The 119,044-nt window shown below is 33.6% G+C and overlaps 1 protein-coding gene and 1 pseudogene across 1 annotated transcript; both read left to right on the forward strand.

Moving 5' to 3' along the window:
* Positions 1–8,384: 8,384 nt before the first annotated feature.
* On the forward strand, positions 8,385–90,778 carry LOC118195643 (neprilysin-2-like). Its single transcript, XM_085823062.1, has 21 exons — positions 8,385–8,652; positions 12,845–12,952; positions 14,019–14,108; positions 25,481–25,642; positions 28,029–28,112; positions 32,461–32,663; positions 34,047–34,223; positions 40,288–40,362; positions 43,050–43,174; positions 43,312–43,507; positions 54,533–54,631; positions 62,404–62,481; positions 62,584–62,687; positions 70,014–70,063; positions 72,011–72,059; positions 72,211–72,278; positions 76,074–76,222; positions 83,180–83,245; positions 85,639–85,734; positions 89,241–89,317; positions 90,514–90,778. Exons 1-21 carry the CDS (start codon positions 8,607–8,609, stop codon positions 90,611–90,613), a joined length of 2,202 nt encoding a protein of 733 aa, XP_085679188.1. The 5' UTR covers positions 8,385–8,606; the 3' UTR covers positions 90,614–90,778.
* A 26,548-nt stretch (positions 90,779–117,326) lies between these two features.
* LOC146995973 (U2 spliceosomal RNA) lies at positions 117,327–117,470 on the forward strand (annotated as a pseudogene).
* Positions 117,471–119,044: the final 1,574 nt, after the last annotated feature.

The following is a 119,044-nucleotide window of genomic DNA, read 5'->3' on the forward strand; positions in this document are numbered from 1 at the left end:
AAAAAATAATTCTCATGCTAAAAAACGAAAATCCGAAAAGTTTGATCTCGAAATATAAAACTTAATCGAGATGTTTGATTTAAAAGTTTTGGAACTTTTTTACATTTTTCAAGGCGAAAAACAATTTTTATTGTTTTACCCGATGGGGGTATTTGAACAATAAATTAAAATAATACTGAATTTTTCTCTTTTAATATTGTTCAGTGATACTCCTTTGAGATGTACTAGTGTGTAATATTTTTTAAAATATAATTTTGTCACATTAGGGTGTAACGATTATGTTAATTTTATTAACAGTTAAATTTTAAGTTAAAGTTCCTTTCCTGTCAAATTCTTAATTTTAACTTACTACTTCCGACCAGAGCGTAGTTTTGGAATATTTCTGAATACTTAATGAGGAGGAGCGGTATTTAAACCACGAAGTTACTTACTGAGACAGAGAGAGAAACAGAGTTTCTGAACTACGCGCGTCTGCCTTTTTGGCCGCTCTCTCTCTCAAAGCTATTTTTACGCTCGGCCGTACTCAAACCCTTGATAAGCTTCGTAGTCAAATAAAGTTAAGGGGGCAACTCGGTTAGAATCTTGATAGCTTCGGCTATATTTAGTTAATCTTAGTTTTAATTTAATTCTTAGTCTCTTAAGTTCAAGCCCAAGTGTCAGCTTTCATTGTACACTCCAAGACGGAGTTTTGTTACATCTTCTTGAAATAATAAAGGGTTAGTTACCCTTCCATCTTGTTGTTTCTTGTCACATGAACTTAAGCGATTATTCGCTAACTTAAGATTCGTCACTTTCTACAGTAACTGAAAATTACACTAGTGAGAATCTTACAAGGAAACTTAAAAAGAAAACTTTTAATTGTTGATAATTCTATAACTATTGCATGCAGATTAAATAAAGGCATAAAAACGTAAACTAGAACATAAGAAAAACACATAATTCAATCACTTTTAAAGCAAAACATGCACAATTTACCAATATATATGAATAAAAAACTTAGCTCATCGACCCGGATAACAGATTAGTGTATATATATATAAATATATATATATTGTTACGGATTTTGTATTTACTTGGCTATTTTCAGTAGAATTACAATTAAAATCGTTTTATTTTCTCGTGAAAGGCAGCGCGGGGCGAATTTTAAGAGAAAGCAACGCCAGAAAAGCAAAAATACAAGAGCATATGCATTTAGCATTTAAAAAAATCATCTCCGTAACTGGTATTTAATTTGAATAAATGTAATTAACTACAATGTTAACTTCTTTTGTTAACTACGCTTTTTGCTTTCCAGAAATAGCTAGAACTCTCTCGTGCGGCCGATTTAAAAAGCTATATAAAAGCCAGACAGAGAATATCTCAGCTCAGTTGTTGTTTAGATAACTGTTGTTCGTTGATTGTAGCGAATTCGCAGTGAGATTGGATTAGCGTTCCCTGCGCTTTGTAATGCGTTCTGTTTAATGATTTACTAGTTCAAAATATAGCTACTGATTATATTGCGTGAAAATGTGATATTGTACGAATATCCGGGAGGAAAAATTTCAGCATTTTGTTTTATTTCATGTGATAAGAATAAATTTTATTAACTTTTTATCGGACTTGTGCATTCAATCTGTTACGAACCCGTACGCTCGCAACAATATAAACAATATATATATGTGTGTGTGTGTGTGGTAACAGTTAATTCTACACAGCCACCAGAGGGCCTCACCTATGCGCCTGCAGTGATAGTGAGGTGAAAAAGGGTGACAGATAGACAGATAGATGCACGAGAAGGTGGTAAGACGTAGGTCTACACGTGAAGGTGGTAAATATAGAACTGTATGTTTCCACAAGGAGGTGGTAACTTGACTGCATAAGTGGCAGCGAGTGCAAGTAGGCGCCAAGCAGTAATTCAAAATATGTAAAAGAGTGAGGATGCGGAGTTTTGTTTGTATACAACGGCACCGTCATTCGATTCTACATGTAACCTTCTCTGTTATTTTCATTAAACGTCTGTGGTGTGGAAAACGTTGGACTTGTTATTGACGCTAGGATATTCATCTTGAACTCCCCTACCACATATATATAAATTTATGTACGTTTGATGCTTTCGATTACAACCAAAAAGGAAGGTGAACATCTGTATGTTATAGCACTCCCATATACAAAATTTCAACTTTCTGGGGATACTCGTTTTTGAATTATGCGAGATACATACGTACGTACGTACGTACAGACGTCACAAAAAATCTCTTTTGAATCCATTTCACTAACCATTTGGAGAAAAAGAGTTTTTTATTCTGTCCGTACGTACAGACGTAGCGCAAAAACATCGTTCAAATGGAATCGAGAGAGGTCAAAATGGATATTTTCGCTGAAGCACGAAACCCGAAATTTTTCATGATTACAATACTTCCTTTACTTCGTACAAGGAAGTAATAAGTACAAAAAGACATTAAATTTTGAAGCCACTCAGAAAATCTTAATAGTTACGTAAACATCAAATTATGTTGCGACTATATTATTACCTCACTAATAATTAATTATATTACGATTTAAATTATTCAAGTAGTAGAATAGTGTTGCGTATATAGAACAGGTCATTCTGCAGACTGCCTTAGACTAAGAAGATTGGAATTCTGTGGAGTTTCTTGGTCAAATAAAGAATTAGGAAAGGATTACGAATTGAAACCTTGTTGAATGACCAGAGTTATTTTCGGTGCAAAGTCCAATCTTTCCATGTTAGGATCATATCAAATTTAATGACATCTCAATTTTAAAGACTTTAGAAGATTTGTTTCAAGACGTGGAATATGTAAGACACAAATAATGTCCTGACTTTCAAACGAGCTGAGAAATATCTCAAGAAAATATGGCATTCAATTAAAAATCCTTAAGAATTGAAGTACTTTGGCAAGATGAACATAAATTGGAATTTTATAGTCGAACAAGCGGCACGATGGAGAGGCTTCTATGAACGAACCTGTAGATTCACAGAGTCAAGAAACGTTTTTTTCACATATCAGGAATTTGAAACAATGTTAACAAAAGCTGATATCATACTCAATTCAAAACCACTCATTTACATATATAGAGATGTAGAGGATGCAGGCTTTTTGTGTCCAGGATATTTCTTCATCGGACGCAGACCAATCGCCATTCCACCAGACAAAATAAGAAAGCAACCATTTACAAAAGAAGAACTTAATAGCAGATACAGATGGAGTGATTTTGGAGGCTATGGAAACATCAGGATCTAATGGGGCTTAGATCAACACAACAAGCTGTTAAAAATGATGAAAGACCATCTGCCATAGCAAAAGACTCTTTAATGTTGATCAAAGACACAGACATTCTCGAAACGTGTGGAAACTAGGGGTTATTACTGAAGTACTTGCCGGTATACAAAAGAAGGTATGCTCTTTTATCCTGAGAACTCCAAACGGACCAATAGTGGAGAGACTTGTACAACACCAATAACTCTAAACCCGAGTACCGAAAACAACATACTTATCGTGTTGGGGAGTTGGTTGAGACTTCAGAAGAAATCAAAATGAGCACAGAACTTTGAGTGAACCTGGCAACAAAAATAGAGTAAACAGCCAAGAGAAAAGAGATGGCCTGATGGAATTCGAGAAGCGGTGGATATGCTAAGGCGGCGTTCTGAGCATTTAGCTAAACGAAGCTTTAGATGTAAATAGTGAAGTACTTATAAATAATTATGTGAGCACCAGATAATTAATTAAAGTTCTTTTCTTTTCTTCTCAAATAAATAAAGTAGATTTTACAGTACACAGAAGCCAAGATTGATTTCTCGTCCTCGCAACATGGATTTTTAGAGTTTAAGTTGAACAATTTAAGATATTTAGCGGTTATTTTAAGAAGCTGCTACATTGGGGGTCTGAAAGATTACTTTGCCTACTGCCCAGATACTGTTAATTAGGCATTAATCCTATACGGCAGTAGTTCTTAAACTTATGGTAACTCGGAGACGATCTTTTGAGCAATTATTTTTTGAGAACCCATACGGAAATATTTCACCTAAAAATTAAATTGTTTGATACCAGTCACTCAGTCTTTGTGCAATTTAATTACAATGTTGTAGGTGCATATAAAAAGGAAGTATTTAAATAGAACACGAAATATGCCTTGCAAATTATAACATTAGTTAAAGTATCTTGCTGCAGTTAAGCGAAACATATAATTAGGGTGTTAATATTTTATGCTTTCTTATCTTAAGGGTTATTTTATCATAATAAATTCACTCAGAAATTTTTCTTAAACCAAAGAAATGAAAACTTAAATTAATTAACAAATAAAAATGTCTTAAATATCTCTGTTCAAATACATTACTTTCAGTTTTTATTAGGTTTCATAAAATTTTAAATACTACTTTTATTATGTGAAGGGTGATGCTGCTTCCTTAAAACCAGAACTTGAATGTTTGGCTTGATGTTGTAAAGTTTTATTCTGAGGTCTATTTTTACGTTATTTCTCTGCTTCGATTTTACATAAAACTGTACAGAACAGGCAAACCAACTCGGTTTGCCTGTTAGTGCAAACCGAGTTGGGCAGGAATGGTGTTAAATGCTTCAGTGACATATTCAAGAGCGCAGAATTATCAGATCGAAAACTCAACCAAAAATTTGCTCCATGTTGGCGTCTTAAAGGTGTATCATATGATTTACTGAATGAAACTACCTTCTTCGAATGTAGATAAATGTTTAGCATCATTTCTGTGTTGAATGGATCGCTAAACCAGTTGTTGCTAGGATCAGGCTAAGGGAAATAATTTTAAAGCTCATTTTAAACATATTTTAAGTTTATTTAAACGTTTTTAAGTTTTTAAACGCTTAACAGGTATCCTACGTTCTTCATCTGAAAGCTTTTGATTTGATGCTTCTGTAAAGTTGTTAAGTGTTGGAAATTACTCATATACCCAGTTATGAATCCGTTTTGAACACAAATCAGATTTCTTTATAATAGCTTCTATTTTATCCTCAATTTGGACCTATTTTCTGTTGCACCTTATAGGCTCAAATTAAGTTCATTTAAATAGGTAAAAGTATAAGTAAGCTGCTTAAACTGATCATGAAAAATCGCAAAAACGGTGTATCCCTTAAAAATAGTAATATTCGATCGCAAAACTCAAGAAGGCGATTAAGTGCTTTGCCTCGACAACCAATGTAGTATTTCTGCATGAAATAAAAGTTGTGTATGTTGACTTCCCATCTCCTCGCAAAGAAATTTAAAAATCCGGGAATTTATAGGTCGACCCTTAAAACAATTGACAATTTTAACAACTTCATTTAATGCTCTTTTCAAATCTGCTGGCATAATCTTTGATGCTAATGTTTACCTCTGTAGTTTGTATGCAGCAATAGTTACAAGTAATTGCAGGTGCTACAGATTTAATTAAAGCAATTAATTTATTTATGCTTCCTGGCATCGCGCAAGCTTCATCAGCGCTAATTCCAATACACTTTGTTACTGTAATTCACTTTTTGTTATAAAATAGCTCAAACTATTAAATAAGGCATCAGATGTAACACGTGCACGTAGTGAATTGCAAAACAACAAATCATTTTGAATTTTGCTTTCAAACTTGAATCCAATAAATGCTAACAAACTAGTGTTATTAGAGACATGAGTACTCTCATCTAATTGTAGTGAATAATAATATTGGTTGTTTAGCACTCGTGAAATTAGTTGATGTTTTATATCATTTGACATATCTTCAGGCCTGTAATATCATTTGATAACGATATTAAATTAAAATCTTTTTTTTTTTTATTTTATCTCCAAACATAGTTTTTGTTATTACTTTAATAGTGGTTGGTAGTTGGGTAGAATTAGTTGGCACAAATGAAAATGACGTTTTATGGAATACGGCGTTGCTTGAGTTAGTTAGTTAGCGGCCGCAGGCGAGAGGGATCTACTTCATCTTTTCTTCTTTTGTTCCGTCCATATCTTCATAGGTTTCGGACCGTCAGCAATAGTTTCGCGAACCACTACTGCAGGGAAAATGTTCCACGTATAACATATGTGATAAACTAAATTAAAAAATAATGCTCCGCAGCTTTGTATGCAAATTTTGTTGAAATTTTTCAGAATGAATTTATTGAGTTTACATCACTTCTCAGTGACTATCGAAATTAAAAAGTTTTCTACAATATATAGTAAGCAGCTATAAACAAAATAATTCCATTTTAGTGTTAAATGATTCTGTCTTCATTAAATCAAAGTTCCCTAGAAAATCCGCAAATGATTTTTTGGAATATTTATTAAAGATATCTTTTCAAATGTTCTGTTAAATTGGGTAATATTGTGTTCGTAACTTATTAAAGTATCAAGTCGAAGGAAAACATGTCAGTGTGAAATTTTAAATTAGACAAAATCAAAAGTATTTTACTTCTGAAGAAAACTGACCTGTGCCTGATTGCCTTCGAAATCGTAAAGTTTTATTAACGTCTACCTCAAACAAAGCTTCCTTTTTGCCTTCATTATATTAAAGTTAACCAGTAAGATTTTATTTCTACGGAAATTCTATAAAATATTAGATTTTATATTTAGAGGAATCTTACACTCGTATTATGGAAACTTTTTTCAAAGAAGAAAGGATGAAGTAGATCCCTCTCGCCTACGGCCGCTAACTAACTAACTCAAGCAACGCCGTATTCCATAAAACGTCATTTTCATTTGTGCCAACTAATTCTACCCAACATTCTGTATCTTACTTTGACGAAGTTTATAACTGGAACTGGTTGTCTAAGATCATATTTAAGTATACAGAATAAAAGAAGAGAAGACCATACAGATACCTCTTCTTTTTTTTTTTTTTTGGGAGGGGGATTAGTGATACAGATTGCTAGTGCATGTATTCAACAGACTGTCTTACGCACCTATGAATATGGTTCACAATTACTGAAAATTACAAAACTTATGATTTGCGATAACAATTCTTCGAAATTATAAAAAGTAAAATTTAAAAAAGCACTTGGATTTTATAATTTTTTGAACAAAGTTCTTCTTATTGCCACTACGAAATTATAATTTTTACGCTATTTTCTCAAGCAGCACTCCAGAGTTCTCAGAAATATCTTTAATTGCTTTTGTGAAAAATAAAATAAGTATCCACTATGAGAATGGGGTCATATTATAAGGATCTTAAGTTTTACTAACGTTTATTTTATTTTAAATCTTTACTATCACTTTTTATTTTCTACTTCCGGACAGAATTATAAGCGTTAAGGTTTTTATGCAAAGTTTGTCTGGCGAACGCCAAGTATTTAAGTTGTGGCTTTTTGCCAAGAGAGAGAGAGGAAGCAGTGAGTCGAAGCAGGCCGCTTACCTTAGAAGTTACGCAGTTGCTGGTTGCCTTCCAGGCCAGAGGTTTTAATCCTCTTGATAAATTTTTAAACGTATTGTAGTGTTCACAGTTCTCTGTACTACATACCCTTCCTGTTAATATAAGGCCAATCTTCCACGTTTATTATTCTAAAGTTAAATTAGAGTTTAGTTTTATTTTTATACTTTTACGTTTTGACCCCAAGTAGCGGGTCGGTGTATTCCGAAGTACGGAAGTCATTGTAATTAGAGAAAAATAAAGGGTTATGTATACCCTTCTTTGTGTATCCTGTTTACTTCCCACAGTTTTGAACATAGCTTTAGTAAGCTCTCTGTTCCGAGTCAGGTCCTTGCATGTTCCCGAAGAAGGTAAGAAGGAACATCGAACCTGATAATATTGTAAAAACCAGTTCCTGATTCTTTGGAATGATTTATTTCTGCACTTTTAAAAGCAGGCACTTCCCTAACAAATTAATTTTAACAAACAGTTAGCATATTTAAAGGCTATTTAAATATTCAAATATTACATTTATTTGGCTTTTTCAGCGCTTCTCTTTCGCAGACGGATGTTAGATTTAAAGGCTCTATAAAGGCTTAAAATGTTACATTTATTTGGCTTTTTCAGCGTTTGGTATTTTGTTGCACATTAATATTCAATGTAGTAAGTTAACCATTGTTTTATTTCCTACAAATGTATTACGATTAACGAAAAACACCTGGGTGGAGATTGTTCTTTGAAGTCATGAACTGCTCAATATACATATAGAACTTTATTGATTTAATACCACAAAGGTCCAGATGTAATTCGCAATTACATATGTCATTGCACCTCTTTGCTAAAGCGTGGTTGCTTTTTGCTTTGTAATTTAAGCCTTATGTGCTCGTTTCAAGAGCAGGTGGTAAGTCCTATTTGATGACAAGTTTTCATCTAATGTTGACACTTAAATCGAATTTAGGACTATTGTTTAACATTCAAACAATGTTCAACAAGTGTTTTTAACGGTGTACGTGATGTACTACGTGGCTTAAGCGCACAGCACAGTAGTAAGAAAAACACGCATTTATGTAAATGTAGCATAAGTAGCAGTACGATAAATTGAGAAATAATATTCCTGTTATTAGCTGTTTTGTATTGCTTGCTTACTAGAAATACTTTTGCTGTCACACTGCCATATTCCATTTTATTGGATGGCAACATTTCTAGCTTGCAGTAATTGTAGAATGTCTTCTTTTTAAAGTCATAATAAAAACAAGAAGCTATAGATATCAAGTATAAAATGGATTTAATAACGAAAGTTCTTTATCGGCTGTCGCTCTTCACAAGTAAGTGATAACTATTTATTTTATAAATATGGTTACTTGAAAATTCTTAATTCATACATTTTATTAGCAATAGTAGCATGCAGGATATTCAACAATTTAATTCTCAACCTTGTCTAGGGATCTTACGCCAATATATAAAATGCGACACACTTATATTTTAAGCATGCAAACTTAAATTAATCTTTGAAAAGGGTGTGGACATAAATTATGTACAATTGACGCTAAATTGTAACTTATAATCTGCGGGGTTTGGTTTAGTGCTTTTGTCTGAAATTTTTAAAACATATAAAGGACACAGAAGGATTTCGTACTCCCCTGCCAGTTTAAAATTATGAATGTAGGAGGTACTTGATCGAATGATAAACTTTAGAGTAAATTACCTCAATTTAATGTACAGAAGGATGCAAACAAAATATTAAGTAGAATTTTAACAATTTTGATGGAGATTGTCATGGGTCTCTCTTCTTGACGGATTAAAAACTTTATTCCAAAAGATACTATTCTTTTAATATAAAATCAATATCAAAATCAAATGATGCTGAATTTTTCCTAATTTAAAAATGAGAATTGAATGCGAAGTTTTTTAAATATTCCGAATTATTTATTGATTGATTATATTTCTATGTATATAATGCCTTTAATGCGTCTAGTTTTATTACATTATTTCATGTTATTTATATTTTAAGATTTAATTCTTACCATAAGTTCCAATTTAAAGAAAAATTTAATAATTTCGTTTTTAATCAAGGCGGGAAGTATCATTCGCTCAAAGTTTCAATGGTATTTTATTATTATTGATCACCTTTTACTCAAATTATAATTTATTATTTTCTTTTGAACTGAACTGTTATTTTAAAAACTGTCTTCAGTCAAACTTACTAAATGTTATTAATTTCTATCATTCAATTGCAATAAAATTTATTTTTAGTAGTTATAAAATTTATTTTTATAATTACTAAATGTATTACTTTTAAGGTATTATGATCATATTTAAAAGAAAATTTTGTGTCTGAACAAATTTGAGAAATTTATTTATTTTTTCTTCCCTTCGAATAGAAAATAGTGTAATTGATCTGATACGATTTGTATTTTATTTCTTTGAAACATTGCTTTCCGAAAATTATCGACACCACCAAATTTTAAGAAGTTTCTAATCTAGAATATTATTTTACAGCAGCAAATTTTATTATCTTCAATTTAACATATTTTCAGAGATGGTTCTGCCTTCTGACAAGTTATAAAATGTAATGAATGTACGGAAATGCGCAACTATTATTAAATTTATTACCAGTTTAGATAAGAAATGTGTGTCTCTGTTTATATGATTTGGAAGAAGTTTACTTTCATAATGCCGATTCTAGTTGATTTATTTACACATTCTCTGAACATTCACAGATTTTTATGACTTTAGCATTTAGTAAGACCGAGCAATTAAAACAGCATTATAAAAACAGAACTAAGTAAACATAAGATTAAAATTTTCACATTTCTAAAAGTTTAGCAGATTTTTATTTAAATCTTCTTTGAAGTTGAATCTAATGACTGAAACAGAAAACTTCGCATACTTTTTTTTACCTCTTATACAAATACTCACTACGTAAATTCTCTTTAAATTAAAAATCGAATACTTTCGGTTTAATAATCTCTTTTTACAATGTTATATTCTTACTCTGAAGAGGTTCCATTTTTTATGACTGCATGAACCACTAAACTCATGTTCTCCCACGAAGCCAGCAAGGCAGACATGTCAATTTTAATATTACAAACAACTATAGTTTAGAAAAACACTAAAGTGGAGAGCAACAGTTTGCTTGGGTAGCGTATACAAATTACAAAATATCTTGTTAGAGAACGGACTGATAAAACAAAAATTGTTTTAATTTTTTTTTTTAGTTTAAGAAAGTTTTAGAATTATGAAATGTGTCATTATAAGTATATAAAAAGGCTATTCTATTTGCTTCTCTCGACACTCCAACTCCCTGACGACGATGTTGCGAGGGATGTTACTTCTTTATGTACAGGGAGATTCAGAGCTATTGTTAAAAAATCTACATGCAGGTCAGGAACAAGATAGCAAGCAAGAATCTTACAGAAATATATGGTCGCAAACGCAGTCCAGACGCGTTACATGCCCACAAAGACGGAGGCTAAAAGAAGGGAGACAGGTCATAAGTAATGATAATTTATTCGCAGAGATTATGTAATTAAGGTTCACAAAGACGAGTTTTACACAATACTGTTTTTACAAGAAAGTTTTAAATCAGGTGTTCAGTGTTGCAGCTTGTAGTTGTAATACACGCCTCGCAATGACGACGCAGCGATCGACGAACGTTCGCTAGGAATACCTGGTTTGTCGGCAATAACACCACTTGTAGCAACGATTCGTGCTACCAAATGCATTTCCGATTCCGTAGAGGTTTTGTACAGTAGGGCTTTCATGTAACACCCCAAAAAATCAAGAGCTGACAGAACTAGAGAGCTAGGTAGCCACGGGATGGGTCCATTGATGTCATACCATCGTCTCAGAAATCTAGCTTCCAATATTGGCGTGCAATACGCTGAATCTCAGTCATGTTGAAACCCTGTCCGCTGCTGCATATGCACTCAGCAATTCTGGCAGGACTTGCAAGAAAAGTACGAAAGCTCTCCTCATATAGGGTCGAGGGAAGCAAGTAGGGGCCGATCATTCTATCACCAAGCAAACCTGCCCAGACATTGATGCTGAAGAGAACATTGAGCAGCAAGAGGCAGTATGGTTTCTGGATTTTCATGTGCCTGCACATGCACATTGTGCAGAATGCAGATGCCTTCCTGTGTAAGCATTGCTTCGTCAGTAAAGAGGACGTCGACTACAAAGTTGAGGACTGTTGCAGTCTGTTTTACAAACTAATGCTCAAAGTCTATATACTACTGGTAATCACCGAAGGACCCAGCTTTCACATGTTGTGCAAGCTGTACGCTTAATCATGTAAGCTACGCCGAACGCTGGATTGAGAAGCGCGTAAACGTGACGTGCTGCAATACTCAGAGTATTCTTCTCTGCTCGGTTTTGACATTTCACAGTACGGCTTCCTCCAGGCTATGTGTCCACGTTGTTCTGTCAGCACCAGTATCGTTCATTCGTGTTTCGAAATGTTCAGCCTTGCTCAATCGATTATGCAGGCGTCCAAATATGGTATGAGCGTCTGTGGGGAAACTGGAAATGATATAGATCCTTAGCGGATGCAATTAGCTGAGCCGCAAACGAGGCGTATATCCGCTATTTCTCTTTTCGTGCAGCGGTTCATCCTTTTTTATTCTCATACTCCTAAATACGCTTTTCATTGCTTCATCCTGGCTAACTTTCTCCGTGAATTCCAGATAATTCGAGATGGCTAGATAAGCGAAAGCTAGCGTAATTCTTGCGCGTCTGGATTTTGCATGCCACCATATGTTTCTATATGTTTCTTGCTTGCTATCATGTTCCTGAGAAATATGCAGATTTTTGAACAATGGTTCTGAATCGTCCTATATATTATCTGTTCTATGTTTTGTTTTCACCAATTACTGCACTTTTTATTTTTTGCACTTTATTGCACTATTGATCTAATTTCTGAGCTAGTATATATATAACAGGTATTTTCTAGGCTAGTATTAATATTTATTATTTTTATATTGCCATACATCAGTGTGACTATATACATATTGGATTTAACTGTTTCTATATACATATTGGATTTAACTTATATTTTCAATGTATATATGCACTATGTACTTGAATGCCTGTACACTCTATTTTACTCTGTTACATTAGACAACAACTCCTTGAAGAAATATTACAGGATTATATATAGTAGCTTGTTTTATTCTTCTTTAATTATTTTTCATCATTATTTTCTCTTATAATTTATTATATCGAGCTTTCATTGTTTCAGGAAAGATGACAAAAGTTTTTGTTATTATCTATATAACAATAGATAAATTGCAGCTTTTGGACCACTCTTTAGCTCAAAATTTAAAAATACCATAACACGAATATTTGGTTGTTTAAGGGAAGGTTTAAGAGCTCCATTTTTCAAGGGAAGAACATGATTGCGATCAGAAATTGTGAAAATAAAGGCTGCTCAAGTAATTTTATGAACATGCTGAATGCATTATGTTTAGTATATAATATATGTGCTTATTATTGATAAGACATAAATATATTTTCTAGGTCCCCAACTAGATCTATATGTGCCAGCCACCACAGACTGCGTAGTAACTCCCGTCAACTATACGTCCGTCGTCGACATCTGTCCATCACCCGGATACATCGAAGCAGGTCATGATCAGATTTTCATAACTAACATTTTCTTAAAACCTATAATAAGCGTACTTCAGAAATATTTTTTTCTTAAAACTTATTACATTATTTTAATACTGTGCAGCTTGATCTTCTGTTTGTCACTATCTAAATCACACATTTTTATGGAAAGGAATACGGAAAATATTCACAGTATGTCTGCGAAGCAGAGAAACAGCCTTGGCAATAGCAGTGACAAAGTAACAATTGATGCTGACTGAATATGCTTTTGTTATAGTTTCAATGTTGTTGAATAAAGAACAAGATCTCAGGTTTTACTCTTTGCCGTCCTGTTGGCAAGGTATTAGGGAGACCATCTTCCATAGTCTTAGGACCGGTTTCTAATCCTTGAGAAGCGATGGAAATTTGTAAGTATTTTTACTGATTGGTTTATCAAAATGTTGTCAAGCCTGACGTCCTCTCTGGAGTTTTGCGGTATGGAAAGAAATGGGTGAAAACCTTCGATTCATCTCCCAGTGTGTTTTCTAACCCGGCTGGGATGAAGTTTGCCCTTTCTTGCAGATATAATTGGTTTCCCCTTTCTCGCAGATATAATTGGTTTCCCCTTGTAAAACCTTTTTGCTGATAAGACTGCTAAATAACTTACCTATTGGACCGTTTTTGACAAATGTTTAATCAACAAGGACTCCATGCGTTGGGGAAAAGTGCTTTTTCACTTCTAGCAAAGGGATGCACTTGCTTTTTCTTGAAAATAATTGTTTACGCTCATTTTATGAGTATCCATGTGCAGTGATATATTGAATTGTTACAGCTAATGAAGGAAGCTTCTGAGACTTAAACATAACGTAGAAACATCTACGTAAACATAGCGTAGAAACGTACACTCCTTTAACACACATCAGTTGCATTAATAACTTTAGTTTACTTTATCCCATCGGGAAAGAGTCGTATCTTCATAAATATAGCCTCAGAAAGCCTATAATTTTATTATATAACACATATTATGATATAAATAAATTTAAACATATGATAAAATATTATCTATTTTACTGAAAATGAATGAAATGTTTTGTTCCACATATAGGACAAACTGCTGACCTGCCTCCCGACATAGCTCGCCTTGTATCTTTTTTCAATGACTCCGAATGCCTGACACCAGGTTGCATCCAGTCAGGTAACATTCAAATTTTTTTATCGGAACTTTCATTAAAAGATGAAATTAGTATCGTGGTTCTTCTGGTCAGAAATACTTATTTTTATAAACGTGTTGTATATGTGACAAGAATATTAAGCTTAAGTTTCTTTTTATTGACATTTACGAGATTCTGTGATTTTTCTAAAGAGTCCCTGAATGCCGCTGAAAGATTACTTGTATCCATTCTGACAATAATTGCTGGGGCCTTCTTTTACAATTTTTGAATGATTTTTGACTGAAAATTTCCTTTATTATTATTAGAAAATTCTGACAGAAAAATGAAATATAAAGTTAAATCTGACTGATTACTCTGAAAAAGAAAAAAAGACACTTCATTAGAAGAATTCAAACTAAGTTTAAAGAGTCATGTATTCTCTGCCGCACATTTTTTAGTAATAAACTGAAGTATTTCCCTAAAAGTAAGTGTCGCATGAACGATTTTTTGGGAAATTTCGATTTGATGTTCCGTTTACAATGCGTTATTTCATTTATTCTTTTATAATTTCACCCAAAAAATACTTTGAATACTTAAATTAAATGATTTAAAATTAAGAAAAATATTACGCTTTGTTTTTATTTCTGTCCATATTTTTAAATTGCTTCTGGTACTCTTTCTGCCGCTATCAACCTCTATTCGAACACATCTCCATACATTAACTGCTATTGACTAAGTGGTGAAAATGATGTCGCATACGACGTGAGTTATTGGATGAGCCAAAACAATATAAGTTAATCATGCCGAGAGAACTGTGTTAATGAAAGAATAATGAATTGTTTTATTACTAAATGTTTTACATGATGCATAATGCATAATGAATGTTTTTATTACTAAATGTAAGATTTATCTTATCATAAATGAGATTCTTAATCTAATTGCCGAGCAAATTCCTTATCCTCAAAAGTAATAACGTTAACTATAGCAGGAGTAGGAGTACGACTGACAGGAGTAGTGACGTAATGGAGTTTTTGGAGTCAAAAACGGATGAAAGTCAATTGTGTCCTCCTGGGGATTTGAACTACGGATCTTACACTATTACACTATTGCTTAAGCATGAAAGCTGCTTACATCCCAAACGAGAGTGCAATAATTACTTTTCGGACATACGAATAAATCTGGACACATTATCAGGGTCAATGTTCCTTCTTACCTTCTTCGGGAACATACAAGGACCTGACTCGGAACAGAGAACTTACTAAAGCTTTGTTCACTAATTGTGGTAAGTAGACAGGATACACATGCAGGGTATACAAAACCCTTTATTTTTCTCTATATACAATAACTTCCGTACTTCGGAATACGCTGACCCGCTACTCGGGGTCTAACGTAAAAGTATAAAAATAAAACTAAACTCTCATTTAACTTTAAACTAATAAACGTGGAAGATTGGCCTTATATTAACAGGAAGGCGTATGTAGTACAGATAACTGAGAACACTACAATACGTTTAAAAGTTATCAAGAGGATTAAAACCTCTGGCCTGGAAGGCAACAAGCAACTGCGTAACTTCTAAGGTAAGCGGCCTGCTTCGAACTCACTGCTTCCTCTCTCTCGCTTGGCAAAAGGCCACAACTTAAATACTTGGCGTTCGCCAGACAAACTTTGCATAAAAACCTTAACGCTTATAATTCTGGCCGGAAGTAGAAAATAAGAAGTGATAGTAAAGATTTAAAATAAAATAAACGTTAGTAAACTTAAGATCTTTACATACTTTCCGCCAGAGTTAATTAGTTTGAAACTGAGGTCTAAAACGACCTTGTTGAAAACTTTTAGCTCTAGAATCTAACGCGAGGCCAATCTTTTACAAACATACTTCGCTAGAAACTAGAAATTTAAAAGATAGAAATTTGTTTTTTTTTTTTTTTTTTACAATAGCAGCTCCCAGGATATACAACAATTTTTTTTCATCTGTACTGCATCTAAACAGGAGCTTTTATTCAATTCTGGTTCCTTCCAGAGATCTGGAAAGAAAACTAGTTTAATGAAATGTTACACAATGAAATGGCAAGTAATATATACAATTATACTTCTCTTAACATTCTTATTTCATTCATGACTATTTTAGTTATCTCTCGCCGTGCTCTCTGACATGTGTTGTAAAAGAACACCAAACACGAATGTGTTTCTGTCTACGTGTTCCACACTTCCTCCTACAATCAAAACACTAACGTGTTAAAATTCAACATAACAAGACCTCTTAACACACCCTAATTTCAACTCTAAACCCTGAGGTACTATTCTGAAAGTGTCTAACTCTAAAGTGTAGCGTCAGAGAGCCTAACTACATCATTCAACCTTTAACACATATTCGCCATGCTTTAGTCTTTTTACAGTCACACGAATAAAAAAAATTTTAACATTCACTTTTACCATATCACGGTATTTCTTAACATTTAAAATAACAGTTCACATTGTATATAAGAACATATCAACATGCCGTTAATTTTACACATTTGAAAACATACATTAGTAGTACATTGTTAACTTCTATTCTTTTCAAAGCAAGTGCCAATTCTTTCTACATTGAAATACTACATTTCAAAAAGTCTTTGAGACTAAAACTTCTCTCTTGCTAGAATGTTTTAAATAAAATTTATACAATAACTTTTTTCAATATTTAAGTCTTTACACAACGCTATTATACATCAATTTTAGTTTTACGCGCGAGTAATTTAAAAACATAATACGAAAATCGGTAACAACTCATTTCTCGCCCTTTTGGCGATAAAGGTAGACCTCGCATGAGGTAAAACTTCTTGAAATCTGCCATTTGCAGTAAGAATGAAAGATTAACTTAAGTTTGCAAAGTAACATAAAATTTTACTTATCTTTGTGATATTCGGACATCCTTTTCTGGGCCCAGTCTTTAAAGGTATTGCAGATAGTTGTGTGATTTATCCTCCTTCTTGTACGGGCTCGCCCTTCAGTGCTTTCCTCTGGAAGCTTCCTTTTTTCACCAGTTCGGTCACCCTTGAATACCTTCTTTTTCTCCTCTGCTTGTGGTCTTGGCCGTTTGATGGCAGCTAGTCTTGGCGGAACCGGGAAACTTCTGTCGTGTTCCTGCTTGGACCTCGTTGTTGGCCGTTCAAATTTTCCTTGTAACTTTTCCTCCGCCGCTGATGGCCCTTCCGCAGTTCGGCTACATTTACTACGAAGAGTCCTGTCGGATGAGTCGATCTTCCGTTTTAGAGCCGGGTTATAGTTGCCGTCATTTCTCCTGGTTCTCTTCACATACGTCGTCCTTCTCCCTTCTTCATTCTGGGGGTGTTCGTGAACTCTCTTTTCTGGACGGTGGAACGGCTTCTTTTTCTTGCTACCTTCAATTTTTCCGCGGGGCAATTTTCTTTTCACTTGCTCCTGCCTCTTATTGGCTTGCCCTTGTACTTGTCGTTTTTCCACCTCTGGAGCTTGTGCCTGCGGTGTCTGCCGTGCCGGATCCTGCAAAAGATCTGAAAATATTTGCATTTTATTACGATCGAAGTAGGGCTTGATTTGATCAATGTTTGCGGAACAGGTTTCACCATTTCTGGCTTTTAACACTACTACAGTGTGAGTTATTTTTTCTATAACATATGGTCCTTCAAATCGTGGAAAACATTTGGCAGTTTTATCTTCTGGTGCTGAAGAAAGTGAATGCTTAATTTTTAAAACTTCATCCCCTACTTTATAAGTTACTCCCCGTCGTTTCAAATCATAATAGAGCTTCTGTTTTCTTTGTGCTACTTCCGTATTCTTTTTTGCTTCTTTTATTAGTTTTTCTATATCACCCATTTTAAATTCTGGGGCTCTTTGTTGCACATAAAATAATTTATCTAACGGTGTTATAATCTTTCTGCCTAGAAATAACTCAGCAGGAGTTTTGCCCGTTGTATCATGTTTTGCGGTCCTAAGGGCGAAAGCAAATTCATTGACATAGTTATCACAGCTTTTATGAAAATTTTTAACATAACTACAGATACTTTTCACTATATTTCTATTGACCCGTTCCGCTATATTTGATTGCGGCCGATACGGGACCATTTTTAAATGACGTATGCCCAGTTTTTGGCACATGTCTTCAAATATATTACTTACAAATTGAGGACCATTATCCGATATAACTTTTAGGGGCGCCCCGTATTTTAAAATATACTTATTTAAAATAGAATTAGTAACTAATTTCGCGGAGGCTCGTTTTAAGGGAACAATTTCGGTCCATTTACTAAAATGATGAACCATAACAAGGAGATAGCGACTTTTATTTAACTGACTTTTTGGGAAAGGGCCCAATAAATCTATGCCAATTATTTCATTTGGAAAATCGGATTTAATACTATTTAGAAACCCGGCCGGACGGAAATTAATATAATTAACTGCTTGACATGTTGGGCAGGACTGGACATACGCCCTTGTTAACTTTTGCAGTTCAGGAAAGTAGACTGCCTCGCGTACGCGTTGGATAGTTTTTCGAATACCAGCATGAGAAGCTAAAGGGCTGTCATGGAGCTCCTGCAGGATATTTAATCTAAGACTAGCTGGGATAACAGGTCGAAATTCGTTGTTGGAATTCGTAGTTTTTGTATAGAATAATAGACCATCTATTAGTTCGTAATGCGCCGCCCTATTTCTTATCGCCACAATATCTTGGTGGCTAAAATTTTCAGGATCTTTCAAATACTCATAAATGCTTCCAAACTCAGGATCCTTACCCAGTTCGGTTATTACAGTTTCTCGGGAATTTATTGTACATGCTGTAAGCATTGCCACTTTTACGGTATTACCTTGTTCGTCTATTTTAATTCTTGATAGGGCATCTGCTACGATATTTTCCTTTCCGGGGGTATGCTTGATTACCAGATTATATTCTTGCAGCTTGAGTGCCCATCTTATTAACCTTGGGGATAAATTTTTTCCTGAGTACAATCTAGTTACCGCCGCAAGATCAGAGTACACTGTTATCGGCGCCTTTCCAAAATAGACTCGGAACTTTTGCACTGCTAACAGAACTGCAAGTGCCTCTCTCTCGGTCGCGGAATAGTTTCTTTGTGTTTGATTTAAAGTTCGGCTAAAAAATGCCACGGGCTGCTGATTTTGCGAAAGTACCGCTCCTACCGCATAATCCGAAGCATCCGCTGAAATTTCTAAATTCTCATCCTTTTCAGGAAATTTCAACACAGGGGCTTGCGTTAATGCTTGTTTGAATTTTTCGAAAGCACTATTCGCTTCGGCCGTCCACGAGAATCTTGCCTTTTTCCTTTTTAATTTTAACAATGGTTCAGCAATAGCTGCAAAATTTTTTATAAAGGACCTATAATATGAACAAAGTCCTAGAAAAGAAGAGAGCTTCTTTGCCGTGTTTGGAGTCGGATACGTTTGTACAGCGATTATTTTTGATTCATCTGTCTCGATCCCTTTTTGAGATATTTTGTAACCTAAATATTTTAATTCAGGGGCTGCAAATTTGCACTTTTCGACATTAACTTTTAGACCGGCCTCATTTAATAAAGAAAACACCTGTCTTAAGTCCTGTACATGTTGGTCGAGATTATCACTAGTAATAATGATATCGTCTAACTAGATAAATGTGGACTTTCCAAGAACAGGTCTTAACACAATGTCCATGCATCGCTGAAACGTTGCCGGGGCCCCTGAAAGGCCAAACGGGATACGCAAAAATGCATAAGTGCCAGACTTGGTTATAAAAGCAGTCTTAGGCACGTCCTCAGGCCTCACCCCTATTTGAAAATAACCAGTCGTTAAGTCTAAAGTCGTCATAAATTTGGTTGATTTTATGTTCCTTAGAATTTCTTCTATAATCGGTAACGGATATACCGGATATTTAGTTATGGAGTTTAATCAATAGCGAATCTCCATCTTTTTAGATGCGTCAAAGGATAGTCATTATTTTTCTTACATAAAACCACCGGGCTAGCATAACTACTTGAGATGGGCGTTATGATCTTTTTACGTAGCATATCGGTAATATGCCATTCTATAATTTTTTCCTTATTCTTATCATACCGGTATGGTTTTTGACGAACTGGCATTGCATCTCCGGTGTCAATACTATGGTTAGTAACCTGAGTAAATCCTGGAATATCACTAAATAACGAAGCAAATTCACTTACCACTTGTCGGATTCTACCTTGCTCGTCATTAGAGAGGTGGTCAAGTTTTAACATCGGCGGTTCAGCGTTTTCTGTACGAACTGGTTTCATTGTCAGCTTAAGGGACGTTTCATTAAAATCCAGCGTAGCTTGTGCTTCTGAAAGAAAATCTATTCCTAAAATTAAATGTGCTTGCAGATTCTTTACTATAAAAAACATCACCTTTACTTGTTCGTCCTTGATACGGATATACAAAGGTACTTTACCTACGCACTTACATTTTTCTCCTTGCGCCGCTAACACTGTCGTATTATCCGCATTATATATGCGGTATTTGCGAAAATACTTCCTAAAAAACTCTTCTGCCAAACAGGAACACTGCGCGCCGGTATCCAGGAGTGCGGTGGCTGGGATATTATTCACCAAGACTTCAATCTTCGGAAGAGTCAAATTTTTCACCATTACTGTATTTAACTTGTAGGAAGAGGGGTTTTCGTGGCCTTCGGATTTCCGCACCCTCTCGTCAGCAGAAATCCGTTTTAGTTTAAATTATTTTTCCTTTCCGTGCTTTCCTTCTTTTTCCACTGGCCTTGAGACTTTTTTCCTGGGTTGCTATTGAACTGTCGACGTTCGCCGGCTGTTTTTGAATGCTCCGGTTTCCTTGCCCACTGATTCACTTTTTCTCCGTAGCCATGTGCTTGAGTTTGCTGTAGTCTTGGCGTACCAAATTGGTTTCGCTGTTGATAGTGGCGTCTTCTTTCGACGTCCGCCGTTCTTCTACTTTCAAACTGGATTCCTAGCTCAAATAACTTTTCCAGTGTAGTCGGATTTCTTAATTCAATAAAGTCTTGCACTTGGGGTAGTAACCTCGGCAAAATCACTTGAATTATTTCAGGATCCGGACGGTTTGCATACAAGAGCTTGAAAACGTGAATTTTTCTTAAAATAAAGCTCGAGAGGTTTTCGATTCTTTGTTGATATATACTGAAAAGTTCCGTTTCTAATTTCGCACGATCCCTTACAACAGGGAAGGCTTTTAGTAGGGCAGCCTTGAAATTTTCGTAAGTATAGGTGGGACTTCCTGCTTGACCCAAGAGACTTCTGCCTATACATTTGAACCAGTTAAGCGCTTGGCCCCTCAAAGCGCTGGTAGCTAAGGTAACTTTTTGAAACTCGTGCACGGGGTAGAGCATGAAGTGGTCATCCAATTTTTCCAAAAAACTGGTTACCGGTGAGTTTCCATTAAATGTTGCTTCTGGTTTCATCGAAGCGCGCATGGTCTGGACGATGTAACCAAATCCTTCCAGGGCGGCAGCAGGCATTTCTGGATTCTGAGCCGTTTCTGCAGGCAGCACAGGTTCTTCTTGAAACTCGGCCATGGTTATTCTTCTTCGTTGGGCGCCACTATGAGGGTCAATGTTCCTTCTTACCTTCTTCGGGAACATACAAGGACCTGACTCGGAACAGAGAGCTTACTAAAGCTATGTTCACTAGTTGTGGTAAGTAGACAGGATACACATGAAGGGTATACAAAACCCTTTATTTTTCTCTATATACAATAACTTCCGTACTTCGGAATACACTGACCCGCTACTCGGGGTCTAACGTAAAAGTATAAAAATAAAACTAAACTCTCATTTAACTTTAAACTAATAAACGTGGAAGATTGGCCTTATATTAACAGGAAGGCGTATGTAGTACAGATAACTGAGAACACTACAATACGTTTAAAAGTTATCAAGAGGATTAAAACCTCTGGCCTGGAAGGCAACAAGCAACTTCTAAGGTAAGCGGCCTGCTTCGAACTCACTGCTTCCTCTCTCTCGCTTGGCAAAAGGCCACAACTTAAATACTTGGCGTTCGCCAGACAAACTTTGCATAAAAACCTTAACGCTTATAATTCTGGCCGGAAGTAGAAAATAAGAAGTGATAGTAAAGATTTAAAATAAAATAAACGTTAGTAAAACTTAAGATCCTTACAACATAATAGATTGTTTAGCTTTTATGTTTGTTTTACTTACATGTTTATTGGAATGAAATAATAGACATTTTTCTTTATTTTTTATTTTTTTATTTTAAATAAGATTGTGGTAAAAAATTCAATATTTTAAATTTAATAAAACAAAACACAAAACGCAATTTTTTTCTAAACATAATCAATAGAAATTTTTATTTCCCTAAATCACAGATACTTAATGTTTGTCTTCCCCCCTACCCCACTTTATGAGGAAAAAAGATAATTTCAAATGGCCTTGCTCGTCCTGAAGCAAGAAAGCGTTGAGAAGAAAGTGGGCAATAGGAATGAGATTGAGTAATTTGGTTGCCTAAACACTTTTAAGCAAACACGTTTATGTAAATTTTGCAGATATATCTACAAAATGAATTTGCAAACTAAAACCGAATTGCACCAGATTAGAATCAATCGACTATTTATGCCTGTTGATTTAATGCATAGAAACAATATCGCTGTATTTTGCAAAGAATTAAAAACAAATGCAAACAAAAATCTCTCTAAAATTCTTAAAATAAGACCACAAGTCTGTACTTGCAATGACGCCCAAATCTTAAGCCGTTGCTACTGTGATTTCGAATATCATGAAAAGGTTTAAAATACTGTTTTATGCAAATTAAGGGCAATACATAGATACTTAAAATTTTCAGTATATATTTATTCCTTGCTTATAGATTACGTTCAAAATTATATCGTAACATATATCATTTACAAAATTAGACAGCAATAAACAAAATCCAAAAGGGCATTGAATAAAAACTTTCGAAAATAGGTAATGAGCTAAACAAGGACGGAACACTATGATCTAAATGCACATTCTGTTTTTCTAATTGAAACAGAGTACTTAAATTCCTTTCTCTCTATATAAGCCTTGAATTTAAATACATGGTCTTGTTTCAATTTTTAATTTTGAAAGAGGTTTTTGTACGATTATTGTTGGCTGTAAACCACAGACTTGTGCAGCTGCAGTGCTGCTTTGAATCTACATCACATAGATAAACGGCCCGATTATGTCTTTCTCATGGAGGTAAGGATAACTTCCTACCTCTATGGTCTTTCTACACGAGTTCAATTTCCCTCACAATACGAAGATGGTCTTAACTGAGTCTAGCGGCACCGAGGAGGGAAATATTATGCTTCATTACACCACTCGGTCACCTAAAGTTATTGCTTGAGTGGCACTCGAATTTACTGTCTCCTTTCCCTAATAGGCATTATTCAGGTGACTGAATTATTTTAAAGAAGACAAGAGTTAAAAATAATTTTTTTGCTTTTATTAACATATTAAAGTTGAAAACATACTTAAAATAGTAGTAGACATTAAACGAATGTTAGCCTTCTCATGACGCACAAGAAACACTAAGACATATGATAAGCATCTTCATAACACATACAGAAAATCTACCGTTTACATAATGAATTTACAATCCCAATGGCCGCTCCTTTCTCCTTTTCATTGTGACGTGTTGGACAAAATGTGTTCTTTTATTCTACACTTAAGATATTTTTGCCCTAAGGCAAATTCATTTTCTTTGGTATTGAAGAAAAATAAAAAAAAAAAAAAACTAAAGATTTATCATTTTCAAAGAAACTTTTGATACTAATTAAAATATTCAGTTTGCCTACTTGACATGCTTTTCGATGAAATGATTTTGTTCTCTCAAAAAGTTTTAATTTTGTGAAATAAAGCAATTAGAATTTCTTAGATCCCGACATTATCAGTAGTTCCGAGTAATCGAGTACTAGAGTGTCCAGTACGAGTACATGACACTAAAAATTTTAGCGTAAGAAGATATAAGGAAAAGAGACTCGCCCACAGCATACATCGAATTAAATCTTTAAGTAAGCTAATCTGAAGAACAAAATGATTTTTATGTAGTAAAAATAATTTTAAATATATTAAACAAATAATTAAAAATATATCTCACACTATAAAGAGATGCTTTTCTGGTATTATAGTAATATAGCTATTGCAATTGTTCCTCGAGATTCAAAGTTACCTTTCGTATTTTTCTTCAAATTTATTTGCTCTGTGATTGTTTGTTTCATTTAGATATTTTGACTGAAAAACGACATAAAACTGCTTATCACAATCCATAAATATCCGAAAGAATATTGCCTAAGCTTAAATAAAAAGTTTTGAATGATGACGAGATATTTTCATTTTGTTTCATGTTAATATTACTTTGAAGATAAAAGCAAGTGATATTTTTAAGATGGACTCAATTTTTCATGTGTAAAATACTTCAAAATGTTTTTCAACTGCTTTTAGTTTGGATATGTTAATGATTTAAAAGAGATTAAAAGCTTTAAAATAATGAAAAAAAGCTATCTTAAAATTAAATGCTTTTGTTTTAAAAAATGTATACCGAAACAAAGTTTTAATCTATTTTTTTCTTTCTAATAAGAGACGTTGTTTACACTGCACAATCCATTGCGTTTTAGCAAACTTGAAATCTCTGAGCTATTAGATTAGGTTACTTGAATACTATAAAGCAGTGTTTCCCAACCGCCGGCCCGCGGACCGGCACCGGTCCTTCAGAAATACACAAGAACCCAGTGCACGAAATATCCAGCTATCTGTCCAAAATCCAAACTAAGTTGAATGTACATATGTAAATTACAACAAATAAAATGCTTTAAAAATTATTTTTGTCTTCATGATTTAATTATGTGAAAAAATTGTGTCAATGGGTCAATTATTAAACTTACCGGTCTGCGAGAACGTACCGAAATATTTTACCGGTCCTTGGAGTAAACTCCAGTTGAGAAACACTGCTATAAAGTACACTAAGGACAGAGAAATGTTTTTGTAAAGTTCTTCCTAAGGGAAACTGGTTCTTTTTCAAAAAACGTTGCACATTAGAAAATCCAGCTATGCAGCCATCCCGCTTGCCTACGATCGACCCTGAGTACTGAGTGGTCCTTAACCACTCAACCACTAGTGGGGAACCTCTGATCGGAAATTGGGTCTTCATCACAGTCTTATTCCTTAAACGTTTACGCAAACACAGCGGATTATATTTCTTCAGAAACATATGGAATAAATTCCTCATATTTACTATAAACTTTAAACGCCTTGTCTTTAGGAATGTAAGGATCTGATAATGAATTTGAAATCTCCTGTTTTAATATTATGGAATGCTCTCAACGACATCGTTTGTATTTTCTAGCAGTAGTGAAGTCAACAGTTTCAGGACACTTCATAGTAGTTAATACTGAAAAAATAAATTCTCATTTGTCATTAACCTTCTAGCTGCCGATATCTATTCTAATTTGGACGAAACTGCTGACCCTTGCGAAGACTTTTACCAATTCGCTTGTGGCAACTGGATGGATAAACGTTTCATTCCTGACTATAACTCAAAAACTTCTGTATTATATGATACTCAATCGAGCTTTTATACCAAACTTAAAAGTAAGTAAATATGTTTAACTTTTCAAAGAAATTTAATTGTATGCATTATAGACAGTTTTAAATGAAAAAAAAAAGCATTATTATGTGAAACTTGAGATTTTCATTTAAAAGGGAAGATGTTTCTTACTTTTTGTATTACGAAAAATAAGCATAACTTTAATTAAATGCCGGGCAACTGAGAAATAGCTGAACAGGTAATCTAGATAAAGTTTAATAAATAAAAATGAAAAAAAATCATATTTTACTTGTAAATCAGTTATTTCTTGTAATAAAAAGCTTGACAGGGTAAAACTGAAAGTTTGCTACGACTGGTTTTTCATATCTATATAGCATTTAAATAGACACTTATCAAACCGATAATCACTTTCATAGAACACACATTCCAACCGCACAAAATTTACGGTATATTACCGTTATGCACCTGCCACATAGAAGTGTTGTACAACATGGGACTGTTGTAATACTATGTGTGTGTTTAATTACAGTTCACACACATAGAGACGAAATTCTGTTTGGTCACAGATCTCACACGGAAAACAAAGCAACAAACCGCCACAACTTTAGATATTGGAGATCATAATCATAATTTAATAGATTATTTAAGTTATGAAAAGCAGGAAATGGCTAGCTGCCTATAGGGAGGGATGCTACATAGAGAATGATTTGAGAGGAACTGGCTCATATAATGACGTAGCTTCCTATACAACCAAACCGTTCGCAGGTATATGAAACGAATTGAATTACCAGTATTTAGCTGTTTTGACTGCTTGGTCGCCTAATGGGCATATAGGGGAGGCTATTCGAAATGATATTACTTTATTGCATGCGGGAACTGGAACTGTATTGGAAATTACCAACATACAATCATATTGCCCATTTCGAATAATCAGTCAAAAACAGTTCATGTTCAGATAATATAATTAAAAATGCGACAATACGTCTTCTATTTTTTTTAAATTATGTACGGCTAACGTTTTACTTAAAAAATGATAATATCTTAAAATTAAGTGCAAAATTGTTCCTTGTTTATGAATTGGATTATTTGGTTACCGCAAAAGACTTGAGAAGAATTCGCTTTAAGCCATCTTACAATTCCAAAAGTGGGGAGAGGGCTTTTTAATGGTTTGGCTTAGTTTATGGTTTTTAAATATGGTAACGCACACGATTGTCTAGGGAGACGGACGCCTTCCTAGAGAGCTCTCTAAGAGAAACTGGCTTTTATTCACATTACTACAAAACTACGGAAACCTACCATGCAACCCCCTTCCCCGTTCATCTGTGTGTGAGCCCGGAACAAAAATTTAGTATCCAGCGATCTTTAACCACTCGCCCACTGAAGGGGGGGGGTCTATATTTATGAAGTAATCTATATGTATCTGCGTATTGGGTGTGATCTGCCGTTATAAACAATGTTTTTGTATTATTGTACTTTCTAATAAGATCCACTCCTCTATCAAATAATGATGATATATGGATAATTTATAATATTTAAAACAAATAAACAATTAGTATAGTTGTTATAACTTACTTTCATCTTTCGTCTAGTCCTAACGTTTTTCAGATTCACTTAGTCGAGAATATTTAAATAGATGAAGGAATTAATAATGTAGAATTGTAAATTATGCGCTTTACAAAGTCCACAACAAATGCTTCATTTAATCGTTACCAGTAAACTAAAACCATCCGATTGCGACTGCTTTCAGTCTATTTATTTAGGAGTAAATGAAATTATAATTTCTGTTGGTAAAATGTTAGAATAGATTTCGAAGCCTTGGACTTCTTCCCGTTAGAAATGCAAGAAAACGTTGAGTAATATTTTGCATGAGCTTATGCAAACCAGAAAATCACAGCGAACCTTTAAATTATAATAATCTCTTTAATTTGTAATTTATCAGAACATGGATGCGATAAATTAATACAGTTTCACTTTAGGTAGTTTTTTTCCAACAGTATTAAAATTGCAGCACATCGAAAAAATTCTTAGTTTCTAAGTTTGGTTAAATATTGAAATTGCACTCAGATTTTGGATGGAGCTGTACAACGTAGCCAAGATAAGTCTCAAAAATTTAATTTTTTTTAAATAAATCTTGAAAATTTAATTTTTTAAAATAATTCTTAAATCTTGAATCTGTTTAGAAGCCTGAATGTTATTCAGTCATTTCCACATTTAAAAAAATCCTCTATTCTCTCTTATCTTTACTTTTAAAAAAAGTTCTCTATTTCTCTTTTATTTCTACGTATATGGAGTATTTTATATTAGTCATTATTAATTTCATGGTTAGATACGAAGACAAAAACTGATGTCATTCACTCGGAGATCTTTTGCAAGTGTAAAAACAATGTTTAAGCAGCTTTCAGTTACATAACATTATTCCTTTGGTTCTAGATCTCTTACAAGAGGATGTTACAGAAAAGGAACCTTATTTCATTCAATTAGTAAAAACGTTGTATCAAAGCTGCATGGATACCGGTAAGTCCCATTTAAAACTTATTCACTCTGTATTTGATTGCACGTAAAATACGATACAGTGTTGCGGGCTACGGATTCTTGCCTGTATCTGAATAATAACTCCTGATGAGCTGAAAGAAATTGAACAATATTGACGCTCAGCAAAATAAATAGCTGTGCCGCCCAACCAGGATAGCGGTTAGCTACGCTGACTGCTGTATGGAAGGGCCCCGAGAAGACATGGATGTTTGTAAATGTATAATGTCTGTCCGAAATGGGGGGCACTGTAGCTATGCAGCGAGATGAAAGTCCTGTCGATGGTAGAGGAAGAGGGGTGGAAGACCCTTGGACCTGACCCCGTGGTGCTCTGCGTCAAAATTGGGGGCTGAACTGAGCAAAGTCATATTATCACCAATATGGTGCTCGAGGCTCTCTTGCAACGGCAGGCGCAATCTTGACCCTTTGCCACAGCGAATTTCATGGACTTGCTCTAATATCAAAAAGACCTGATCCGATGTTACTGCCAACTGGATGGGATAAGCCACAAACAGCAACATAGCTGTAAACTCAAAGAGATGGAAAGTATTAAGCTATTCCTCTCTCCAAGAAATATCCTAAATTTGAAAATCGCTTTCAAAATATACTCCTACGCAATTCAGCTAACTCTTTATGAACCGTTAACTCTTGCAGCTGATTGATAACTACGAAATAATCCTAGCTCTAGGAGCCATATTTATATAGCAAAGCAAAGAACATGGGTAAATATATCATATGCTTCCGAAAGCTTCGGAAAAATTCTGTAAGGCTTAAAAAATGTGTTTTTCCATATCATCCAGAAAATCGCCAAGTTGCGGAAAACTTATTTAATATCACCATTATCTGGATAAAAGTCTTCGCCAGGAGTATTTGCTTATGTTTAGTATTCTACTTCAGCTAAGTTTACAATGTTGGACAGCATAGGGCTTAAGCTATCTTTACAATTGTTGGACTCAAAACTAAAAGATCTACAATTATAGAGAATATGTGACCGCAAATTCAATTACATGGAAAATAAACCCTAAAATTTTCACCTGAAAGCAACAAATAAAAAACAAATAAAACAATGCATGCTATTACAAAAATACGTAAAAACAATAACGCAATATGTATTTAAATACAGAAATTTACGTCAACGAAAATAATAGAAATGTTTTTATTTCTCATGGTCTCTACAAAGCATTTCAAGTACCTCTAGTAAAATATGTAGTAAACTCATAATTTACATCTTTATTGAGAAATCAAAGAATAACAAAAGGATAAAAAAATGTTTTGAAGCTCCTAAGGGTACATAAACTTTCAAATCCCCAAACTTCTTTTATCTCCATAAGATAGAGCATCAGATACGATCTAATTGTTTACCTCAATTTGTCTACTGTTGACGCTTTCTTTAATCCTTCTTTAAATTATGAAAACCTTAGCCAGAGAAGATTAAGCAACATATTGAGAATAATTCATTAGTGAGAGATATAAATTCAAGAAAAAAAAACATACGGATATAGAATATCTGTAATTGTTGTAAAACAGTTTTTAGTATTATTAAAAAGGTTTCCTGGAATTTGTTAGATTTGAGTATGAAAATTATTAATATTCTTACATGTGCTGTGCTTTGTAATGAGGGATTATATTTTATAATCTGGCAGACAAAAATCTGATAAAATATCTTAATGGGCTGACATTTTGCAACCACGTTGGTCCGTGTAAATATGTTTTCCTTATACTAGGTATTCTTGCTCGCAATGAGCTGTATAAAAAGTGTTTGAGCACACTTAAAGCAGATAGGATCTCAATGGACAAATACATAAGAAAAACAATCTCAAAAGTGGCATAGGATCTAAATTACTATAAAGCCCGTCTGCAGTGCCACTGTGAAATAATGCATGCAGTCGCTACCTTGAACTTCCAAACTTACTCTTTTTGATAACATTAAGAAAGAGCCAATGGACTCGAACGAAATACAAGCACCGATGTCTTTCGCCTGACCATTGTTAAGGTTTCAAACAATAAGCCATGCGCAACATGCTAAGAGGTTGTGGAGACAATAGGAGGTTGTGATGGCAAATAGGAGCTGTGTCGATGAAATTTTATGACATGATTCCATGTTTCTATAATAACTGATTATTTGTAACTAAAATTTAGGCAGCTGAAAATGGATGATTTAAAATCAAAATCATCAAAGAGCTATTTAAGGAAACTTAATGTAATCATTCTTATAGATGTTGCTTCTGTAGTATCACATATGTTGCTCTTTAAATTTCTGCTAATGTCCTAATATAGCTGGTATGTCTGAACCGAAAATTTTGTTTTTAGTTACATATATCCAATAATATAACGATAGATAATATATCTATTCTATAAAATTAATACATCATACCACTTATATTTCATTTTCTTCATCTTAATAAATCCTGTCGCTAATCATATCCTTCAGTACACATTTATACATACAAACAAACAAATACGCAAAAACACATACACACCACACACACGCACAAATGATAGAGCATTAAAAAAGATAAACAATTAAATATCCTCCTAAATTAAGATTTTACCTTATTCTGTACGAAATTTAAGCTTAAGTTTTGAAAATACTATATAATTATTTTCAAAGTAACGTTTGTAAAACCTTGGATTCTGTATGGGGACTAATCCCAGATACTCCTTTTAATAATATACTATTTGACTTCGTTGTAATATTCTTATTTAGTCTTGTTTTGGACACCATTATATTTTCATCTGAGCTAATTAGAACGCTTTTAAAGGTGTTCTAGATTTGAATACTTTCTGGATAATATAATTAATCTGACTGCTATTTTATTTCAATTTCTTAAAGATAGAGAAAGAATATATTAATATTATTTATTTAAAGGCTTAAGAAAGTTTGAAGTAATGTGCGTTAGGAATTGGAGAAGTCTCAGTTTGTTCATCTGATATATGTGTTCAAAGTATGCATAATTAAATGGTTTAAACTGTGTTAAAAAAATAATAAGTTTAAAAGAAAGTAGCGTATAAGAAGCGTCACGTGACAAAATGTTATTATTCAGATACACCAAAGATCATTTCTCTAAACGTAATTTCAGCATTCTGAAATAGTAAGCATATCTATGCCGAAGTAATTAATTTTTCTTTGAGTATCTGCAAATTAGGTAAACTTCAGAGTACAATTGAAACTGTAAAGCTGAATCATAGAAATACACACACTAATAGTTAGCTTAAAAGAGTGAGTATAAAACTTTTCCAGGATTGTTTATTAATTATATTTTAAAGTATCTTTAAATTTACGAATTACGTACAGAGAATAACAGCATATGCCTGTTATCTAAACATTTTACTACATTTTAAAAAATTCAGAAATATAAGGAAATAATCACACTAATTTGCCAAAAAAGCGATCTTACTTTATTGCAACCATTGCTTGTATTAAAAAAATTAGTTAAAGCAAAAAAAAAAAAAAAAAAAAAATTTTAACACTACCCAACATGCATAAAACAAAATGTGTTTACTAAACGTAAATGTGGTATTTAAAACTATATCTCAAATTTAGAGAAACAGAGATTTCTAATCCTTCTAGCGATGTCTGTTCATAAATAAAATGACAAATAGCTGGCTGAAATAAATGTCTCTTCCCTCCCATACAAAATATCTTTTTCGCATTTTAAAAAGGACTCTCTTCTCAAGTCTCAACTTCGTCAAATATTTTATTATTCATTAGAAAAGGAGAGAATCAATCTTAAAAATACTTTATCTCAATTAGTTAACACGCCGCAAATTATCGAATTTACAGCGGTTAATCCCATCTACTGGTTGCAAATTGGAGAAATAGTAAGCTATTCAAATGCTTAGTACAAATTATAATTTTAATTTTCCATGCCATTTTCAAAAACTTTTAACAATTTTTTAAGTAAATCTATTTTAAAAATAAAACATTTTGAATTCTGAAACCAAAAGAAAATTTCCAAGAGATCCTCTGCACCCAAATTTATATTCTTCAGCTAAGATATCGAACATGGTGACCAATTTCGCGTAATTATGCTTGAAGAGAAATCTAACCTTTTCTTCTTTTGTACCTGAGTTAAGAGATTTACAAGGCGATCACCTGCCAGAGCACCGCTTTTATATCTTGTATTGGTAAGATTTTGAGTCGCTTATTTAACTCTTACCTTTATCACATAAAATGAATAAAAATTCAAACACTGTGTGGTATTCAAAAAAAGTAAAAGACAACTAAATTTTCCTAATCATGTGTGTGGCATCCGAAAGACAATTAATTACACGTTAAATACATTATCTTACACGAATCATGATATAATTTTCCCTGCCTGTGTTTTTTAAGGTGCTTTGAATAGTGAACCCCTGAAGAGTGTTTTGAAAAATTTCGGACGCTGGCCGGTGGTTGAAGGCGAGAAATGGAATTCTACCTCCTTCGACTGGCTTGAAACTCTCATTCAGTTACGCGAGTCTGGCTTCAGTCACAATACTCTTATGAGCTTGTCTGTTACGGAAGACCCTCAGGACTCCTTGGTTAATATCATAGAGGTGAGTGTACATGCTTTACGAAAATTATGTTTAATAACTGCAGCCAAACTTAGAAAAAACAAAACTCAATGAATCGCGGAAAAATTCGACGAAGTGTGGAGTGGTGTGTGTAAAGTTAAATGACAGAATTTTGAATATAATACCTCTCTTTGAGGATTTCACAATAGATATAATAAAAACAGAAGGATAATCATAATAATTTCTATTACTTCCAATAAGATTTTTATAAATATTGTGTAGTCTATGTCTTTTTGAGAGCATTCGCAGTATACCCTACGTGAAAGAATGCGTAGAGAATTCTCGCTATGTCTTGAAGAATGGATGCTACAGAAGAAGGATTCAATAACCTTTTTATTTGAACTAACGTAACAAGATGTACGCACTTAGTGCTCATAATTCCCCACTACGTGTGGCTAAAATAAATTGAACAGAACATAAAAATATATAATCGCAATAAATTAGAATGGCTAAAGGACTAGCTCCTTAGTTATCTAAACCACTAAATCGGCTGCACACGGCAAAGCCGAGCCTAAAATATCAATATAAGCTGAAGGGTGTCTAACACCAACTAAGAGTTATTTCAAACGCTGCATGGTTTGATACTGAAGGTTGTCCTTGAGGGTTTGGCTCCCTTTGGTGAATACTGGGAGACGGCTGATGTCAAACAAGTTTTCTTTGACTTTTAGGTGGATGAGTGGCCATCCACCTCTGCAGTTACCCAAACTTTGTAAAGCAAGAATTGTTCGTCTGGGTTGATCAAGGACTTATGCCTACTTGGATCCCCTCTAGGGGTTGAGCTTTGAACTGTGTAAGACAGACATTCGAGCAAGAAAGAACTGTGTGTCTCTTCCTCCTAGTACTCTGTATTATGAATAAACATCTATGCTATCAGCTTATCATTACAATATTACGTCTAAGTCTACAACATATATATAAATATATATATAATTTAACTCTAATTACGATCATGGATACACATTGTGATGTCTGTACGCCCATTTGTGGCAATTACAAGCTATACATACATTTTTGCTATAAAATTGTATTTGGAATTCTTTGGTATAAGGACGTATAAATTACAGGTTATTTAAAACTATTCACGATTTCGCTTCATAATATAAAAGTATTGTAGAATGTACTAAAAGTTTCTTTAATTTAAAATCCACGTATATCAGTGCATGACATTGCTTAAATACATATTTGAAGTCCGGTTTTATGAAAAATATGGTGGTTTGTTTTATGAAAGTAAGCAAAAAATGACCATATGAAATAATTAATTTTTCAAAATATTGATCCTGTATTTTGAATAAAAGTCCATTAACGAAAGAATTTCCATTTTTGTGTACCAACTTGTATAAAATATCATTTGATTTCTTTTACAAGTTGGGCGAGCCATCACTAGGAGTAGATTGTGAATTTTTGAAAATTGGATTAAATGACTCCAACACAGCAAATTACTTCAATAAGATGTTGACAGCTGCTAATTATTTGGGTGTAAATAGAAGTACTTCAGAACATGAACTACGGAAAGCTCTCGAGTTTGAAATCATGCTCGCCAATGTAAGTGCAAGATATTTTTTTTTTTAATTTTTGAGATGTTTATACTGTTCTTTTTTTGAATAAAGATTTGAAAAATGATTGAATTGTAGTTAACATTTTGTTTGCTATCTTTACTTGCTTAGTATATTTCTCATAATTATTTCCTTTTATACATATTATTTTATTTATATTTACAGTTGTTGGCATGTAATTATGAATTTTGAAGCTATCTATCTTTGCATGTGTGAACTGTGTGTATTTTAATAATAGTTCATGTAATGTAAAATGTAATGAAATCTGAAATTTTTCTGTCGCATAGCATGCAGAACAGTTTACAAAAGAAAGCAGAGCGATAACATAATAAGAAGCATTAAAAAAATTTTTAACAGCTATTTAAGGGCGTCTGTTCAAAATCTAGTTTTGTCTTCTGTTGATTTAGATATTAAATAAAAATGTATGTGAATCTCGAAATTTTTGTTCCGTTCATTTATTCAAAAGAAGCAAGAAAAATACTGCTCAATTAACCATTTTGAAATTAAAATTTTGCAGTTGTTTCTGGAAAGGATTCAAAAATCAAGTAAGATCCGGCTGTATGGAAATAAAAATTCTTTCCTTTATATAATGTGGTATAGTATTGTGTTCAGCCTATCCAGTTAGCACTGAATGTTTTGGATTTGATCAACATTCCCTTGAAGATAATGAGATTGATTCTTCACATTTCCTTCATCGAAAATAACTAAACATTCTATACATAATTTGAATGCGATTCTGATTTCCAGTTGTCGTCACTTGTATGATAATATATTAATTCATTCAGCAATTAACAACTAAAAATTGCATAGAAATATTAGGCATCGCTGGGTAACAGGTAGATGAACAGAAGAGTACTCATTCTCAGTGTAAAACAGTGTCCCTAAATTAATATGTGCCCTTAAATTAATTTCATGGATGTATTTCGATAGATCCCTTAGACAGGTTGCGATCTCATAAATATTTGAAATTTAATAGGATAGATAAAAAATAATTTAACGGAATTTAAATTTTCATGAACAATATATATTTATAAAATGTAAATATGCGATGGAAGAAAATGGATGTCCATCCGAAGTAACGATAATGTGGATAAAACTTTCTGAAAGTTAATGATATATATTATTGTCTTTAAAGCATTAATAAAAACTTGTTAAAATATTTGAATTAGAATATACTATTATTTATTTAATATTCGTGATACTAGATGTTTAATATTTTGAACGTATTTGTGATAAATTCATTTATTAAAAAAATGCGAAAGGTTTCAGATTTTACGGTCACCCAAGAGAATTTATTAAGCCTTTTAAGCTCTCGCTGAGCTCGCATTATACCAGTCTGCTGTTACACGCACATCTACTCACCCATTTTTTTTTTTTTTCTTTTTTAGCTTTATTATTAAGCATCATTTTCTTCGCCCTTACGCCATATAATTACGCCAATAGCATAACTACAAACGTTTGAAAAGAAGCATAGCAGCATGTGTTTAGAATTTCCGATGCAGGGTTTAGGTGTTGGCACACATTTTTCCGTTTTTTAAGTCTCTTCGCAGTTCAGTTTTCTTAATAAGATGGTTTTACAAAATCTTTGTCTTTTTGTTCTTACCGTTTTGGGTGTGTTTTCTTCCTTTATTAAATATTACGTTCTTGGCACTTACGTCCCATAAAATTCGATTCAACAGCAAAATCACAAAATATTTAAAAACAGCATAGCTTGAGAATTTCTGATAGACAGTCTCGCAAGGTGGAGATAATTTTTTCCCCGTACAGTGTTGCCACTGCTCGATTTTAAATCATTAAGTTTGCTAATTAAAAAGTAGTTAAAATTTTATAAAATGTGAAATACGTCATAACATAAATTCGAAATTCAAAGTTCGGGCTTACAGGTGCCTATATTCGCCTGGAGCACTACATTGTTCAAATTTTATTGGCTCTAGGTATCGTTGTTTTATCAAAATGCGAGAAACGGACATACATGCATGTAGAATCTTCATTATTTAATTTCTTTAAATATAATATAGGCCGATAATATTTCGTAGCAACAATCTGAAAAGTGCTTAGCCGTTTAACAGTGATTCAACGCAAAATGCCTTTTTGAGATTAATATCCCATTTGGGACCAACGCCCCTTTTAGGCTAATTATAAGTATAAATTTGAAAAAAAAAAAAAAAAAAAAAAAAACCTACAGTAAATTAAAACAAATAAATGAAAACCTTGTTTATTACGAAATTTCTGCATCACATCCTTTCTTTGCGTTGTTTCTTTGTCTTGTGTTTCTTTGTGCTACCTAAAAATATTTTCCAGAAGTAGTTTGTTTTGTTCCAGAATAACTTAATATTAGAAGAATTAACAATAGCCAATAGTGACACCTCCCCCCGAAAAATAAATAGAAACTCTGCCGCCACTTGTATTCCAACTACTGACGTTTCGTCTTTTAAGCTCTTAATATTTCATTATTTTGTTAACGAATACTTACAGGGTCACTTCTTGTTAACTCGCATCCTGAAGCACCCGCAGACCGTCATACGGTGGTTGCTTTGATGTAAATCGATGTCTTAGTGCGTCCGATGTATGTTCACTAGGATTTAAATTCAGTTAATTTCTAGTTTACTTCTTACCGTAGATTCATTTGCTTTCAAGATAGTTTGATACCAATATGACGCGGTTTAATCCAGAATGTTACACATCACAATGAAAGTTTCACCTGTTAGACCTGTAAATTACTTCATACTTGTATATGGATTAAGAATTTTGGCTCTATACTTTTTGGTGTCACAATTCTACCAGAAAAGCTGTGTGGGATTTTCGGGTTACGCAGAATTATGCCCACCCACATCGTTTTCTCAATACCTTCGTATGAATATTATTTGATGTTATTAAGAATATGACAAGTGTTTGCCTTTCCAGGATAAACCATATCTATGGTCACTTTTCGAAGAAAGCCCAGATATGTCATCAGAGAGTAATCGTTTTCTGCTCCAATGACGAAATCTCTTGTGTTATTATTTTAACCGCCTTGTTTCATAACCAGAACCAATAAGACACAAATCATTAGTCTTCTCGCATAGAAATCTGTATAATTAAGTTTATAAGACTTATTAGGCACAATTATATCAAGGTGCTCGAGATCTTGTAACCGTAACAAATTCTCTTGCAAATTGTGAGGCAGCCATTCGCCTGCTGCTATAGTAGACATAGTCGAAAATCCTGAAAAAATCTGTTGTTGGACATTTGCGGCAATGGCCTGAGCATCCATATATATTGCGCTAATTTCTAACTGTATAGACGATACTTGAACATATTTTTACATTTCTTTATGCATTCTTTTATCTGTTTCTTGTCTAACCTATAGCTTCATGACATAAAGCTATTTATCTCTGTTCAATTAAATTTTTTCTTAAACCCAAATTTCTATATCCTACATGATATTTTCATTCTTCACTTGTGTAATCTTTTCCGTCCGAATTTAAGCATCGATTGTTGCATTCCCATCAATATGTCAAAGAGTACGATTGCAGGAATTTTCATATTGTTGTATAACACCATAAAACTCTTTTTCATTATTATATAATGTTAAATGCATTGGCTTCTAAAAGTTAAACATGCGACTGTAAAATCAACAAAAATGGAAGAGCAAAGCTTCGATTAAAAAAGTGCTTATGAAGGAAGCTGATGTGTTTTGTGCATGAAAGAAACCAAGCATTATACACAAAAATCTAAACAATATTTAATATTCGTAAATTATATGACAACGTAATATGTGAGTCATTAACAAACTGACGTTTAAAGTTAAGAAAAAAACAAAACTTATATTAACAAAACATGTCATCACCCTGGATCTTCACACAAAATTTACAGCGACTTCCCATACTTTCAATGAGGTGATCAGACATCACAGATGCTACCAATAACCTTCCTCCGTTAAGAGTTTCCAAATGTATGAGATCGGCAGGAGGAGGTAAAAGTGTAAAGGCAGCACGTTGAAGGAATTTGAAAGATTTTCACTAAGATTGAGAGAAACGACAACCACACCATACAAGAAATACACTGCCCTCCAAATTTAAGGAACAGCAGGTTTTTTTTAAAGCTCACCATTACCAAAATATCAGTAATGTTTAAATTCACTGTTCATACGCATGACAGTAAAGAAGTTTAAGAAAATTACTACAAAAACAGTACTTACCACTTTTATTTTATAGAAATGAATACTTGTATAGGAGTGTGAGAAAAAATGTAAAAATTGTAATTTTTATTCACTAGTGTTGATCTTCAGTTGTTACTACAGTTTCGCGATCGATAACTAGGAGAAGCTATCAATGTCCAAGAGAAGTCGTTTGCCCGATTCGTTGAGGTGGTGGGCGTTCGGATGGATTAAAATGTGGATGTCACAAGATGATGCTGCTGGACCTCTCAATGTCTCTCGTAGTGTGGTACACCTACTATGGAATCGGTTTGAATCCGAGGATTCTGTGTCTAGAATACATGTTCCAGGCAGACCTAGAGTTAAAAAGCCTGCGGGAGACCGTTACTTAACTCTTTCGCCCCGAAGAAGGAGTAACATTACTGTGCCGCAGCTCATGGCAGATCAGTTAGTGGCAATAAGAACAATAATCTATAATCGCAGACATAATCATCAATAAATCAATAATAATCACAGACGCCGGCACAATACAGGTCTGTATGCAAAATGACCAGTTGTTTGTGTCCGCTCGACATGAGGACGAAGAGGTTTCCGTTTATGATGGGCAAGAGAACAAGTCTCCTGAACCAGTCAATAACGGACGTCTGTTCTCTTCACAAACAAGTCCAGGTTCACACAGGAGAGTAATTCAAATCATTAGCTGATCTTGAGCAAACAACTCAACAGATAAAACCAATCCTACATTTTGGAAAGACACAATTACAGTGGTGGTGGAATAATGGTTTGGGCTAGGATCTCTCTGTGTGATCCCACTGACCTGCTTGTGTTTCATGGAGGAACTTTGACCGATGTGAGATATCGAGACGAGATTCTTAATCAATATGTGCGCCCATATTTTGCTGCTATTAGTCCTCTATTTCTTCTGATGGGTGACAATGCGCACCGAGCTCGGGTTGCTGAAGAATATCTTGAGGGCCACGGTATGCAGCGGATGGAACAGCCAGCTCAATACGCAGGCCTGAATCCGATAGAGCATCTTTGGTACTGCCTTGGGAGACAATGCACTGCACTTTAAACTTGCTCCCCTGAACTATATGATTAGGTTGGACACAAAAAACTTAATAATCTGGGGTACAGTTCCTTCATGCGAAGGTTTCGGAGCACAATACTGGCAGATACTCTCTTCGCCAAATGATGCTTGCAGTCATGGATGTAATTGTTGTGGAGGTCATTCTTTGATTTCGCTTGGCTGCTATAGTAAATATACATATCTTCAAAAGTAGTGATCTTTGGTTGATAGAGAACAGATCTCTGAACAACTGCATGACGTATTTAGAATTATTTACACAGTCAAGAAATTCCCGAATAAACAATGTCAAAGAAAAAAATAGATACACGAATTATTCTGCTTCAGTGCGTCCGACAACACACCACTGTTTGCTACTTGGTTTCTATTAGCCACATGAGCACGAATATCTATCAAACGTTATCCTACGTTTGAATTCAGTCTGTCTAACGTCAGTAACATTATAAGCAATGATATGATTTTTTTCTTAATATTTCCAGCTAGTATGACTATAAACGAAATTATATTTATAGAATAAGTTGAGATGAAATAATAAAATGAAAAAATACTCTGAATATGTTATATAAAACAGGCAGAAAATACGTGAAAATAATAAGAACGAAATTTGGAATACTATAGGGATTGGGGATCAATGTTAATAAGAAAAGTCATAATAAGAAGTCTTAATAAGAAAAGTCAGTTCTTAGGGGATGTTCTTAAAAATTGTTTTAAATAAATATTTTAACCATAAATTCCAATCATGATTTCACTGTATAATTTATTCAAATTTCGTAGTTCTGCAAATGAATCATTTTGTATTTTTAAACTGATTAGAATCTCTTTCTGTAGTTCTGTTCACCACATGAACAAAGAGAAAACATGTATTATACAGTTGATGAGCTTATCAATGATATTCAGCCGCAGGTAAGTCATTGTATTTTTAAATTCGTTTATCATTTCATGAATCCATTTAGTAACTGTCTTCCAATTTTTAATCTTTAGTGGGAAAATAGCGACTTAATTTTGCAAAGCATGGATTTAAATGTAGTATTTTAAAATTGTTTTCTATTAAAATTTAAACTAACTGTAACTGTAACTGCATCTAGTATCTATATCTAGTTGTCTTTTGCTTATATAACTGGCTTAATTGTAAAGATAAAAATGGTTTATCAGACTTTTGATGTTTTTCATAATATTTCTTTTCCTGAAAATTATAAAAAATTCAAAAAGACTTAGGATGATGACCGACGATTAGAGTAATTTAATTTCTCCAATATAGGTGGTAATGCAAAGTTTGCGTCATGACAGAATAATACGACAGTTTTGAATTAAACTAGATGATTTCCAAACCGAATGCAATTACAACAATGCCATATTCGTTTCCGTAACCTAATCCTAAAATTCCGTAATTTATATTATCTTGTAAGTTTTCCTAACACGATATTTCGTTATTTATGACACTATTTTTATTAATCAGAAGATATCTAATGCTCAGATATATATTTAATTTATTCCAGTTATTAAATCTTCCTCCTCTTTCCTGTAGGCAGGACGCTTCTTTTAGTCCAAATGAATAAATAAATCATAAATCTTTGAATAATACGTAATAAATAATTAAGTCTTCGCATCAACATTTGAAGTAGTCCCGTATTGCGTAATTAGTATACTGTGTAATTAACAGTCACTCAGCCTGTTTATAAATTTAAATCTAAGTCATTAAACATATGCTTCGGCACTTAGAAATTCATCTAATGTGTTTGATATTATACTTATTGCCATAACATTTTGTGCACCAGGAAATAATTGTGAGATCGTAACGAAAACTTGGCATGAAGGTACGTGTCGGGTTGATATGCAAATGATTAGAAATGGAGCGTGACTGCGCATTGCGTAATGCGACTACAGGGCGTTGAACTTCGTTCTTCTTAGAGTATAAAACAGGTAAGTAGAGCTTGTTTGAGTGTACTCAAATCTTTTGCTAAGGAAACGCTGAGGTAGTCATGCCGTTACACCGCCCTCGAAGCCAATATCAGCAGCTGTCACAGTTCGACAGGGAAAGAATCATCGGGATAATGGAAGCTGGGTAGTCAGCTCCGAGCAGCTCGTCAGGTAGGCCGTTCTGATTTTACTGTGAGGAGGTGTTGGTACCAGTGGACAGAAGAGACGTCATTTACACGGCGACCAGGCTCAGAACGCTCTCGACAGACTAGTCGTAGAGAAAACCGTCACATCATAGACACTCACGCGTACAACCAACTGCCTTATTGCCCGCTATCCAGACACAGGCAGTAGTTTCATTACGGGCCCCTGTGTCATCCCGAACCATCGCAAGGCGCCTCGTTGAAGGATATCTGGTATCGCGGTGCCCATTACGTGTGCTGCCAATGACATCCATCCACCGACGCCTTCGTTTGGAGTGGAGCCGCGCACGACGCGATTGGACTTTAACGGAATGAAACCAGGTCGTCTTCAGCGACGAATCTAAATTCAATTTGACCAGTGATGACAATCGTGTTCGTGTGTGGAGGCCTCGTAGTGAACGCTTCAATCCTGCCTTTGCTTTACAGCGACACACCGTTCCCACAGTTGGTGTGATGGTATGGGGTGCCATTGCTTACGATACATGATCACCCTTAATATTGATCTATGGCACAATGACAGGCCAGCCGTACGTCCATGACATCCTTCAGCCACATGTGTTGCCATTCATTGCAATGCTCCCAGGAGCCTGTTGTCAACAAGACAATGCTCGGCCGCACATAGCACGGATCTCACAAGACAGCCTCCGCCATATTAACACCCATACCTGGCCTGCTCGATCCTCAGATTTGTCACCAATCGATCGTATCTGGAATCATTTGGGACGGCAAGTTGGACAACCTACGAGATTAGCCGAACCAGAGGCGCGTTTACAGCAACTGTGGATCGAGATGTCTGAGGACACCATAAGGAATTTGTGTGCCTCAATGCCCGCTCGTATCGCATCGTGCATTCGCGTTAGAGGTGGTCCAATAGAGTACTAGAACATCCATTTATGTTTTTCTACAATAAATGATTATTTTTTCTTTGATTTTCTAATCACTTACTTATATCAAAGTAGTACTTACATATGTAAAATTTCGTTTCATTCTGATAACTCTTTCTTGGTGCGCAAATTTTTATGAGTGTACAATAAACAAATCTGCAAACATACAATTATGTTGTTTAAAAGCAGATAAACTGGAATGATGTATATCTTCTGTACTTATTCACACATATAATTAAAAACTGTTACTATTTATATTTAATACTCAAGTAAATCTCCGTTTAAAATTCTTTAAAATCTACAGTTGAATTAAGTTTTAATATCGTAGCATGAAACTATCGCGGAACTTAGAATTAACACATTTGTCCAACTCGTTTTCTACTTATTTAAGTAGAAAAGATAGTTAACTTATTTTAAACGATACTAATAATTTCTGCATTCCTTCTAATATGCATTCAAATTTCATTCAGATTTCAGATTTGCAAGAAAATCTAACAATAAGCTTAATTTTGCTTTTTAGGTTTTTTGTTAAAACATTTCCTCTGTATGAATAAAAGAGTGAAAAATATCTCTTACTTTTCAATAGATTGACTGGCTTAAGCTCTTCAATGGACTACTAAATGATCAAATCTTTGAAAATGAAACTGTGATTGTTAAGAATGTTGATTTCGTGAGGAAGTTTGCGGATTTCATCACAAAAGCCGAAAAGAGGTAAGAAAATTCTGTGAGGATTATATTTTGTAAGGATTACTAGTGTCTATTTCAAAATCGATTTATGTTAATGTGTGAAATAGACTGCTAGAAAAGACTAGCTCTAGTTGTATTGAAGTTGTTTTACCTTTCTTCAGAACGGTGGCTAATTACATGATGTGGAGAGTTGTTAAGGAATCTTTGCCGTTATTGTCATCGGCATGGACAAATTTGCAAGACAATCCACAGCGCACTCGTTGGAAATACTGCTTTTCTACCGTTAACAAAAACCTTGGAATCGCTCTCGCCTCTTACTACCTACAAAATTATTTTGATGAGGAAAGCCAGGCCAAAGTAAGTGCTAGACATATTTTTCCATATGTGGGTGAACAAAATATGAGCATTATTACTGTCAGCTTGGACAAGTACGTACTAATTCAGTAATTAGTTCTTATCCCTTACTGATTAATTTATTGCTTGCTGAAATCATAATACAATTCTACTGTCACACTCAAAGTTATGATACACCATCAGAAAACTGCAAACTTGAACTCCAACGTAAAAGACACACCTGAAATAATTACTAAACCAGTCAAGCTGCATTCTAAGTATTACACAATACTACCATGTTTATGTGCACGCAAGTAAAACTTTTTAAGTTGTTACGAATACTAAATTAATTAATATTGTTGCGTGCATACGGGTTTGTAGTAAACTGAATGCACATGTCCGATGAAAAGTGAATAAAATTTATTCTTATCACAACAAATGAAAACAAAATGCTTAAATTTCCTTAGATATATTCGCACAATAACCCGATTTCTCACAGTAGTTATCTTTTAAACTACTAAAACGTTATACAGAATTTAATTCGAAACAGAGAAACGCAGAGAAAGCTAAGCTAATCTCGCCGCGAATTCGCTACAGTAAACAACAACAGTTTTCTAAACAACTGAAATGAGATGTTTTCTCTGGTTTTTATAGTTTTTTAAATCGGCCGCATGAGATTGTTCTAGCAGTTTCTCGAAAGCAAAAAGAGTAGAATTACGGTTACGGCTAGTCAATTAACATTTATTCTAATTAAATATAAATTAAAAGAGATATTTATTTATTAAATATTAAATGCACGTACTCTCATATTTTTAATTTTCTGGCTTAGCTTTCTCTTAATATTCGTCACGCGCTGCACTGCGCAGGGAATAAAAACAGTTCATGATTCTACTAACATTAGTTAATTAAATGCCAAATCCGTAACACTGCCCACTTCCCAAGTACTGTACGTCACGGGCAGGAAGCCAAACTTACAACTAAGGTATCCATGCAATAACAAACATTACATTACAATAACCAATAACATAAACAATAACTGCAATAGTAACTTAAAGCAAATCAAATACTAAATACAAATCAAATACTATCAAATACTAAATACAAAAAAGATCATGGTCTTACTACGTACTATGGCCATAGTGATAAGCTAACCATGTCGTAATGAACGACTTTAGGTTTAGAGTTCGATGATTACGGATCCGAACCACGACGTCGTTCAGCCTGTTTAGGACTGTGTACGGACCATCCCACAGACTGTGTGTACGGACCCCATGTGTACAGACTTTTACGCCACCGTGAGAGTTCGCGACGTAAGATTTTAACCGAATGGGATTGTACTGTAGTTTCGGACAGAATCCTTTCCTTCGAGTCGGATCCCACAACCACACCATGTCTTCTTCCCTGAATCGATGTTCAGTAGCTTCTCGTGTCGTATCGGGTCTTCAGCTTCTCCGTCGCCAAATTGACTCGTTCTCGTGCAAATTTGTGCATCACTCCAAACCGGACCTGGAGATCCTGAATATATTCCTCAGGCGATGAAGGTGCATCTGGAGGGCGACGGAACAAAAGATCACAAGGCAGATGAAGGTCTTGACCGAAGAGCATCTAAGAAGGGGAATAGCCGGTAGTCTCGAGGACAGCACTGCGGAAAGCCAGTAAAAACATTCGCAACTTCTGGTTCTAGTCCTGTTGGTTTCTGGAAATCACTAATGAGAGGTTATTAAGGATGGTTCAATTAAACCTCTCTACCATGCCGTCTGACTGGGGATGTAAAGGCGTCGTTTGGGTTTTGTCAATACCTAGTAGCTTGAAGAGTTCTTTGATTACAGCCGAGATAAAATACCCTCCCTGATCGGAATGTGGAATAGGATACGCTTCAGACCACTTGGTGAAGTAATCAGTGACAACGAGGATGTATTTGTTGCCATCAGCAGTTCGTGGCAGAAGTCCCAAGATGTCAAAGACGATACGTTCAAAAGATGCTCCTACATTGTAACGTTGCAACTTCCCTCGACTTCGTTTCTTCGGTTTCTTTCCGACCTCCACAGGCTTCGCAAGATCGGCACCATTTTTTTTCACGTCTTCATTTGCATTACTCCAGTAGAAGCGTTCGCCAACTTTCTGCAAGGTCTTCATTATTCCGAAGTCACCTCCTGTAGGGCTGTTATGTAGTTCTTTAAGGACATCGAGAATCCGAGATCTTTAAAGTAGCACCTGCCATTGGAATGTCTTTCCATCATCCGATTCAAATTTTCTGTACAAAACGCAGTTTCGAATAAGTAGTGAATCCCAGAGTACCCAATATTGTTTTGTTGTAGGACTAGAGCTCGAAATGTCCTGCGAGGTAGGTTTTCTGTTTGATGACTCCATTAAATCAATTATAGGTTGAATGTCTCGGTCTTGTAGCTGGTCTTTTCTGTCTCTTCTGACTTCAACAGCACTCCACGGGTCTCGATCAGCCAATGTTGATGCAATTTGTCTTGCGACAGGACTCAGCAGCTCGTATTTTGCTTCCACCTTGGAGCAATATCGGCAGCTTTCTGGACAAGGTCTTCTAGACAGGGCGTCGGCGTTTCTGTGGAATGATCCCTTCCAATGACGGATAGTGATGTCATATTCCTGGAGTCTCTCTGTATCCACCTGACTATTTGACCGTCAGGATTCTTGAAATTTGAAAGCCAGGCCAATTATGCATGATCCGTGCGGAGGAGGCATTTTCTGCCGCATAGATAATGATGGAAATATTCTACGGCTTTGACTATGGCGAGCAACTCTTTCCTGGTGACACAGTAGTTTTGTCTCTATTTTAGACAGGCGTTTGTTACAGTAAACCACTACATATTCTCGGCTGTCTATTTCTTGGGACAAAACAGCAACGACACTTTCATTGCTCGCGTCCGAGTCAAGAATAAATAGTCTATCGAGCTGAGGATACGTCAGGATTGGAGCCGATGTTAAAGCTTCCTTGAGGTTCTTAAATGCATCCTCACATATCTTTGTCCACAAGAACTTTTGCTTGCTCTCTGTCAGCTTGTGAAGGGCGTCTTGCGATGGAAAAAAAGTCCTTCAGCAGGTGCAAAGCCCTAGGAAGCTTCTCAGCTGTTGGACATTTATAATGGTCCATTAATATGTCCTATTATGAAAAGTCTATTACTACCGCCTCTCCCTGCAGAAATCTGAAGCGCTTTAAACTGGGGCTTTTCATTATTTGGAAACCTACGCCCCCCAAGATGGCCACTAATTAGTTTCCTTACTGCTTCCTAGGAGTGGTGTTAACACCCGTGCCCTGGGGTGTTCTGTAGTTTCATCGTATGTGTCTTTCAGCTGTACAGTTAAAACATTTTAAAGTTAGTTTCTTGTCATTAATATTCCGTCTCAATGCATTGAGTTGTCGGGTTAAATCATCCAGACGAGCAGCCCTTTGATCTTCTGGCTTTTGGACTAGAGCAGCTCTGAATTGGGTAGCGGTCTCTACGAGTGGCTTGATGGGCTGTCTCAAATTTCATGGCGTACACTAGTGCGCTTTTCACGTCCTTGACATCTGCCTTTCACAGATCTTTCTGTATTTCAGAATCCCTGATGCTGTCGATAAAGCATTGCGGGGAGAGTGTTTCTCTTGTTTCTGTCGGGCACTCCGAAAAGGCGAGATAGGACAGCCTTTCAACATCCGTGGTTAGCTCCTGGAGTATTTCCGTGGGCTTCTGTTGACAGGATTTTAATTGAAGCCTGCTGTAATGTTTTACACATTTCTCACCAAAGCGCAGTTCCAACGCGCCGGATAAATCTTCGAAATCTAGCCTTTGGTTTTCCGGAAGAGTCTGAAGGATATCCGCAGCGTCTGCTCTTAAAGAAGCGGCGAGAAGACAAGCCTTAGCTTGGAAATCCTATCCATTCATAACCGCAACTATAGAAAATTGTGTCTTATATACTTGCCCCGAGATCTTCCCATCAGACGTGGATAGCTTCAGAGACGGATGAGCAGGCATCGGTAAATATTTAAAACCATCCGAATTGATCCCTGCCGTCGCTACGAATTTCTTTAAGGTATCAACTTCTTTGGCAACCGCAGAACCCTGTCATCAATTTGTTGTTCGATTTGCCGTTGAACGGAACAAACTCTTCCTTAGATTTCTTTTTTCACAGAAGAAATTCTGTAACCTATTTGTTGTTCCACGGCCGAAACTTTGTCTTCCATTTGCTCTTTCACAGAAGAAACTTTTTCTTCAAATTGTCGAACTTTATTTTCCACCGCGTCTCTTCTGCCTTCCATAGCCTCAAATAAGTTTTCTATTATGCAAGTAATTTCTCTTTTTATTTCCTTTTGGCCCATTTTCATTTCATCTTAACAGCTTCCATCTTTTCTTTAATCGATCTCTGTTTCGATTTCATTTCTTCTTTAAACGAGGCAAAGGCTGATATCAGTTGCCTTAATTGTTTTTCCATCGTTCTTGTTATTGGCATTCAAACCCCACTCCTAACACCAAAAAGTGTTGCTAGCGTACGTGGGTTGCGTGCAATAAATTGAATGCACAAGTCCGATGAAAAGTGAATAAAATTTATTATCACAACAAATGAAAGAACAATGCTTAAATTTCCTTGGATATATTCGTACAATATTCCGATTTCTCACAGTAGTTATCTTTTAAACTACTAAAACGTTTAACAGAACTTAATTCAAAACGGAGAAATGTAGAGAAAACTAAGCCAATCGCGCCGCGAATTCGCTACAGTGAACAACTGAAGAGATGTTCTCTCTCTGGCTTTTATAGCCTTTTAAATCGGCCGCACGAGATTGTTCTAGCAATATCTCGAAAGCAAAAAGAGTAGAATTACGGTTACGGCTAGTCAATTAACATTTATTCGAATTAAATATAAATTAAAAGAGATATTTATTTATTAAATTTTAAACGCACGTGTTCTTGTATGCTTAATTTTCCGGCTGAGCTTTCTCTTAATATTCATTTCGCGCTGCACTGCACGGCAAATAAAACAATTTAATTTATAATTCTACAAACATTAGCTATTTAAATGCTAAATCCGTAATAGAATATTTAAAATAATCTGACTTCGCATCACGTAATCAAGTACTTTCTCATCACGAACGGATTCACGAATTCACGAACGGATTCACGATTCATTCATAGAATATTTAAAATAATCTGACTTCGCATCACGTATCAAGTACTTTCTCATCACGAACGGATTCACGCGTATTCCTTATTCACCTTTTTAATACGCATGTATTCATATCACGCAAAGAAGTTCGATTATGTATTGTTACGATTTTTCCATATATGGAAATAATTTGAAGGAAATTATGATGCATAAAATTATAGTATCTCTTGTATAACGTAACATGAAAGGCTTCAAGAGAAAAAACAGGTAATGTAAGTTTTTTCCATTTTAAATTTTTCTTTTCTCATTTCTTTATGTTACAGACATGACTTTCGCTATTTTTTTTCTTCTCACCTTTCAATGAATTACATTCACTAATTTTCGCCACTTATTTTTTGTTATTAGAGAAGATAAATTTTATTTTTACGTTTCTTTTCTTTCCACATTTTAAGATTTACAAAAGTTATTTTTTTCTTTTAAATATTTTTTTGTTACTTTAGAAAACGTTTTTTACGTTTAACTTTTTTATTTTACAAAAGTAATTTTCATTTTTACAATTTAATTTTTTTCTTTTCTCTTTTTATTTTTAAACAAAGAGGATTTTAACATTTTCTTTTACTTATTTTATAAAAATAAAAATTATTTTCCAAAGTTAAAATTTTTTAACTTCTTTTATTTACACAAATGCAAATATTTATTTCTGTTCGTTTCTTACTCTTTTTTACTTAAAAAATAAATTTTAATTTTTCTTTTTGTTTTTACAAAAGTAAATTTTTTATACTTTAAAAAAAATTTTTGTCACAATTTGTTTTTACATTTAATTTTTTACCTTGTTTGAAATACCTTCTGATGTCACATTCCCATTTCTCAAAAAATAAACTTACAAATATTTCTCTGTCTACGAAATTTAAACAAGAATTTACATGTTACCTATAAGTCTTCCTAGATACCCTATAAGCCTTCGTACCATTCACCCTATAAGCCTTCATAGATAATACTTTCCGTAACTTTGAACCAACACATGTTCATTATGTACAATTTAGTTGGAATATTACATTTTCCTATTTTTATTACTACTGCTATTACTAAACCGGAGATACTCAGAACTGTTGAACTCTTTTATATTGTACTAATTAAAGCAAAGGAAATATGCCTACAATCTCATGAAACTCGAAGTGGTCATCTGACCTTCGCTCTAACGTAGAATCGTATATTCTGTTCTAATTAATTAGAAATTTTTTTCTATTCTAATTATTTTTGGAATACTGACGTAGAATTTACAATTCTACTAAAACTTTTGTAAGGGCGAAGATCAGATGTTCGCTTATAATTTCAGGAGTTTGCCCATATATTTCCTTTGCTTGAATCACCGTTTAGGGAGAATTTGAATATAATTAGCTCTGTATTATTACCTTTCAGATTTCGCAGAATAATTGTCCTTCGCTATTTTTGTACCTATAAGTTTACGTCTTATATGCTATGTCATTCAAAATAAGCGTCGAATTTGACTCATCTTCCTATATAATCTTGCTTTCCTGAGTCTTTTGAGAAGAACATTTTTTACTTCAAAAATTGCTTCATGGGTGCATATCCTCCAATTCCACTCATCATCTAATTGCTACTAGTAAAATTACAACTACTTGAAAGAGTTGGAAAACTTAAGTTAATATGTATGTTAAATAATGAGACTAATAACGTAATTAACTAGTACTTGGAATAATAAAATTTTGTTTCATTCATTTGAATAAAATAAATAAAAAAATGAAAAAAATTCTGAAAGCTTTCAGGTTTTATATTACACCCAAAAGTGCGTTTTTTAACTTTTTGTGTGTTTCCTTTCTTTATTAACTATCACGTTCTTCGCAATTAAATCACATAAAATTCAGTTCAACAGCAACATAACAAAATATTTAAAAACAGCAAATCTTTAGAATTTCCTATACGCAGTTTCGCTCGCTGAAGATAAGAATGTTTTTTTTTTTTTTTCTAGTCTTGCCATTGCTCACTTTGAAATCGTTGAGTTTGTTAATCAAAAATTCGTTAAAGGTTTACAAAATATGAAATAGATAATAAAACAAATTCAAAATTCGTGCTTCCAAGTTCCCATGCTCGGTTGGAGGACTACGTCATTCAAAACTGGATGGTTCTATGTATCGTTGTTTTTCCACAATGCGAGAAACATTCATGCAGATTCTTCATTATTTAATTTCTTTATATATGATACATGACGATATTGTTTGGTGGCAACACTTTCCAAAGTGAATCAACGCAGAATGTGAAAAGACTCAAAATGTCGTTTATAGACTAATAGCTCTTTTCGGGGTCTAACGCCCCTTTGGGATAAAAAAGAAATCTCGAGCATTAAATATCCATGCTTGAAGATGCAGGTGATGTTAATATTAATGAAACGCTTTGAAAGCGTTGAATTTGTTAATCAAAATTTCGTTAAAGGTTTACAAAATATGAAATAGATAATATTGCAAATTCCAAATTTGGGCTTCCAGATGCCCATATTCAACTAGAGGACTACGTTATTCAAATTTTGATGTCTCTGGTACCGCTGCTTTTCGACAATGCCAGAAATATACACACATTAATGCAGTTTCTTCATTATCTAATTTCTTTAACAAAAATGCAGGGCTCTAATATTTGGTGGGAGCAATTTGAAAAAAGAAACGTCGTTTATAGTGAACCAACGCAGAATGCCAAAAACGAAATTAATTTGCCCTTCTGAGCAAATTGCCCTTTTGGGCTAAAAATACAAACGCTTTATCAAATCCCACCATTCATTTGTGGAGACATTCTACCATTTGCAATGTTTCAAGAATGCAGTTTTTTAATTCGTCCTGAACACCATGGGTTTTTAAGACTTTTAATCATATATTCCTTAGACTGTATTTTTTAACTCAACTCGACAATCTCTTGATATCAAAAATAATTTCTGACGTTTATTAAGTTATGCAAGCTGCTATTATTAGGTATTTGGATTCTTATGTTAATTCGCTTTGTTATTATTAAATTAATATTAACTGCAAGTTGAAGTAAATGGCTTTGTGTTCTTCGAAAGCGTTGTAAATTTAAAAAGTCATTTATTTACAACGTTAAAATTTACTTGTGGTATAATAAATAGCGTCATTTTCTTTTTATTATAGGTAAAAATTACGTTTAATTAAATGCATCAGCACTGCATTATTGGTTTATTTAATTAACACCTCAAAGGTAACCTTTTACGCTACGTTATTGTTTTCAGTAAGAGGATATATGTTGTGTAACGAAATTAAGTTAATTAGTTAATCAATGCCTTATCAAAAATTAATTTATTTGTATTCCAAATTATAAAATTATTAACATTTCAGAGAAATATTTTTTGTAAGCCTTGTGCATAAACGATCCATATAATAAATGCATAGCTATATGCTTGAATAATTAAATCTTTACTTCATTAAGTGCACAGTGTTAAAGCAGTAAGCTAATCGTAACTGTTTAATTTAATATGATTTATACGTTTAGCTCGAATCAAAATAAGAAAATTAGATAACTGTTTTATTAAATTTTTAATTTTTTTTTTATTTTCAAGTATATTTTGAAATTTTAACCATAAACTCTTCTAAATGTCAGGTTGTAATTTAAAATTTTCAAGTTGCATTTTAACTTCTCTAAACGTTCTGTTAGTTTTTAGCCCAAAGGAACGTTAGCTCAGAAGGGCTATTTGTCTCGAAATGGCATTTTGCGTGTGTTAAATATAAGCGGCGTATCACTTTTTAAATTATTGCTACCAAATATTATCCCCCTGCAATATTTTTAAAGAAATTAAATAATGAAAACTTTGCATGAGTAACTGTATGTGTCTCGCACTGTGAAAAAACTACGGTACCTAGAACCATCAAATTTTGAATAACGTAATCCTCCACTCGAACGTGGGAACCTGGTAGCCCAAATTTTGAATTTCGAATTCATTTTATTATCTATTTCATATTTTGTAAAACTTTAACGAATTTTTTATTAATAAACTCGACGATTTCAAAGCGAGCAATGGCAATACTGTACGGGGAAAAAAAAAAAAAAAAAAAAAAAAAAAACATTTTTATCTTTAGTCCGCAAGACTATCTATCGGAAATTCTAAAGATATTTGTTTTTAAATATTTTGCTTTATTGCTATTGAACTGAGTTTTATGTGGTTCAAGTGCAGAGAACATGATACTTAATAAATAAAGGTAACACACAATAAAATCTGAAAACTTTCTGAATTTTTTAAAATTTTTTCTTATTTTATTTACGTTTCAACGCGCTTCCATCTACCGACAAGAATCTGTTGTGGGCATCCAGGTGATAATCTTTAAGATCCAGTAAGAAAATATTTTATCATTATTATTTGGGTATTTGTGAAAAAGGGATTTGAAAAGTTTAGGAGTAACAAAATCAAAGTTATTCAAAAAACCGATGCTTTTCGAATAGTTCTTTATCATAACTCTGCGTAAATAACACAGAATTTTAAAAAATGAACATACTCACATCCTTATCGTTAGTGAAATATCAAATGGCTTAATATCAAAATTAATTAAACTGATAAATTAGTAAAAATAAACGTAAAATCCGACAAATTTCATGAAGTATACCTAATAGAAAGAAAACATTGTTTTTAAAATCAGATGCATGTTTTATATTCTAAACGCAAGTGCAAACAAAATTTAACCACTTCAGTTACATATCTTTGAGCTATTATTACAAAGCCTTTTTATGTAATAATAGTTCGAAGAATCCATGTAACAGAAATTAATTTCCTTACTAGTAATCATCATTACTTCTTCAAAACATGATCCTTCAGAGAAATATTTTCATCATGTTTATTTTAAAAGCTTGTAATTAATTCACTTAAAAATTTAAATTCTACATTTAAAAACTACCTATTCAGTCGGATAATATTACCTTGGTAACAAGAGAATGAATCTAAAGAATTATTACAATGTACATCAAAGGTTCGTTTTAATATTATTTTGTAATTCATGAAAAATAATTGAATATTCAGTCTTCATGAATATTTTGTAATTAACAATTAATAACCAAAAATAATTCATGTTTATGGAAAAGAATATGTAACTAAAGTTCTCAGACCATAAATATACTTCTATTTTTTTCATGGGATATATACATAATTTTTTTCATTTGAAACAATTTACGTTACTATACATTTTGAAGCAATGCTATTATTATCTGACAGTTACTCAATAGTTGTTCATAAAATTCAATAAAATCTTCACCAAGCTCAGTCTTCACACTGAAAAACAAAGTGGAAAGAAGAAATGGTATGTTTAAGACTCAAAGTACCTTGATTTATTTTTAATGAAAAAAATCTGGAATAGGATACACATGCAATACAATAAAAACTGAAAAACATATCGTTCATTAGGTAAGACCTAAGCTTTGATAGAAGAGAATTTCGTACAATACAGGAAGTGTTTTAGAGGTTTTCTAATCATTTGAGCTACAAACTCGTTAAATCTACAGTAGAGATCTATGAGGGTGATCGCAGAAGTAAAGGTTGAATTCAAAACGAATGAGTTTAAACAATTTTTTCCCCATTTGGGCTCCTGAAATATTTTAAATATGTAAGTACTCTTTCTCTCAGAATCCAAATCCTTCAAACGTGCTTTAATTTAGATCTGCTTAACCAAATTTATTTTACGTGGCATATGTATAAATGAATCATATATAGAATTGCTGATCTGAACTTTTCCTGTTTCAGTAACATTTCCAGTAAAATGGGATTAAAAGAGTTCTTAATTATTTTTAAAAATGTTTTGCATGGACCTTAACATTTTATATTCGTTTTTACACTTTCTTTTACCACACTTCTTTCAAGCTTCACAGGACCAGAACGTAAATTTTATGTAATTAGTAATACATTTGTGTCAAACTTCTCTCTTATTCTTTCAGGCTCTAAAGATTTTTGAATATATACAACAAGAAGTTTATAATATGTTAGAAAACATAGACTGGATGGATTTTCAAACTAATGTGAAAGCAAAAGAAAAGGTTTATAGTTTTTATTTTATGTTATATTATTTACAATTATATACTTCAAAAGACAAAAGAAGGTTTTCACTGTCTGAATGACTCTAATATATCATACGCAGTTACAGAGCAAATTTATACTGAATTTTAAACGTTAGAGTGGAAAATATAGCTATTGCAAATGTAAATTAACAAAAGACTCCTCAAAATATTTCTAATTTTTATAGCTTCCTTTTGACAGTTGAATTTAGCTTATTTCAAATAAATTAATTCTAAAATTTAAATGCATTCAGAATCACCATTATAGAGTGAGAGATTTTTTGTTCTTGGTTTTTTTTTCTTGGACTTTGAGTTTTGAAATTCCTAAAATGTTTACTGTCTTCTTTTCCAAAATATTTATATTATTTCATGAAGATAACCGCATCATACTTGCACACGGCATTTAAAAACACATGTTCAAATGTTTAAAAAATTGTATTGAGTGATTCAAAAATGAAATGCCTTATACTCTAGCTCACATCTTACATTTAAAAAAAGTTTGTATTCTTTCTGCTTCTACACACCGTACCTGTAGTTCAGAGTTGAAAAGCTCTTTTAGTAGTTTAAGTGATTTCAAAAATTGTCTTCTTGAAGCTGAAATTTATGTCTATTGTAGAAGTAACATGAAGTAAATAGTTTCTGAGATAGTTATTAAAACTATAATGTGTTTATTAATAGATTTTAGTAAAAAGAAACTTTCTAGAACACTGATGACGTAGTACTTGAGCATAATATTAACAGGCTGGAAGATAATCAGGTTATCCCCAGCCCCAAGCAATTAATGAGCTTTTGGATTTAACATAGTATGTGATTGACTTTTCTGATGAATTGTAAGTTAAAGAAACAGTCTTGAATCTTTTGAAAAGCGCACTTATATAAACTGTTCGAAAGTCAAATTACCAGTTTCAAATTAAACTAGAATTAAAATGTTATTATTTATTTGTTTTACTATCCCTGAGTAACAAAATAGACAAACAAAAAATCTTGCTTTAAGTAACAAATCAAATATATGTGCTAACTTGTAAATTCGGTTTACATTTCCAAAATTAATTTAAATAAATGATATATTTTGGATATATAATCATGATCAGTTGTATGCGTATCTAGTTGTAGTATTAGAATAGAGGCATGCACGTACTTAGTATATTTTTTAATATGAGAGTTAATATCAGTGTTCCGGCGATTTCTAAATGGACTGTAACTCTCAATTAAACTAATTTACAAACTACTTTGTAACATATCTTTATCTTTATTATACTAATTTTTGAGAGACGCTCAGGCTCCCACAATCACTCTCTGCTTCGCCATTGAAGCCAACTCCAAAGTAATTAACATTCTTTTTGTAAACAGTAACGATGGCAGCGCCATCTGGCTTCAGAGGGACTTAACACTCCCCCGGATTGAAATTACAAAATTTCAAGAAATTATACAAACATTCTTAACAAAGTTAATATACTTATAAACAACATAATATACTATTACTATAACTACAGCTATTACAATACTATAACAATACAATACATATGCAAAAATATCATTTCAGTTTTCTATCGGAAGAACGGCGATCTTTGTTATCGCTCTTTTTAATTCTCCTGATTTTCTTTTGATTTTAACCGTTCTTACTTTATTGTCAGATCCATGATAGACTTTAATAACCCGACCTAATATCCATTTGCAAATTGGCAGATAATCCTCCTTGACAAGTACCATAGTACCAACAGAAATATTGTCCTTCTCTATCATGCACTTGTTTCTCTGCTGCAGAGTTCCTAAATAGTCATTTGACCATTTCTTCCAAATAATTTGAGCTACTTTCGTTGTTCTCTGCCACCGGCTTAACCGATTTTCATTTACGTCTATTATCATTGGCTCCGGAATCGTCTGTATTGATCTCCCTATTAAAAAATGACCTGGGGTCAAAACGTCATAACAATCAAAATCATTGGAAATAGGTGTAAGAGGTCTCGAATTTAGTATTCCCTCTACCTGCACAATTATAGTTTCAAACTCCTCATATGTAAAACGCAAATCTCCTATCGTTCTCTTTAAATGATACTTTACGGACTTTACACCGGCTTCCCATAGCCCTCCGAAATGAGGGGACTTGGGAGGTATAAAGTTCCAGTCTATTCTTTCGGACGTGAAATATGAGGCCAAAGTTTTATCAGGAAAATTAATTACATTGTAAAATTTCTTCAACAGAGAATTTTCTCCTACAAAATTAGAGGCATTATCAGTGAATATTTTCGCACATTTGCCACGTTTGGCCATGAAACGCTTAAGAGTGGCAATTAAAGCACTAGAAGTTAAATCTGACAAAGGCTCAAGATGAATAGCTCGTGTCACAAAACATATACATACACAAATGTAAATTTTATTTAGCACGCCCTTTCTCTGATGCTTGTAAGTCACATAAAAGGGACCGCATAGATCCAAACCTGAAACACTAAATGGGGGTGATCTATTAACTCTCTCGTATGGCAAATTGCCCATAATCTGTGAAGACAAAATCGGTTTGCATTTAAAGCATGTCACACAAAGATGTACTGTTTTTCGCGCCAAATCTCTACCACCTAATGGCCAAAATTTTAAACGTACTGCATTCAATAATCCTTGGGGGCCAACATGCAATAATCTTCTGTGCACACTAGAAAAATAAATCTTACTTAGCTTAGAATTTTTTGGTAGGATTGCAGGATATTTCTGAGAAAAGGTAAAGAAGCTTTTTCAAGACGGCCACCAACGCGAATTATTCCTTTACGATCAACAAAGGGATGTAAATTTTTTAAGTTACCTGTTATGTCCTTTTTACAAAATAGAACTTTCTGCTCATGCTTAATAAGCATTTCCTCAGCTATTCTTACCTCCTCTAGTTGAAGAGGGCCTACCTTTCTTGATTCACCTTTCCTGCAATTACAAATAAACCTAAAAATATAAGAAAGAACATTAATTATTCTATAATAATTGTTACTAATATTCAAGAGTTCGTCTAAAACGTTAGAGTTCATGTCAATCAACATAGTTCTCTCAGAAATGTCATTAATGTCACTAGAACTTTTACTTTCTTGCACAAAGGACTCCCTTTCATTTGGTGTTAGGTTCTCAACCTCTGGAACTATTGGTTGTAAGCACTTGTAGGGAAGATGCGGCTCTGTAAAAAATTCTGCACAAGTCCACCACTTAGAATTGTTCACTAGAGAAGAGGCACTAACTCCACGCGTTAGAAGATCGGCTGGATTGTCTTTGGTTGAACAATAAAACCATGAATCTGGATTAGTCAACTTCTGAATCTCGTCGACGCGATTTTGAACGAAAGACTTCCATCTCCTGCTTGATCCTTTGATCCAATACAGTATAACTTTAGAATCACTCCAAAAAAAGATATTAGATGAACCTTTACGATCTAGAACTTTTTTAACTTTTGTTCCCAATCTTGCAGCAATCAGTGCACCCAGCAATTCAAGTCGAGGCAAGGAAACTTTTTTGACAGGTGAAACTCTGCTCTTGGAAGCCAGCAAATTCACAGAAATTTTTTCTTGATTCTGTACCTTTACGTAAACGGCTGCACCATACAACTTTTGACTTGCGTCAGAAAAAACATGGATCTCTATATTTTCATGACATGAATCCAAAGCAAATCTTGGAACACTAATGTTACTAAGTTCTGAAAGCTCGCTACACCACTCAGACCACTCGTCGTTCAAATCAGAAGGAAGCTCTTCATCCCATGGTAATTTACGTAACCATAGCTTTTGTAGTAAAAGTTTTATTATAACAGTGAATGGTGTGATGAGTCCAAGAGGATCATATATTTTTCCAGCTGTTTGGAGTATGAAGCGTTTGGTAATTTTCTTTCTCCTCGAAATTTTCGTCAAACAAGAAGTCTCTATACTCAAACTATTTTCCTGAATGTTCCATTGAATTTCTAATACCTTCAGTATCTTTTCATTTGAGCTTAGGGGATGAATATCAAAATTTTCTTCTTCCCATTTTTTAGCTAAATGATAATCATTCGTCACCCATTTGCGTAGATTCATCCCAGCTCCACGCATAATTTCCTTTGCTTCCCTTGAAGTTTTTAAGGCTTGTGATACATCATCTGCTCCTATAACAAGATCATCAACATACATACATGTATCAAGAATTTGAAAGGTATCGGGATACACATTTCTGTACTTTTGGATATGCAGCTTTATAGTTGCAGCTAACAAAAAAGGACTGGAATTAACACCAAAGAGCACACGCTTAAATCTATACACTTCTAGCTGATCGTCGGTATTCTGCAAAGGTGTATCAATATTCTTAACAAATAAAAATCTAACTGCATCTCGATCTTTCTCAGCTAACACGATCTGTAAAAATGCCTTTTCGATATCTCCTAAGATTGCAACTCTATTAAGTCTAAAATATATCAGCAAGTGAAATATATTTTGATTCAGATTAATACCTGGCCACAAACAATCATTCAGGGACAGGCTACCTATTTCATGTGAGCTCGCATCAAATACAATACGCATTTTTGTTGTAACGCTTTCTTCTCTATAAACTGCCTGATGCGGCATATAAAAAACTGGCTTGTTTACTGGTTTTGTAGAATCTAATACTCTTTCTATTATCCCTTGATTTAGGTACTCTTCTAAAGTTTCTCTATATTTCAGGTATAATGTATTATCATGCTGCATTTTTCTCATCAGGATTTTTATTCTTTTTTCTGCGACACCAAAATTGTCGCCTAAATGTTCCCAACGTTTCTTCCAAGGCAGACTAACAATATAACGACCATCTTTGAAACTAACAGTTTTGTTGAATATCTCTAATGCTTTATCTTCATTGTAAGAATTGGGATCATCTCTGATACCAATTGATTCCAAATCAAAAAACTTCTTCAACTGTGCTTCGACATAGTCATAAATTAACCCACAATGCATTAATTGTTTCTCATGTGGTAAATCTTCAATGCTACCGCTTACCAAATACCCAAATGCTGAGTTTTGTAACACTAAATTTGTATTTGGTACATAAATTTGCCCGGATCTTATCAAATCGAAAAATATTTCAGATCCTAAAAGTAACTGAATTTTACCCGGTTTGTGAAAGTCTGGATCAGCTAACGTAACTCCTTGTGGAATCTCAATATTACAGACATCAATTTGTCTAGAAGGCATCAAATGAGTAATTCTCGGAATTACGAAAAAATCTAGTTTACGACTGTATGTGTTTCCTTTATTTAAAATAACCGCACTTATTTTTGATTTCACCGTTGTTGAAATCCCAAATAAACATCCTACTGATAGGTTTACATTTTCTCTTTGCAAATGAAGCTTCTCAGCTAATTCCGATGAACAAAGATGAATCATACTTCCACTGTCAAGCAAAGTTCTGGCTGGAAATATTTCTCCTCCATTTCCCTTAATATAAACAATCGCTGTCGATAGTAGGACTCTATTAACTGCATTACAATTTTTATTTACATTAGCTGTCATAAAACACTCGCTATCCTTACTTATTAATGGCTTTGCGTGAGCGTTCAGTTTCGCTACTTCTGTAGACGAACTGGCGTCTGACTTTTGATCCGACAGAGAGGCGATTTCGCAACTCTCTCTATTTTGGGAAATAGAAACTTTTTCTCGCTCATAACACAGTAACGAATTGTGCTTTTTCTGCATAGCCTACAAGAGTAATTTGAAGGGCAATTTCTCACTCCATGATTTCCAAAACAGCAGAAACATAAGTTGTGCTTTTTAACATACTCGACACTATCCTTTAAGCTGAATTTTTGAAATTTAGGGCATTTAAATAATTTATGTTCCACATTACACAGTTTACAAATTAAAGCACGTTTTACAGTCACACATGAAACCATTGAAGAAACCTTTGATTGACTTACTGAAGCTTTTGATTTAGACATTACTGGAATTCTAGAAGCGTTTAATGTTCGGTATTTTTTCTTTCTTTAAATTCCTTTCCCACCATAACTTAGTATTCTGATCAAGTTTCTGGCTAAGAATAAAGGCAAATATAGCGGATGAAACCCCATCTAACTTTTGTTCTAAACATTCTAACGATCTTACAACTTCACTTGTAACATCAATTAAATTTAGAATCGCAGAAGCTGACTCGTTTTGAATAACGGGGATACTCATAAATCTTTTAAGATGAGCATACATTTGTTCTCTAGGATTCGAGTATCTTTCTTCAAGGAGAGACCACGCTAACTTATAATTATTATCCGTTATAGCTATCGTTTGGATAATTCTAAAAGCATCTCCTTTCAGTGCTGATTTCAAATATTGCAATTTTACAGCATCTGATAAATTTGGGTTTTGATCAATACTCGCTTTAAAAATGTCCTTAAAGGAAAGCCAAGAATGCATTTCTCCTGAAAATATTGGTAATGAAATCTTGGGTAAACGCACAACAGTATTTTCAGAAATTACTGCATTTTCTACTTTATTTTCTTTAAAAACGTTCGACAATCTATTATTTATTTCAAATTCTATATCAATAATACTACTATTGATTTCATCTTGCTCACTGAAGATTTTTTCGATATTTTCTTCACTAGTTAAATTGATAATAGAATCAAAAATAATATCAAATTCATTTTGCAGATTGTTAAATTTAGTTTTTAACAATTCTAAATCACTAACACTTAAATCTGGCTCACAAAGTTTCTTTTGCGACTTCGATAAGATAGTTTTTTGAGTTCTCTTTTTAGTGAGAAAATCTTTCAGTTTCGTAGCCAATTTCGCTACACTTATCAATAACAAAATATCACACAAACTTAATTCAGAATTTACTAAATGCAACAGTTAATAATGAATAGAGTGTCAAGGGTTTTTTACTTACCCCTTTCTTTCAGCAACTGGCTATAATCCACAAACACGAATTCCATTGAAACAAAATGGCAAACTCACTGTTTTACACTAGATTATTTATTTAGCTGATATCTCTGCGGCTCTACTGGACCACTCAAATGGTCCGGCGATTTCTAAATGGACTGTAACTCTCAATTAAACTAATTTACAAACTACTTTGTAACATATCTTTATCTTTATTATACTAATTTTTGAGAGACGCTCAGGCTCCCACAATCACTCTCTGCTTCGCCATTGAAGCCAACTCCAAAGTAATTAACATTCTTTTTGTAAACAGTAACGATGGCAGCGCCATCTGGCTTCAGAGGGACTTAACAATCAGTGCATACTTGATCAAGAATTTCTCTATAAGTAGATAGGATGAGTAAGGTCAACTTGAATAGCCTCCAAAGTCTCTTAAATATTTAAACTGCTTGTATTCGTCTTGATTGGATACCCAAAACCATTTTGCAACAAAATTCTTTGTTGTTATAAGTTTTATGCCAAATCTCTGTTATGAGTTGTGCGAATTAATTTATATACCAAGAACACGTTATTTTGGAGGAAATGCCTTATCTTTAATAGAATTTCAGAAGAAAACTCCATAGGGATAAAATACAGATGAAGAACGTTCATAACATTTTAAAAGAAACATCCATAAGAATAAAATTCAAATGAAGAACGTTCAAGAGAATGAAACTATAATACATTATAATTTAATTTTTTTATGCAGGTTTTCACTATTGTGTAACTATTTTGTGCTAGTTTGCGTTTACTTTACACATTTCATTACTGTGCACTTATATATGAACTCTTGGGTATTTAAAAATCAAATATCCACTGCAGTAATAACAGACTGCTTTGGGCAAAGTAGAGGAATTTTTTCGTATTTTGCAGGTTATTGGCATGAGAGCATACTTTCAGTATCCGACAAAGCTTCTGAATAATACATATGTCTCCGATTTATATGCAGGGGTAAGTAAATTAACATTGATAACTGAGCTTTCAACAAATTAATTTCTGAAATTTAAAGATATTTTAATATTATTTTCAAACATTACTTAATTGTTTTAACAGTTAACATTTAGCAACGAAACGTACTTTGACAAAGAAATGATAGTGAAGAAATGGTCGACAGATATCTCCTTCTCCAAGCTTCGGAAATTTAACACCCTAGAAGAGTATGTCACATTATAAATATTAATAAAGTCTCAATTTTAGTTCAGTTATATAGATTTGTTTAAATAAAGAAGTAAAAATAAAGAATTCGTATTCTAAACTGAATTTAGTGAAAACCCGGTCATTAAAACATAATCCCTTATTACTAATTATTACGTTTTTGTACAAAATTGTTGTCTGTTTATCGTTAATGAGAATCGCAATGAACCTTTCACTTATTTCAATCGCTTTTGCAGTTTGAAACCTTATACTGTTTCACTTCTTTATTTTTATACACATGAAATTTTTATTGCAGATGATCTAGATTTGCCTTACCCGAAACAATATTATGCAGCCATATATTTAAAAAAAATTCCAATAGCCACTTTGAACTATTTAGAAAATGAAATAAATAAACCAAAATTATGCAGCCACATATTTAAAAAAAATTCCAATAGCCACTTTGAACTATTTATAAAATGAAATAAATAAAACACCTTAAATGGCTTCAATATATATATTTTATGTTATAAATATATCCTATTATTATTAATATAACATTATAATTATAAACAAAAATTCTAGATTATTCTAAAAATATCATTTCAGTAGCAGATAATTTAAAAGAACTTATAACTTTGATGCATTCTTTTTTTCAAATTAATTTTTTTTAAACAGCAGTATTTCATTTTTAAAATATTTATTCAAGGCAATTGTGAAGAAGCTAAGGTAGAACGCAAACAGTCAGAAAGGATCATTATTTTCAAACGTAAAAATTTCTGATGAGTATTAGATAGTACAGTAAATTTCGCATAAATTAATTAATGAAAAATAAATTGGCAAACAGTTAATTAACAAAAGTTACCTTTACTCTAATAAACAGATTTCAGCTCCATATGAGCTACATGTACCTCATTACTGAACAGCATTCAGATCTTAAATTACTTCTTTATATTTATCAAATATGAATTCTAGAATTAGTCTACTTAATACTTTCAGTAAAGTAATTTACTTTTATACTTCTTGTGAAAATACATGTGACTGTTTATGACATAACTATTGTCTAAAATGGGATTAATATTTAACATCAGACTTTTCTAAATCTACTATATTTATATTTTTGCGCAAAATGGTAAGAATCATGCATATTTTTCTTTAACTGTAAGACGCTCTTAAAGTTTTTTCACTCAACAAAACAATGCATGGTTAGTTCAAATTTCAAGTTTAATCAATCTACGATTGCTTACCAACAGTGTGATTTAAATGTATTAAACGCATTTTAAATATTATTTTAACTTTTATTTATGTTTAATAATATGTCTAATTCATGCAAATTAAAATATATGCAACAATGTATTTACCAAATGATACGTTTAACGTCATGTATTACGTACCTGGTATTGTTTCTATTTTAATAGTTGTAATGCTGTTTCTGTATTGCTTCACATTTCTAAATCGCATTTTATGTCAGTTAGAACATGTGTGATAAAGAGGCATTTCGTCAGCTCCAATAAGACAATATTTAATACAGGGGAGTTCAGAGCTTTTATTGTAATGGGAAAAGTAATAATTAAATAGAGAAAGTTGTAGAGACATTAGGTATTTTTTAAAGCAAGATAGATGAAAAATTACCAACCGCCTTCGCCGGGGAATCGAACCTTTGACCTCTGAACTACCGGCTCAGTGTGCTGACCACTACACCACGAAGGCACGCTAGGAAGACGGGTGAAATACCTTATAAAGTACCTCCAGAAAAACCGAGTAGCTAATTCAATGTCTATGTTAAGGCAGCAAGGGTTATCTGCTGAAGAGAATTGATATCTTCGCCGGAACACCCTTTAAGTAAAAATGGACTGCAGCAAAGAACAATAGTGCTAGCTCTCTAAGAGGAGATGCTATCGTTAATGTTTTTTTAAGGAAAACTGCCTCGTATCCGTGTAAGACATGAGCTCTTCATCCTCGTTTCCATGTAAGATATGAGGTCTTCATGGAAATCTTCTCAGGCTCTTCATGAACTCTTCCTAATGTCTTTTATACAAAGGTTCATAAAACGTTTATGCATTAATTCATTTATGAGCTGTTTGAAATATTTTTAGAAATTATTTGACTGATACTACACCGTCAATCTTAATATTCGAGTGTCATCCCTCATCTCAGTATTTGTATGGAATTCATAGAATTTATAAAAATCTTCAGAACATTTATCACATCAAATATTGGGATATTTTTTATCGAAAACCGACTGGAAGAAATCTTCTTCTGTCATCAATAAAGCAACTCAATTTTTTTTATCAATACCTATCCATCTATATGTTAAATTTTTCGCAAATCATGTTAGCTGAAAGAGGATTCTTTTTCTTCTTCAACTTAGTATATTTTACCATTTATTTAAAGATTAGCGTATTTAAAACAGTTTTTGATCTCCTTTTCTCAGACTCTTTTTCATGTTCGATAAATGCAGCGCATGAAGAAGGTAGTTGGCCCTTGCGAATTAATTTGCCCTTATATCCAAACCATCTACGCCACGAAGGGCTTATCTCGAGGCCCTAACAGAATAGTCTTTCATTGCACTAATTAGTCCCTTGATCACATAGTTGAATTAGGATTTTGGTATTTACTCAGAGCCGTGCCTACATATTTTTTCACCTGAGGCAAAGCGGTAAATGTGCGCCCCTGTATACAATGCAAGATTATTTATTTACCTATTTGTGGGGGGGGAAGAATAAATAAATAATGCTGAATAATGTTTGAAAACATAACATTATTCAAACATGCACAAAATATACAGGGTGTTTCATAGATCATGGGACAAACTTGGAGGGGGGTGGAGCGTACTCAAACATGCATTTTTTATAGGAATGTAGGGTCTAAAGTGACGGGTTAGGGCAGGAACGCAAAAAAAACGACACGAGAGGAAAATGTGTTTATGTACAAAATAAAAGCAAAGTGCTTCTTTGCAGCAATACAGTATTCACAATAAATGTTCAAAATTGCGACCACCAGCAGCAATATATGCTTGGTAATGTCGTAGAAGGGATTGACGAACATTTTGTAAAACGACAGACATTTAAGCGCACGCTTACTGCCGCGATGGATAGTCGTGCAACGAGGTCCTCCAGTGAGTCAACGGCAGTCTCATAAGTGATGCTCTTAAGATGGCCCCATAAAAAAATCCAAGTTAGATAAATCTGGCGAACGAAATTTTATGCTTTAAGTGTAACTGAACGGTAGAATAGATGGAATGAGAGCTACGCAAAGTCTTAACTCATATTTCTGCCAAAATTTCTTATGGAAGGTGTATTTCAGTTAGATATGAGTCGAGCTTTCACTAGTGATGGACATTTCTCAATATAATATGGAAGATTTAATTTAAAATATTACGTATGTTCGTATACTAGTCGGATAGCGACATTGCTGATATTACTCTGGAATTCACTCTGATATAAAGCGTATGAAAGGAATATCAACTAATGATCCTGCAAAAAATAGAGAAATAGGATAAAGGATCTCAGGTATAATTAAATGCAATGAATATTACATATTGGTTGAAGAAGCAGGAATTTTACTGATTGTAGATAATGAATATAAATTTTGTCTATAGTTCCGTTTCTTTCCTTCTTATGTAGTTTTCTTAAGCTATGCCATATCTTTCCTTCTTTTGTAGATTTCCTAAGCTATGCCAACCTTATTTGATGTTATGCCAAGATAAGTTTCAGATTTTAAGGTGTCTCCACAAAGCTTCCAAATTTTGACAAATGTGCTTCGATATATCCTTATGAAAATTTATATTAATTCCGGGTCCTTTGAACTGCAGGGTGAGCTGCATACATTTGGAAATTACAGCTGAAGATTTTAAACAAAAGCAAGTATTAAGGTTTCTAGAGTATGGCATTTTTAAATGATGAGTGTCTGAAACGTAGTATTCACGCGTCTCGAACAAAATCAAAATCAAACACAATGTTTTAAAATTCTTACATGGAGAAATTCCAATAGAAGTATACAGTGCACTGCATGAATTGTGTATTAATCAGGCAGTAAATCGTAGTACAGTCTTCCGTTGAGCTATTATGCTTTCGTGAAGAACGTACCTGATATTAAAGATGACGGAAGGTCAGGAAGGCTAAAAATATCAGCAAAAGAAATAAATGTGATATTTGTAATGAACTAGAAAGGAAGAATATCGTCTAATAAAATCCCAAATTACAATAGAATATCCCAAATTACAATGATATCACCAGCATCAGTAAAAGGTATTTTGAGAAAAACTTTGTAGAAATAAAAGCTTGTGCAGGTTGCGTTCCTTACCGCTTTAAGCAACTTTATTGAAACGAAGATTTGATAATAAAAATGAAAGATTTCTGTCCAGAATAATCTGACGATACGTGGTAACTTTTTGAATAGAATGGAAGCGGTTGAGTAACTTTGAATTAGAATTGAAATTGCAGTCAGTCCTCCTCTTGAGCATACAGAATTTGAGATGCATAATCATAGATAACTGATGCCGAGAATTATCTAGAAGTCATTAGAACTCCAGCTGAAAAAAAATGTAACTGTAGCATATTATTACGAGTAACTGTTAAACTATTGCAGGTGTACAAAAACAATTTTGCTTTCTTGGGGATGGACATGAAAAGAATCTGAATGAGACGTTTTAACTTTTAATCATAAAATCTACATTTGAGTTTACCAGTGTTCAAATACCTCTCTAATTTGAAAGAGCCTCTCTGTGCTCTGCATTTTCTCTATATAAAAGAAGTTTCTTCAGCGACTGATCAAACCATTCGAAGAACTGAAAAGGGCAGTGCCCTACAAAGGTACTCTACTAGGCAATGGGATCAGAAGAACTACAAGGAGAAACTGTTTAAAAATAAAGTAATATTTTAGAGAGAAAATTATGCAGCATTTGTTTCCAAAATTACTTTTATATTTGAATTCTATGCTGTATCGATGGCCATTACCTGCTAAAAATGTAACGTGGTATTGCTGCGTAATTCACAGGAACCATATTTACTTTGTTTTGCTGTTCTGACTATTAAAGGACGGAGAGTTTGAAATCGATTAAATTACTAGAAGTATATAAACAAATATGTCATTTCACTATGACTATTTAAAAATGCAATTGTAATTTAATAATTAAACCGATATTTGCATACGAGTCGCACTTAAGAAATCAAAGAGCCTCATGAGACTCGCGAGCTGAGGCCTGAGCGCCGCAATGTAGCCATACCCAGTTATATGTCACTCAGGGAACTGGTTTTAAGCGCCATATTTGCTCGAAACAAGAATTTCTTTACATTTTAGGGTAAATCGAAATTACTTAGATAAGCGTGGTCATTGTAATTAGCGGCAGTTATGCATTTATATATACAGGGTAATCCAAAACTATTGAGGGCATTTCATAATTGAATTGCGTGCTACAAACACACCTCATGTGAAAATTAATTAACATTTAAAATTTTGTTGTGCAAAACTGTTTTAAATTGTCGTTCCAAGAAAACAATAAACATGTAGGCACCTTATTTTTTTTTTCAAGCATGAAATGCGCTCAGTCATTTTGTACCGCACTTTATATACACGGTAATTATCTATGTGCTTTATTTAGTGTTTTTAACAGAGTAATTAATCTGTGTAAGTTTGATAATTAAACTTCTTCCTCTCATTCCACAAATTTATTACTCATTATAAAAACCCGTTTATAAAACCCTAGTAAGTTTTAAAACAGAAAGCAAAAAAGGGGGGAGTCTTATTTTAGAGCAAATATGGTATCCCTACATCATGACAAGAGGGCTCAAGGCATTTGTAACTGAAAATTTATAAGGTATTTCTCCTGCCTTCTTAGCGAACACACGTGGTGTGGTGTGGTGGTCTGCCAACAAGGCGCGTATTCCAGAGGTCCATGGTTCGATTTCCGGTGAAGGCGTTGCATATTTTTCATCTCTCTGCTTCCGAAATACCTAATGACTCTACAAATTTTTTATTATCAGTCAAAAGGGGCAATTTGTCAAGAAGGACTGTTAATTTCGTTTTGGCATTTTGCGTTGAAATGTCGGCTCACTTTTCAAATTGTTGCCACCAAATATTAGAGCCCTGTATTATATTTAAAGAAATTAAATAATAATAAAGAATCTGCATAAATGTATGCATGTTTCTCGCATTGTGATAAAACAACGGTACCTAGAACCGTCAAATTTTGAATAACGTAGTCCTCCTGCGAATATGGGCATGTGGAAGCCGAAATTTGAAATTTGAAATTTGGTTTATTATAGATTTCATACTTTGTAAAACTTTAACGAATTTTTGATTAACAAACTCAAGGATTCTAAAGCGAGCAATGGCAACGTTGTACCAAAAGAATATTTTTATCTCCAGTGCGCGAGACTGTATCGTACAAAGTCTTTAATCCGGACTCGTCGGGACTTCGGCGATTCCAGATTAGGGGTTTTTCTGGATTATAGATCATCAATTTAAATCTGGTAAGATGACATGCAGAAATTATAAAATTAAAAATATGAAACCGTAATTTATGAAATAAAGAGCAATTATAATCTAAATGGTATCAAAATTTACAAAATAAAGTTTAATATTTATTTGTTTATTAAACATTTCTTTTAATGTAAGTTGTTTAAGTTGCTTCGTTTTATGTGCTAATACTTTCTCTTTAATTCTATAAACTGACATAATTTCTTGTTCATTCACAAAGTTCCGCTGTTCAAGTCCTGTAATTGCTGTGTCGAGAATACCGACTAACTTGTCAATCGAAATTTTTTCGTTTTCACTAACCTCTCTGTCACTCTCTTTATGCCTTTATCCATTTTTTGAAACAATTCCACTTTTTGTTTGACGGACATCGAAACATGCTTTCGCTTTGTAAATCCTCAGGCAGCTCCAGAATTGGAAACTTTTTTTGACATAATCGAAAGTTCAAGTTTACTTTTTATAAAATTGCTCTAACAGTCTGCAAAAAATAATATGCCGGATCCAATTAGAAGATTAAGAAACAACGTAATCTGCAGCATTAACTGAAGTAGATAATTAGATAATTTTAGCCTAGCTTATACCGTCCATTATACATTAAACGCTCATGCGTAAACGTATTATGCGTTTACGCATACGCAGAAAGTTTGTAGCTTTGAGGTCCGGATTATAGATCCTTCCGGATTAAAGACTTTGTATTGTATATTCATTTATATAAGGTATACCATACTGTACATCTAGTTCATTACAAAATTCGAATGCACGCAGTTAACGAAATACCTAAAGCATTATGTTTTCTGCATCATTTTGCTGTACAGATTTATTTCTTTAACATTCAGAAATTTTATTTTTTAATGGTATGTATTTATTTTCAGAAAGAAGAAGCGTGTAAGAACAGTTTTCAACCCGTTGGGAAATAGCAATGGTGAATTCATTTTTCTTTTCTTTTACTTCTCATTGATATAATCATAGCATTCGAAGTATTACAATAAATGACAATTTTTCTTACTACAGTAATTTTGCTATTTAAAAAAAATTAGTTAATACTTTTTTAGAATATGTTGAGATCATTTGCAATCACCAATGTTTTCTACTACAATAAGTTCGCTACCCCAGAAGACAGCTACGCTGCTGGCCACCGTAAATACAACACCCTGAAGGAAGCATGCAAATAACATGAAATTTACAACATGCATTAGCGGAGGTGAGATATGCAAATGATTAGAATTTCAGCTCAGACGCACATCCCGCGCGCCTGTGGCGCCACTTCAAAGCGCTGTTTAAGGCTTGGAGTTTTCGACGATTTTAAGTTCGGCAATTGTATTTTTCTTGAGGTTTTTCAAAAAAAAAAAACGATCAATTATGCCTCGTAGTAAACAGCGATCATCGTTTGATCAAGTATCCGAGTTCTACAGAGGAAGGATAGTGGCCTACCGAGAGTGTGGATTATCTTTTAGGGAAATCGATAGCCGTGTTGGAAGAAACCAAACAACTGTAATGCGGATATGTGACCGTTGGATGCAGGAGGGTACGACGGACCGACGTGTTCGATCGCATCCACCTCAGTGCACCACTTCACATGATGACAGGAACATTGTGTGCATGGCAGTAACGAATCGCTCAGTCACATCACGAACCATAGCACAGCACATTCAGTCTGTAACGCATCATCCAGTGTCTGCGCGTACCATTCGACGCCGTTTACAGCAGAGTGGTCTGTCCGAAAGACGTCCATTGCTTCGTCTACCCTTAACGCAGAGCAGACGTCTTCGCCATCATTGGTGCAATGAAAGAAGGATCTGGACGGCAGAATTGAATTAAATTAACTTTACTGACGAGTCACGCTTCTGTCTGCAAAACCACGATGGTCGAATTCGAGTCTAGAGACACCGTGGAAAGAGGATGTTGAACAGCTGCGTTATGCACCGCCACACTTGTCCTGCACCGGGTATTATGGTATGAGGCGGTATTGGATATCACTCTCGCACTCCTCTAGTACGCATTGTCGGCACTTTAAACAGCCAGCGCTACATCTCCGAGATATTGGAGCCAGTTGACCTTCCTTACCTTCAGGGCTTGCCCACAGCCATATTTCAACAGGATAATGCGCAACCACACGTGTTACGTATTGTCCAAGGGTTTTTCGTCAATCGCCAGATTGAAATGCTTCCGTGGCCGGCTCGTTCTCCGGATCTTTCGCCGATAGAAAACATGTGATCCATGGTTGCTGAACGATTGACCCAGATTACATCCCAAGCTGCCACACCAGATCAACTTTGGCAACGTGTGGAAGCTGCTTGGTCTGGTGTACCCAAGAACACATCCAAAATCTCTTTGAAACAATGCCGAGGCGTGTGGCAGCGGCGATCTCCAACAATGCCGAAGCGTGTGTCAGCGGTGATCTCCAACAATGGTGGCTACTCTGGCTACTGATTCTGGAAACCACACTTCACGGAAATCTATAAATTTAATCGTTTGATATTTGGTCAACATGTTATCTACTAAATAAATTTTGTTGTGATATCTCTTGTCTTGGTGTTGCAATTTGGGTGGCCAGGAGTGTAATTTCGATTTTCAATTTCTTGGATTATTTTATTTATAATGAAGGCCCATTTTGTTTGAACAAAATATATAATTGGCACACACATGAATAAATTTTAATAATATGTGATGTTAGCTTTCTCGATAATACGCTTTAATATTAATAAGGCAATAAAGGGATATTGATTTTGATTACATTTTAGATACGTTCTCACAAATTCAGATAAACCAGTTTGTAACATAAACATTAATATTTAAAAACATTGAATTTGTATTAAATTTGACTTTTCTTAAGGTAGAGCATTTTTCATTAACTACATTACTTTCGTAGGTTTTCCAGAGCTATTTGTATTTCCATTATTTATCAAGGATCGAACTGCGTAAGTTAATAAAATTTTTTATGTCAAATAGTTCTTTAAACCTAAATTCAGACAAGATATTATTATTGGCAGTATTTTTATTACTTCGTTTTTGCATAATATTCTTGAAACGTTATACAATCTTCATTTATTGATTTACATTTTTTTCTAGCTATCTTAATTTCGGAGCTATCGGCTATCTTATTGGTCAAAGACTTGCACAAGTATTCGATGAGAGAGGTAAAAAATGATTTATATTAAAATGATAATAAGTTTACAGACAAGGAACATTATAACGTTCTTTCTAAACTTAAAAATTATAAAATTGTGATTTGTATAAAGCTAATGAAATACATTAAAGTATAATTTTTTAAGATGCATAGTTTTTTAAAATGTAATAAAATGTAAAACTAATTTTTTCTATCTATCACAAAACTTTTAGTCCAAAGGGGCTTTGTCCCTGAGGGACTATTGTTTTCGTTTTGCGATTTTGCTTCGAATCACTCTGAATATATGTTTCACTTTTCAAACTGTTGCCACCAAATATTATTGTCCCTATTTGAAGAAATTAAATAATGAAGAATCTTGCATAAATGTATGTATTTTTCTCGCATTGTGATAAAACAACGGTACCTAGAGCCATCTAACTTTGAATGATGTAATCCCACTGCGAATATGGGCATCTGAAAGCCAAATTTGAAATTTAGAATTTGTTTTATTATCTTTTTCATATACTGTAGTATTTTAACGAAGTTTGATTAAGATACTGAAGGGTTTCAAAGCGAGCAATGAAAACGTTGTACAGAAAAAACATTTTTATCTCCAGCGGTTGAGACTGCGTATCGAAAATTCTACAGATATGCTCATTTAAAAATTGTAGCGACATTAGGTTAGTTGGAAAAGCCAGAGAGATGAAAAATATGCAACACCTTCGCCGGGAATCAAACCACGGACCTCTGAAATACCGGCTCAGTGTGCTAAACCACGAAGGCACGCTAGGAAGGCTGAACAAATACCTTATATACTTCCTCTTTAAAAGGGCGACTGGGGTTTTTAGGGAACCCAATCACCAAATCCTGGGTGTGGAGAGTCATCATCCACAACCCTTTTAGTTCAAGCGCCATTGTAGAGACATTAGGTTAATTGGAAAAGTCAGAGAGATGAAAAATATGCAACGCCTTCGCCGGGAATCGAACCACGGACCTCTGAAATATCGGCTCAGTATGCTGACCACTACACCACGAAAGCACGCTAGGAAGGCGGGAAAAATACCTTATAAAATTATTTTGCGATATTGCTGTTGAACTGAATTTTATGGTTTAATTGCGAAGAACATGATATTTAATAAATCAATGTAACACACAAAATGTAAAAAAAAGCCTCTTTAGACGTAATTAAAAATCTGAAACCTTTCAGTTTTTTTTTTTTTTTTACTAACCGCCTATTTAGTGCATTTTTTCATCTGGATTAAATCTGGAGCAAAAGATTGGATTTTGTATAACTTTCGATATCCTAAAATGGATGAATCGTTTGATGCTTGAATCTCTCATATTAGATAACGTGACCATTGAAAAAAAATCGATAAATTTGAGAAAAATCGAAAATAAATATCATGCAGCTAAAATTAAAGTTTGAAAAATAAACTTGGTTTAAAAAATTATTTTAGCGGTGAAATTTATACATATTGAAATTAATGATTAATATGATTTTTAATATGGAATATTTGGAAATAAGTATAATGAAAACATCTCAGGGTTAAATTCAAAAATTCTTTCTCTGATTTCAAACAGGCGCTATGAAGTCGCTTCAGTTTGATTACCAGACACAAAGAATGTACCAATCTAGTCATGACCTTTCGATACGTCTGTAAATAAGGGTAAATATTTGTTGTATTTATTTCTGTCATCCAAAAAGAGCTGAATGTACAACCAGCAGATCACACCAGTCATCTAGTACTAGGAATTGAGCAGGATGTTCTAACTGAGACAAAATATTAAAATAGCAGCAAACAGTTACTTGCTTACGCTTTAACTGAAGTGATGATTCAAAACATTCTAGGTACAGGCTCTGCGCAGATGATCGGAAAGCTTTAGAGCGAATGCGCAACTTTTGGTACCGGTCAAGTTTCAATAATACAGATGGACGTTAAGATCCGTACACTACACAGAGGTTTTTGGATCTAATCAGCGCTCTATAAATTCCGAGCATAGCAGAGCGGTCAGCTACCCATCATGTATTCGACTAAACTGACTTTTAGAAACTTTTTCTTCTTAACATACAGAATGTGCGGAATGAAGCAGATCTTGCTATCAAACCTTGCTCTAATATTTTACATCTGGCTAAACTTAGTTTAAAGAACCTTATAAACAGAGCTCTGGAGCTGGATTTCGGCCTTTGCGGCAGCAAACGTGCGCACAATAGTCTTCTTCCTGCAAATCTCTAATTCATGTTCATCTGACCATTTTAGGATTCCATTTAGTGCAATTTGCAACTGTCTCTCAATGTACCTCATGGCAATCCCACTGCAACGTATCATTGAACCACCTACATATCCCATTAATGGTAAGAGGAAGCTCTTTCAAGATAGAATTTAATTTCAAGCTAATTCAAGCTAAAGTGCAGGAAGCAAACTTGAGGCTCGTCTTCTTGATAAAATACTTTGAACAGCAGAGAATCAAGCTTTTCATGGAAAGCCCTATTTTTAAAACAATTTTTGAGTAAGAAGCGTAAATAGCCACGCAAATAAATTTCATAAAGATTACGGAGAATACCGTAACCTGTCGCATCTCCAGGTGTTATCATATACTTTTCCAATGACGCCCCCCCAAAAAAAGCATTTCGAAGCAAGGTCTCTAATATTAAAACAATATCTACAATCTAGCCACCTCTATGAAACCCACTCTGGTACGACGAAAAGCCTTATTATTTCTCATTATATTAAGTTGGCTCAAAACTTCTTCCTGGCGTAACAATTTAAATATTGCAATCAAAATGCAAGCCGAAGAACGAATTCTAAACCGAGGCTAATTAACCTAGTAACGCGGCCTTTAGATGCAGAAACTCACCGTGTTTTACATTTGGAAAATCTCCCTTTATATACGCTCAAACTAATTTGCATTCTGGTAAGGAACCGGAAGAGAAAAGGGATAGTACAAATCTAAATCATAAGATAACTGGTGAATTAAAATAATAGGAGCTTTATAAGCTACTAATCCATGTTTCTCTAAAAGCATACATTGAATTCATATCGCTTAAAGGACACAAAAATTCCTTTCTCTTTATCATCATTGCAAATTATTTACGAAATCTGTTCCAGAGTACTTAAAAGCAATAATATACAATATGAAGTTACATCAGTATGTACTGGATAAGAATGCTGTGCATGAGATTATTTATCAAATAAAATTTGAAAAGCTTTTGAATATATTTTATAATAATAAAATAGTGTATTAATAATACATATGAAAATTTTAAAACTGACCCCGAAATTAAGTAAAAAAACGTGTCCAAAAATTAAGGTCTGGTTAGGTTTTTGACTAGTAATATCGTTAAGGAGTTTTTGAAATCGGTGCATAGTATAGCAGAACATCGCAGGGAATAAAACTACGGGAAACGTTAACAACGCTAACCAGAACATGCAACAGACAACACTAAGAAACTGCTGACATCAGTGAGAAATGATCACCCCTGAGGGCGTTGTAGGTTTTTGAACCGAGAAAGGAAACATTTGTTTATACTCAAGATGAAATTGCTAATGAGTCTTTGACGCATCATAGTCCGTTCCTTCCATAATAATAGGGGTATTATTGCTGATGGCTAGCGACGTGGATCTAGGCCTTCTCCGAAATCACGTACTGGATTGGATTAAGATTAGCTGAAGTATGGAAAAGATGCGTGTGAGGAAAGAGAACCCCCCTATGGTGCACATTTTAGTTTTCATTTCCTTCCCCTTTCCCAGATGAGAATTCTGCCCATTTTAAACCGGTATCTTTCGACGATATGAATTTAATATGAATATTAATGATAACATTACAGATTGGCGGTATAATCTAGAAGGCACAAGTTTTCTCTTGTCTGACATTGAGTATCATTTGAAGATCAAAGAAACGAAAGAACTCTTCAAGGAAAAAACTTGTTGTTTTATAGAGCAATACGAAAACTACACTGACGATAATGGAATGCAGGTAAGATAAACTTGTGGCTTCTTTTTTCTTTCTAGGGCCAGAAATACATATAATTTAACAAAACATGAAGGAAAGATTGTAGAAACATTAAGTATTTTTTTATTGGAAGCAGGAAAAATGTGAAAAATGCCAAACGCTTTCGCCGGGAATCGAACCACGGATCTCTCAATCACGCGCTGAGCGTGCAGATCACCAAACCCCGAAGGCATGCCAAGAAGGCGGAAGAAATGCCTTATAAGATAATGACGAAGAATTTTAAGTTAAGAAATATAACATATGCCATGAAGCGAAATAGTGTATTAATAATACATATGAAAATTTTAAAACTGACCCCGAAATTAAGTAAAAAAACGTGTCCAAAAATTAAGGTCTGGTTAGGTTTTTGACTAGTAATATCGTTAAGGAGTTTTTGAAATCGGTGCATAGTATAGCAGAACATCGCAGGGAATAAAACTACGGGAAACGTTAACAACGCTAACCAGAACATGCAACAGACAACACTAAGAAACTGCTGACATCAGTGAGAAATGATCACCCCTGAGGGCGTTGTAGGTTTTTGAACCGAGAAAGGAAACATTTGTTTATACTCAAGATGAAATTGCTAATGAGTCTTTGACGCATCATAGTCCGTTCCTTCCATAATAATAGGGGTATTATTGCTGATGGCTAGCGACGTGGATCTAGGCCTTCTCCGAAATCACGTACTGGATTGGATTAAGATTAGCTGAAGTATGGAAAAGATGCGTGTGAGGAAAGAGAACCCCCCTATGGTGCACATTTTAGTTTTCATTTCCTTCCCCTTTCCCAGATGAGAATTCTGCCCATTTTAAACCGGTATCTTTCGACGATGTTGCTTTTTTTATTCCATGCTCTCCACTCTGTGCATATATTTAGATATTCGAAATTGTAAGTGGTACTAAATCACGTCTCATATGTAAACAGCTCTAGACCTCATAGCTGAACTATCCAATGCTTGTGTTATTGGTAGCACAGAAACTATCAGAATATATCGGGTTGCTTTCAGTAGTATGAGTGGCAGAGGAAACAGACGACCTTGTGTTTAATCTACACTATGATGACACGCGATAACCAACGTCAGCTTATGTCCTCCGATTTTACCGGCTGTCTGTCATCGAAATCTCATTAAAATTGAAAGACAATTCAAAACCTATTCCAGCTGTGCGCTAATAGCAGCAACAAGTGGAGGTAATAATGCAAAATAAAATTAAATGAAAAATAAGTTTAAAGTTAATCCCATATCCAATTCGGAATAAACAACATGCGAAAATCAAAAAGCAGAAATACAGTGGTGATTTACAAGAAATAGAGAGGCAAAATATTCCAAAACCAAAAAATGAAATTAATTGTTATGAAAATGAAATTTGCATATTTCGCTGAATTGCCATCAAGGGGTTCGTGTAACAAAAGAAGTTGTTGTTGTTGTCTGACAGTAACATCAGCCCAACTCAGTTCCGCCTCCAATTTTAATGGACAGTACCAAAGCGGGACGGATTGGGCAGCCATATCGTGGTTCTCTGCCAGCCCCATGATAACTGTGTCAGGGCACATGACTGCCAAGACTTATGTGAACATTTTGGCCGATCAAGTTCATCCCATGGTACAAACTTTGTTCCCCGATGGTGATGGTGTCTTCCAAGACGACAAAGCCCCTGTTCACACAGCTCACATTGTCCAGGACTGGTTTTCTGAGCACGAGGATGAGTTGTCCCATCTCCCCTGGCCACCACAGTCACCAGACCTGAATATTATCGAACCTTTGTGGTCTACATTGGAATGGAAAGTGCGTTCTCGTTATCCACCGCCAACATCGTTATCTGAACTTGCCATCGTTTTGCAGGAAGGATGGTAGAATATTCCCTTGGCAAACATACAGGAACTGTATTTATCCATTCCGAGAAGACTGCAAGCTGTTTTGGATGCCAACGGGTTTCCTACACCATATTAAGCAAAGAAACATGTTTTTTTAAAGGTGTTTCCATATTTTTGTCCAACCCCTGAATATTTTGTGTATACACATGCTTCTTAACTATCGCTGATTCTAGGCGCTCTTCTGATAGGTTTATCGGTTCGTTCTATGATCGTGTTAATTTTTTCAATTTGTCTCTAATTTTTGCACACCACTTTAAACTCAAACTAAATAATGTCTTATAAATACTCTATTACTATTGACGTGTCTTGAAAAAGAAAAGAAATGAAATGAAAAAGAAAAGTTAACAAAATAATTCCAATTAAAAGAAGCATAGTATAGTAATTCAAGCAGCATGTTATTTCAAACTATAATAAATTTTATAACAAATTGAGTATCTGCAGCTAAATAAAATCTTGCAATTACTCGCAAGTAAATTCTAGCTTCTTCCCTGCTTACGTCTGATTAAAATATTTTTCACATTTCATTTCCTCATAATGTTAATTTGTGTTAGTCTTTACAATCAAAGAATGAGTGGTCAAGTTGCGACCACTCATTCTTTGATTTTTATGAGATTTATTTGTTTGAGATCGAGCTGTTATGAGATTTTTCTTTAATACATGCGCGTCTTCGTGCTTTACAAAGCAAGAGTGTAGTCTTTGGATTTAAAAAATCAACTTGCATCTGTAAAACCATAAAACGTTCAAATTTATTGAAATTATGTATAATTTAATCCAATTTCACGATTTTCGCTGATAGAGGAATTCCTTCAGCTTCCTTCTACGTCCGTATTTTGACGTAGTTATAACCGGACAATAGCTCACATTTCTGACTGATCGAAGAACAAGTCCAGAATATCGCAGACATAACCTATTCTCCGCTTCTGTTCCTAATTGTTCGGAGCTTTACTTCTCTTTTATGAGTTGCGAGCGAAAACTGTACTGCTGACTGACACGGCACCATTTTATTCACGATGTTCGGGCTTCATTTTATTTGTGTTTCTTCCAACTCAGGAATTTCATTTAAGGTTCTACACGTATGGTTTCTCAATGGGAATTCGATACCATGTTATAAGCAACGCATAAAATTATGCGCTGAAACTAACATAAGAACAAAGTACCGTAGTCTCGACTTCTCTAGCTACTTCTTAAATCGTCTTTTGAGCGTAGAAATAAAAATCCTTTGCAGCTTTGTTTCTTAAATAGGCTCCTAATGTAGGTCTTTCATAAAAGTGAAAGGTCGTATTGAAAGGCATGAAAAAGCGAGTATTGAAGAAGTATCTTAAATTAAATTTACAGTTCATACTCAGCTTCAAACGATGGCATGAATTAATATTGCTAGAAAGAAATTGAGCATCAGCATTGAAAGCTCGAGCTCTTAGCTTCTACGTTACTTTTAGAAGTTTTCTGCCGTTCAGAACTGATCATTAAATCACGTAAATTTTATTTGCATGATAATAAGAAGTATTTTTCATTTTAAAAACTAGAAGGATACGTTATTGCGAGCCAAAAGGTAAATTACAGGGAATGGTTATAGGATTAATTTGATAATTTACAAATGAAAAATAGAAAAATATTACCCAAAATGAATACTGAAAAGTGTCATTGGATTGAATATTATATTAGTCAAAATGAATAGTGGCTGGAAAAGAAATCTATAACATGGCTCATAAATTCAGTATTATTGATACGATGGATATTCATGGATATTCTTTTGGATATACAGGAAATGAAAATATAATGGAAAAATGCAAATATTTTCAGTAATTGATTTCAAATATTGGTGTTTTTATACACATTGCAACCACACCACTACTAAATATAGAACAGAAATTAATGTACTAGCGGAAATGGAATAGAATCTGCCAAGCTCAGCTATTTTCAAATTTTGTTTCCCACGATATTGTTTTAACAGGGGCACCGGAAAGTAATGTCATTTCTTGCGAATGTCGATATCTGATTATCATTCGCCAGCTCATTGTATATCTAGAAGGCGTGCCAAAGTCATTTTAGTGTTATTGGGACTTGCTCGCTTCTAAGTAATTCAGTATTAAACTTTTTTATTTTTTTAAATTTGGTATGAAATGGCCAGACAAATACCAGAAGAGCATATACGGTACTGTATGCTTTTTGAGTTTTGCAAGGGTAGTATCGCAACAGTTGCGACCAAAAACATTTGCGATGCGCATCCACGTGCATTAGACATTCGTAAATGACAAAGATGGTTTTCCAAGTTCAAATCCGGTAATTTTGTTCTCTCTAACTTCCATCGATCAAGAAGGCTAACAACATTAGACAACGACATGATAAAGGCAGAAGTGGAAGTAAATCCATGTTAAACAATCGAGAAACTGTCAAACACCCTTAAACTCGATCGACCACCCAAGAACATTTAAAGCAGATTGGAAAAATAAGCAGAGCTGGTGTTTGGGTCCGCCATAATTTGTCCGAAGGGAACAAAGCCAACCAATCCATCACATGCAACGTATTGCTTCTATATTGCAGAACTGGTTTTTGATCGTTTGATTACTGGGGACGAAAAATGGGTCCTACATGATAATCTAAAACGCAAAAAGCAGTTTTAAAAGGGGTTACAAAGGGTTTACATCCAAAAAAGGCACTTCTGTGTGTTTGGTAGAGTATTCGCGGAATTGTTCATTTTAAATTGCTAAAACCTGGACAAAATATTAATGCAGACCTTTATTGTGAACAATTGGATGGAGTAAACCAATCTTTAATCGAAAGATATCTGACGATTGTCAACAGAAAAGATATCATTCTGTAACATGACAGTGCAAGACCGCACTGTGCAAGAAGAACACTGGAAAAAAATTAATGAATTGGGGTAGGAGATACTGCCTCACCCACCATACTCGTCCGATATCGCACGCTCGGATTTCCATTTATGCTGATCTCTACAACATTTTATTAGTGGCAAAAAATTTGAAAGTTTGGATGATGTCCAAAATGCCATCTCGAGATATTTTACTCAAAAACCAATCGATTTTTATCGGTGCGGGTTTGAAAATCTGCACACTAGATGGCAAAAGGTTGTAGATAACGAGGGTGATTATATTATTGATTAAAAATAATTTATTCGTTTGAATGTTAGAAAGCGACATTACTTTCCGGTCCTCCTCTTATTATCCTTCGGATACAATGTGTTGGTGACAAAGCATGCAATAGTTTATTAAATTGAATATGAAGAGTAAACACAACAAATAATGTTTGCGAATAATGTTTCTTGTATGCAAATCACAAAAATGCCTTGATGTGATACAGCATCATTAGTAAGCAGCAGCCAGAGTAGTAATTTCCGGAAGCTATAATTATTGAAGCTATAATTATTGCTTTTAAAATTAATTGTTGATGATCTGATTTGGTTTTGCGTTTAGTTAACGTAAGACAAGCTGGAGTATGTGTGCTTCACTGTTTGGCCTTGTGCTGTTTTCACCATTTATACTGTCTATTCTTTGTAGTATACGATAACTGTTTTTTGTAATCATACAGTATTTTAGAGGATTCTACTGATCGTCTTTTTAAGCTACGAGTACATTAATATTAATAACTAAGCACTGAAATTTATGCCCACATTTTTTGTTTTTCCGAAATATTAAAAATATCTCCAGTTTTTTTTATTTTTTGGAGAAAAATAGGTAATACGATCGTTTTCTAAAAGTGTATTGGATAAAGCAAAGTTTCATGAAGAGAGAAATACTTATTTCTAAAAAATAAAAATTATACATTTCATTTTTCATTCGAGTTTGTTGCTATTCGGCAAAATGTAAGATATTCATCTTTCTTCAAATTGAATCTGTCTGTTGTGGTTAACAAACAAAGCTATTTCAAAGCAATACAGTTCTTAGGAATATTCGGCTCTTATCTTTGAATCGGATTGATTTAAATAATAAAAATGCATTTAACTTCTGATCTATCTACTTAAAAATACTTATTATGATGATGTTACTCAGTATGATGAATAGGACGATGTTATGTATTTTCTTTATTATTTCTTTCATATTTTATAAGCTTTAATGTATTTCTGATTCACAAATTCAACGATCTAAAAGCGCTCAATAAACATTTTCATCTCCAAAGAAATTTTAAAAATAGGCTGTTTTAAAATATTTTGTGATTTGATGTTGAATTGAATTTTACGTGCCGTAAATGCGAAGAACGTAATATTTAATAAAAACAGCTGCCACAGAAAACATTAGTAGTGGAAAGACCAAAAAAAGATTTTGTAAGACATCTTACTTAGAAAACTGAACATTGATATGATAAACTGAGAAAACATTGGAAACGCAGAAAAAATAGGTACTCTTCAATTATCGGGACCAGATTCAGAAATGTATGTAAGTATGCTTGTGTTCATGCATGTGTTTATGCCTACATAAATCAATGTGTACATGCAGTATGTGTATGTATACATATGCAGATACATAGATACACACGTGCAGATATACATGCATTTCTGAATCCGGTCCTGATAACAAAAGAGTACCACAAAGTATATAATGAATTCTAAGCATGTGCTGCTTTGTCGCTTTTAAAACTTTGTGATTTTGCTGTTGAACTGCGCAAGTGCGAAGAAAACGATGCTTAATAATAAAGCTAAAAAGACAAAAAAAAATAGGTTAGCAGGACTGATAGGAACGCCATATTGGTAGACTGCGGGCTCAGCGAGAGTGTAAAAAACCTTAAGGATTCTTTGAGGCAACCGTTAAAATCTGAAACCTTTCAGATTTCATTTATTTATTTTTTTATTTTTATTATACTACTTTTTTGAATGGATGTCTAATCAGAAACTACTTTTTCTCGTGCATGAGAGAGAACAAACATAGCAATAAAAATGCTATCAAAAAGGGGAATAATATTTATCTGTATGTCTCTGTTCATTTGCACTTAAATACTGATTTCATGCATCGTTTAAAAAAGTAAATTTATGATAAACACTAACTGTTTTCAAGTGTATATTTGCAACTAAAGAAATATTTTCAATAGGAATTAAAACAAATATGTCTTCCACAGATAAATGGCATTAGCACGGAAAGAGCAAATGTTGCTGACAATGTAGGTCTGAGAGCAGCTCATCTGGTAAGAAAACATTTCATATTTAGAAAAATTAAACTGCAATCAAAATCTAAATTTAGAATACAAAACTGAAACAAAAACAAACAAAAAAATTCGCATTTGACTGGGAAAATTAATGCACTATAAAGAGGTTTGAGATTTACAACCACAAATACCATTATCACAGAAATGGAACGAGTTACTGAAAAAACATTTTAACTGGGCAATGAAAAATGATTTTACCTGTTTATGCCTTGCTGTAGCTATTCCATAAGACGTGTGCGTCATCTTACAACATTCAATGCATGCCTATAATTTTAACATTGGGAAAAAGAAGTTATTTTTTTTAACTAAACCGTGTAATAAAATCCTTATTTAATTACTTTAAATATATAGCTTTTCAATGAGACATTTTAAAATCAAAAATTTGAAACAAAACTAATTGCGCACTGTCGTGTCATCTTTCTTTCTGTCCAGAGATAATGCATGCTTACCAGTTAGAGCACCGGTTGAAAAAATATTTTACACGGAGTAAAACTTCCTTGTTTCTAAAATTCTGTAATAAGATGAAATTCATACTGATCTTCCCGCACTTTATTTTAATAAGGTGAAAAACTTGGTTCTTATTAATATAAAGCCGTCTTTTATTTAGTTTATTATCAAATTTTATTTAGTCTCTTAAAGCACAAACATGTGATTCCACCAACTTAATTAAAAAAATAGTACAAAAACTACAAGTGCAAACTTTATATTAGAATTTTAGAACATCTTCTAATGTTGCCATTGCGGAAAAGCATACATCTGTTTGCTTTATTTATAATTCACGACCTTTACACAAACAACCTCTTCCCATCTTTTGCTCAATTAAAGTGCCAGATCGGTTTATTAGCGTAGCTGCATGCCGTTGTTTTATCGCACGTAATTCCAACGAAGTGTTTGTTAATAAATTTATCTCGACTCGTGATTATTTTCTAGATTAATTCGTGTATTCCGCTTCTAGTTTTATAAATTATTGTACATTTAGTTTAAGTTGGCTTATTTAGGAGTTTATTTTAGTGTTCCATATAATAACGTATTAAATCTTAAAATTAAATAGAGTGAGTGTCTTTTCGAGAAATTTCAAGCACGACTGAAAATGAAACACGCATGCTTTTAAAGAACATATTCAGCAGATATTTAGACTTTTATCTCTGTTTAAAAAAGAAACTTACTCAGTCAAAATTTTTAAAGAGCATGTGCAGTAAATATAACGATAAAACACAATATGTTTTTAAAATACGTACCGCAAGAAAAATATCGAATTAATAGTTTTTGAAATTGAAGAAAGGTTTTTGTTTATCCCAAAAGGAATATGAGTCTCAGCTCATGATTTGTATTTACTCGCATTAAACGTCATCGAATGTAAATGCGTTGTTTCACATTTCATTCGAGTCTTTTGCCATTCCACAAAATGAGCATATTTATCATTCAAGTTTAATTAAAATTTTAAACTTGTTATTGGTTAAACTAAGCTATTTAAAAGCAATAGATGCTGATCTTAAGCAAATCATATTTTATTTTTAATCCGAATGATTTAAATAAATATATATTTAATTCTAGTTTTATCTAATTAAAAGCATTAAATATTTTTGTATAATTACATTACCTATTTTTTCCTTTTACAGATATATAAGATATACAACGTTTCCACCTTAGTCATAATGCATATTCATCTTGTAAAGTCATTAGGCTTTTTGAAGTAAAAGATCTGAAAAATGAGCAATGCCCTCGGCGAGACTCGAACCTCGGAACTCTCGAATACGCGCCGAGTCCGCTGACCATTACACCACGAAGGCATGCTAAGAAGATGGGAGAAATACCTTATATACCCCACTTTTAAAGGGCGACTCGGGATTAGGGTACCCAATCGCCAAATCCTGGTGGTGGAGATTCATCATCCACCACCTTTTTTAGTTAGGACGTCACTGTAGAGAGATTATTTCGAAGCAGGAGACATAAAAATGAGCAATGCCCTCGCCGGGACTCGAGCCCCGAGCCTCTCGGATACAAGCCGAGTGTGCTGACCATTACAACACGAAGCCATGCTAAGAAGGCGGAATAAATATCTTACTGAGCCATCTCTATTGATAATCTCTACTGATAACAACATTAAATTTAATTTTAAAAAAGGCTCTTTTGGGCAACTGTTTCAATCTGAACCCTTTCAGAACTTTTTTTCTAATTAAACTAACTTTTTAATCACAGGAATATTTTATTCAGTATTTATTAAAACTAATATTGATATTAAATACTAAATAAATGCCTCAGTTTCCTTCAGAAGAGCCAAACGGCAAAACGTGAATAGCTGAAGAAATAACTCTCTGTTTAAAAATTTCAATTTTCTTACAAATTTCACAACATGTCTTTTCTTATTACAGGCTTATCAGACATGGGTCAGAAGAAATACAAATGAGCGAAATCTACCAGGACTGAAGTATACGCCGGATCAGTTGTTCTGGATAAGTGCTGCTAACGTAAGTCTTACGTATATATAAAGATTATTTAGTTATAATACTACTGGAAGAAACCTTTGTTTGAAAGTTTCCGGGAATGACCAAAGATGTATAGAAGAATAATTTTGCTATTAAAAGTCTAACTACTTTTATAAAATCAATTAGAATGTTGAAGAATAAGACTTCGAAATATATTATGAATTGCATTCGAACCTTTAGCGCTTATATTTTAAAGAATGCTTTGACGATTAAGGTAAAAAATATTACTCTTCCTACTTACCTCATACACCTAATACATTTAATAGACAATGCGATATTGGTGGGCATTGAGGCAAACAGGTTCCGTATGATGCCCTGCCGTCATCTCATTCCAAAGTTCTTGTAAGTTCGAACAAAGTCCTAGGCCACTGCTTCGTAAACGTTTTCAAGTGAAACCACTTTCATAAATTAGAATGCTCTGCGGACTACCTTGGCCTTGCCTCCTTCGAAATCAGATTTAGTACATGTTACTACCAGTATACATCCATTTTCAAAATGCAATTAATTAAAATTCATTTAATTTCATATTGGTATTAATGTATTAAGTTAACAGAAGAAAGGTTTTATTTGCTTTCAATAATTAAAGGTTATTAGGTAAAAGATTCTAAAGTTGGAACTGGTGAAAATTTTCTCTGTTTTACACAATTACTCCACAATCGAGTTTCCCCTCAAACACTTTTCCTTTCCCTCGAACATTGAATAGAATCAAAGAATTACCTAATAAACAAAGATTTAATCTATGTAGGTTTTAGAATCGAAAGATATGCCAGTGTAGTTAGCCACATATCATCAGCAAGGACTAACATTTACAAATTTCGTTTACGCATAAAATGGTATTTTTGTAAATCTAAGTCCTGTAGTCTGAGGACCATACTTTGAGAACCACCTAGATATGCTCGATTGGTGACAAATCTGGGGAATTAGAAGACAAGGGAAGTGCAGTAATATAGCGAAGACATTTCTATGATACCCTTGCTGAACGTTGCCTTTTAAAAACTGCTTCTGGTAGCCCTACCATGAGTGGCTTCACTTGAGGCTGAAGTAGTCACGAATTAACCGCTGGAGTGTCATAGCTCCATCAATGAATATTAAAAGTGATCTAGTAACTTCTGCGACGGCATTCTACTATCGCATCAATTGTGTTGAGTGGTGAACTATTGTAAAGCGAAAACAGATTGAGGCGTTCCCCACAGGGTCTAGATACGCTTACACATTGCCGTGACTGCCCAAAAATGAATCTCGATTCGTCGCTGAAGACGTCAATCTGACTCATAAATTCATGCCATATTTCTTTATGATCTAACAACTAATTCTTCATTGTGCAAATTTGTATGGCAATGTACTTTAATCAGGAGACTTTCTACGGATTTAATTTAACACGCCAAAAAAAAGTGAGCATTAGATAATGTTTTTTAAAATCATTTCTCGATTGGCTTGCCTTTTCTTTACTTCCATTTCATGCGCACACTACTCCATGCAATGTTAAAGTTTTTAACAGATCAAAATTATCCATTTATCTAATCTTCGAACATTTCGAAGACCTTAATCACGAGGAAGAAACTTAAAAACGAAGGTAAAATATAATTCTTAGAATTATATATCCATACTCTCTCAAATGTGGTGCTGTTTGTGTAATTTGCACCTTCATATTATTGCTATTAATGCAGAGCTTTAGTAATGTGAATATCCGATCGGAAGCCTTACAAAGCTTATCATCGTTTCCTAAGCATTTTTTCCTGAACATTAAGACATCTAGTTTTGCAATAAAACAATATCATCTATCATTCTCGGTTGCTTTTCATCTTGTTCAATATAATAATGCAAATTTCAAATTACGTAAATCCTATGAGCTAGTTCTAGGTTTCTATTCTGGAAGTGTTTCAAAACTCCGCATGAAGAAAAAGCTGACTTGTTTCTGCTTATCATAAATATTTCGAATTGACCAATATTTAAAGTTATCAGCTATAAACACGAATACAGCTGCTTGTTGTAAATATTTGATGACGGCAATGACGATGCATTAAACATACAGACTATCTGAAAAAAGACTAGGCTACCTGAAAAACAAACCCACAGTTGCTCTTGCATTTTATTGTAAAGCAATCATACTGTCACTGTTTTGACATCAAACATATACTTTAGTATATTCACGGGAGTCAAAGTTTCATTGACGTTTTATATATTCAGTAATGCAATTTGCACATTTGGTAACGTAGTGTATTTTAGTAAAATAAAATATACTATATTATGAATTCAGTATGTAGTATATGCATTACTGAAAATATGTGTTACTTGCTACTTATGTTATTAATGATTCTGTTTAGAGCATCAATACAACAATAAAAAAGTTTTTCGGCGAAACAAATATGTAGATTTGCAACTGCACGGCACGAATGCTGCTGCATAGAATCCTCTTGGAATTTAAGAGGCAATTTATTGTATTTGTTAATTTGTAATTTTATTACATTTGGAAGGCAAAGCCTTTCTCACACAAGTAATTCATTGATTTTAGATACTATACATGAGTTAAAATATTCACGGTTTATTACTTTAGAATGATAATGTAAATGATCATAAAAGAAAATAATGTTATCCCAATAGAAATTCATCCAAATAATACTATGAATTGCCCCATGTTCCGATACTGAGTCCTGTCACTATTTTCTGGAACAGGAATTGTGTGATTCTACAAATAAGGTCTGCGTCTTGGCAAAATTTTTATTGATCAAAACATCTTACGTTGGTGTGCATCCTTTTCACTTAATATATTAACATTAAACAGCTTTTTGTAAAACTGAAATCTCATTTTTAATTGCATACCAATTTAAATATTTCTTTCTTCGCTTTATCTACAACATTCAAATATGATAAAGTTTAAAGTTAAATATTTTGAAACAATGTTCGTCGCACGGGAGTCAAAGTTTCATTGACGTTGAATATAACTAAACAAAATTATTTCTCGTTGAGTTTTATTTTAGTAGAAACATTTTCAGCAATAGAACAATATCGTCTTCTTGAGCTGCAAGTAAACAAAATACTACAAACAAAAAGTGGGACCAAATGAATTCGATAATTTACTACTGACGAAACAACGACATTCTTTAAAACAAATACAAACAGAAAATTAACAAAAAAATCAGAGAAAATGGTGTCGTCTAGAACTGGAAAATGGAATCATATTAAAATCTGATCTCTTTATGATTTAGCAACGAAAGTAGGTTGGAACTCAACACGTTGACTAATGTAGACAGAATTTTATAGATATGCTGTTTATTTATATAGTGTTAGTCGGCGTGTCGTTCCGTTCCATACTGATCTAGTAATTTAAAGTGTTTCAATTTTGAATATTTCTTCTGTTTATGATTTCAGTTATATTTAATAATCATTCAAGGACACACAACTTACTTAAAATATTTTCTGTTTGTTGTTTCGACTGATATTAGAATTAGTATGATTTTTTTAGAAATACTATTCATAAACTATTTCAGGTATACTGTGAATTAAGACAGCCAGAAACTTTTGAGTTAAGCATTAACTCTGACGCATATAGCCCAGGAAAGTTCAGGTAAGTGAAATAGAAATCTTTATTTGAAGTTGTGCGAATTTTCAAAAATGTGTATATAGATAAATAAATATTACATAAATAATTATTTTCTTCAGAAAATTTTACTTTAAACATTTTTCATATCTGCTTCAACATTCAGGCAGTTCTTATTAACTAATCTGTTTCAAAACAAATTATGACTTGTTTCAAAGCCAAAACAATTCACACGTGCCCCCCCCCCATATCTGTTGATTTAGTATTTTCAGTTTCATTTGTCCGTGGTCTAAAACCGAAAAAAATTACCCTAATTTTTTTAAGTATGGAAATGAGAACGCAGTAGTAAAGTACCAAAACATTAGCGAAATACACTAAATATACTTCAGATACACTAAATATGCTCTTCCTATGCACCTGCATTCGCTATTCAGACTGGTATTACTAAATACAGAGAATAGAAATGATTATAGCGGAACCTAATATGTATCATCTCTTTGCAGGAATTCCTGTATCTCTAAGCTTACAACTGAACTTGATGATCATAAATATGATGATAGATATCGGCTATCCTGTAGTCCGAAAGCATTTCCCTTATTTTCATTTCCGTACCCATATTTCTTCCATTCCTCCTTCTGGCATTAATACTCATCTTAGTAGTAATGCATTTTCGCAACTCGCTTGCTAGTAAAGTTTTCCTATAGCGCAATAAGGACCCTAAAACGTAAGTCTTCTTTTACTGCAAATAATTGAAAACTACTAGTGTACTATTACAGCTAATAAAACGAAAGCTTCTACCATTCTCCAAAACAGTATTCTGTGCTTGAAAATAGAACTACATTGCTTCATTTGTCACTCATCCATTGCCAATTAAATTAAAATATCAGATTATCTCACTTTTAAAAATATGGGAGAGAGTTTACTCTGGTATAGAATGTATTTTATATTACTTTAATTAGAAATACAAGTATATGATGTATTATAATATATATAAATTTGCTCAATTGTTACTTTATTTAATGACGGTAACGTCTTACTTGCGTAATTTATCAATTATGCTTAACCATAATTATAATATTACACGAATATTCTGCTCATACATAATTTGCTGCCATACGCGGTAGACCATAGAATGCATTACCTCCGAAAAATAAGACACTTTTGTATCAAAGAAATTAAGTCACGTTTTTCATGAACTAATATAAAATTTTCTTCTCTTTCAGAGTGATAGGACCGATGTCCAACCTCCCAGAGTTCTCCAAAGCTTTTAATTGCCCATCAGATTCAAGAATGAATCGAAAAAATAAGTGTAAAATTTGGTAGCAACTTAATAAAGCCAAATTTCAGGAATTTTCTGATCGTTATATGGTTGTTTTGGTTTATTATTTTTATTCTGGCAAATGCAGTACATATATCTCATGTAAAACTTTTAAATAGGTTTGTAAGTGCGAGCAATTTCGTTTCTGAAATAAAGTATTAAAATCCTACTTTTAAATATATTACTCTTTCCCAATGCAAAAGCCATAATCTTTCCTAATCTAGAATTTATGGATAATAGTATTACATACACATTAAATACAGCGACAACAGAAAGCACGAATATGTGATACAGTAACCATAATGAAACATCGCATGGTGACCATTTCTATAATTGGGGAATATATTTGAAAATATAAATAAATGTATTAAAAATCCTCCCCTAGTAATCATATTCTGTAAGGCACTTTACAGGAGACAGAAATCGTTTGAAACCTTGGAGTCTATTTGAGTGGCTATCTAAGTTGACAAAAGAAAGAATTCACATGCAACTATGATGATTTTGCACGTTCAATACAACGACGTCTGTTACATAAAATTAGGTAAAACCACAGCGTTGTGTTTAACATAGATTTCAGTCAAAACTCTATCAATTTCGAGTGCAACAGGTACTGATCCCTCTTTATCAACAGCAAGGAAATCTGCAACGACGGCAAAACCACGGTTGTATTTAAATCTCGAAGAACTAAAACTAACGAGAAAATAGCGCCGTCTGTGGGCAGAAATAGCAACGAAAACAGAATTAATAGAATTTTACAAAGTGTTAGGAAGGACTAGATTCGAATTAAAGTCATTAACTAAAGAAGATAAAGCTTTGTGAATGTGAAAAGCTTCATAAAATCTAACTGGCAAATGGAAAGAAGCTTTTTGGATAATTTTTGCAAGTGGAAGAAGCTTTTATCGAAAGATCGAAATTATGATTACATGTCTAACTACCATTAACTGTCCACGACTTATAAATTTCACCTTTTCGGACACAAAATTCGTGTTCCTTGATGCGGAACTTTAACGCTCTTTTAGTCTAGCCAATATATTTTAAATAACACTGACGAGTTATGCTACAAATTCCCCAATAATTAAAGTCAGAAATGGAATCTTTAAGAATCGAACCATGGGTTCTATTGGATAGGCTAGAAATACAACCATGGCTTTCCGATCGTCCCAGATATTTTTGCTCTTGATGAAGCGGGGCTTGTACCTGTTTACCCTCCAAACCGACAGAACCTTGACTAAAATCTATGCTAGACACTATGCTTTGCCTAATTTTATGGTTTACTTTTTTGTGTTTCTCTTCTCTATAATCTGTAAACAATAACTTGAAGGTTAATTTTCGCGTCCGTATTGCTCTGTAATCAGTGTAGGAACAGTTGCAGCCGATGGCTTGAGTTGCTAATGTTTTTCCTGCTCTTCATTTCTGTTTAGTGGGCTTCGCTTTATGAAGAGCGCGAATGGAGATTGACTTGAACTATGACGTCTTTAGTGAGGTAGAGAAAATAAGTGTTTCGCAGTAACGACTACATGCGTTACGATAGCAGATGGCGAGTTCTGGCAACAGCCTTGACGTGCCTACTTTAAGTAACAGAGTGTAATAGTTCTACCTGCCTTTTATCTCAGAACTCAGTTCTAAATTCTAGCAGTTTCTAATGTCACTAAGAAATACTATGTGCCAATATTAGCAATACCATCATATAACAATACTTTTCACATATTATTAAATACTGACTAGGTTTAACACCTGGTCAATGTAAACTAATAAGAATAAGTAAAATATTTCTTACTTATTTGTTCTAGAAAAAGTTATTAAATCCTATTAAAAATTTTCTAAATTTTTATTTGTTTTCATTTACCCAGACAAGGCATTTTAATGATATTATTCTGCTTTAACGTAGATGAATTCAGTATGAACCTTAAATTAATACATTTTTGACAACAGTAAACGAAAACCATATAATTTTATGTGAAAGACATTAGAAAAATTTGAACTCTAAATGTCAGCATTTAAAATGATAAAACATTTTGCTTTTAGTTATTTAATGTTACCTACTTATTTCTATATATAAATTTCATTTATTAAGTAACCAGTTTACATATAATATGCAAACATTTATCATGTATACTGAAAAGACTTAAATGATTTGTTCATTTTTGTTAACTTAGTTAACTTTCGAGAAACTATAAAATTCAAGAAGAATTTTTCATTCAAAAATATCATTAAGGGTTTAATAAATCAATAAATTCAATTGATTTTTTATCTTATTCTTATCCGTTGTCAATACTAGAATTTAGTTTCTACTGTTGAAGAACGGAGGTTAAACAACAAATTTTTATTAATAATTAAAATATGAAACATATGTTACCCTGCAGCATTTTTCAAATATTTAGTTAAAAAAATTAATTCTTAATCTTTCTTGCCATTACGTGTATGATCTTCAGTAGATATCCTTTTCTATCAAAGTATTAATAATTATTTCCTTTAACAATATTCGGAAAATTTAAAGCAAGCTGCATTTTATTATAGGCAGACCTACCGGGCTGACAGTTTAGAATTTCAAATTTAAAGATTGCAAAGTATTTTAATATGGCATCTTCGAAATTGAAACGTTTCAAACTTCGACTACAGACGTCAAAGGAAAGAGTAAATGTTACTGCTTAGCGGCTTACAATCGTTCCTGAAACTTCACCGACGGCTAAACTCATTTTTGAAGACGGTTTTTTTTCCACCTACATACACATGTTCTGCGTCTAAACGTTGACAATTATCGACTGTATTAATCTGTTATAAGTATAATTGTAATATATCGAACTTATACAAAATATTTCATAATGAATTTTATTTCACTCTTAAAGTTTAAAGGTGAAATCAATGCTCATTATCCTAGTGATTTAATTCGGATTTAATACTGTTTGGGGAAAGGATGTTAAGACGAGAAAGTATGCTTCAAATGAGTGATTTTATTGTGAAAGTTGAATGATCAAGCTCAATAGCATAGACTTCGAGAGACTGGATTTATATACTGATTAAATATATTTAACCTATTAAATTCTGTTCTCTATATATTTGTTTCAAACTTTCTGAGGCAACCAATACAATTTATTGTATTACACAAAACCTAATGATAGAAAAATGATGTCCATTATTATTACACAAATTATTATTAGATAAAATCAAAATACCCAGACTTCCTTTGCGGGACAATTCCGCATTTCAATCCAGAGCAAGATACGTTCCAAGAAACACATCTCGCATTTTGTGAATGCAATTGACGTAAATTTTGCTGTACTACTCCACGTGGTGTATTTCTGTGGAATCCGAATATATTAGAAATCAAATATCGTGTTTTCTAGGTATACAGTTTAAGGAATTTTTGAAATCCACAAAATGACTGCTTATTGTAAAATTACTTAGGAATTTATATTTCTGTTGCGTTTTGTACTTAAAACGTTCACAGTGAAATTAAAGCATCTGAAGAAGGCCAGATGCATCACCTTTTAAGAATATTGTAGAATGTAAGCAATTTAAGGAAACTATACCTTCTGGAAGAAAGTGTTTTGAATATTTATTATCTAATAATGTTAGTCAATGAAACATTGTACTGAACATGAAATACGCGAAAAATTAAATAGTTTTCCGAGTACAGAAAGGAAATTGAATAAAGTGGATCGATACATTTCGGATCATAAAAAAAATCATGTTACTTATGAATCTTTAATATAGTAATTAAAGAGTTGCCCTTACAAAGTGCTATATTGTAATAGAAACCGTACATCTCGATAATACACACGATGAGGATACACTCGGCGCAACATTTAAGACTTGATAGTATTTCTGAAAATATAAATCAGCAATAGCAGTAAAGATCACCGACAGTCATTTTTTTAAGGCGATCAACGTCTCAGAAGACAAAATCCATTTAGTAACATGGGCTGTGTTTGGATAATTCGGTTTCAGCATGTGAGCAACTTAAAAAAAGAACCAGTTAATAATATTAATTGTTTGAAACAACAATACGCTTACACTTTAAACAAACCAGCTGATCACATTTTTTCATTCTGCCTGAAAACATTCTGCTCACTTTTGGATAAGCACATTGATTGGAATATCAACTAGAAGTGGTATCTTAAAAAAAGTGGTATCTTAAAAAAAGTGGTATCTTAAAAAAAGGCCTTCTACAGTTATGCTCTTCTTCCCTTCCATTTTAATTGCATCGAAAGAATCACTTTACATGTTGATGTCCATCCATATTAATATATGAAACTGTGATATCTTGTCTTCATTTTCATTAACAAGCTTCATTATGCTTAAATGACGCTTTGAAATGTTCTGTCGTTTAGTTTTCTTTTACTTGAATAAATTTAACTCAACCATTAGCTCTCAAATAGTTTAAGAGCAGTCTGTAGTTAAATGCTGTCAATTTTATTCCAAATAAAACACTTTTTAAGCCAAAAATATTCTTCTTGTTTTGTTTTTGCAACAGAATTGACTGAATCTTGTATCACTGATAAGCGCAAAACTACTGTTAGTTATTGATGTATGCGATTGTCGTAACAATCTTCTCCCACCAGTTTCCTTTAAATGATTTTCCAGTCAGATATATTCTGGAGACATTAGGTATTTTTTGGAAGCAGTAGAAATGAAAAATAAGCAATGCCTTCGCCGGCAATCGAACCACGGACCTGTGGATACGAGCCCGGTATGCAGACCACTACACCACGAAGGCACGCTAAGAGGGCGGGAGAAATACCTTATAATATAAGTATTTTTACTTTTGAAAAGAGTATGCTGAGTAGAGTGCATCTTTATTTACGATATTCAGCAGTGGTCGAATAAGCCAGACTAGCGCTCGTAGTAAATTTCAAGGACCCTAAAAACATATTTACATATTAATAAGCCAGAAAAGTAGCTAATGCTTGAGTGTAATAAAACATTAAATAAATGAAAAAAATATTATTAATGTTTTAAAAATAGTGATTTAATAGTCTAATTTTAAAATATTGTCGTTATTTCCTTTGTATATTAAGTCTAAAATAAATAAAAATTGTACAAAGAAAAAGAAAAAAAAAAAAAAAAAAAGGAAATATTATAAGGATGAGAAAAGTAAAGTCATCAAAATACTAAAAGTATTTACTACAATCCAATAAACCGCGATATTTTTTCATGTGGATATTTACACTGGTGAGAAAAATTACAGGAGTAACTAAAAAATCTCGTGTAACTTGAATCATTTTGCAACTGCACAATATCTTTATTTTGTCATTCTTGCAATATCTTCTAAATACATAAATGCCTATTTCTGCAAAAAAAAATAATAAATAAATAAATAGTAACTTAGGAAATGTGACTTAAACTGGAGTGGAGAAAAATTGTTTGCAAATGTAGTTTTATATCGGCCTTGTCACTATGAATTTAAAAAAATAAATAACAAACAAAAAATATTAGAAAAACATAATAAGATGTTATGTCACTTCTGACTGAATTACAAGCTTTATAGCGATTTATCCAAACTGCTTATTACATTGTCTATGAGTTTCTGTTGTAACAAAGTGTATTCACGATGAATATTGCCTTGAAGCTTGTGGGCAGTGCTAAGTAGGGACTGAAGTGATGCATGTCGGAGCCCTAATCATCCCACATATATTCTATCTTATTTAAATCCGATGTGCGATTCACTCCAACTTCTGGACTAATTCGCATTCAAGATAATCAATCATTAGAGCAGCGCGATGAGGATAAGAATTATAATCAATTGGGAAGAAGCTATTAACGATTGCACTTCTAAACAACTTGACATAAGGATCAGCAGCCTCATATGTATATATTTCAGCGTTCATAATATCGCTGGTAAACCTTCATACGTTAACACGACCGTTCAAACTGACAGCCGCCTATATCATGACTCCACCATATTCCATGGTGGAATCACGAAGATGAGTCATGAGTAGTCATTATGTTCCACCTATATCATGACTCCACCATGATATTTTCAGTAGAGGTCAGCAAAACTGCTCATTTATGGGATCAGATCAAAGACCTATAATACATCTGCCTTTAACCCCATAACATCGACAGAGTACTCTTGAGTGTCGTCGTAGCCGATCACCATAACTGCTAGACGATTGGTATCGCGTATTATGCGGCGATGAATCCCGTTTCATTCTTGGAGTATCCATCGTGACCGTGCGTAGAGAAGCCAGTGCCAGCGTTTCCAGTCAGCCTTTTTTTCACAGAGGCACACAGCCACTACCCGACGGGAACACACGTGGAGTGCTACTTCTAAGAAAGTATACAGTTATATAGTTGAGCTTTAAAAGTTGTATGCACGATAACTAGTCCACTCTAGTCATCGTGCATACAACTTTTAGAGCTCAACTATATGTTGATAACAGCCTGCGGCCGTTTGAGTTACCCTTCATGGCAGGCCATCCTGCAGTCATTTTCAAACATGATAATGCTAGACCCTATACGGCTCGCATATCTCTGAACCGTCTCCAACTGTTGATACTCTTCCTTGGCAAGCTCGCCAGATCTTTCGCCAATGAATATAGGACATAATTGGTTGTTGAATTCTAAGATATGGAGCAACAAATCAAGAATGCCTGTCAGAATATATCCCAAGCAAACATGCATCACCGCTAAGAAGATTTTTATCGGTTACTAAGTTGAACATTAAATGTGTAATTGCTAGTCATTGATGGGTCCTATGGCGTTGAATTTTTAATCATTTCATTATCTGTGTAGGAACTTTACGCATATTTAATTTTAATAAAAACAGTCACTTTCTTAATGGTGTTTCTTTCTTTTTTAAAATAGTGTATATTAGAAAAACAGTTCTCGGCAAATGCTTCCAGTGCGCGAAATATACAATCTTAATGAAATTTCCATGTGTCCTCATGCATAGACGTTGGTTTTGATATTAATGTTTGGCAAACTATATAACCTTTAATTTACCTTTAAAATTTAAATTAAATATTATCGACTAAACGTGACTGTAATTTATTATATTTACTTTAAACACTCATGTCAAAAATTATCTTTACATGTACGCGAATTCCTCAGAAACTATGAACTATAATTTCAGGAAATTGTGGGGTATAATACATAACATCATAGAATCTGCCTATGTTGTAAAACAATGAAAATGGTAATAAAATGTTACAAGGAGAGTTCACAAAAAAAAAAAAAAAAAAAAAAAAAAGAACGCCTCAGAAAAAAAGTAAAGGCTTATGAATTTAACATGGAATGTGATTTTCCTTGAATTGTACATGCATATTACAAACGGGTTTTAATGCTGACACTATAATTGTTAACTACTATTTGGGGCATTAAGTTCTATTCCTCTAACGCGTTTTTCATGGCATTTACATCTCTAGGAAGAGAATGTATCCATGCAACTGCTTTGCCAGATCAGGCGATACCGCAGGGTACACTTTTCACAACGAATTCCTCAGCGAGCTTTTCTCGATGTGGTGAAGCATCATAGTCCGTAAATAAAAAGCCAGCTTCAAAATTCACTTCTGAAAAAGTCTTACATAAGACTCATCCCGTTGTCTCTGGCCGGTCACAGAACATGTAGAACTGTTGAAAACATGTAGAGGCATTATATCCATCGATAACCATTCTTCCCATACTATCAAACCGAAACATTCACTTTCTAAGATCTTCGAGGAAAGATTTCGTGTTTCCTACTTCCTCCAGATGTAAACACGTTTAAACGAATCAGATAGAATCAGATGTTAATCTGAAGTTGATTCATCAGCAAACAGAACATGGGATATTGGTGGTCACTCCAGTTCAGATGTTTGTTGCACCTATTGATCCGCCTTTGTTGTAAAACAGTAAAACAAACACACTTGCTTAAAATGCCTTTATTATCAAGCTTTCAAGTTTGCGGTGATGCAACAGTTTAAATGCAGGTTGAAAGCTCTGAATTTAACTGTCGAGCAAAGGATTTCCTGTTACGAATGGCAGTTATAGCTAGATATTAATCTTGAGAATAAAATTATAAGAAGTGTGACATTTATAAGACAAAAATTGACCGGAATATTTAATTTCAAAATTGGCAGTTTTTGATGTCCTTTTCAACTTACCTTGAGGAATCTGGTAATTAAATTAGAATAATTCGAGAAAATAAGTTTAAAAAAAGTGCATTAAAAGATGTGTCTAATTCAAAATGTCATATGATCATATAAAGTAATGTGGTGTCCACATCAAAGATTTTTCCTTTAGCGGAGCATTCAAGTTCATACTCCTTTTCTTGGGCTTCTGTGGTGCAAGACTTGTAACGATTGGAGGACAAAGGATTATTTCGTAATTATTATCATTACTGCAAGTTAAAGTTAACAAAGTAATTATGCCATTGTCTCGGACAGGAAATAATGTCATTTTTATGCTAGCAACTTCAGCCGACAATTATCAAACACTTCTTTATGTTTCTTTAGGTACCTGACGCAATGGAAAATATTTTAGAAAAGGGCATCCAATCGTAAATAAATATAATAATAAATGTAAAAAATAATACATTTTAATTATATTTAGTGAAAATATGAGTAATGTTCAAGAAACGCCAATTTCATAGTTCAATATCTCTATTGCAATTAAGAGTTCATTCAATAATTATACATGATGATTTCAGATGGAATACAAGACCATTTTTCTGTATTCGGTGCTCACCAGTGGCCAAGCGATAAAATCACTAATATTATTAGTTTTACCCGGGTTCAAATCTTAGTGAACGGATTGGCTGGCTGAGCTTTCTGACATCAAAATGTTTTTTAGTATTATTCTAGGAAGTTTTTATAAAGTAGAATGTTCACTGTTGTCGGCCACGAAAGGAGTTTTTTATTAAACATATATTACTACTAGTATACTTATTATTTTAAATACAGTTAATTAAATTATTATTTAGTAAGTAATTTATTCTATAATATAAAATGTATTTTCGTTTTTAATAATACAAGGCTGTATGAGTTTGGATAATTCTTACCTCGTTAATTAAAAATTAAATAAATATTGATATTCTCAATCCAAATGATGGACAAGGCTGCCGATTCTTACACAGCTATTTCTCGACTGGATGTAGTCTGGCGAACTCAGGCTTGAAACCAGCGCATACATCAACGGGATTTTATACATTGTTCGATTTGAGTTAGTAATAAAATCCTTATCTTCCATAGATACGTAGAAGTCAATTGAACTAAAAGTTTTAAAAAATATCATTGAAGAGTTCAAACCATTTCGTTTTCACTAATAATTTCCTTTTTAGTTCGGGGTCATTCGAAAGTTTAATTAATTGTTTTCTTTCACTCAAAAGCAGTTTTACTATTGCAATATCGCTACAGAAAGTATCACGAATCCATAAAATTCCGTTACATTTTACTTGGAAAATAAAACTTTCCTCTCAAATTATGGCATCAGAGTTTCAAAATGCAATAATCGAATTGCATAATTCTTTTCCGGTAACGATATGTTCTGGAAAAGGTCTAATTTTGGACATGGTAAACATTTCCTCTGTTTTACCTAACTCACACACAAACCAAGTTTCCTTATAAACACCCTTGTTGTGGGCATTGAGAACAGTCAAAGAATTGCCTTCTAGACAGAAATTTATTTAGCATAATTTTGAGAATACATCTGAAAGATATGCCAGAGCACTTAGCAACATGTCATTAGCAGGGAATACTATAAAATCTTCATAATGAAATATTCTGCTTAGAGACTTTGCTTTATCTTAATGCTATCTTCTAACACGAGTTTAAATTCTGCTGCATACGCGTGGCGGCCATTCTCTGTGAATGAGACAATGGGTCCAGGTTACATCAGGTGCTATAGCTGTAACTTTAGCTACACCATTATGCCCATCGGCAAGAACATGAGCTCCATTCGAACGAAAACTACAACTTTACATGAAAAATTTTACTGAGATTTTCCATATTGAGTTTACTGAAGTTTAACGATTTCTCAGTGCGTATGGAAATTCAATATTTTTCGGCCATATTTAGTGAATAACTGTAAACAGTATATTTTTCTTTAAAATTTGATGTTACAGTGAGAAATGCTTTGAATTTAACTCATTAAAGAATCAAATAGAAGAAAAACATGCCAGTGTAAAATTAAAACTGGGCAAAACATTATTTTCTTTCTGATCGTCTTCGAAATCAACAGTGTTTTATTCAAAAATCTACGCTATTCAAAGGTTGCTTGTTTTTGTCTTATTAAAGTGTAATGAAAAATATACTGGTTAAAATTTTTCTTCATGGGAATCGTATAAAATATAAGATTTGTCTTTTGACAACTCTTGATATCTCATATTTAAAACAGTTTTAAAACATTCTATAGCTTATTTTGATAGTCTGCAACTAGATGTTGAGATTTAAGAACAGCATTAATGCTGTTAAAAAATAGACAGAAAAAAGGGAAAAAACGTTTAAGCACTTTCTTTAAAATCTTTTTATTTTTTATTTTATTCTTTTTTAAGATTTTAATGATAAATTTTGTTAGTTTACATATCATGAACAGACAATCTTTGACGCACATGGTTTATGGTTAACAATTACTGCAAACTGCAAAACAAAGGAAACATATTATCTGCAATTCAACATCTGTTCTAAGAAAGATTACACAAACAAATTATATTATTACATCCTATTTCATATGAGGACCTTCAAGTTTGTCTCGGTAAATTAAGAAGGGGAAAAGGGAGGCAATTTAGTCCTTTAGAATTAATTTAAAGATTCGAAGTTTCTTTTATTTATTTTATTATTCCAAGGAAGTTTTTGAAACCTTACGTAAAGTTCAAACACAGAAAAAGACTTATCTTGGGTGGACATCTTGAAGTGGAGAACTCGTAACCTAATACCAAGCTGACGTCGACGGCACTGCCCCTCGGTTACAAATCGAAGTTTCAGAGGACATCGTCCTGTCCTGGCACTATTGGAGAAACACACACGGCTGGTAACTGGTTTTTCTAACGACGAAGCATTTTCACTCTGGAAAACAAGAGCACTGCTGCCCAGCACGGCTAACTGCTGCGTCTTCCCGCTCCAACAGGACATCATAGAGAACTTAAAGCAGATAACCAGAATAACGCTTAGTGCTTTGCAGTAAACAATATGTAAAAACTGTTATTAGTATATAATATTCAACCTTGTTACTCTGGAGTCTTCCCCGCTGTGATGGTATATAATTCCGTTTGGTTCATGTCTGTGGTCGGAAGCCATCATAGCGGTGCACTCACTCACTCACTATGAAGCGAGGTATTTCTCATACAAGACCGAAGGACCTTGTTCTCGGCTTTTTAGATAATGGCATAAAGTAAAATCAGCAGCCGGATAGCATAACTGCCGTTCACCGTCGGAAGCACAACTATCCTCCTTTATTCATTACCAGAAACTTAACTCTCACCTCTCAACTTCGAAAGTCGGGCAAAAAGTGATTCAAACTCGAATTTTCTTTGTCTCCTTCACAAACGCGGGCTCCCACAATGGCTTCAATTATCGCCCCCTTAATTTTGGCAAAATTTGCGTTTCAACCCCTGAATGCGGAAATAAGGATGAATACGCGTGCGCGCTCTTCTTCAGTTAGCGAACAACCGGACCCTCCCGATCGTCAAAACCTGAATGACTTACATCGAAGGTTAAGTGACAACCTCTGACCCTTCTGTCACGTACTTCCTGTCCTAAGGTCAATTGCACAATGAAATTTCTTCTAGAACATTCTAAAGGACAAAGCGCGCGAAATCATGACTTAGCAAAATTGCCTTTCTTCCCTGCTTCTTTTCACAATGAATCAAGCTTGGACAAAAATTGCAAATAAAAGGAAAATAAATAATATTCTTTGAAACTAAATAACATTCTTAGAAACATCTGTTTTTCCCCAAAATTAAAGCATTAAAATAAATAATTCAGAGTCAAATAAAATTAAGATTTTCTTAAATCAGAAAAACATTCACCTAGTTTTCATAACGCGATCAGAGAATTATCTACACAACATATGCACCAGCTCACACAGATTGCTTCATAAATTCTGTCAATTACACACCTGTCTCCAGTATCTGCCCTGCACCTGGATTCCTTGAAGCAGGTAACGATCAGATTTTCATATCTACACTTATCTATCAGGACTACTATTTCTTCTAATTGCTTTTGCAAAGATATTGGAGCCTGAGTATGAACAAGTAGTTTGCTTTAAACTATGTTCGTACACGTGTAGAAGTTACGACACAGATGGGAAGGGTAGAATTACCCTTTATTCTTCACAGTTTTCAGTTGTTCCAACACCTCGGGATACAAAGACCAGTACTTATGGTCTGAAACGTAAAAATAAGAGCTACAAGCTAACTAAATTAAATAAGAACTAAAATACTCCACAAGGAATAGTAACACGAAGATTGGACTTTTAAACTTTACTTATGTAGAAGGAGAATGCGGGAAAACTACAATACGTCTTCAGTAGCAAGAGAGCTAAATTCTGAAACGCGCAAGCGATAAGTTTCTCTCTCTCTAACTCCTTCTTAGCTAAAAGCCACAACTTAAATACTTAATGGTTTGCAAGCTCAATTTGCATAATCAAATAACCGCTTTTATTCTGGCTAGAAGTGGAAAATAAGAGAGGACAGTAAAGTTTTAAAATAAAATAAACGTAAGTAAAACTTAAAATCCTTATACAGTTTTCTTAAAAATCATAATACGTGTATTTCAGAAATACCTATTCTTTAAAACTTGTTGTAACACTGGGTAGATTAATCTCCTATTTGTCGACATTCATATCACATATTTTTATGGAAAGGAAAACTCAAATCATTCATATAGTCTAATAATCCATTCATACATATTCTTATAATAATACACAATGAATTTTATTTCGGGAGTATTGGTTCCGTAAACCTTTAACTGTTTGTTTGCCTCCACATGCTAAATCATGTCACCTGTTAAGAAAAAAAATGGCTTTCCCCCCCTCTCATGTACAGGTATATCGCGCTCTCAAAGTATGCTCCTAGGAATCTTTGCTTTCTAATGAACTATTTCAAATCACTTACCAGCGAGAGAGGATTTTCTCCCATGTCATTAATAAAGTCTTTAAAAACTTTTTTCTTTAAAAACGTCTTTAAAAACGTATTTCGCATAACTCAAAAATGAGTAGCCTCAGAACGTTGAAATTTTGTATATAGGACTGCTATAACATGCAGATGTGCACCTCGTATTCTGGTTGCAATCGGCCGCACCAAACGTATATAAATATATTTATATATATATATCCACTCTGTTACCCGGCTCAGTAATCTCGGTTTCTTTACTCTTATATGTTTGTAAATTGTACATTTTTTTGCTTTAAAAATGATTGTATTATATTGTTTTTATTTTCCGGTTAAGGTTTTTATGCCTTTAGTAAAACTGTATGCAATATTTTTAGAATTATCAAAATTTGAAAGTTGTCTAAGTGCCGCTAAGCCTTTTTCTATGGCGGCCATTGGTGTTTACATTTGAAGCAGGAGACTAGTGGATTTGTTGCCAATCTAGAGAAACTTAGCTTCGCAACAACAAAGATAATGCATTCATTTATTATTGCCAATTAAATCATGCTTAATTCTTTCTGGAATTTTTTCGAGGAAATAAGTGTTTAAGATTTACTTCGTAATTTTTAATATAAATATTTTGAGCTTTTATGTATTTTTGCCTTCTCGCGAAGTGAGAACTGAATTAATTGAATGAGAAATACTCAATCGTCTGTGAAAAACTGTTTCTGTTTTTGTTTTGTTTGCTTAATTTCTTTTATACATCATTCTAGCTTTATTATAGTATTTGAATAGAACATGTGGTAACGATTAGATAATTCTATTCTTTAAATGATATAAATTTTGTGCATTATGAGTTATAATATGAACGAAATATATAAGTAAACTGTTATATAATCGAATAATAATATAACAGTTAACTTAGTTTCCGTTATATAATTATTATATAAGTTAACTGTTATATAATTATTAATACTGTTAAGTGAATCTAGCGCCAGAATGTCGCTATGGTAAACAAATACTACATTGAATTTTAAAGAATGCATTTATTTTATTGTGGTTTATGCGCTGTCGGCGAAGTAGATTTAGTTCACTCCAATGAAATGCAAGAAAAAATGCGTATAATTTAATATTCCGTACAAGGAAGTCATGTATTGTACACATCAGATTTTTTCTATATTGTTTAAATATCCTGCTATAAAAATTATTAACTTAGATTTTTCCTCTTTTAAACCCTGTTCGCATGGTAGTAAGAAGCCGGCTGCCACAGTCATGAGTCTGAAATCATATCGTTAATACGAATGTCCTCTCGAGTGTTTATTGTAACGAAACAGGTGTAGAAGAAACTTGAATTCGTTTCCCAATATGTTCTCCAATACATTTAATACCGAGATACCCTTATTCTCGTAGGTGTAGTTCAGAAATCCCTTTTTTTTTTTTTTTTTTTCCATCCTGACAATGTTTTCGGCGATAAGACCGCTAAATGACAGATGGTGGCCGTTTACGAGTTTTGTTTAACTGGCAAAAGGACATTAAAAATAAATTCATTTTCATTTTTAGCATAAGCGATTATATTGTTACTTGAAGGATGATCGTTTAGGTTCAGTTTCTTAACATCTCTGTGCTTTTGTGCTGAGTCATTGTCCATTTTGGTGGCTAATGAATAATCGTATAATAGTAAAAACATCATAGCAGCTTGTTTTGGCATTTCTGTAACACATTTCAGTTGAAATAACACTTTTAGTTTACTTTTTCCCGTCAAGTTAGATTCTTATCACCATTAATATAATCCCTGAAAGTCTAAAGACATAAACAATCGAAAATGAATTCCCAGTGCTAAATGCTAATCTCAAGTAAATGCGACATGAAAGCTCTCAGAGCTGTTGCATGAAAGCTGTTGTTCACATCCTTATTATGATTTATCATATGCAAGACAGAATGCAAGTGTTATCTGTCAAAATAAGGATACTAGCTCTGGAAACTAAATGGAAAAGGGCTCGCACTGACTCTTCACATGAGAAAGACTGCAGGACTCCTATGCAACTTGCATGTGTGCTCGCCAGTAACAGAACCCGAAAAGAATTAACGAATATCCCAAACTGTCAATCACTCATCCATTACTGGGTATTTCTTGCTACGAAAAAATTATTTCTATACATGTGTGATGTGCCATTTTACCGAAAGGTACTCGGTATAAAGAAAATTATAAGCCTCTTTAACACGGATTTCGATCGTGGTCGTCTCTTAGAGAAATGAAATTCAGTACTAATATTAATTTATGTTTGCAGAAATACTTACAAGTTGTCATTTTAAGGAGTTGGTAGTTACGACAGAGTTTATTGTATTTTGCATAAGACTTGATTTTTTTTTTTTTTTTTTTGATATAATTAATATATTAATTAATTATACTAATGATATAATTTGAAGACTGATAAGTACACTGGTGGTTAAAAAGCTTTAGCTTAAAGTATTTTATCTCAAAAAGAACATAAAACCAGCAAAACAGATTGATTCTTGTTTCGCCTATCATGAGTCATTTGGAAATAATATAACATTCCACGTTTGAATAACGGCTATAATGTTTCATGCTTGTACAAATAAGAACGTGTGAAGCATATCTACCTTTTATCATTATTTTTGTGTCTTTTGAAAATATATTTCAAAAACATGATAGATAAGTGATCGAAATCATGGGGTTATGACAGTAACAACTGCTGAGCGCAATATCATAAAACGGCATTAGAGGTTGCTTACGCATGCTCAATAATGATTATATGAGAACTTTTCGTAACTATAGAGAGGGAACTCTCTATAGTTTAAACTTGGAATTACTGCATCGATATATATATTTTACTTCAGATCACTTCATGTACCATAAAAAAGCTTTCATGAAAACGAAGTAAAGTATAACACTAAAAATTAAATTAATTCGTTTATAAAAGTCACGATAAAATTAAAATTTCTTGCTACCTACTCCAGTAGCTAACACCACATCTAAAGCCGTTAAGGGAACAGATGAAAGCCAGCTACTTTTTTTCTCGCACAGAAACAGACGATACCCACGTTTCTCCCATTCCTGCGAAAAACTCGATCACTATCGAATGGTATGCTATTTCAAAAGAGGTGAAATGAAATTCTTTTAATGTTTTTGAATGTTAGGTGAAAATATATGTGAACGTTAATGAATTTGAATGGTTGAGTTCTTCTTGTCCATTGACGGTAGGCCATTGCTACACATCTAACTTATTTTTCAATCCGTACTGTATTTATGTATACTTATTTTACCACAGAACTGAAAAAATGAATGAAATTTTCTATTCCTCATTTAGAACAAGCTTTTCAGCTGCCATCGAACATAGTTTGCCTAATATCGCTTTTCAATGAGTCCGACTGCGTGACACCAAGTTGTATCAAATCAGATAATAACTCAATTTTTTTTGTATCGGTACTTTTCTTAGGAGACATCTTGTTTTTTCTACGATAGAAATACTTGTTCTAAAACCTTTTATATATGTGACGGGATTGTTAAGCTTAAGATATTGCTTACTGACATCTACATGGCTTTGTGATTTTCTCATTGTGCCATTCGACCCTGAAAATACTTGTACTTATTCTGATATTAAATTCTAAGATGATCTCTTAGTATTTTAATGATTTGCTGAGTCGGCATTTAACTATCATTATTGGAAAATTCTGAAAAAAAAATTAAACGTTATAATTTTTGCTGCTTTATTCCGAAAAAAAACGGCTGGAAGAATTCAAGTTCCATTAAGTTTAAATAGTACGTATGCTGTAATACATATTGTTGATAATAAACTGAAATAACACAATCAAAATTGAGTGTCGCATCGGTACTTATCGGGTACAATTTGTTGATTTTCGAGACATTTAAAAACCAATTCCCGAAATATCGATATTTATCTAAATTGGCAATTATTAGTTCATGAAACTTCAACATATTTTAGCAATTTCAGATATAAATTTTACTTGTTAAATAAGGATTTTGTGATACTTTAAAAAATAAACATTTACATTAGTCTCCAAATCTTTCTGTAATTTTTTTTTGCGATATTCTTTTCCCTAAGCACACAGCGATCTGTTTTCTCTTTAGAAAAAAACCAAAGAATTTCAGGCACTTATCGCGCAATCCTCGACAACAACAACAACAACAACAACGAACGCATTTCTTCGTTCCTCCCCATAGAGGTTTTGAGACAAAATTCTGTACCCCTGCAGAAATTTTACTGAAGTTTCTTCCGTTGTTGAAAAACACCACAAGCGAACATTTTAAAACTAAGGCAAAAATATATATCACAATTTGTTTATAAATCCGTTGGAATCCGTCCAAGAATGGTTGTCTGAAGAGTGGTTATGCTCATGTTTGCCAGAGTTTGGCATATTCTGAAAAATTGGCGACTTCTACTAAGATGGTTGAGATAACATGTAAGTACCTGTTTTTGTTTTCGCTTTTTGTTTACAATGCATTCTTTCATTTAATCTTTTATGATTTTCATCTACAAAATATCTTGGAGCTTAAAATGAGATGATATAAAATAAAGAAGTAAATTAATTTTGTTCTTATTTCTGGCCACGTGCTTAAATTTCACCTGACACTTGCTCTGTTATAGTCAACATTTATCCAGATAAATCTGCATTCTTATTTAAAATAAATTCTTATTTCTATTAATCTCCGAAACACTCATTGTACAACAGAAAAACTACATCTCTCGTTTTGCACTCGATATTTCAGGAATAACTTAAAATACCAGAATCTCTTTTTTTTAGAAGTACCAGAGTAACAGAGAGTTCTGACATAGAATATATTTCACATTACTTTAATTAGTAATAGAATATACAATGTATTTTACTGCATGGAATGTTCTAGCATTACTTTATTTCCTGACTTACGTAATTTATCAGTTAAATTTAATCATAATTACGTATGTTATAACAATATTATGCTATATGCTGAGCTCATAACTATATTATGCTATATGCTGAGTTCCCCGAAATATTTTTGGAACATATTACCAGCGGTTACAGAGGCATTACTGTGTTAATAAAATAAATCATATTTAAATTATGTTTTTCACAAACTTTCTTCCTTTACAGAGTGATAGGACCCATGTCTAACATCCCAGAATTCTCCAAAGCTTTTAACTGTTCATCAGATTCAGCAATAAATCGAAGAAACAAGTGTCAAGTTTGGTAGTAACACAATAAATCCAAACTTTAGAAATTTTCTTATCATTATATATGTATTTTGGTAATCCATGCAGATGATGTGCAGATATCTCATATAAACGTTTTAGGTAGTTTTGGATGTGCGAGCAATTTGTTTTCTGAAATAAAAAGCATAACACTGTTTCATGACTTTAGCATTTTTTAGTACAAACTTAACCATGGGAAAAGAAGTTTTTTGTTCTAATCTAGGAATTATCTGTATGTGTTTTATTAAGGCAATAATTTACTTCTAGTAAGAACATAGTAAATACTGTGACAGTAAAAAGTAAGAACGCATAACTCAGTAAACGCAAGTATCAAATGCAATGAAACCTCATATGAATGACAGTAGAAACAACGGTAAATTTCTGAATCCTCGTATGGCGACTACTCATAATATTGGAAAATATTCTATAATTAAACAATGGTATTAAAAATCACCAATAATCGTATTCTGCAAAACTACTTTCACAAGCAATTGCCATTTCGTGAATTCTACAATTAAGATTACGTCTGCCACTTACTGCAGCAACTCTGCTCTCCTTTCAAATGGCGATGTAAATATTGCTGAATGTTCTAACTGTAAAAATAAACTAAAATGCATTGATAATTTGAAAAAAAAAAAAAAAAAAAAAACAAAGCTAACTAGGCATTTTAGCTACTTTATAATCGCATGAAACGTCAGAGTAATTTCGCATACAAAAGATCATCCTCCCTTGCTCCTCTTTTGAAAGATTAAGTAATTCTCCATAGATACTGTGAGCAAAGTTGTTTTATCAAATTAAGACAAAGGTCTTGCATTTATTTAAATGTAATGTAATGTATGTGTATAAATATTAGTTAGACAATTGGATTTACGATATCTCTTATTATATCAAATTGGAAGATCAATAATTAGGTCAAAAAAGCAACCTTAGATTAAATTAAATTTTGAATAAAACTATCGATTTCTAGAGCAGTCAAACATAAGTTCCTCTTCTTTAGCTGCAGAAAAAAAATTGACATATAAATTTTAAAAAAACGCCAAAATAAGGTTCCCCCCCCCCGCCTAAATTTATAAAGCCGTTATTAGAGTTATATCAGAAAGAATAATGGAATTATCCCACTTAATTTGAACATGAAGAAAAGATAATGAATGCCATAGTTTTCTTTCTTCATGAATTAATAATAAATGCACAGAGAAAAAAACCTACAGCTTTTATGAAAACGTGGCGTATTTTATCTGTTATTTTTTAATTCATAAATAAGTATTATTAAAATTTTAAAAGCTATGAATGCTTACAGTAATGACATCTTCTCTTCTAAATTAAAGCTATTTTTTCACGCACAGTTTCTAAGGCTATTTTTTCAAATTTAAAACGTTTATTTCTTTGATGCGAATTGTGTCTTTGCAGTCAGGGTCAACATGGCACGTCATCACTCCTCACTTCCTGTTTCATGGGGCTCTTTGAACTAGCACTCCTCCCCCCTCTTCTAAGTCTTGCAATCGTGCGAACATTAGACTTCGAATTGTCACAAGCTGTTTTAAATAGCTTTTTCTTTCCGAGTCTAAAAAATAACACTGATTGTTGGAACTTTTCATAGGATAGAGGGCGCTGTTGCGCCAAAAGAATTCTGTGCTTTTTACATTATGTAACTGTGGTTCGCCATTGCGATGTATGTGTATTGCTGTGATATATTTTTGGTGTTTTCATTAAATATAAATGAAAGATATCGTCATGAATATTTTGTATCCAAATCAAGATCAAATTTACCACTGATGCAAACTCGTTTAAACAAAATATAGTTCGAACAAGAATAGTCAAGTTATTACTAGCCTTTCGAACTACGCATTAGATATCGTTATTCGCTTCGTAACACTGATCAACAGGATTCAATGGCAGGTATTACTTGGGCCTACGAAACAGAATTGAAATTTCAAGTTTCGAATTCCAATTTGAGTGCTATAAATGTAAATTAATTTATAAATAGGCATTATGCAATAAAAATAATTAAGGTTAAAATACATATTTTATTAAAAAAAATCACATTTAAGCACAAATAATTACTTTTTGCTAGATAAAACAGCGTTATTAAAATCTAATATCAATTAAATAAATAACATTATTCTAAGAGATTACCTGACAAAAAAGTACTTGTTCGACTTGCAAATGAGATACCATTGAGCGTGGATATTCTCTTGGATACATGCAGCCTCATAACAATAAACAACGCAGATTTAGTTTGCCAATGATAGTACTCTATTACCTTATAAAAAAAATCTGATGTGTAAATCACATTACTTCCTTGTACGGAATATTAAATTATACGCATTTTTTCTTGCATTTCATTTAAACGTATTGGATTGAACTAAATCTACTTCGCCGGCAGCGCATAAACGACAATAAAGTAAATGCATTCTTTAAAATTCACTATATTTGTTTACCATAGCGACATTCTGGCTCTAGGTTCACTTAACAGCGTTACATCTAATTTATATCTCAAAATGCACAAAATTCATATCATTTAAAGAATTATTTAATCATTGCCACATGTTCTATTCAAACAGTATAATAAAGCTAGAATGATGTATAAAAGAAATTAAGCAAACTAAACAAAAAAGAAACAGTTTTTCACAGACGATTGAGTACTTCTCATTCAATTAATTCAGTTCTCATTTCGCGACAAGGCAAAAATACATAAAAAGTCAAAATATCTGTATTAAAAATTACGAAGTAAATCTTAAACATTTATTTCCTCGAAAAAATTCCAGAAAGGGTTAAGCATGATTTAAAATAGCAATAGTAAATGAAGGCGTTATCTTTCTTATTGCGAAGCTAGGTTTCTCTAGATTGGCAACAAATCCACTATTCTACTGTTTCAAATGTAAACAAGCAATGGCCGCCATCAAAAACATTATTAGGCTTAGCGGCACTTAAACAACTTTAAAATTGTTGATAATTCTAAAAATATTGCATACAGATTTACTAAGGTATAAAAACCTTAACCATAAAAACCTTAACCGAAAGGTAAGAACAACATAATTCAATCGTTTTTAAAGAAAAAAATGTACAATTTACAAACATATAACAGTAAAGAAACTGAGATCACTGAGCCGAGTAACAGAATGGATAAATATATATATAAATATATTTATATACGTTTGGTGCGGCCGATTGCAATCAAAATACGAGGTGCGCATCTACATGTTATAGCAGTCCTATATACAAAATTTAAACGTTCTGAGGCTACTCGTGTTTGAGTTATGCGAGATACGTACGTGCGTACGTATGCACATGCGTTCGTACAGATGCCACGAAAAATTCTCTTCAGAATCCATTTTAAAGCAGTTTTATAATTTCTTTGGAGGAAAAGAGTCTTTTATTCTGTCCTTACGTACAGATACCACGCAAAAACATCGTTAAATTTCATTCGATAGCGGTCAAAATGGATATTTTCGTTGAAATATGCTGCCTGAAACTTTTCACGATTACAATACTTCCTTTTTACTTCGTACAAAGAAGTAAAAAACGTTCTCACCGCTGCAAAAGTATTACTAAATAAGCTGACTGATTCTAATCAACCACTCTGTTATGTCTCAGAAGTTAAAAAAAACTACCGGATAAGCCCGCCAGATGAGCGTACTACGTCCAAAGAGATATTTGTAAGTTCAATGTACTGAAAAACTGAAAATAAAATGAACTATTAATTTAATGTGCAGTATACAAAGTTGCTAGCTGCGACCAAAGCAAAATTTATGAGTTCTCTGTACATTTGAGAGCGTAAAAACATTTCAGTATGAATGAAGTTAGTTCATTCTTCAAGCAACAACCAATTAGTAAATAAATTTTTTGTTGCCAAACCAGGGAACGAAAACTTTTGCACTTGAGGTTAATACGTATACGTATAATTTGATGATTTAAATGTAATGTAATATAACAATTTTTTCTCAAAGAATTAACAGAGCGTTAATATACCGTGTCAGTTATCCTAACCTGAAAAAAAATTTACCAATAGCAGCTACTTATTTAAGATGCTGACATTAACGAAACATTTTCGACATACAATGACGTCACATGAAATCGCTTGCTTTCTTCAACGTCAGAACATGACCTTATATAATAGTAATATGTCTAATGTTTGGCAATGCTATTTATTTTTATTTCATATTTTGTAAAACTTACAAATTCTGTAATAACAAACTTCTGTATTACATTTACGATTTGAAAGCGAACAGTGGCAACGCTTTTAGAAATAAAGCAGATTTTTCTCTGCAGCGTGCGAGACTATTACCACTCGGAAAAATGAGTGCAAAAATTTGCATTTTTAGAGTTTTTAATTAATATCCAGACTGATTAAAGTCGTGCGAAGATGAAAATGGTCAAATGGCTTGAAATCCGAGGGTACCTCTCTCGAATCTCAACTCCCTGCCGTTTCGAAAGAGATAATGCTGCAAACAAACAAATTTGTAATAATATAGATTACATGGCCTTTCTTGCCGTTAATGATCAGCTGTGACAATACAATACAACTACAATAACAATACAAACTGCCCTAAATTTAAAGAAATCTTAAGGATCACAACAAGGCGAATTCGACGAGGGATTCATTTGAAGATGCTCGATTTGCATTTGATATTTCCCCCTAATATGCATTTGATATTTTCCCTAATAAGTTCCCATAAATCATATCATAATATTTTAACTGTTCATAACATAATTTTTCGGTACTTAACGTGTATTATCCCACCGACTGTGAAACTTTCACCAATCCGCTCGAATTAGCGCCAATGATGGATAAGCGTGATTACAGAACACATAACATCTGCACTTTCGTTTGATGTAACCCCAATTGATTCTCAGTAAGCCACCTTTTGTTTTAAACAAGGATATTGTTACTGCTGTTATTTTTTCTTCTTGAATTAAATAAAATTGAGCTCAAGGGCTGTAAAATCGCATTTTAAATTTACAGCTGCATTTACAGGTTCATTTACAGCTGCTCGAGAAAATTAGCATATGTTGAAAGGGGAAAAGATCTGCTGAATATGGCCGACAAAATAATATTTGTAAACTTATTAGCGGGTATTTTACGAAAAGTATTTTACGAAACTAAAAAATAGTGGGGTGCCTCGAATATTTTTGCAGCAGTGGCGATTTGGTGGACTGAGCAAAGATATTGATGAATGTTTTATTATATTAAATTGTTGAATGTTTTATTGTATTAAATTGTTGAATGTTTTATTGTATTAAATTGTTGAATGTTTTATTGTATTATTGTTTTATTTGAATGTTTTATTGAATTAAATTGATGAATGTTTTATTGTATTATTGTTTTATTGTATTGTGAATTAAAGATTGAAGCAAAGAAGCAGTTCAGATTCTTGGCTTGAAAGCAGCTCAGAATTTTGCAGAAACGATTGGCGCAACAGTGGCAGGATTTTCTCTCCATGCCTCAATGGTAGCCAGCATTCACGGTCGGCTGTATAGAATGTATGAATTTCTGTTCTAACAAAAGCTTAAAAAGAAATCAGAGGTTTTATTAAAAAATGAAAACATTTTAATGAATACAAAATGAATAAACTGTTTCAATATTTACAGACAATACTTATTTTAATTCCATAATTGTAACGTAATTGACATTAAGTAACGTACATTGAATATTTAATTCAAGATATTGTATTCCATTTGAAAGAAAGGCGATTAGGTTAGATTGAACAGCTAAAATCGTTGTCTTCTAGTATATTACGTCTCTAAGATCATTTAATATGAGTCTCGATTTCTATCTGAAAATTAACCGAGGCGAGTTGCGATCCGTAGAAACGGCAAAAAATCCTGGTTTCAAGTCCATGTCATATTTTTAAATTTATAGCTATCAAAATTCAATGCTTCTTGAAATATTACTTTTAAAAATATTGTATTTCGTCATAGGATTCCAGAATAAGTAGCGCATTACCGAATGATTACACTCCACCATAAATGAATGCTGAAATCAAATTAGTTTAAAAAGAAAATATAACTGAGGATGCAAATGCAAATGTTACATTTCTTGATCATTTGTTTTGCACCATGCTTGTTATATGATACTCTTTTATTCTTCATGTGATCCAAAATATTAACAATAATTAGCAGGAGATACCACATAACAATTACTGTTTAGATTCTGATTATTCGTACTGCAAAGTACAGATTAATGTAGTGGTAGAAAGATACGCGATAACAGAAGAATGCCATATGCTTATCTCCCTTCATTTATTATCTGGAGTAAGCATATAATTTTATCGCTATTTTGTTCTTCACAGCTGATTTGAAAAACTAGTAGGTAGTATCATAAAAGTATATTTCATTTTCTTTTAAAACAAAGGAAATGTATTCGAACAATATGGTGTGTGAGGATTCATACTTCGAATGGAAATTGGAATTCGAAAACCGTGCTGAAATTCGTAGTAAAGTATTCGGATCTTATGAAAAATGGTGCTTAGTCTTTAATTATCACCACCCTAGTGCCAGTTTCCAGTTTTATAGGGAATCATGTGGTAATAAACTTCAAATAAAAGGAAGAATTACGATTAAATATCACACTTATATGTTTAAAGAAATCAGCAGAATGCTGGACTTTACTATAAACGAAGACATTAAACACGAGGAAATTCTTTCTCTTGATATGCTGATGTTAAGCCAAAGAACAGCGGATGTATCATGCTATATATGTGTAGCAAAGTTATCGGAAGAAACGGAAAAATCAGTGCAAACATACAGAGATCTCCAAAGTCCTAACAGTTTGACGCCAATGTCTGCACTGGACATGAAAAGTATCTTTGGTGTCTGCCGCGATATGCAGGCAATGTTTGAAAATCGTAAACACTCCGATTCCATTCTTCTCTGCAACGACATCGAAATCCGTGTTCACAAGTGCATACTTGCGGCCAGATCACCAGTATTCGCTCAGATGTTCGACGATGTGATGACCGGAAACGTTGAGAGTAAAATTATCGTCACAGAAGTCGATCTCCAAGTCTTAAAGGAGATGCTTCAGTTCATCTACACTGGTGAAATAAATCTGCGTTCTCAATCAATGGCTTGTGATATGTATTGTGCCGGCGACAAGTACGCTATATTGGATCTTAAAAATATGTGCCGAGAATTTATTATTTCTTCCTTGTCTACTTCGACAGCTATTGATATTCTCATTTTAGCTGATAAATATCACGATGAAGAGCTCATGAAAGGAACTACAGAATTTATTGCCAGTGTATTCGAAGATATTAAGATTACCGAAGTGTGGTCTAATTTTCTGCAAAACATTTGTTTAAGAAAAGAATCGTTACTTTCTGAGGATGATAAGCATCCTCAAAGCCTTAATGCTAAATAAGATAATTTCCATTATTATTTACAGTAGCATGCAAGTTTCTCATTATACGAAATTTTTATCGATATAATTTAGAAATTTTGTGATTATATAATGAACTTAAATGAATAGTTTAGCATTTTGAGGACAACAGTGTACTTCTCCCTTCAGGTAAAGAAATTCTATATTATACGCTTTATTACTCAATGGCCGACTGATAAAGTTCACATCATTGGTTTCTTTCCTAGGAGTAAGCTTTATTTTCATTGGTATGCGTATAACCCAAAATTTTGCTTTGTTATACAGGAATTATGAAAACAAAATGATATTTTTAAAACCGTTTATTCTTAACAATTTATTAAAATTTCTTTAATTCTTACCACAAAACAAAAAATGAATGAATATTATCATAAGCGAATTAAAATGTAAATATAGCATTTAATTACAAGGACTGGAAGCAGAATTTGCCAATATGCAACCTTTATCAGCTAAACTTATATAATTACTTATTTTAGCCTCTATTTTCATAAACTTACATTCATTAAGATTACATTTTTATTATTAGAGAAAGCAAGAAAGAAAAATATCTTAAATTATAGGCTAATATGTTTCAAGTGACAATAAATCTCATGACCGGATTAAGTCGATCATGCCGCTCAGATGGTTAAATTTGATAACATGATATTTAAAAAAAATTTGGTTAAATAACGATTCTTCTTCTTTTTATGCCTTATGAAGCCTGTGTTTCCCTTCGGTACCTTGTGCTCCTACGCATGCACAGTGCTACTTCCAATAAAATTGAGGACACATTCACACTACCCCAGAGAGAACGTCATTTCAGTATTCAGTAATAGTCACTATCCTTTAATTAAAACCTTTTATAAATTCTTCAGAATGTAGTTGGTGATAAAATTTCTCAGGAATCCATATCTCCAAGGATTCTTATTGCAGTGAACCAAGAGACAGCCATTAGATCTATGTCTCCCAGTTTCAACTTCTCTAGCATAGTGCCTCTGGCCCTATAGTAATTTTTACAATAAATAATTGCGTGCTGAGTGCTGTCAGCATATAACACTTATCACAGCAATGTGATATAGCATCTGCAGTTTCGCTTTGCTAATCGCTACTTCCATTGCTCTCTACAGATGCATAAAGCCTTTTCTTCTTTCGCTTCTCGACCTTTTGGCTAAGATCAAAGTGTAGTATCTCTACTCTTTTTTTTTTCACTATCACAGTAGCTGAATCTGCGTAATAACGATTCGTAGCAGATAAATCGCCATATCAAAACAGGCGATGCTGACTACAGTATTCTGATGGTTTAGGCGACCTTTAGGACGGTTTAGCAACATGAAAAGGCATCCCAAATCTGATCAATATATAAAATACACTCATGTCCATAAATTAAGGATAATGCAAAATCAGGCAAAGGAAGAGCTAGAAGCAAAACAAATTTGACTTCTTTGTAAAGCTTATTTCTTAAACAAAAGGTAAAGAGCAAAAAAAGATGCTATATGTTTGATATTATTAAAAAAATTAGCGATTTTTTCTCCCTGGAGCAAATTACAAAAAAAAAAACCTATTTACAAAAACCAATATTACATGGTTGATATGATTGTTAATACACTGTATGTCTCCCAGACGATGCAATACAGTCCGTACAACGCCTAGGCATGCTGAGTATCAAATTATCGATCTGATCTTGGGGGATATTACACCACTCAAAAAGCAATGCTCTCCGAAGTTCCGGTAGACATGTAGGAGGAATTGACGGGCTGCAACTCGTCGGCCAAGCATGTCCCACACGTGCTCTACTGGATTCAAGTCCGGTGAGAATGCTGGCTAGTTCATACGGGTGATATCCTCCGATTGAAGGCATTCGCTTACGATGTTTGCACGGTGAGGACGGGCGTTGTCATCCATAAAAACAAATTGTGCGCCCATGGCGCCCCGAAACAAACGTACATGTTGTTCCAGAATGACGTCCCGATAGATTTGGCTTGTCATGCTTCCCATTTGAACATGCAGGTCAGTTCTGGAACCCAGAATAATTCCACCCCAAACGAGCACTCCTGCACCACCGTAACGGTGTCGTTCAATGATGTTTTCTTGGCGGTAACGGGTACCTGGAGCTCTCCATGTGAAAGTCCGGCGAGAATCAGACTGCAAGCTAAACCTGGACTCGTCGAAAAACATCACATAAGCCCACTGTTGCTGTGTCCACAATGCATGCTCTCTACTTCAGGCTAACCGCAGGCGACAGTGAGTTGCAGTAAGTGGAACGCATCTGACAGGTCTACGATCATATAGACCAATCTGCCCTAAGCGTCTGTACACGTTTTGCCTTGAAATTGTCGTACCAGTGGCTGAAGAGAGCTGACGAGACAGGTCTGAGGCTGTGCTCCGCCTGTTTCTTTTGGCAGTAACTGCCAAATACCGATCCTCATTCGGCGTTGTAACTCTGGGGCGACCTGTGCTGTAACGTCTACTCACATTAGCATCATCTTGGAATCGTTGTCGAAGCCTGGAGATGACACTCTGGGCAATTCCAAGTTCGTCTGATAATTCCAGTTGAGTACGTCAACATTTCAGACGGCCGATAATTCTACCACGTAAAAAATCATCCAAATGCGTCCTTTGTGTCATAACTATTCGGTTATTGCACTGAATTGCTTATAAAGCGCCTGCGAACAATTTTACTTCTTTGCCTGTATTCCGTATATATCACTCTCTTACACTCTCGTCATTGTGACGTACCATCGGTGTCATCTGGTTACTTCCTGAAATTTGCATATGATTCTTGAAGATGTGTGTAGTGATTTTACAGGTGATATATTTGTTTTAGAGTTCGATTTCCGCGTGACTCCGAATTATCCTTAATTTATGG

Source organism: Stegodyphus dumicola, chromosome 8 (genome assembly GCF_044657685.1).
Source record: "Stegodyphus dumicola isolate Sdum_Otavi_A_Nest chromosome 8, ASM4465768v1".
Taxonomy (NCBI): domain Eukaryota; kingdom Metazoa; phylum Arthropoda; class Arachnida; order Araneae; family Eresidae; genus Stegodyphus; species Stegodyphus dumicola.

Coding starts and splice junctions, on each gene's coding strand:
- LOC118195643 (XM_085823062.1), top strand. CDS start 8,607: ATGGATTTAATAACGAAAGTTCTTTATCGGCTGTCGCTCTTCACAA. Junction 12,953..14,018: donor ACCCGGATACATCGAAGCAG/GTCATGATCAGA, acceptor TTCCACATATAG/GACAAACTGCTGACCTGCCT. Junction 32,664..34,046: donor CCTTGGTTAATATCATAGAG/GTGAGTGTACAT, acceptor TTCTTTTACAAG/TTGGGCGAGCCATCACTAGG.